General features: G+C 50.2%; 3 protein-coding genes and 1 long non-coding RNA gene across 27 annotated transcripts; 2 read left to right on the forward strand and 2 right to left on the reverse strand.

The window, feature by feature from the left end:
• Positions 1 to 28,464: 28,464 nt before the first annotated feature.
• On the reverse strand, positions 28,465 to 32,763 carry LOC135977277 (myb/SANT-like DNA-binding domain-containing protein 1). Its single transcript, XM_065577254.1, has 2 exons — positions 29,946 to 32,763; positions 28,465 to 28,951 (listed from the first exon to the last, which is right to left on the reverse strand). Exon 1 carries the CDS (start codon positions 30,520 to 30,522, stop codon positions 29,998 to 30,000), a length of 525 nt encoding a protein of 174 aa, XP_065433326.1. The 5' UTR covers positions 30,523 to 32,763; the 3' UTR covers positions 28,465 to 28,951; positions 29,946 to 29,997.
• Positions 32,764 to 33,965: 1,202 nt separating this feature from the next.
• On the forward strand, positions 33,966 to 52,467 carry DNAJC8 (DnaJ heat shock protein family (Hsp40) member C8). Of its 5 annotated transcripts, none has more exons than XM_005306855.5 (9): positions 33,966 to 34,129; positions 36,202 to 36,303; positions 37,775 to 37,831; positions 38,938 to 39,004; positions 42,881 to 42,975; positions 44,074 to 44,145; positions 46,314 to 46,405; positions 47,039 to 47,114; positions 51,677 to 52,467. In XM_005306855.5, the coding sequence occupies exons 1-9, from the start codon at positions 34,061 to 34,063 to the stop codon at positions 51,797 to 51,799; spliced, it is 753 nt and encodes a 250-aa protein (XP_005306912.3). In that variant the 5' UTR covers positions 33,966 to 34,060; the 3' UTR covers positions 51,800 to 52,467. The 5 variants fall into 5 exon arrangements, with proteins under 5 accessions (XP_005306912.3, XP_042717621.2, XP_065433324.1 ...); XM_042861687.2 differs by having other exon boundaries at positions 33,972 to 34,129; positions 52,082 to 52,467; XM_065577252.1 differs by lacking the exon at positions 51,677 to 52,467 and adding an exon at positions 48,979 to 51,670 and having other exon boundaries at positions 33,972 to 34,129.
• A 17,242-nt stretch (positions 52,468 to 69,709) lies between these two features.
• On the forward strand, positions 69,710 to 119,873 carry PTAFR (platelet activating factor receptor). 20 transcript variants are annotated; one of them, XM_065577247.1, is made up of 5 exons: positions 69,710 to 70,176; positions 106,790 to 106,965; positions 111,823 to 111,953; positions 112,854 to 112,980; positions 113,903 to 119,873. In XM_065577247.1, the coding sequence occupies exon 5, from the start codon at positions 113,965 to 113,967 to the stop codon at positions 115,048 to 115,050; it is 1,086 nt and encodes a 361-aa protein (XP_065433319.1). In that variant the 5' UTR covers positions 69,710 to 70,176; positions 106,790 to 106,965; positions 111,823 to 111,953; positions 112,854 to 112,980; positions 113,903 to 113,964; the 3' UTR covers positions 115,051 to 119,873. The 20 variants fall into 20 exon arrangements, with proteins under 20 accessions (XP_065433319.1, XP_065433314.1, XP_065433318.1 ...); XM_065577242.1 differs by having other exon boundaries at positions 69,711 to 70,176; positions 112,854 to 113,201; XM_065577237.1 differs by adding an exon at positions 70,694 to 70,962 and having other exon boundaries at positions 69,716 to 70,176; positions 112,854 to 119,873.
• Positions 82,382 to 91,667, reverse strand: LOC135977279 (uncharacterized). Its single transcript, XR_010594683.1, has 2 exons — positions 87,890 to 91,667; positions 82,382 to 84,420 (listed from the first exon to the last, which is right to left on the reverse strand). It is a non-coding gene; the product is annotated as an uncharacterized LOC135977279 (long non-coding RNA).
• Positions 119,874 to 121,896: the final 2,023 nt, after the last annotated feature.

A 121,896-nucleotide genomic window follows, 5' to 3' on the forward strand; every position in this document is an offset into this window, starting at 1 on the left:
AGAGGGTGCGGCCGGAGGAGCGAAGGGACCGGCTCCTCGGCCATCGCGCCCCACGCTCAGCGCGGCCCCAGCATCGCCGCGGACGCCTCCTGCGGCGGCTCAGGGCTCGGCGGCTGAGCACTCCACAGCTGGCAGGCAGATCCCCTCTCCCCGGCATCTTCCTGCTTCCCTCGGCCTGGGCAGCCCAGCATTAGCAAGGTGCGGGGACTCCGCCCCTTGCTAATGCTGGGCTGCCCGGGCCAAGGGAAGCAGGAAGCTGCCAGGGAGAGGGGATCTCGCCAGCTGCTGCCCGCCCAACTGCTCCACTCTCCCCAGCCCCTGGGAGAAGCGAGCAGCGTCCGCCCGCCACTCCTTCCCCGCGCCCCCCCCCACCGAGCCCCTCCGGGGGGGGGCGCAGTGCGGCGCGGCTGGAGGAGCCAGCCAAGGGGGGAGGGCGTGGAGCAGCCGGAGGAGGAGCCAAGTGGGGGGCATGGCCAGAGTTAGGAGCCCGGGGGGGGCACATTTTTTATGTTTGCTCCCCCTGCACTTAGAACCTGGCTACGCCACTGGTTGGAGTCATGTTGATGGAAATATGCAGGGCCATTAATCACATCCTGCTCTGAAAGACCATGACTCTGGGCAATGTGTGTGACATTGTGGATGGCTTTGCACAAATGGATTTCCCTAACTGCGGAGGAGCAATAGATGGCACGCACATTCCAATTCTGGCACTAGACCATCTAGCCACAGAGTACATTCATCGCAAGGGATATTTCTCAATGGTTCTCCAGGTGCTTGTGGATCACCATGGGCGTTTCACAGACATTAACGCAGGCTGGTCTGGAAAGGTGCATGATGCTCGCATCTTTCGGAACACTGGCCTGTTCGAGATGTTGCAAGCAGGGACTTTCTTCCTGGAACAGAAGATCACCGCCGGGGAAGTCAAAATGCCCATTGTGATCCTGGAAAACCGCACCTACCCCTTAATGCCGTGGCTTATGAAGCCATACATGGGGCAACTTGACAGCAGCAAGGAGCGGTTCAACAACAGGCTGAGCAAGTGCAGAATGATTGTTGAGTGTGTATTTGGCCATTTAAAAGCCCACTGGTGATGCCTGTATGGGAAGCTGGACATGGCCGATAACAGTATTCCTATGCTTATAGCCACATGCTGTACACTCCATAATATTTGTAAAGGGAACGGTAAAAGCCTCACTCAGGGCTGGACCGCAGAGGCTCAGCGTCTGGAGGTTGAGTTTGAACAGCCAGAGTCCAGGACTATTAGAGGAGCACAGCACGGGGCCATAAGAATCAGGGATGCCTTGCGGCAGCAATTTGAAGCTGAAAGCCACTAATATTTGTTGAAAGAAGAACAGGAGTACTTGTGGCACCTTAGAGACTAACAAATTTATTAGAGCATAAGCTTTCGTGGACTACAGCCCACTTCTTCGGATGCATATAAGAAGAAGTGGGCTGTAGTCCACGAAAGCTTATGCTCTAATAAATTTGTTAGTCTCTAAGGTGCCACAAGTACTCCTGTTCTTTTTGCGGATACAGACTAACACGGCTGCTACTCTGAAACCTAATATTTGTTGCTATGCTCAGGATTGCAGTGCTTGTAATGCTAGGAGGTGATTGGTGCACATGATGCAAGAAGGGGCCTCAATATAATTGTATGTTGCTCTGCAGTGCTCTTTTTGCTTTCACTTAATAGAATAAAGATTTCTTTCAAACAAACACAATTCTTTTATTAAAAAAGACAACAACTGGAGGAGAGAGTCAAACAAAAACATTCATCATCAGGGAGGGGGATGGGGAATGGGAAGGTCTCAAGAGGAGGAGGGGTCCCAGGATGGCTACAGATTTGTGTATGTCCAGGGATCATACCCAACTTTCTTCTTTGGAGTACAATGCACCGCGTGCTGTACTTCAGCACGGCCAAACTGTAGAGGGGGGATGTGTGTTGAGTGCAATGGGTAGTGGATATCCACAGTGCTGGACTGTGAGGAGGGAGGAGTGGAATGCTGCAGGTAGAGAGTGGAGCCAGGAGGTTGATAACAGTGTGTTGGTGGTGTGTGTGGGGCGCATGGGAAAGAGTTTTGCGACAGTGGCTGCAGGGGAGGGTGGGTGTGGAGATGCTTGGTTTGAAGAGCTAGTATCACCTGGAGTGTGTCCACTTAGTGCTCCATAACGTTTAAGAGCCGCTCTGTGGCTTCTCTCTGGTGTGCCGCGTTCTCCTTTCGGTCCCTCTTCTCGCAGTCCTGCCACTTCTTCAATTCCTGTTTCTCAGCGGCGGAGTGCATCATAACCTCACGGAGAAAGTCCTCCTTAGTTCTTCTTGGCCGCTTTCTAATTCTGCGCAGCCATTCTGCCGCTGATAAAGAGGTAGGCTGGGCTCCCAAGGTCATCTCTGTGAAGTTTAAATGCACCATTTTACAGAAGCAGTATTGTTTGCAACACAGACAACATTGTTTCAGTGCTTTAAAACACAGCCAGTACTCACATACCTGTCACTAACTGGCTGACCCCAGGAAAGCCACATGAGCCACAAGACCCCCAAAATTGTGAGTAGCTGCAGGGGCAGGGTAAATCACTCTTGTACACTGGGCACATAGCTCTTGGGGAGAGCCAGCACTGTGGGGGGGAGGGGAGGACCTGATAATCATTCCTGTCCCCACACTTTCCACAGGAGGTGATCATTATGGAAGATATCTCGCTGCTGAGGGTGAGCAGGGAATCAAGGGAGGGTCTTCTCCAAGCCTGCGGCTTTTGCCCTGGCCCCTATATGGCTCGCCTGTGTGCAGCAATGGTCCCCCACCCCTTAAAGGCAAAGTAGTGCAGGAGAGTTACCATTAATGGGGCAAGAAATAAAGCAGCTCTGGCGAGGAACCTGTGGTAGCGGATTGCCCAGTATCTCCACGAGAATTTCCTGGCCCTCCTGACTCCTGCCCCCACTGGGCTGAGAAAGTCACACAGAGATCTTTGGGTGCAGTGCCCACCTGATGCTTTTATGTACAGGCTGTGCTCCCACCACCTTTCCACCATACAAGTAATCCCCTTCTTGCAGTCCACCAGCAGGAGAGAGGGGGCAAGCTATCGCTCTCTGCTTCCCCTCACTGCCTTTCCTCTACTGCAGCTTTCCTCTTTCCAGCTCCTCCCCCTGGCTTCCTTCCCCTCGGGCTCTTATCCAGCCCCAGCCTGATGAGGTAGCAGCTGTTCAAGCTTCCTCAATCAGGGCCAGGTTGTCTACCCACCTCCAATTCACCTCCCTTAATTGGAGCTGGAGTGACAGAGGATTGGCTAAGCAGATCCTGCTTAGCACCCTGTCACAGGCACCAGCCCATCTTGCCATAGTGTAAGTCAACGGAAAAGCTACTTTTCTGTGACTATGCAAGCATTGGTGGATCACTGGGACAGGGGCATCATTTCAGATTTTGGTAGGGGGGGCAACTTTAACCGTGATTTCTGGGGCTACTTAGGCACTTGAAAACTCTAGTTTTTGGCAGATAATTTAGCAATTAGCTGACAGGAGCCCTGTACCTAATTCCTTTATAAAAGAAAGAAAATTAAATAAATATTAGACCCAAACAGCTCTAATAACAACATGTTCTGACATCTTGTGGCAAGTCACTTCAGGGATACTGGTTAGGTTTAAAATTTTAATGTATATTCTTACTTTATTACTAACTCTGTGCAGAGAGAGACCCCACCAGAACTCCTAGGTTCTATCCCAGCTCTTGGAGCAGAGCAGGGTCTAGTGGGTTATAATGGGGAGCAGATACATCTGGGTTCTATGTAAGAACATCAGAATGGCCATACTGCATAAGACCATTGGTCCATCTAGTCCAGTATCCTGTCTTCCAATGGTGGCCAATGCCAGGTGCTTCAGAGGGAATGAAGAGAACAGGCAATCATCAAGTTGCCCTGTTGCTCACTCCCAGCGTCTGGCAAACAGAGGTGAGGGACATGCAGAACATGGTGTTAGATCTGGCTAATAGCCATTGCTCGACCTATCCTCCATGAACTTATTTAGTTCTTATTGGAACCATGTTATAGTTTTGGCCTTCACAATATCCCCTGGCAAGGAGTTCCACATGTTGACTGTGAAGAAATATATACATTTTTAAATCTGCTGCCTATTAATTTCATTTGGTGACCCCTAGTTCTTGTGTTATGTGAAGGAGTAAATAACATTTCCTTATTAAATTTTTCCACACCAGTCATGATTTTATAGACCTCTATCATATCCCCCCTTAGTCATCTATTTTCCTAGCTGAAAAGTCCCAGTCTTTTTAATCTCTCCTCATACTGAAGGTTTTCTATACCCCTAATAATTTCTGTTGCCCTTCTCTGTATCTTTTCCAAATCCAATATATCTTTTTTGAGATGGGGTGACCAAATCTGCATGAACAATTCAATATATTGGCGTACCATGGATTTACATAGAGGCAATATGATAATTTTCTCTTATTCTCTATCCTTTTCCTAATGATTCCCAATATTCTGTTAGGTTTTTTAATTGCCACTGCACATTGAGCAGATGTTGTCAGAGAACTATTCACAATGACTCCAAGATCTCTTTCTTGACATCCGAAGAAGTGGGCTGTAGTCCACGAAAGCTTATGCTCTAATAAATTTGTTAGTCTCTAAGGTGCCACAAGTACACCTGTTCTTCTTTCTTGACAGGTTCAGCTAATTTAGACCCCATCATTTTGTATGTATAGTTGGGATTATATTTTGCAAAGTGCATTACTTTACATTTATCAGCATTGAATTTCTTCTGCCTTTGTGTTGCCCAATCACCCAGTTTTGTGAGATTCCTTTGTAACTCTTTGCAGTCTGCTTTGGACTTAACTATCTTGAGTTATTTTTCTATCATTTGCAAATTTTACCACCTCACTGTTATCCCTTTTTCCAGATCATTAAATGGTCCCAGTACAAGCCCTTGAGGGACACCACTATTTACCTCTCTCCATTCTCACCTTTTATTCCTACCCTTTGTTTGCTATCTTTTAACTGAAATGTGTGGCAGTACACCTCTACCCCGATATAACACGACCCAATATAAATACGAATTTGGATATAATGCGATAACGCAGTGCTCCCAGGGGGTGGGGATCAAAGCAAGTTCGATATAACACGGTTCCCCCCTATAACGCAGTAAGATTTTTTGGCTCCCAAGGACAGCGTTATATTGAGGTAGAGGTGTACTTTCAGGATCATCTAAGGATCCTTAATTTACTGTAATGATTAGCCTTTTGTTATCTTTATCACCCTGCCTCTGTTTATAAACAAACTCCCTGCCCCGAGGCTGTGCTGCTGCTCCCAGCTTCTGAACTCATCACATATCACACTCAAGCTGTTGCAGTTAAGAGCTCTGTCTGGGGCTTGAGTGAGTAGACCGTCCCCTGCCCCCTTCAAATGGCACCCCTGCACCAGGAATACTTCATCGACATCAATGTTGGCAGCTTAGGGAAAGTGCACAGTATAAGTGCATCTTTGAGAACACAGGATTGTTCAGAAAGCCACATGCAGTGTAGCTGTAGCCCTGTTGGTCCCAGATATTAGAGAGACAAGGTGGGTGAAGTAATATCTTTTATTGGACCAGTTTCTGTTGGTGAGAGAGACATGCTTTTGAGCCACACAGATAAAAGATATTACCTCTCCTACCTTGTCTCTCAGAAACTTGCAAGCAGGGACTTTCTTTTCTGACCGGCAAATTACCATTAGTGATGTTGAAATACCAGTAGTGATCCTGGGTGAGCCAGCCTAGCCCTTGTTTCCCTGGCTTATAAAACCATATGCCTGACATCTTGACAACACGAAGGAAAGAGTCAGTGATCAGCTCAGCAAGTGCAGAATGACAGCTGAATGTGGTTTTAGTAGATTAAAGATAGAGCCCTGCACAGATACAAAATTTGTATCGGCCTCCGATCCACAAAAATGATCCACGGCTATCTGTCTTTCTGTGAGAAAAATATCCTAGTGGTTTTAGCTGCCTGTTGTGTCCCGCATAATGTCTGTAAGAAAAAGGGGGAAAGACTGCCGCCAGCGTGAAAGTGGATCATTTATCTGCTGAGTTTGAACATCCAAACAGAAGGGCTATTGGAGCTATGCAGCTAAGGGAGGGCTTGAAAGAGCACTTCAACAGTCAGCCACAGTAATATAGTTGGTGGGTTGAGCTCTACTTGCCCCTGACATTCTGGGGGCTGTTAGGAATTGTGTTGCCTGGTGTACATTTATGAATATAACATTGTCTATTAAAGCACCTATTAATTTTGCAGTACTCATTGAACATTTATATTTATTACATTGTGTTTGTCATTGATCCTGTCAGGGTTCCCTCCCCACTCTGAACTCTGGGATACAGATGTGGGGACCCGCCTGAAAGACCCCCTAAGCTTATTTCTACCAGCTTAGGTTAAAACTTCCCCAAGGCACAAATCCTTTCCTTGTCCTTGGATGGTATTGCTAACACCACCAAGTGATTTAGACAAAAATTCTGGAAAAAGGGCAACTTGGAGTCCCTGTTTCCCCAAAATATTCCCCCAAGCCCCTTCACCCCCTTTCCTGGGGAGGCTTGAGACTAATATACTAACCAATTGGTTACAACGTGAGCACAAACCAAACCCCTTGGTTTTTAGGGCATTGAAAATCAATCATGTTCTTAAAAGAAAAAAATTATTTACAAAAAAAAGTAAAAGAATCACACCTGCAAAATCAGGATGGAAGGTAACTTTACAGGGTAAATAAAAAGATTTAAAACACAGAGTATTCGCCTCTGACTCTGCTTTTCCAGTTACAAAACAGAAATAAAATTACCTCTTAGCATAGGGAAAATTCACAAGCTAAAACAAAAGATAATCTAATGCATTTCCTTACCTTACTTACAATTTTTGTAATCTTAGACGCTCATTTCAGGTATGTTTCCAGGAGATGTTTTTCCTGCCTGGACCCTGTCTCCGTCCAGAGAGGGAACAAACAAAGAGAGCACAAACAAAACCTCTGCCCCCACCCAGATTTGAAAGTATCTTCTTTCCCCATTGGTCCTTCTGGTCAGGGGCTAACTAGGTTAATTGAACTGATTAACCCCTTACAGGTAAGGCAATTCAGTACATCTGCCCTGTGTATATTTATGACAGGTCCTATGAGTTTTGTCGCCATGAATAATAACATGTAGTGGGTATTTTCAGAAGTACTAGGTATTTGGCAGCATATGGTGTGAAGAAATAAAGAGGAATTATTTTCCAAGAAAATAAAAATTTTACTGTGTACCAAAATCAGTGCAAAAAATCCTGTGTGCAAATTCCCCAGCTTGTGGTGTACTTGCCCCTCCTCCTCTCACTTTCCCTGCTCCCGATCAGCTGTTTGGGGCAGAGGGGGAGAGGGAGGGAGCATCAGCGGCGCTGCCTGGACCCTGGGCAGGGTGAGTCTGCTTTTCTGGAAGGAAGTGATTTTTTTTTTTACAGACTGCCCCCTTTTCCCAGATCTTCCTCCCCATCCTCCTCTTGCTGCGTCCCCTGCCCTGCCCGGAGCCCCCTCTCTCCCTCAGCTCCCCCTCCCACTTCCCCACTCCTTGCCCCTGGCTCCAACTCATAATGGGGGCAAGGGACCTTGCACAGCAGCACCCATGTCCTTCCTCTTAGCTCCAGCCTGAGCTAGAGACTAGAGTAGCAGCCACGCTGTCCCTCCAAGTCCTGGGAGCATCGGGCGGCTTAACACTAGTGAGGGAAATGCCCCTTCCAACAGCTTGCATTTGGAGAGGAAGATGATGTCTGTCTGTATCTGTGCAAGTTTTTTGTTGAGGTTGATGGATTTCCACTCCATACGGCTAAATTTAGTACCTTGCATGGTGTCAAGTATCAGGGGGTAGCCGTGTTAGTCTGTATCTACAAAAACAACAAGGAGTCTGGTGGCGCCTTAAAGACTAACAGATTTATTTGGGCATAAGCTTTCGTGAGTAAAAACCTCACTTCTATCCGAAGAAGTGAGGTTTTTACTCACGAAAGCTTATGCCCAAATAAATCTGTTAGTCTTTAAGGCGCCACCAGACTCCTTGTTGTTTTTGTAGATACAGACTAACACGGCTACCCCCTGATACTTGACTTCCAACAGCAGCTGCTGTCCCCTTAAGTGTGCAGGCATTTGAGGCCTTGGGGAAGGGGCTGGAATTGGGGCATACCCCCTTCAGCCCCCTGTGTAAGCACCCCCATGACCCCAGCCCACATCCACAGCCCTCTGCCTACCCCGACTGCTGCACCCCCTCACATATCCCCAATGCCCTGCACCCCCTCACATACCCTGAACCCCCTGTCCTGCCTCCTGCACCCCCCTCACACACACCCAGCCCCCTGCCCTGACTCCTGCACCCCCCCCCACATACCCACCCCCATCCTGAGAACCAAACAGGAGCTGCCCCAGGTAAGCGCTCCACACCCCAACCTCCTGCGCCAACCCTGAGCCCCCTCCCTCGCCCTAACTCCTGACCAGACCCCGCACCCAAACATTTTTTTACAATATTTAGAAAGATCATTAAGTGGTCCGTCGAGACCCTCTGTGATTTTCAAGTGGTCTGTGGAAAAATAAGTTAGACTACAAGAACAATCAAGGTACCTCACTTTATTTTCATTTACTTGCTATTACTTATAGGAGGAGGATGAAGAAAAAAAGAATGAAAAACGGGGGCAGGGGGAGATAAGAGAGAATGTTCTTTTTCTTGGCTGGGTCCCAAGCAGGAGCCCCAAAAATGAAGCTGAGCACAGGGCTGGGGGGCCCCACTAACTCTAAATCCACCACTGGCTGTCACGTCACCTGGGCTGGGGATACTTCCAGGGCCGGTGTAACCACTAGGTGAAATAGGTGACCGCCTAGGGCGCCAAGATTTGGGGGTACCAAAAAGCAGTGCCCCCCCCAAATTTTTTATACTACAGTGGAGTCACATCTTACATGGAGGTTAGGTTCTAAAGTCACCGCATAAGAGGAAAATTGTGTATAGTGAAAATTACCATAAAGTACAGTATACTCTAGAACAACAGTCCTCAACCTACAGCACCCATGCCAAAGGTGGCACACAAGCCAATTTTTTTTAATGGCAGGCTGCGGGTCCTGGCTGACGCTGAGCCTGCTGCCGACCTGGGGTTCTGTTCACTCAGCTGGCTGAGCGGGGCCAGCAGTGGGCCGGCTCCTGACAGCTGGGGTCCCAGTTGCCAGCCCTGCTCAGCCCTCTCAGTCTGTTGGGGTCCCAGCCAGCTCCGCTCAGCCTCCTGCTGGCCTGGGTGAATGGTCTGGGGTTCCGTTCATCCAGGCCAGCATCAGGCTGAGGTCCCAGCCACTGGCCCCGTTCAGCCCACCGCCAGTCTGCGGTTCTGGCTGCCAGCCCCTTGCCAGTTGGGGTCCTGGCCACCGGCCCCGCTCAGCCTCCTGCTGGCCTGGGGTTCCGTTCACCCAGGCCGTCAGGAGGCTGAGTGGATCTGGTGGCCGGGACCCCAGCTGGCTGTGGGCTGAACAGGGCCGACGGCTGGGATCCCGGCTGGCAGGAGCCAGCAGACGGAACCGCAGACTGGCCGCTGGCCCTGCTCAGCCCACTGATGATCTGGGGTTCCGGCTGCCAGTCCCTTGCCAGCCAGGGTCTCGGTCACCAGCCCCGCTGAGCCTGCTGCCGGCCTGGGTGAATGGCAGGAGGCTGAACGGCGTCGCTGACTGGCAGCTGAGTGAACGGAACCCCAGGCCGGCAGCAGGCTCAGCGGTGGCCAGGACCCGCAGCCTGCCATTAAAAAACAAAACAAAACAGCTCTTGTGCCACTATTCTAGTGTATACAGTGTATACTGTAGTTCATAGTAATTTTCACTATATACGATTTTCGCCTTATGCGCTGACCTTAGAACTTAACCCCCGTGTAAGATGTGACTGTATTCATTTTTGAAAATTTATAATAAGCAATGCTCCCGGGGGGGGGGGGGGGGGTTGGGGGAGGGCACAAGGTGGAACTTTTGCCGAGGGTGCAAAATATCCCTGCACCGGCCCTGGATACTGTGTCAGCTGATCCCCACAGTCTCCAACCTATCTGGGCAGTACAGCAGACATGGCCCTGCCCACTAGCTCCTCTCCACTCCATAGACCACCCGCCACTTGCCTAGGGTTACCATATGTCCGGATTTTTCCAGACATGTCTGGCTTTTTGGGCTCCAAATCCCCGTCCGGGGGGAAATCCCAAAAAGCCGGACATGTCCGGGAAAATCGGGACCGGAGGCTGGGCCGGGGGCCGCGCCGGGGGCCAGCGGTGCCGAGCGGGGTCTGGGGGTCAGCGGGGCCGAGCTCCGGGGGCCGGCGGTGCCGAGCGCCGGGGGCCGGCGAGGTCTGGGGCTGGCGGTGCCTGGGGCCGGGGGCCGGCGGGGCCTGGGGCCGGGGGCCGCTGAGCGAGCCGGGGGTGCTCGGCCGGGGGGCCGGGCCGGAGGCCAGGGGGTGCTGAGCAGGCCGGGGGTGCTTGGCCAGGGGCCGGGCCGGGGGGTGCTGAGTGGGCCGGGGGGTGCTCGGCCAGGGGCCCGGGGGGTGCTGGGCGGGCCGGGGGTGCCCGGGGCCGGCACCCCAGGGCCCGAGCCGACCCAAGCTGGAGAGGCTGGGGGGGCCAGACTGGGCCGCGCCTCCTCCCCCCACACCCCCCTTACCTGCTTCAGGCTTCCCGCGAATCAAATGTTCGCGGGAAGCAGGGGAGGGGGCGGAGTTGGGGCGTGGGGGGCGTGGGCGGGGCCTGTGGACTGTCCTCCTTTTGGAGGCTGAAAATATGGTAACCCTACACTTGCCCCCCCCTTAAGGCTTAGTCCTCTTACTTTTAAAAATGATTGCTTGCCCCTCTCCCCGCCTCAGGCTTTTCTGGCAGCCCTGTTGCCAGGTATCCAGTTTTAGACTGGAAACTCCAGGAGAAAACGGGACCTGAGTGTCCGGTTAGCAGCGCTGACTGGAAACTAAATGTCCGGTTATAGGAGTAACCATATTAGCCTCCACTTCTCCCACTCCCAACACCCACCCCAGAGGGCTGGAAGAGAACCTGTCCTGCTGCTGTGGGAGGAGGGGCAGCTCAGTGCAGAGAGAGACAACGAGAATGGGCTATGTAGATAAATCTCTAATAATTTTTATATGACTTTACATTGTGCCTCTTCATATAACCTTGGGGTGGGTCTACCCACGTGTGACCTCTGTTTTCATGGGACTTTGTATCAAAGCCTCATTTAGAAACTTTGCATTGCCCTTGATATAATATTATAGCCCCTAAGGATAAAATAAGATAGAAGAAAAATTTCTTTTTGCTAGCAGTAGAACAAGAGCTCTCCCCCCCACTCTTAATCAATTGCCCTGTTGAATAAATGAGGTGTGGATGAGCAAGGCATGGAAGGCAGCACCTCCAGACAGCCTCAACTGTTGGAGAGGGGCTGGAAGCCAGACCCAAGGACAATAAAACGTGTCAAGTGGGCTCATTAAAGACAAGCAGACATACCGAGGGGGTTAGAAGCAAGCACCTTCTTTTAGAAACACCCTCTTTGCAGCATTGGGACAACACTCAAAAGAAAAAAGAAGAACAGGAATACTTGTGGCACCTTAGAGACTAACAAATTTATTAGAGCATAAGCTTTCGTTAGTCTCTAAGGTGCCACAAGTACTCCTGTTCTTCTTTTTGCGGATACAGACTAACACGGCTGCTACTCTGAAACTCAAAAGAAAGCAGCACAAAGGACCAATGGACACAGACACAGTTTGAATCTGGTATAGATTTGCATAAGAGGAAAGCTGCTATAAAAGTAAGGTGTCTTGCAGAGGACCCCGGGTCTCGTCTTGTCAACATGGGAGCATCGATCCGGATCGGCAGAAGCCCAGCTCCACCCCCTCCCCCATCTAACTCACCTGGCCAGTGAAGTTAAGGGAAGCAACTAATTGGTAACAACAAGACGGAGTGTGTTTGTGTGTGTGTGTGTGAGTGTAAGTGTAATATATTATATGCATATGATACAGTGTTAATGAATACATGTATTACTAATAAATGTGGCGTTTTGCCTTATTCCCCCTGAAAAGATCCTGTGCAGTACTTTAAGTACAACATTTTGGTGGAGAATGCGAAAGGGGGAGCAAGCATAGAATCCACAGTTATTATAAAACTGGTGTGCACACCGCCAGCTTTAGCAAGCCTGGCACTATAGGAAAAAGAGCGTAAACTTTCAGTTAATTAACCAAACTCTGAAGGATATAGGAGTTTAGGTTTAAATTGTGTTATAGAGGTACATACACCCTCAGCCGTAGCAAGACTAAGCTAAAGAGAAGAACTTAGTGTTTCTCACTCTGATCCGGGGAAGGATTTGTATAATTGGTGTATGAACCCTCGGTGGTAGCAGGCCGAGCAATACAGAGGGAAGCTTAGCGTCTCTCCCTCTGGCCCAGAGTGGGTTAAAAACATAAGATGCAGATCTTGTTCTGTTAAACCAAACTCTGAAGGATATAGGAGTTTGGGCAGTGTAGTGTGGTTTATGTTTGTTTGTTTTGTAAGTAATATTGTGATAATTTCACAATTTTAAAGAAAATGTTTAAGAAACGGAACCAGGAAGGGTGGGGGCTAGTTGAAAAGCCCACCCTCCTTGCTAAATTGGTAGTGGAACAAGGCTTGTGCCCATGGAAAGAAACTGTTTATTGGAAAAAGCAGGATCGGGCCCAGGCAAGCAACAGATAGAGAAACTGAAAACAGGTTGGGTACAGAGAGTTAAAACAGCACTCTCAAATCTTACAGCAGCAGTAACATCAGGAGAAGAAACATTTGAGACCCCAGAAGGGGGCAGACCTTTGGGACCCCTCTGGAGATTGGGAAGGGGGGATATTTGGGATATTTGGGTAAATTCCTCCTCCCAGGGCCAAAATGCCATTGAAACAGTTAATAACAGTGCCTGCTTCTGTCTCAGATCTCCAGGCCATGGCAAAATGGCTGGAGATTTTAAAACAAAATTTTTTTTTTTTCTAGATGAAGTTTTAACGCCCTTTTACTGAGAGAAAGGGAGGATTTACACTCACAAGAAATGCACCACTTAATTAGCATTTGTGCAGCCCCAAGTACCAAACACTCTGTGGCAGAGACCAAGCAGGTTCTGCCATGGTGAAAGCACTGTGCTAATTTGTTTCCAAGCTTCTATCTTTCAGGCTCTGAACCAGAACATCAGGAGAGCTGGTACCAGCTGAAGAGTTATAAAATACCATGGTTATAGTGTCATGACAAAGTCTGTGTTCAGTGTTCTGTGTTGCATGTTCTGTGTCTGTCTCTAATGGTGTCCTGTGCTAGCATTGGGTCCAGAAAAAGAGGGGATACTACACTAGACAGGGCAAATGTCTTTTCCTCTCTCTACTTCCCCCATGTCCATCCAATTTATCAATCACCCCTTGTGTCCAAAAAACTTTGGTCCCCAGTGCATCAGGTTTATTTTTTGTTAGGTTCTCTAATAGTAATTTTGTTGTTAATTTTTGTTATTAATACATTTGTATTGTTAGTTACATTTGCTTGTATTGTTAAATCCACACTTTCCTCTATGCACTCTGGTTCTACTTCCCCAAGCCCTAAAGGGTAGTTCTTGGGCCCCCATAACCTGTAAGACCTTGGCCCATAATTGTATGGCCCCATCTTTCAGGTCCCCAGAAACCTCTGAGAACAACTGTTAAAAATAGGAAATTCTACAAAATTTTAGCAACTGAATGTTAGTTTAAGTCCAAATCAGCTTAACCTTGCATAACAACTGTGGTACTCCTATAAAATCTTGTTTGTTGTGTGTGCTTAAAAAGGTCCTGACCTCAGTGACTTTTATTGTTTGATGGCTATTGCAGCATCAAACTTGGGCCTCATTTTGTTTGTCAATGTACCCAATTATTGTAATGGTTTTGTTGTATTTCCAATTATTATAATTATAATTGTTTGCATTTGTGTTTATGTTATATCTGGTGTTTAGTCAATTGTAATGGTTTTAGTTATATTCACCTGGTTATAATTGTTTGGTTTGTTTGCAACAAATACAAAAGATTTATATGGTGACCACTGAAGAATTGTTCTTGAGAGGTCAAAAGGGGGACAATGTAGATAAATCTCTAATAATTTTCATATGACTTTACATTGTGCCTCGTCATATAACCTTGTGGTGGGTCTACCCACGTGTGACCTCTGTTTTCATGGGACTTTGTATCAAAGCCTCATTTAGAAACTTTGCATTGCCCTTGGTATAATATTATAGCCCCTAAGGATAGAATAAGATAGAAGAAAAAATTCTTTTTGCTAGCAGTAGAACAAGAGCTCTCCCCCCCCACTCTTAATCAATTGCCCTGTTGAATAAATGAGGTGTGGATGAGCAAGGCATGGAAGGCAGCACCTCCAGACAGCCTCAACTGTTGGAGAGGGGCTGGAAGCCAGACCCAAGGACAATAAAACTTGTCAAGTGGGCTCATTAAAGACAAGCAGACATACCGAGGGCGAGGGGGTTAGAAGCAAGCACCTTCTTTTGGAAACACCCTCTTTGCAGCATTGGGACAACACTCAAAAGAAAGCAGCACAAAGGACCAATGGACACAGACACAGTTTGAATCTGGTATAGATTTGCATAAGAGGAAAGCTGCTATAAAAGTAAGGTGTCTTGCAGAGGACCCCGGGTCTCGTCTTGTCAACATGGGAGCATTGATCCAGGTCGGCAGAAGCCCGGCTCCACCTCCTCCCCCATCTAACTCACCTGGCCAGTGAAGTTAAGGGAAGCAACTAATTGGTAACAACAAGACGGAGTGTGTTTGTGTGTGTGTATGAGTGTAAGTGTAATATATTATATGCATATGATACAGTGTTAATGAATAATGTATTACTAATAAATGTGGCATTTTGCCTTATTCCCCCTGAAAAGATCCTGTGCAGTACTTTAAGTACAACATTTAGAACCAGGTAGGTACCCTCTCTATGTGGGCAGGGGCAGAGGGATCCTGTTTATCCCCTCCCTAGTCCTGTTGCACTTGCAGTTTACCCCTGAGCCCTCCCTTGCTCCAGAGACCAACCCTAGCTCCTGCCCCACTGTGCTTTTACCCCCGGCCCCTTTTACAATCATTCCCCAGGGGGCCCACAAATATGTTTGGCGCCGGGCCCACAAAAAGTTAATCCGGCCCTGGTGAAGGGGACTGGACCAAATGACCTATTGATGTCCCTTTCAGTCCTACACTTCTATGATTCTTTGCCCCCCCCTCCACCTAACCCTATAGGGGAAATGAAATGCAGATAACAACTCTACTGATGTCTGCTGAACCACTACCTCTACTTGTATGAGTAAATTAATGAAAATTTGATCCCTGTGTTCTATGTTGGGGTGTGACACCATCTGTACATTTAAACATTGTAATGGAAAATGAATTCACACACTTAACCTGAGGTTCCTTGACCTGCATCAGGCTTACCTATGCTAGGCTTCTGGGACTGATTAGATTATGGTAGAGTTTTGAACAGTCTTGGCTCACAGCATAGCTGGACCCCTCAGTCACAAGACCCCCATCCTCCTCCTCCTCACTGTTCATGGTATGGGTCTGTGTCTCAGGCTTCTCAGAAGTATCCATGGTGCTCTGTGGGGCCTCCACCAAGTATGGCATGCAACTCCTTGTAAGAGTGGCAGGTGGGTGGCTCAGCACAGGATCAACTGATAGCACCCCTGGCCTTCTGCTATGCCTGCCATGGTTCCTTCACTTTCACAGGGAATTGCTCTTGCCCCCTATTGTAGCCCTTCTCCTTAATCCCCTGTGTAATCTGCATGTAGCTGTTGATGTTACTACATCTGCTCATTATCTGTGACTCTTCGCCACATAGGCCAGGAAATCCAATACTTCCTGTCTACTCCAGGCAGGAGCACACCTAGAGCGTGTAGACAGCACAGTAGGTCCGACAGTTGAACACAACAGTGGACAGCTGCCAGGTGTGCTCCCTGGGCAATTAGGAAAAAACATTTAAAAACTGTGCAGGGTTTTTAAAGAGGTGGTGGTGGTGGTTTTGGTTTCTGTGACCCCTGGGCAGTGGCATTTACAATTGTAACCAGAGTAGCCACTGTCAGGCATTGTGGGAAAGTTGCTGGAGGACTGTTAGGTCACACTTCGAATCATAGAATATCAGGGTTGGAAGGGACCTCAGGAGGTCATCTAGTCCAACCCCTTGCTCAAAGCAGGAGCAATTCCCAACTAAATCATCCCAGCCAGGGCTTTGTCAAGCCTGACCTTAAAAACCTCTAAGGAAGGAGATTCCACCACCACCCTAGGTAACCCATTCCAGTGCTTCACCACCCTCCTAGTGAAAAAGCTTTTCCTAATATCCAACCTAAACCTCCCACACTGCAACTTGAGACCATTACTCCTTGTTCTGTCATCTGGTACCACTGAGAACAGTCTAGATCCATCCTCTTTGGAACCCCCTTTCAGGTAGTTGAAAGCAGCTATCAAATCCCCCCTCATTCTTCTCTTCTGCACACCTATCCCTACCCTCCAGCGTATCAACCACTCCTCCCAGTTTAGTGTCATCTGCAAACTTGCTGAGGGTGCAGTTAACACCATCCTCCAGATCATTAAATTAAGATATTGAACAAAACCAGCCCCAGGACCAACCCTTGGGGCACGCCGCTTGATACTGGCTCCCAATTAGACATGGAGCCATTGATCACTACCTGTTGAGCCCAACGATCTAGCCAGCTTTCAATCTACCTTATAGTCCATTCATCCAGCCCATACTTCTTTAACTTGCCGGCAAGAATATTGTGGGAGACCGTATCAAAAGCTTTGCTAAAGTCAAGGAATAAGACATCCACTGCTTTCCCCTCATCCATGGACCCAGTTATCTCATCTGTGACAGGGTCGGTAGCTCACCGCTGTGGCGCCTCCTCCTGGCCGCTTCGGGGAATTAGTTTTGCGCCAGTAGAGCGCCCTCTTTGGGTGGCGTTCCGCCTGTCGTCTCGCCTCTGTGGGGTGCACGGACTTGCGTTGCTCCCGACGTCGGCGTCCTCTTCCGGAGCACTGCCCTCCGACAGTGTCCCTTTGTCCAATCACACCCCCTTCCGGGGGGGAGGGGGGGTAAACAACAGCCCCACACCTTCAAGTCCGATCCTCACCGTCTAGGATCTGATGTGGTTCTGACCGGCCGCTCCCTGCGGCCCGTGGCTGTGCGTGGGGTAGCACAGCAAACAAAGGGGGAAAAAGGGGGGGGGGGAAAACTCAGGCCCGCCCACTACTCTGAGCCCCGGTCCAGAGGCCCTCGTGTGACAGTCTCACTGTCTTCCTTCTCCTTCCTCCTCTGACTATCCCTCTGGACCGCTTCCCCAACAGCCCTTCACTACGCTAGACCTCCTCCTCCCAGGCCTGCCGCCTAGCAGGCTATGGAGTAGGGCCTTCTCCCACTCTCTCAGGCTAGCCTGCACTGCGCTGTCCGTGGTGCTGGCCTCCCAGCTCTGGAGACAGACCTTCCCCTCTGAAGGCCTGGGACAGACTGACTGCTCCTGCTCTGGGCAGCCTTTTATATGGCTAAGCCGGGCCCTGATTGGTTGGCTCCAATCTGCCTTCTTATTGGCTCCCAGTAAGCCCTCTCCTGATTGGCCGCACGTCTACGCAGGCGCCTAGGCCTGCCGCAGCCCAGTCTCTCTAGGTGTGGGGTAATCGCCCCACCACACACCCTCCCCCTTAAGAACCCTCCCGGGGGGGTATCCTAACCGGCCTAATGGCCTAGAGCACGGAAAGCAACCTTTGTCCCGGAGTGGCTCGGCTTACCGGCTCAAAGTCTAGAAACTTAGCCCTTGTCACTGGGCCTTATGGCCTACTGGCCCCAAAGTCCCGGAAATTAGTCTTTGCCAACGGGCAACCCGGCTTCTCCACCGTCTCAGCGGGGGGGTCCCACCGAAACACGCTGAGGCTTACCGGGTCCGACGTACCAGTCCGTCTCTTCCCTTAAGCTGCCTCCTATCGGTTCCGCTGCCAGAGTGTCCCACGGATCTCCTGATTCTCCACGGGTCTCGTGGTCCACCGCCTCGGCTGGTCCCTCCCACAGTGAGGCTCCCTCTCGACCTGGAGAAATCGCAATCCTCGGCGGTCCCAGGAGTGTGGGCTGGTCCTCCGCCGGGGCTTCCCGCAAGGGTTCTCCTCCCACGGCCGTCTGTCTAGGCTGGGGTATGCTCCCTCCTCTCGCACTCTCTGTGCATTTGGGACACACCCCGTACAAGCGTGGCGAATCCTCTGCCGTCAGGGCTAACTGTTCAGGGCCTCGGCAGTTGGATGGGAGCTTGACTGCCCCCTTGCAGACCACCCCCTGCGCTAAGGATCCCCCTCCTTGACCCGATTCTTCGCCCTCCTCCCCTAGCCTGGAGAAGAAATCGGCGTTAGTATGGGCCTTACCCGGTCGGTGGAGCACCTGGAAGTCGTAAGGCTGGAGGGCAAGGTACCACCGCATAATTCTCGCGTTCGTGTCTTTCATGCTGTGGATCCATCGCAAAGGGGCGTAATCTGTGATTAATTTAAAACTATTCCCTAGCAGATAGTAACGGAGGGCGTCGATAGCCCACCGTACCGCCAGGGCCTCTTTCTCTATTGTTGAGAAGTGTCTTTCTCGGGGGAACAGCTTCCGACTTAAATACAGTACTGGGTGTTCCTCCCCGTCTACTTCCTGGGAAAGTACTGCGCCTAGGCCGACTTCCGAAGCGTCGGTTTGTAGTATAAACTCCTTCGTGAAGTCGGGATGTCGTAGTACTGGTTCTTGAGTGAGCCGTTCCTTGAGTGTGTTAAAGGCTCGCTCGCATTGCGTAGTCCACTGTACCTGTCGAGGTTGGGAGTTCTTCGTTAGGTCTGACAGGGGGGCAGCTATAGATGCGAAGTCCGGTACAAAACGACGATAGTACCCAGCTAATCCCAAAAACTGACGCACTTGCTTCTTCATCGTAGGGGTGGGTACATCTCTGAGGGCTTGTACCTTGCTAATCAGGGGTGTTAGTTTCCCCCCTCCTACCGTGTATCCCAGGTAGGTCACTTCTTCTTGGCCTAAATGACATTTCGTCGGGTTAGCTGTTAGGCCGGCCGCTCTGAGGGCTTGTAGTACTGCTGCCAGGTGGTGTAAATGGCTCTCCCAGTCAAGGCTATAAACCACGATATCATCTATGTACGCCGCCGCGTATTGGTCGTGGGGCTGGAGGACCTTGTTCATCAGGCGCTGAAATGTGGCTGCTGCTCCGTGCAAGCCGAATGGCATGGTTACGAACTGGAAGAGGCCGAAAGGTGTAGGGAAGGCCGTCTTCGCTCGGGAGTTTGGCGTCAGCGGGATCTGCCAATATCCTTTAGTCAAATCTAAAGTTGACAGGTACTTGGCTCCTCCGAGGTGCTCTAACAGTTCATCCACTCTCGGCATTGGATAAGCATCAAAACGAGAGATAGCGTTGACCTTTCTGAAGTCGATGCAAAACCGGGTCGCCCCATCTGGTTTCGGTACTAAGACGATAGGGCTTCGCCACTCGCTCGTCGATTCTTCTACCACTCCCATCTCCAACATCGTCTCCACCTCCCGCCGGACGGTGTCCCACATTTTCTTGGGTAACGGTCGATGGCTGTCCGTCACTCTCTTCCCGGGGTCTGTGGCAATATGATGACTCATTAGGGTGGTCCGGCCCGGGCGGGCCGATAAGACATCTGAAAACTTCTCCACCATCTGTTGCAGTTGTCCTCTCTGTCTGGGGTCGAGGCCTGACCCCACCACAGCCGGTCCGGGGTCGGGAAGATCTCCTGCTAGGGGTCCAAGTTCCGACTCTGGGGTGGACGGGCCGATGAACATGGCTTCCCGGGTCTTCCAGGCCTTTAGGAGATTAATATGGTAAATACGGGTCTCTTTGCGTCGACCAGGTAGTCTGACCTCGTAATCGACTGGTCCCACTCGTCGGATCACTTCGTAGGGACCCTGCCATTTGGCCAGGAGTTTCGACTCGGACGAGGGCAGCAGCAGCAACACCCTATCGCCTGGGGCGAACTTCCTCCCTCTGGCCCTTCGATTATAGAGGCGCTCCTGACCTGCCTGGGCCCGTTCCAGGTTTTCACGGGCGAAGGCCCCTAACGTTTGGAGTCGCTCCCGGAGCTGTAGCACGTATTGTGTGGTCCCAAGGACCCGTGTTTCCTGTGCTTCCCACTCCTCTTTCAGGAGGTCCAGTATTCCTCTGGGCTGCCTGCCGTATAGGAGCTCGAAGGGCGAGAACCCCGTCGAGGCCTGGGGTACCTCTCTTATTGCAAACAGCAGGGCCGGCAACAAGGTATCCCAATGTGAGGGGTCCTCCTCCACAAACTTCCGCAACATGGCTTTTAGTGTACCGTTGAACCGCTCTACCAAGCCATCGGTCTGCGGGTGGTACACCGATGTCCGGAGGGTCCGGATGTGGAGGAGGCGACATAGCTCAGCTATTAACTTGGAGGACACATTGGTGCCCTGGTCCGTCAATATTTCACCGGGTATCCCAACCCGGGCGAAAATCTTTACCAGTTCACCCGCAATGGTCGGTGCCGTCGCTGTCTTTAGAGGAACGGCTTCGGGATAGCGTGTGGCGTAGTCCACGACTACTAGTATAAAGCGGTTCCCTGTCTTGCTTCGCTCAAGGGGGCCGACGAGGTCCATCCCGATCCGTTCAAAGGGTACCCCCACGACTGGCATGGGTACCAGGGGTGCAGGAGCTACCCCTTTCGGTCCGGCTCGCTGGCATTCTGGGCACGAGACGCAAAAGTCTGCCACTTCCCGGTGGATGCCTGGCCAGAAAAACCGGCGGGCCACCCTCTGTAGGGTCTTCTCGCGTCCCAGGTGTCCGGCCCAAGGGTTTGAGTGGGCTAAGTGGAGGAGGCCGGCTCGCAGTCTCCGGGGGACCAACAGCTGGCGGAACGTCTCTCGGGTCTGGGGTTCCTGCGCTATTTGGTACAGGCGGTCCTGCCATACCTCAAAGCGGGGGCCCTGCGGAGTCCGTACCATCCCGTCCCCCTCAACAGCAGGGTTGGTGGCTTGTTCCCAGGCTCGGCTTAGGGTTGGGTCTTCCCGTTGCTCACGTAAGAAGTCCCCGTCGCGCTCTAACTCTACCCGGGCATCCTCCACTGAACGGGGTCTGTCTCCCGGACAACTCGCAGGGGTCTCCGCCCTCGAGGAGGTCCCCTCGCCGGGGTCATCCCTTAGCCTGCTCCCAAGCAGCCCCGTTCCCGGTGCTATAGTCCTGTCTGGTCGGGGCTTGGGTGGCTGATATCTTAGGAGGACCTCTCCGAAGCCGGGCCAATCTCGTCCCAACACCACCGGGTAGGCCAGCCTAGGGGCCACTCCTACTCGGAGACCCTCCTCTCGGCCGCCTACTCCCATCTTGACCCAGGCTGTGGGATACTGGCGGATGTCTCCATGCACACACTGCAGGTAGATCGGGGGCCCCGAAAGATTGAGGTTCGGGACCAGCCCCTCTCGTATGAGGGTCTGACTACACCCTGAATCTACGAGGGCATTGGTGGGATTCCCTTCAACCTGGACCGGGACAATCAACTTTCTTACCCCGTTCTTCCGTGCCCGTTGTCCGGCCATCCAGGCCTGCCCATAGCTGCAGTCCATAAAAGGGCAATCTCGCCGGAAATGGCCCTCTTGACCGCAGCCCCAGCACCTCTCTCGGGATTCGGTCGGGCTTGGGCCTCCTCCGGGGGGGCCTGTTCGCTCCGAGGGCTGTCGCTCCCTCCGAGTCGCCATCGGTAATAACTTAGGTCGGGGTTCCGGGTTGGGGGGTAGCTGGTGTCGATGGCTGTTGCCTGCCAGTGGTCCGAGGGCTCCCGCCCCACGGGAGTTCCCCTTCCCTGCGCCGCCCTTGCGACCAAGGCTCTCGGCTGCTCGGGGTGGCGCCTCTGCCCCCTCGGCCGACAAGTAGTCCTCCATTAAGGCCACTGCTGCGGAGAGGGTGGCCGGTCGGTGCCGTCGCACCCAGGCCCTCCCTCCCGGGGGTAGGATCTGGGTGAACTGCTCTAAGGCCACGAGCTCCGCCACCTGGGGTCCCGTCAGGCCCTCGGGGTTCAACCACCTCCAGCAGTGGTCCCGGATGCGTTGGGCTACGGCGCGGGGTCGGGCCCCCGGAGGATATTGTTCCTTACGGAGACGTTGTCGGTAGGTCTCTGGGCTAATGCCGGTGTGGTCTAGGATGGCCGCCTTGACTCGGGCGTACTCGAGCGCTTCCCGGGGGTCGAGGCTCCGATATGCGGCCTGAGCCTGCCCCGTCAAATAAGGGGCTAGTAACGTGGCCCAATGTTCTGCGGGCCACCGGGCAGCAGTCGCCACCCGTTCAAATGTCACCAGATAGGCCTCTGGGTCATCCTCGGGCCCCATCTTGGTGAGACGTATCGGTAGTGCTCCTGGGGTATCCCCCAGTCCGGTTCCCATGGGGGCGGCAGGGGTGCCTCCTGCCGGCCGTAATAGTGCGGCCATCTGTTGCACCAATTGTTCCTGTTGCACCCGCTGCTGGGTGGCCAACTCTCAGAGGAGCTGCTGCTGATTCTCTTGGTGCTGGGTCATCATCAGCTGCTGCTGAGTGGTCATTTGCTGCAGCATTTGTACCTGCTGCTGGTGCTGCTGGGCCGACTGCTCCTGCTGCTTCTCTAGCAGCCATTTTAATAGCTTCTCAGCCTCCATGATGGGGTTCAGCGGGTTATTCCCGCTTCAACCCCCACCCTCTGGACCCCTTTGGTGGGTCCTGGTCCGCACCCACAATCCGGGTCGACCGTCTGTCAGCGCACGGCACTGCTCTGGGCAATAGTCCGCAGTCTTGGCGCTGGCCCCTCGTATCAGGGGCGGACCGCTATTGCCCGCATTCTCCACCACGTGTGACAGGGTCGGTAGCTCACCGCTGTGGCGCCTCCTCCTGGCCGCTTCGGGGAATTAGTTTTGCGCCAGTAGAGCGCCCTCTTTGGGTGGCGTTCCGCCTGTCGTCTCGCCTCTGTGGGGTGCACGGACTTGCGTTGCTCCCGACGTCGGCGTCCTCTTCCGGAGCACTGCCCTCCGACAGTGTCCCTTTGTCCAATCACACCCCCTTCCGGGGGGGGCGTAAACAACAGCCCCACACCTTCAAGTCCGATCCTCACCGTCTAGGATCTGATGTGGTTCTGACCGGCCACTCCCTGCGGCCCGTGGCTGTGCGTGGGGTAGCACAGCAAACAAAGGGGGAAAAAGGGGGGGGGACTCAGGCCCGCCCACTACTCTGAGCCCCGGTCCAGAGGCCCTCGTGTGACAGTCTCACTGTCTTCCTTCTCCTTCCTCCTCTGACTATCCCTCTGGACCGCTTCCCCAACAGCCCTTCACTACGCTAGGCCTCCTCCTCCCAGGCCTGCCGCCTAGCAGGCTATGGAGTAGGGCCTTCTCCCACTCTCTCAGGCTGGCCTGCACTGCGCTGTCCGTGGTGCTGGCCTCCCAGCTCTGGAGACAGACCTTCCCCTCTGAAGGCCTGGGACAGACTGACTGCTCCTGCTCTGGGCAGCCTTTTATATGGCTAAGCCGGGCCCTGATTGGTTGGCTCCAATCTGCCTTCTTATTGGCTCCCAGTAAGCCCTCTCCTGATTGGCCGCGCGTCTACGCAGGCGCCTAGGCCTGCCGCAGCCCAGTCTCTCTAGGTGTGGGATAATCGCCCCACCACATCATCATAGAAGGCAATTAGGTTAGTCAGGCATAACTTGCCCTTGGTGAATCCATGCTGACTGTTCCTGATCACTTTCCTCTCCTCTAAGTGCTTCAGAATTGATTCCTTGAGGACCTGCTCCATAATTTTTCCAGGGACCGAGGTGATGCTGACTGGCCTGGATTTCACCGTTAAGCCTAACTGGTCGCCTGCCATATTTACTATTCTTTCTACACATCGGGATGGTTTGTTTCTGCAACCTCAATAAGGATTCTTTAAAATAAAGCCAGCTCTCCTGGACTCCTTTCCCCTACATGTTATTCTCCCAGGGGATCCTGCCCATCAGTTCCCTGAGGGAGTCAAAGTCTGCTTTTCTGAAGTCCAGGATCCATATTCTGCTGCTCTCCTTTCTTCCTTGTGTCAGGATCCTGTACTCGACCATCTCATGGTCACTGCCTCCCAGGTTCCCATCCACTTTTGCTTCCCTTACTAATTCTTCATGGTTTGTGAGCAGCAGGTCAAGAAGAGTTTTGCCCCTAGTTGGTTCCTCCAGCACTTGCACCAGGAAATTGTCCCCTACACTTTCCAAAAACTTCCTGGATTGTCTGGGCACCACTGTATTGCTCTCCCAGCAGATATCAGGGTGATTAAAGTCTCCCATGAGAATCAGGGCCTGCGATCTAGTAACATCTGCTAGTTGCCGGAAGAAAGCCTTGTCCACCTCATCCTCCTGGTCTGGTGGTCTATAGCAGACTCCCACCACAACATCATCCTTGTTGCTCACACTTCTAAACTTAATCCAGAGACTCTCAGTTTTTTCTGCAGTTTCATACCAGAGCTCTGAGCAGTCATACTCCTCTCTTACATACAATGCAACTCCCCCACCTTTCCTGCCCTGCCTGTCCTTCCTGAACAGTTTATATCCATCCATGACAGTACTCCCACCAAGTCTCTGTTATTCCAGTCACATCATAGTTTCTTGACTGTGCCAGGACTTCCAGTTCTCCCTGCTTGTTTCCCAGGCTTCTTGCATTTGTGTATAGGCACTTAAGATAACTTGCTGATTGTCCTGCTTTCTCAGTATGAGACAGGAGTCCTCTCGTCTTGCACTCCCTGCTCGTGCTTCCTCCACTTACCTCAGGGGTTTGGTCTCCTTCCCCTGGTGAACCTAGTGTAAAGCCCTCCTCACTAGGTTAGCCAGCCTGCTTGCAAAGATGCTCTTCCCTCTCTTTGTTAGGTGGAGCCCATCTCTGCCTAGCACTCCTCCTTCTTGGAACACCATCCCATGGTCGAAGAATCCAAAGCCTTCTCTCTGACACCACCTGCGTAGCCATTCGTTGACTTCTACGATTCGACGGTCTCTACCCAGGCCTTTTCCTTGCACAGGGAGGATGGACGAAAACACCACTTGTGCCTCAAACTCCTTTATCCTTCTCCCCAGAGCCACATAGTCTGCAGTGATCCGCTCAAGGTCATTCTTGGCAGTATCATTGGTGCCCACGTGGAGAAGCAGGAAGGAGTAGCGATCCAAGGGCTTGATGAATCTTGGCAGTCTCTCTGTCACATCGTGAATCCTAGCTCCTGGCAAGCAGCAGACCTCTCGTTTTTCTCAGTCGGGGGGGCAGATAGATGACTCAGTCCCCCTGAGGAGGGAGTCCCGACCACCACCACCTGCTTCCTTCTCTTGGGAGCGGTGGTCGTGGAACCCCTATCCCTATGACAGTACATCTCATGCCTTCCACTCAGTTGAGTCTCCTTCTGCTCCCTTCCCTCAGTTGTATCATCTAGTCCACTCTTCGCATTAGTACCTGTGGAGAGAACATGAAACGGTTGCTCACCTGTATCTCCATTGCTGGCACATGGCCGCTCTTCTTTCTTTTTCTGCTGCCAAAGTTCTTCACCGTCCCTCTGTCCCCGCTGCGCAGCCTGCTCTGATTCTTCAGAAAGTTGTGCCCATAGAAGCATATCCTGATGTCTCTCCAGGAAATCTTCATTTTCTCTTATGCAACACAGGGTCAACACTTGTTTCTCCAGACCTCGAACCTTCTCTTCCAATATGGAGACCAGCTTGCACTTTGTACAGACAAAGTTGCTTCTGTCCTGTGGAAGAAAGACAAACATGGCACAACCTGTGCAGGTTACAACAGCTGAACGATTGCCATCCATATTACCTTCCTTCTAACAGCTTCCTCAGCTGTTGCAGTAACTACTCAGAGAAGCCCACAAGATGGAAATCTCAGTGGGCTCTCCCCAGGCAAACTGCCTCTGTTAGCCTCCTCTGTTCGCTGCTCAGCTGGTTCGCTGCTGACTGCCTTTTTATAACAGTCAGGCCCACTCAAGGCCCACCTGGAACAAAGCACTCCCAATTCACACTTTTCAAACAAACAATCAAGCACATGGTCAAACTGACAAACTGTCCCGCAACAGACACTCAGGGTATATCTACACTACGAGAGTAGTTTGATTTTACTTAAATCGAATTCTTGGAATCGATATTGCAAAGTCGAATGTGTGTGTCCACACTAAGGACAGTAATTCGACTTTGTGAGTCCACACTAATGGGGAAAGCGTCGACATTGGAAGCGGTGCACTGTGGGCAGCTATCCCACAGTTCCCGCAGTCCCTGCTGCCCATTGGAATTTTAGGTGGAGCCGCCAATGCCTTCTGGGTAAAAAAAATGTGTCGAGGGTGCTTTTGGGTAACTGTCGTCATCCGTCCATCACTCCCGCCCTCCCTCCCTGAAAGCGCCGGCGGGAAATCAGTTCGCGCACTTTTCTAGTCAGTGACAGCGCGGACGCCACAGCACTGCGAGCATGGAGCCCGCTGCGACCATCGCTGCAGTTGTGGCCGTTCTCAACGCCTCGCAGCTTATCATCCACCTTTCCCTGAGGCAGATGCAGATAAGTCAGGCGAGGAGGCTACGGCACCGTGGTGAGGGACTGAAGTCTGAGAGTAGCACAGACCTCTCAGAAAGCACGGGACCCAGCGCCGAGGACATCACGGTGGCAATGGGTCATGTTGATGCCGTGGAACGGCGATTCTGGGCCTGGGAAACAAGCACTGAGTGGTGGGACCGCATAGTGCTGCAGGTCTGGGATGAATCCCAGTGGCTGTGAAACTTTCGCATGCGGAAGGGAACTTTCCTTGAACTTTGTGAGTTGTTGTCCCCTGCCCTGAAGCGCAATGACACCCGGATGCGAGCAGCCCTGACTGTCCAGAAGCGAGTGGCCATAGCCCTCTGGAAGCTTGCAACGCCAGACAGCTACCGGTCAGTCGCGAACCACTTTGGCGTGGGCAAATCTACCGTGGGGGTTGTTGTGATGCAAGTAGCCAAGGCAATCGTTGATGTACTGCTGTCAAAGGTAGTGACCCTGGGAAACGTGGAGGCGATCATAGATGGCTTCGCAGCGATGGGATTCCCAAACTGCGGTGGGGCCATAGATGGAACTCACATCCCTATCCTGGCACCGGACCATCAGGCCAGCCAGTACATTAACAGAAAGGGCTACTTTTCCATGGTGCTGCAAGCACTGGTGGACCACAGGGGACGTTTTACGAACATCTACGTCGGATGGCCGGGCAAGGTTCATGCCGCTCGTGTTTTCAGGAACTCTGGTCTGTTTAGACGGCTGCAGCAAGGTATTTACTTCCCGGACCACAAAATAACTGTTGGGGATGTGGAGATGCCTATAGTCATCCTCGGGGACCCAGCCTACCCGCTAATGCCCTGGCTCATGAAGCCCTATACTGGCGCCCTGGACAGTGAAAAAGAACTCTTCAACTACCGGCTGAGCAAGTGCAGAATGGTGGTGGAGTGTGCTTTTGGCCGTCTCAAGGGGAGATGGAGAAGCTTACTGACTCGCTGTGATCTCAGCGAAACCAATATCCCCATTGTTATAGCAGCTTGCTGTGTGCTCCACAATCTCTGTGAGAGCAAGGGGGAGACCTTTATGGCGGGGTGGGAGGTTGAGGCAAATAGCCTGGCTTCTGATTACGCCCAGCCAGACAGCTGGGCGATTAGAAGAGACCAGCGGGACGCACTGTGCATCCGGGAGGCTTTGAAAGCTAGGTTCCTGACTGAGCAGGGTAACCTGTGACTTTTAAGTTAGTGTACAGAGAAGCTGAACCTGCCCCCGTTTCTTTACCCAGTTAATGTTGACTATCCTCTCCAGTTACATACCCCCTTCACCCCCTTCCAACACACGTTTAGAAATAAAATCACTTCTACTTTGTTAATGAACACCGTTTTCTTTATTACTGTTTTCGCGGGAATGTTTTAAACCTGGGACGCAGACTGTGGTGGGGAGCGGGTGTAGTGTAGTCACGCAAATGACGCTTCTAAACTCCAGGATTGACAGGCTCCGCTGTGGTGGACTGGTTGTTTCAATGGAGCCTGTCACCCCTCCTGATCGGGACTGTGTGTATGGGGGGGCTATGTGACTTTGTGGCAGGGGGAGGACGGTTACAGATCCCCTGCTGCGTGGCTCTGTGATCCAGGATAAGGACCGCCGCATAAGATCTGTAACTGCCCTCCCCCGCCACAAAGTCACAGAGCAACCCACCCCCCACCACAGAACATGAAAACCACCTCCCAGACTGACCAGGGTAACTAGTGACTGCACTGTGTATGAGCCCTGCTGCTGGACCTGCCCTCCGCCTATGTACCCTGCCAAAGGTGACTGTCCTGTCCAATTACCAACCCCCTTCCCCCCCTCCTCCAAAAGAACATGATGGAAACAGTAATTAACAGAAACGTATTTTTTATTAGCAACTACACATGCAACTGGGAGGTGAAACTTGGACGGGGGCTTGTGTGAGGCGGGAAGGAAAGAACTTGTCAAATTTTGGGGAATGAGAGCCTTCTACTACTAGAGCTGTTTGCAGGGGTGGAGTGAGAGTTTGCACGGACTCTGCCGCCCCTCCTTCTTTGCACTTTGGGTGAGGGGGGGTATTGCACTTGGTGGCGGGGGAGGGCGGTTACAGATAGACTGCAGCGGGGCTCTGTCCTCCTGCCTCCGTTCCTGCAGAACATTGACAAGGCGCCGGAGCGTGTCCGTTTGCTCCCTCATTAGTCCAAGCAGCATTTGAGTCGCCTGCTGGTCTTCCTGCTGCCACCTCTCCTCCCGTTCCATGTGTGCTTGGTGCATTTGGGACAAGTTCTCCCGCCACTGGGTCTGCTGTGCTGCCTGGGCTCGGGAGCAGCCCATAAGCTCCGAGAACATGTCCTCCCGTGTCCTCTTCTTCCTACGCCTAATCTGCGCTAGCCTCTGGGAGTGTGATGCCAGGCTAGGTTGTGAGACAGTCGCAGATGTGGCTGTGGGAATGGGAAAAAGGGAGTGAATTCTTCAGAAAGATAAATGTAGTTGTGAACAAAGAACATAGTCTTTCTCTGTGAACAAGACCATGCACAGCACCTATCACATGCGCACTCAGGACAAGGTCGAATTCTCGGCCTTCGCATTCAGTGCCTGGGGTCTTGCACAGCAGATCTGAGAAGCGGGGCAGGACACCGGAATTTGTGTAGCAGGCAGACATGGTAAGCCGTAGACTTGTGGCAGCTTAAAACTTTAATATTAGCACTGGCCTCCTTTCACATTGAAAGCAATGTCAGTCCCTGCTGCCAGCAATCCGGCAAGCAGGAACTCTGCCCCTGTCCCACCTCCTCGCGGCTGTCCCCGGGAACGATCCCTGTAGGCTGCCCCTCTCCCGCCTCCACCCCGTGGCTGCAAACCAGCGGTTACAGTTCTGTAAAGGAACGGGCAAGCAGTCCCAACACTAATATTCCCCTACCTAATTCAAAGCAGGTCACCATGAGCGACATCACCCTGATGAGGATCTCAGACAGCGATAAAGAAAGAATGCTTCGAGAAAGCCTCCAAAGACCAGGGCCGTATGCCGCCCTGCTGTGCAGGGCAATGATCCCTGAGTACTTGATTGTCTTGTGGCGCGGCAACGTGTCATACTACGGAGGACCCAATAAGGCCGCTCTCCCCAGGAACCTGATGCAACGGCTTTCCAATTACCTCCAGGAGAGCTTCCTCGAGATGTCCCAGGAAGATTTCTGCTCTATCCCCGGACATATAGACCGCATTTTACTGTAGCTGCACTGGCAGGGACTAAACAGTAGAGCGGCTTGGGCAGAACAATCATGCTAAACCGGACATTGTTAGATTTTTTTTCAATAGTTGCACTGCCCAGGACTGAAACGTTAAGCGCCTAGGGCAAACTAATCATGAGAAACCCATTGTTGTTATTCTTAATATTCCTGTTCTGTTAAAAATAAATGTTTAGATGTTTAAAACACTTACTGGCTGATCCTTCCCCAGATTCTGTGTCCGTGTTAACGGCTGGGGACGGTTGCTAGGGGATCTCTGTAAGGGTGATGAAGAGATCCTGGCTGTCGGGGAAATCGGCGTTGTAAGCGCTGTCGACTGCCTCGTCCTCCTCATCTCCTTCCTCATCTTCCCCGTCCACTAACATGTCCGAGGAACCGGCCGTGGACAATATCCCATCCTCAGAGTCCACGGTCAGTGGTGGGGTAGTGGTGGTGGCCGCACCTAGGATGGAATGCAGTGCCTCGTAGAAACGGGATGTCTGGGGATGGGATCCGGAGCGTCCGTTTGCCTCTTTGGTCTTCTGGTAGCCTTGTCTCAGCTCCTTGATTTTCACGCGGCACTGCGTTGCATCCCGGCTGTATCCTCTCTCTGACATGTCTTTAGAGATCTTCTCGTAGATCTTTGCATTCCGTTTCTTGGAGCGCAGCTCGGAAAGCACGGACTCATCGCCCCACACAGCGATCAGATCCAAGACTTCCCGATCAGTCCATGCTGGGGCCCTCTTTCTATTCTGAGATTGCACGGCCATCACTGCTGGAGAGCTCTGCATCGTTGCCAGTGCTGCTGAGCTCGCCACGATGTCCAGACAGGAAATGAGATTCAAACTGCCCAGACAGGAAAAGGAATTCAAATTTTCCCGGGGCTTTTCCTGAGTGGCTGGTCAGAGCATCCGAGCTCGGACTGCTGTCCAGAGCGTCAACAGAGTGGTGCACTCTGGGATAGCTCCCGGAGCTATTAGCGTCGATTTCCATCCACACCTAGCCTAATTCGACATGGCCATGTCGAATTTAGTGCTACTCCCCTCGTCGGGGAGGAGTACAGAAGTCGAATTTAAGAGACCTCTATGTCGAACTAAATAGCTTTGCGGTGTGGATGGGTGCAGGGTTAATTCGATGTAACGGCGCTAACTTCGACAAACGCCTAGTGTAGACCAGGCCTCAGATACTCACCAACACAGCCCTCTGAAAACATCCACTCAATGTGCAGCGGCAGTCAAAAAAGCAAACAGAATGTTGGGAATCAATAAGAAAGGGATAGATAATAAGACAGAAAATATCATATTGCCTCTATATAAATCCATGGTACGTGCACACCTTGAATACTGTGTGCAGATCTGATCACCCCATCCCCCAAAAGATATATTGGAATTGGAAAAGGTACAGAGATGGGCAACTAAAATGATTAGGGGTATGGAACAGGAGGAGAAATTAAAATGACTAGGAATTTTCAGCTTAGAAAAGAGACGACTAAGGGGGGATATGATAGAGGTCTATAAAATCTTGACTGGTGTGAAGAAAGTGAATAAGGAAATGTTATTTAATCCTTCACATAACATAAGAACTTGTAGTCACCCAATGAAATTAATAGGCGGCAGGTTTTAAAAAACAAACAAAAGGAAGTACTTCTTCACACAACATAAATTCAACCTGTGGAACTCTTTGTCAGGGGATGCTGTGAAGACCAAAACTATAACAGGATTAAAAGAGAACTAGATAAATTCCTGGAGAATAGGTCCATCAGTGGCTATTAGCCAGGATAGGGAGGGATGCAACACCATGCTCTGAGGGTACGTCTTCACTTACCGGAGGGTCCGGCGGCAGGCAATCGATGTTCTGGGATCGATTTATCGCATCTGGTTAAGACGCGATAAATCAATCCCAGATCGATCCCGGAAGTGCTCGCCGTCGACGCCGGTACTCCAGCTCGCCGAGAGGAGTACGCGGCATCGACAGGGGAGCCTTCCTGCCATGTCTGGACCCGCGGTAAGTTCGGACTAAGGTACTTCAAATTCAGCTACGTTATTAATGTAGCTGAATTTGCGTACCTTAGTCCGAAGTGGGGGCTTAGTGGGGACCAGGCCTGAGTATCCCTAGCCTGTTTGCCAGAAGCTGGGAATGGGCAACAGGGGATAGATCACTTAAACTGTTCTGTTCATTCCCTCTGAAGCACCTGGCCTTGACCACTGTCAGAAGACAAGGTCCTGGGCTATATGGACCATTGGTCTGCCCCAGTATGACCATTCTTATGTAAAAATTAATTATAATAATAAAAATGTTTAGTACAGAAACTCCCCAACATAATGACCTCTCAAGATAGCAACGATGTGAGATAACAACCTTGGCAAATAATGCATTTTAAAAATCTTGGCCTACTAGGAAACATTTATATAAGTTTCCATTCCCAGTCACAAATCTAGCATTCTGGAGCAAAGTCACTAAAATATAGTCCAACAAACAAATGTTTATTTAACGTGCCCCTCACTTTTCCCTCCACCGCACCGCGCTCACCAGTGTTGTCCTTGGTCAGTGGAGACTCAGAGTTCGGAGGTGCTTTCACGTGAGTACACCTCACAGGTGGGGGGTAAGAAGGCACCTTGCTCGTTCCTCCAGCTGCTCATTGTTCGCTCTGGCCACTGCTGTTTGTTGTGCTACCGTTCACTCCACCACTCTGTTGCCAATGGCCCTGCGCCATCACCTGCTGCTGCCACCACTGTGACCTCTGCGAGTTGGTCTCTTGAGGTTCCACCCAGCACTCAGTGATTTCAGCTGAGCTCTCAGTGGGGGACCTCACTGCTAGTGCAGTCTGGGCCGTCCCTTCCACAGAAACACTGTCCCCACAGCAGGACTAAGCACTTAGACCTGATTATCAGTGATTTCAGCTGCAGTGGTCACTTAACAGAACAAAAGACTATCTGTGGAGCCTAATCAGCTCTGTCTTTAAACAGTGGAGAGGGACAGGTCCCCACCCTCTCTCTTGATGCCCTCAATCAGCACAGGCTAAGTACAGTTCTACTGCCTTTTACTCATACAATAAGAACAACAATATTTCATCCCCCCCCCCCCCTTTCAAATGATTTGTAACCCAACCCCAGCCAAAATCTATCACTTGGGCAACACAGCTCTGTTTGCTGGATACTTAGGTATTAGGTGCAGGGCCGGTGCAAGGAAGTTTCGTGCCCTAGGCAAAACTTCCACCTTGTGCCATCCCCCCACCTAGCTAACCCCGCCCCCCTGCAGCAGCTAACCACGCCCCCCTACCAGAGGAGCCCCCCCCCGTGGCAGCTAACCTCACCCGCCGTGGCAGCTAACCCAGCCCGCCACCTGGGTACCCCCCCTCTGCAGCGGCTAACCCCACCTGGGGAGCCCCCCCTGTGGAAGCTAACCCCGCCCAGGGAGCCCGTCCCAGCTCACCTCCGCTCTGCCTCCTCCGCTGAGTGCGCCGGCACCACTCTAATTCTCCTCCCCTCCCAGGCTTGCGGCGCCGATTGGAGGAGAATTAGAGCGGGGTCTGTGTGCTCAGCGGAGGAGGCAGAGTGGAGGTGATCTGGGGCGGGGAGCAGTTCCCCTGTGCGCCCCCCCGGTTATTGCAGGCGGCCCTCCCCGCGTCCCAGCTCACCTCTACTCTACCTCCTCCCCTGAGCAGGCTTTTAGGTGCCCTCAACCACTAAGTGCCCTAGGCGGCCGCCTAGTTCGCATAGAGTTGCACCAGCCCTGATTAGGTGTGAATGTAAATACAATCTGGCCCTGAAGCCTTTCCCCCCAGCCCCAGCTCATCACTAGCTGTCAGGGAGCGCTCATTTAAACTTTGTTACAAATCATCATTTGAAATTATTAGAGTGGCCAGCATCACCGGAATGAATGCACTGACATTGTCCCAGAAAACAACCGCCGTATAAGGAAGCTAGTCTATGTTCATACTTTTCAAATCAATTATACTTTTTCAGATACACGTATTTTATCATACACTGTATACGCTTTTAAAGTGTGTATTAATGTTTCAATTTCAATTCAAATTTCCAGTCACTAAATTGGCAGGTAACTAGTTCACAAAGCTGGGCGGGTTGGGGAAATTCAGGGAGGTCACTGGTCCCGACTGTCCCCCCCCCCCCCGCGGGATCATGGCGGAGCCAGCGCGGGCGGGCCTTAGGCTGGGGCGGGGCCTTTCACCCTCCCCCAGCAGCGAGCAGGAGGCGGGGCCTGGCTAGGGCGGGGCCTCTTTGCGTAGAACTGAGCTCCGATCACGTGACGGGTGCCGGCCCCTGTTGGGCACGGTGTCTGTGTCACGTGGGGGTCACCGTGTCACGGGCGATGGCGGCTCCGGGGGAGCGCGGGGCGGGGGGCACCGCCGAGGAGGCGTTTCTCACCTTCTACAGCGAGGTACCTGCGCGCGGGCCGTCGCGGGCTCTCCGGGCTGGGCGGCCGCGCTTGGGCCTGGGGTGGCCCCTCTCGTAGCGTCTGGGCTGCCGAGGCTCTGCCCGGCCCGTGCCTCTCCTCCCGGACGAGCCGCCGCTGGGGCAGTTGGGCAGCTGCCCCGAGCCCTGCAGAGCCGCTGCGAACCGCGAGCTGGGCTCGCCAGTGCCCCCTCCCCCGGGCTGTGCGCCCGGCAGCGGCGCAGGGGCAGGGCTCGTGGTTTCTGTCAGCCCCGCCCCCACTGCCGGCGGGGTGCTGCTGGCTGAGGGGCGCTTCTGACTATCAGCCGCGATATTCGGGTACCTGGACGCAGGCCTGGGCCTCCGACTTCAGGCTCCTGCATCCTAAAATTTCTTTTCAATGCAAACCTGGATTCTGCAGAGGATGAGGCTGGAGTCACTGTGGGAAGCTTCTCCTTACCTTCTCCCAGACTTTGTTCATAAAGACAGACCCCTAGAAAAGAAACAAAGTGGATAGAGGCAACATTAGTGTCAATGGCAGCAAATATCCGACTACACGTTTATCTACAGTGATTCAGCTAGTGAGACCAACCTGCAGCCCAAATGCACCACTTACTTTTTTCTGGCATAAGAAATGGTTCTTTTTAAAGTGGACTACATCCTTATGCTACTTCATCTCCCCCTCCCACCCCCCAAAAAAACCCCAAAGGAAGGTAATTAACAAGTTAGCTATGTCAGAGGAATATGATACTGTATAAGGCGTTTATTAGAGTCCAGTGCATACTGGCCACTGTAACAAAGCAGGAGATAAACCAGCAGAATGCAGGTTCCAGGGTAGCCGAGTGAAGAGTGTAAATGATGAGGACAGATGAAGGTGCTGAATCTCTGTTCCGAGCTCTCAAGGTGACCTAAAAGTTTCAGGCTTAACCAAAGCTACCGGTGAGGGGTCTTTCCCTTCCTTGTCAAGAGGGGGCTCATCTCACTACCCTTGTTGCAAATGAAGGGGATCCTAATGTGCAATATTTTAGTTGTACATACTGTACGCTGTATTTTGAGGATCACACTCAGTGGGAATTGTACACTTCAGACAGCTCCCCTTTTTCATTATACCTGCACTGAAAGCAGCTTTGTGTGTGTGCACGCCAAGCACTGCACCATTGCTGAACCTGATCCACCTCATCACTTGGCCTCTTAGACAATCTGCCATCCCACACAAGTGCAGAGGATTTTCTTTTCCTTTTCCTGACTGTTAAGCTTTAGCTTCACATAAACTTGCACCAGTTTAACATGACCGCTGTCTACATATGAGTGGTGTCCTTAGCCACTGTTTGCTAGAAGCTGAGAATGGGTGTTGGGATGGATCACTTGATTATCTGTTCTGTTCATTCCCTCTGAAGCACCTGGCATTGGCCATGGTGAGAAAACAGGATACTGGGCTAGATGGACCTTTGGTCTGACCCGGTATGGCCATTCTTATGTTGTGCTCGTTTAACTTAAATTGACTATGTGGACGCTCTTATTTCAGTTTAGCTTAATCCTATGGTGAAGAAAAAAATAGTAAGATGAACCAAAATTAGTCCACTCTTAAATAAATAAATCTGCACACACATTAGTGCCAGCTTAATTAAATCAGTTTAAAACCACACCTCTAGTTAAACCCGTGAAGGTTTGTGTGTAGATAAGACTTTAAGGGGCAGTTTATATAGCTTAGAGAATGGTGAAGGCTGAAGGTGAGCAGCATTGTTAGGATGTCAGGAATCAGATGGTACAGGGTTTAGGGCACAGCTGCTGAACAGGTTAGTGCAGGAAGAAGCAAAACCAGTATCTGGACTGTTGTGGCTGAGGGGATAGAGAAGGTGAAGAGAGAGCATTGTTCTATAGCATTATGCAGCAAAAGAATAAAGTGAGCTCAGCAAATACCTGAGCAAGGAAAGTCCCCGCTGAGCTGATGGCTGCAGACCTGAGTCTGGGTGGGATGTTGTGTAGGTTGCCTTTGAATGAAACCCTCTGTCATGGTGGTCATACAAGAATACAACTAATTATGTGGTGATCACTCAGTTAATGAAGTGTCCTCTCTAGGTGAAGCAGATCGAAAAGCGTGACTCTGTTTTAACGCCAAAAAACCAGATTGAGAGACTGACCCGACCTGGATCCTCCTATTTCAACCTGAATCCATTTGAAGTAAGTTTGAACCCTCTCCTTCTTATTGACTCCTACTTAGAGATCCTTGTCTACCTACTGGATATTTAATAACCATTGAAAAATACATCCAGGCATAGTCCCGGATAGCAAGAGTTGATCAGACAGACTGTGTTCTCACGCTCCCTGCTCAGCCAATAGGAGGCACAAGTTGAACATGCACCTCCTGTTGGCAGGTTTCACTGGTATGCTGTGTCACTGGGAGACTTGGCAGGTTTATGGCTGGCATCTTTTGGGTGAGGGTATAACACAACTGTCTCACCAGCTTCTGGTCTTATCAGACTCGACTGCATTGGTATTTACTGCTTGTGCATTTTATTTTGGATGTCTGAAGCAAAGCTTTAGCACAGATTGCTTCTTGGAATAAAGTTTTATGTAATTTGCAGGGCAGTAAGCAAATTCAGGTCAGTTACCTGTGGCACTTTAGAGGATCATCAAGGTATGTGAAATGAGGGTGTGCCCCCTTGCGCTCAGTGCATCATGCATTCATGCTGTAGCAAAGCCTTGAAGCTGTACTGTACGTATAACAAACAATAGCCTGTGCTGGCTCTTCTGAGGGTGCCTTTGTGCAGGATCTCCTGTTCCTGTCTCTAGCCTGAGAAACTCTCAGCCTTCTATGTTCCTGAGTTTGAGCTAAAGAGGAGCCCAATTGCTCTGTCTGCCAGGGTGAGTCTGCAGAATAGTTCTGCGCAGAATAGTTCTGCACAGAATCCTGACACTTGGTTAGAAAGTGGACACATTTTTTCAGAAAACCCTGTGAAATCCAACAGCTACATGGGTTTTTCTTCTTGGAATTAAAGTTAATTTCCAATTTCTTTAATTAACATCATCCGCTGCAGTGCCTATAGACTCAAGAGTTGAGCTAGCACAGAAGTTCCCCAGATCTTTCATTCAGCAGACCAGTTCAGAAGAGAAATTTCCTAAATTCAGATACACCCTAATGGGCACTTCCTCGGACAAACTTCCAGACTCTGGACCACAAGGCTGTCACTCAAGAACCAGGCAGTGAAACTCACCATCTGTTCTCATTTCAAGATGAGAAAAATGCGTAAATTAAACAAACAGTATTAATGGTAGAGACTGTCATAGGTATTCAATCAGATCAATAATCAAAAGTGATGTTAGTAATTTTGGGCAGGAAACAGGTTGTTAAAAATGACTTAACCTGTATAACACTAAATACTACCAGCTCCAATTTTCTATTCCAGACAAGTTGAGCTGTACTGCAGGGCTGAAATTGGAGTTAGCAGCTAAAGGTGGCTTCCTGGCACCTTTGCATCACTGAGATACTGGGGCCAGCTGGAGACTGGAACAGCAACATGCTCCAGCCATGCCCCCTCTGACTGACTTTTTGTCCCTGTATGCCAGTGAAACAGGTGTTACAGGGCTGGGCCACAGGGAACCTGACAATTGGTGCCTGTCATGAAACTCTCTCTGCTGTGGGTACTTCTAGGTACTACAGATGGATCCTGATGTCACAGATGAAGAAATAAAGAAGAGGTTCCGGCAGGTATGTGGCCATTGTGTTGGTCTAGCTGTGGTAGTACCGAATGTCTCTGAAGGGACCTTGAGAACTTGAGCAAAGTTGGGTCAGCTGTGTATGAGCATAAGGAGAATGCCCATTAGGGACTAGCCCTTGCACTTTTTTGGAGCAGCTCTTGCTATCTGTAATGGCTGAGGTATGAAGGCTGCATATTGGTGGGGAAATAGTCTTTGCTGCAGAGCAGTGCGTGGCCTGGTCTGAGGAGAAACTGGTCTTGGTTTGACCAAGAGAGTGTTGAAGTGCCCAGTGCATATTTATGTTAGCAAAGTCCATGACCCTGCCCCTAATGATAGATTGTATGTGTAGCTAAGGAGTCCAGTGAGCACTTGACTTTTGCAGAACAACTCTCTTATCCTGCCAGCGAACTTCCCAGTATTGTGGGAGAGCAGGATGTCGTGAAGGGGATTCTACTCCCAACTGTTGCATTGCATCTTCCCCAAATACTCCTATGGCCTGAGGAAATGAGCATGGGGTTGGGAGTCAGGAGGCCCTGAGTTATTTTTCAATGTCTGTGACTTGCTGATCTTAATTCTCTGCACTTTGCATCCCTTGCATAGTGAGGGAGTTCAGGCCTTTCAACTGAAATATCCTGTGCCCTAGAAATAACCTCACTGAGGAGCAGACCATATCTGTGTGCAGCCGAGTTTTGAGCTAGGCAGTGGACAGAGGCCTCTGGAGCAGCGGGACTTAAGGAAGGGTGTTTGTTCTACACTGTGATCAGACAAGCTAAGGACTGAGCGTTCTGTCAGAAGTGCTTTTATTGAGCCCTTGTGGATCTGTGGAATTATGATGCCCACCTAAAATTTAGCCCTAAAGCTGCCACTGGTTAGAATGTCCTCTTCAGACCTTTACTGATACTACACTAAGTGGGGAAGCTCCATTGAGTCAATTTTCTCTTCACTAGGAGAGAATCCTGTGCTATATAAGCAGTGTGGTGTCTTTTTAGCTGATGCTTTTCTCCTGTCGGATGTCGCTTACTTCAGAAAGAGTGCTTTTTTCCATGGAGGCATCTATGAAATATCCATTATCTGTAAAAACTATTCTAATCTTGCAATCTTTCTCGTTCTTTGTAGTTATCCATATTGGTACATCCTGACAAAAATCAAGATGATGCTGAAAGAGCCCAGAAGGCCTTTGAAGGTAATATCCCTGACAGTGTCACATATGGTGCTACTGTACTGGTGTTTCTCCTTAGCTGGTTTTGATGCTTTAATTTACTAGATCAGGGGAGAACTTGTTCTCTTCCCTGGATGGTGAGGGACTGCAAACTGGGCCTTGAGTGCAGGTGCGTTTGGAGAGAGAGAAATACAGCTATTCAGTATTAATACTTTCTCTTACAGCTGCAGAATTCCTCTAGGTGGCAGCAGTTGCTTTGTTACAGTCTGATAATAAACAAATTGAAACTCAAGTGGCATATAGATCTAGTGGGACTTTTCTAACTGGAGTAGAAAAACATGTGCACTGTGTGTAGGGCAATGTTTTGTGGGTTTTAGCCACACACTTTGCACTAAAGCCAGTAGGAGTCATGCAGTATAAAACTAACTGCCTGATGCTCTAAAACCCCACCACTTACTGGGACTGACCATTTCAAGCCTAATTAATCCTAAATGTGGCCCAAGGAAGGTCTTTGCCATTGGAGTCTGTATTGATATTTCTTCTAGCTAGTCAAGTTGTGACTGACCTAGGAGATCCCTGGAAACAGTCTACAAAAGTCACGTAGTAGCTTAGACTCATAGTGTTTTGTGAATGTGTTTTTTGTCAAATGAATTAAAGTTCCATTCCATTACATCATGTAATGGCAGACAGCTAAAAAGTGACACTTTTTAAAGTGCTTATATATAAATGCTAGAAGTCTAAATAATAAGATGGGTGAACTAGAGTGCCTCGTATTAAATGAGGGTATTGATATGATAGACATCACAGAAACTTGGTGGAATGAGGATAATCAATGGGACACAGTAATACCAGGGTACAAAATATATCGGAAGGACAGAACAGGTCATGCTGGTGGGGGAGTGGCACTATATGTGAAAGAAAGCGTAGAATCAAATGAAGTAAAAATCTTAAATGAACCAAACTGTACCATAGAATCTCTATGGATAGTAATTCCATGCTCTAATAATAAGAATATAGAAGTAGGTATATACTACCGAGCACCTGACTAGGATGGTGATAGTGACTTTGAAATGCTCAGGGACATTATAGAAGCTATTAAAATAAAAAACTCAATATTAATGGGGATTTCAACTATCCCCATATTGACTGGGTACCTATCACTTCAGGACAGGATGCAGAGATGAAGTTTTTTGACACCTTAAATGACTGCTTCTTGGAGCAGCTAGTCCTGGAATCCACAAGAGGAGAGGCACAGGATCTGGTCCAAGAGGTGAATATAGCTGGGCCGCTTGGTAATAGTGAAAAAATATAATTCAATTTAACATCTTTGTGGCAGGGAAAATACCACAGCAGCCCAACACTGTAGCATTTAATTTCAGAAAGGGAGACTGCACAAAAATGAGGAGGTTAGTGAAACAGAAATTAAAAGGTACAGCGCAAAAAGTGAAATCCCTGCAAGCTGCATGGAAACTTTTAAAAGACACCATAATAGAGGCTCAACTTAAATATATACCACAAATTAAAAAAACATAGAGAACCAAAAAAGTGCCACTGTGGCTAAACAATGAAGTAAAAGAAGCAGTGAGAGGCAAAAAGGCATCCTTTAAAAAGTGGAAGTTAAATCCTAGTGAGGAAGATAGAAAGGAGCATAAACTCTTGCAAATGAAGTATAAAAATATAATTAGGAAGGCCAAAAAAGAATTTGAAGAATGGCTAGCCAAAGACTCAAAGTAATAGCAATTTTTTTTTTAAGTACATCAGAAGCAGGAAGTCTGCTAAACAACCAGTGGGGCCACTGGACAGTCTTGAAGCTAAAGGAGCACTCAAGGACGCCAAGGCCATTGCGGAAAAACTAAATGAATTCTTTGCATCTGTCTTCATGGTTGAGGATGTGAGGGAGATTCCCAAACTTGAGCCACTCTTTTTAGGTGACAAATCTGAGAAACTTTCCCAGATTGAGGTGTCATTAGAGGAGGTTTTGGAACAAATTGATAAACTAAACAGTAATAAGTCACCAGGGCTAGATGGTATTCACCCAAGAGTTCTGAAGGAACTCAAATGTGATGTTGCAGAACTACTAACTGTAGTCTGTGACCTATCATTTAAATCAGCTCCAGTACCAAATGACTTGAGGATAGCTAATGTGATGCCAGTTTTTAAAAAGGTCTCCAGAGATGATCCCGGCAATTACAGGCCGGTAAGCCTGACTTCAGTACCAGGAAACTGGTTGAAACTATAGTAAAGAACAAAATTGTCAGCACATAGATGAACATAATTTGTTGGAAGAAGAACAGGAGTACTTGTGGCACCTTAGAGACTAACAAATTTATTAGAGCATTAGCTTTCGTGGACTACAGCCCACTTCTTCGGATGCATATGCATATGCATCCGAAGAAGTGGGCTGTAGTCCACAAAAGCTTATGCTCTAATAAATTTGTTAGTCTCTAAGGTGCCACAAGTACTCCTGTTCTTTTTTTTGCGGATACAGACTAACACGGCTGCTACTCTGAAACCTGTCATAATTTGTTGGGGAAGAGTCAACATGGTTTTTGTAAAGGGAAATCATGCCTCACCAATCTACTGGAATTCTTTGAGGGGTTCACTGAGCACGTGGACAAGGGGGATCCAGTGGATATAGTGTACTTAGATTTTCAGAAAGCCTTTGACAAGGTTCCTCACCAAAGGCTCTTAAGCAAAGGAAGCTGTCATGAGATAAGAGGAAAGGTCCTCTCATGGATTGGTAACTGGTTAAAAGATAGGAAACAAAGGGTAGGAATAAATGGTCAGTTTTCAGAATGGAGAGAGGTAAATAGTGGTGTCCCCCAGGGGTCTGTACTGTGCTCAGTTCTGTGCAATATACTCATAAATGATCTGGGAAAAGGGGTAAACAGTGAGGTGGCAAAATTTGCAGATGATACAAAACAACTCAAGATAGTTAAGTCCCAGGCAGACTGCGAAGCGCTACAAAAGGATCTCTCAAAACTGGGTGACTGGGCAACAAAATGGCAGGTGACATTCAGTGTTGATAAATGCAAAGTAATGCACATTGGAAAACATAATCTCAACTTTCAGATCTCAACTATACATCTAAAATGATGTTGCCACTCAAGAAAGAGATCTTGGAGTCATTGTTGATAGTTCTCTGAAAATATCCACTTAATGTGCAGCGGCAGTCAAAAAAGCGAACAGAAGTTGGGAATCATTAAGAAAGGGATAGATAATAAGACAGAAAATATATTGCCTCTATATAAATCCATGGTACGCCCACATCTTGAATACTGCATGCAGATGTGGTCGCTCCATCTCAAAAAAGATATATTGGAATTGGAAAAGATTCAGAGAAGGGCAGCAAAAATGATTAGGGATATGGAAGGGCTGCCATATGAGCTGGGACTTTTCAGCTTGGAAAAGAGACGACTAAGGGGGGATATGTTTGAGGTCTATAAAATCATGACTGGTATGGAGAAAGTAAATAAGGAAGTGTTATTTACTCCTCATAGGACAAGAACTAGGGGTCACTAAATGAAATTAATAGGCCACAGGTTTAAAACAAACACAAGAAAGTATTTTTTCATACAATGCACAGTCAACCTGTGAAACTTTGCCAGAGATATTATGAAGGCCAAGACTATAACAGAGTTAAAAAAAGAACTAGATAAGTTCATGGAGGATAGGTCCATGAGTGGCTATTAGCCAGGATGGGAAGGGATGGTATCCCTAGCCTCTGTTTGCCAGAAGATGGGCATGGGCGATGGGGATGGATCACTTGATGATTCCCTGTTCTGGTCATTCCCTCTGGGGCACCTGGCATTGGCCACTGTTGGAAGACAGGATAGTGGGCTAGATGGACCTTTGATCTGACCCAGTATGGCCAGTCTTATGTTCTTATGTTCTTGTTAGCTGTGGACAAAGCATACAAGTTGCTACTGGACCAGGAGCAAAAGAAGAGGGCCTTGGATGTGATACAGGCAGGGAAAGAATATGTGGAACATACTGTAAGTACTTCATGTGTAACAGCCCTTGGTGCTTAGAGAATTGTTGTCATTTAGTTGTACAGCACGGTATATGCTAAAGGCAGAATAGGTGAGCTGTCCAAAACCCAGAACAGATCTGTGCCCCAAGGAGCTACAGTCCAGTTGCATGAGCGAGAATGAACTTAAACTCAAGTAATTGGGCTCAATACAGGGGTAACTGGGTAAAATGTAATGGCCTGCGATATACTCAAGGTCAGACTAGATGGTCTAATGTTCCCATTTGGCCTTAAACTCTATGAATGAATGATACTGAACAAATACAGGGAGGCAGAGGGTGGTTAGAACTGGATGTGTAGTGGGGCAGGTGGGTTTTGGGAAGAAGCCCTGTAAAGTGAGGGAGGAAGCTGAAAGGTAGGCTTAGTCATACACACACTAAACTGGAGAAACAAGCTGATAAGGGGAAATGCAGGGGCTCTCTAAACCAAGAAACTCACCTGTTCTGCTAGCGATTGTGGCAAACTTCTCAGTAGACTGGTACAAAGTAAGTGTGTGTGTGTGTATCTATCTATCTATATCTATATCTAGAGCCACAACACTTGGATAGTGAGGAGTCCAGTGGCACCTTAAAGACTAACAGATTTATTTGGGCATAAGCTTTCTTGGGTAAAAAAATCCACTTCTTCAGATGCATGGAGTGAAAATTAGATACAGGCATAAATATATATTGGCACATGAAGAATTGGCCTTCAACACTGGTTCACCACTTGTAAGGTAACTCCCTTTTCTTGCTGTGCCAATATATATTTATGCCTGTATCTGTAATTTTCACTCCATGCATCTGCAGAAGTGGGTTTTTTTACCCAAGAAAGCTTATGCCCAAATAAATCTGTTAGTCTTTAAGATGCTACCGTACTCTTCGTTGTGTTTGTGGATACAAACTAACACGGCTATCCCTCTGATACTTAACATTTGGATGTAATGTAAAACACAAATCCAGGTTAAGGTCTCTTTGCAAAACACCTAGTTACGTGGGTGTGTCGGGGTTAAAGAATCAGCTGGACATCACTAACCTAACACCAATAAAATGCTCTTTTTGTTCTGATGTATGACGCTCTTTAGGTGAAAGAAAAAAAGAAGTTGTTAAAGAAGGAAGGAAAGCCAACCAACGTAGAGGAGGATGATCCGGAAGTAGTAAGTTGCATGAGAGCAGATATTTTTGGGACTGTTTAAAGGGGCTGAAAGTCAAAGAGGAATCTGTTCTTGGCCCTATGCAGTTTTGAGTGATCCCTTCCCAGTCGTCCCATCCCAGTTTCTGGCACTTGAAGTTTTAGGGACACCTGGAACAGGGGGCTGGTCCATACTAACCCCCCACTTTGAATTAATATACGCAACTTCAGCTACATGAATAACGTAGCTGAAGTCGAAGTATCTTAGTTCCACATGCGGCAGGCAGGCTCCCCCGTCGACGGCGAGCACTTCCGGGATCGATTTATCGCGTCTAGACAATACGCGATAAATCGATCCCAGAAGATCGATTGCTTACCGCCGGACCCGGAGGTAAATATAGACGTACCCAGGGATTGCATCTGTGACCATCTTGGTTAACAGCCATTGATGGACCTATCCTCCATGAACTTATCTAATTCTTTTTTTAACCCAGTTATACTTTGGCCTTCACAACATCCCATGGCAAATGTGCGTTGTGTGAAGAAGTACTTCATTTTGTTAGTTTTAAGCCTGCTGGTTGTTCATTTTATCCAGTGACCCTAGTTGTGTTATGTGAAGGGATAAATAACACATCCTCATTCACTTACCATTCATGATTTTGAAGACCTCTATCATATCAGCCCTTAGTCATCTCTTTTCTAAGCTGAACAGTCCCAGGCTTTTTAATCCCTCCTTGTATGGAAGCTGTTCTTCTAAACATTTTTGTGTCTATACTGTTTCCAATTCTAATATCTGTTCTTTGAGATGGGGCAACAAGAACTCCATTCAGTATTCAAGGTGGGGGCATACCATGGATTTATATAGTGTGTTATGATGTTTTTTGTCTTATTATCTATTTTTGTTCGAATGGTTCCTAACATAGTTAGCTTTTTTGACTGCTGCTGCACATTAAGTGGATGTTTTCAGAGAACTATCCACAATGACTCCAGACTAGAGGTCAACTAGGTGAGCATAGTGGTCCTTTCTGACCTTGGAATCTGTGACTATTAAGCAGTTTTTATTTCTACAATGATACAGAAACACTTGTCTGTGACTTGGAAGAGCGTATGTTTCAATAGGTATTTAGAAACTAAAGGATGTTCTTCTAGTTTGTCTTTTGTTCTTACAAAGGGACTTTCTGTTGACAGCTAATAAAGAGGCCTTAGTGAAGTACCATTGTTTACTTTCCATTTGTTTCTAGAAGTTCCTTGTTATGTATGTTGGTTATTAAAGGTTCTTCTATTTAAATCCAGGTTTCCCATTTTTCAGCATGTTTTTTAGTGTAGAATGATTTTGCAGTGAAGCCCATAATACCTGGGTAGTGATCTCATGTCCTTTCCATAGCAGCAGTCAAGGCTACATTGCAGGACTCAACAGAAGGGTAGCAGGGCTTGTCAGTGAGAGCTTTGATTCCGACTCTGCTTTAGTAATAGCAAGTGGGGAAAAAAGACTATGGCAGGCTAACACAGCTCTTTTCTGATGCAGGCCATAATGTGAGATGACTCCTTCCTCCCCCCCATTAGTTTGGGTTGCTAGTAAGGCTGGCTGCCTTGTAAATAAGAGAGCAATACAATTTTTTGAGCATTAAAATTCTTTCTTGTGGGCCTCCAAAAGGTACAGGATTTTGACCTTGGGTGATACTGCTGTGGAAGGAGGTGCTGGGTAGGGATTTTGGGCAGAGTGGCATTGTGGGGCAATACCCCCCCCCCCTGCATGCTTTCCCCACCAATGGCAGAACTGAAATGGGGTGCACTTCTTCACTCCAGCCAACCATACCCAATAGGCTGTGTGACCAGAGTGTTTCTGTGCAGCATTATCCCGTTCCTCTGGCTCTGCAGTTGCTGGTAACATGGATCCTGAGGTAAAGGGTAATTGTCCCCCTAGCAAGGGAAGGCTGGAGTGGCCTGCTGACCTGTCAGCTCCTGTGGAGGTCAATGGAAATGCATTAACTTGGATGCCAAGAGTTGAGCTTTTGTGTCACACCACATTATGATTAATGCCCTTTGACTATGGGTCTCATTTGGAGCTTCTTACTTGTCCCTAATAACCCCTGGATGCTAGACTGTAGACTAGACTAGGGCTAGTGTAAAACAGAGGCTTATGTAACCACATTACAATACATTGTTGTTGAAATAAAGTTCTGTTGCTTACAGTTCAAACAGGCTGTGTACAAACAGACAATGAAGCTCTTTGCTGAACTGGAAATTAAAAGGAAAGAGAGAGAAGCTAAAGAGATGCATGAAAGGTATGAGCAACACCGGAGTTCTGTGTGTGTGAATGAGGATCTTTTTTCAGGTTTACTGAGAAGAAATAATGTCATGACTGCAGAATTCTGTGTGTGTAAATTTACGGTGTGGAGACTTGGTTTGTAAAGACAATGTTATTTTAAACTGAGGATACTGGCATTTCCCAGAGAAACAATTAAATAAATTGGCACGTATGTTTGTATGCAAGTAGTGTGCAAAGGGCTAAATTCCTAATGTTAATTACGTGCCTGAAATCTTTTGGGTGTTGTGTTGTCATTTGGTGACATCCATATCCTGGTGGCTCACCAGTCAGTTTTTATATGGTCTAGTGTGTGTGTGTGTGTGTGTGTATGTATGTATGTATGTGTGTATATATGTGTGTATATATATATATAAAATATATTTTCATCTGTATGGTTTGCAAGTAGGGTCTTGTATCAATAATGCTACCTTCGGTTGCACTTTTCTTCTACTAGATGCTTAGAAATGAGTATTTCATCCATCTGTTCTGATAAGCAGTTAGTCTCCCCTTTGCAATCAGAGCAGATGTCTCTGTGGTGAGGGGTTTTGTGTGTCTTTTTAATGTAGATGTTGGTGGGTCCATAATTATTGCTTTATGGCCTCTTGTACAGGAAGCGACAGAGAGAGGAGGAAATCGAGGCTCAAGAGAAAGCCAAGCGAGAGCGAGAATGGCAGAAGAACTTTGAGGTAATCTGCAGCATAACCAGTTGCTACCTGCATTTAGGGAGTCATATCCGCTCTTGGGTAGGGTGCAGAGCATGTACACGAAGAACAAGGAAGATCATCCCATCCACTAAAGGCACGAGGCACTCCAAGTAGGCACATTTTAGTGAAGGATCCTATAGGAACCTGTTTGCTGCCTTATTGATGGGCAAGAACCAGACCCTTGCGTGTCTCATGAGTACTGAAGGGTGTCTCACTGCCAAGGGAAAGGATGTGATCCCTGCCCCTTCTGAGAGTAGGTGTCTGGTGAATTGCAGTCCAGTGTCTTTCACCTCCAGGTCACCGACTGATATCTACCCCAAGTCAGGAGATTGGGTTGCCTCTGAGCCCAGGTCATTGGTGACCAATAACAGTTAACCTCTGATGGCTGTTCAACAACCAGTGTGGAACTAGTCGGTGGGTCCCAGGCTAGTTTCAGGTGGTCAGGTGCTCACATCACAAAAATTGCCATCTCAATTTGCTGAGATTGCCAGAGGCACAGAGAATCAAAGACCAAATGGGGGCAGAGGTGGAGCGCCCCTCTAGGTGTGCTAATGTTGGGAACTGGAGTAATTGACACCCCCCCACATACCCCTCTCTAGCTGGGAGAGAAGGTTTAAAGACAGAAGAGCATGTGAATTCTTGGTGAGAGTCTCTGTGTGTTGTTGGAGGGGAGACCCTTGCTGAGGTTGTTTCAGGTTTCTTGTTTCTAGGAGAGATTCTCCTCTGAGTTCTCAGTGCTGCAAGACAAATGTTTTTGCTTCAGATGAGATTTGGACCTGGAAAGTGACCCTGAAAATGGCACCCAGAGAGTCCTCTGACTCCATTTCAAACCCGCTGAGTTCACAAATAAAAAGCTCTTTCTGGCAGCCAGTGGTATACGCTCCTTCTGGTCACTCGAGGCTCTTTCTGGCATGTGCATCAACACCAACAACAAAGGTTTGGCAATCAGAATGTAGTGAACCATTCTGGCCTGAGAGCCAAAGGGGAATCCAGCTTCCCTCCCAGAGCTGTGAGACTCTGCAGGGTAATTTAACCTCATTTTGTGTTACTGAAGCCAGTAGCTCTGACAGCTTCACATAGGGAGCAAGTCTCCGGAGTAGGAAGAACCATGTTTATTCAGTAGCATTCCAGACAATAACTGCATTTTATATGTAAACTGGACCCAGGTTTGTATTTTAGAATGGATTCATTTTTCTAGTAATGCTCCTGCTGCGTCTCCATCTGACTCGCTAGTGTTTGTTAATGTACGTCTTGCTTTCCTCTCTGCTGCCTCATGCTCCAGTCTGAGTCTGCTTCCTAGAATTCTAGGAGTCAGGAAAGGAAAGGATCAGTTAGTGCCTTGTCTGTCCCTGGACAGTGAGAGATGGTTTCCTATGTCGTCAGACACCACCGGTGTGGTGCTCTGCTCTGTTCAGTGATGATAACAGTCAGCGGTGTGTGTGTGTTCTCCCTGTGTGCTGCCCCAGCTCTGCAGATCGCTGGCACAGCAGACCCCGAGAGAACTCCCAATGACCACAGACTCCAATAAGGTCCGAAGGCATCCGGCCAGGTTTATTGTCAAACGAAACACAGTAATAGTTTCCCGCAGACATATACTACGAATATGTGCCACCTGACAGTGGACACAGCTCAGTCAGTGGTGGGACACTCCACTGCCCCCTAGGCCGGACAAAGACACCGCCCCAGGGATGCATTCTTCTACACAGATACAAACAAGTTACACATCACTCCTGAGGCATTGAGGTACAATCCCTCTGTGAGTTGGGATGCTGCCTCTCTCCTGGTACATGTTGGTTCGAACCAACAAGTCTATCCATCATATTATCCTTTTGATCCTGTTGTTTAGGATGGGTCAGGCTGTTCCGTCTTATCTCTGTGGAGTGTGTTCATACTGGACTGTTCTGGTGCCATCCTGGAACCTGTTTATACTATTAGTGCTTGATACCCTTTAGGTATGTGTATACATGCAATTAACAGCCTTCTTCTTGCCAACTTCTGGGAGCAGGGCCTGCCTCTGGCTCACCGCTTAACTTTGCTTTATGTTAGCGAAGTCTTGACCATTCCTTTGGTTCAGGCCTCAGGCCTTATGCCAGGCCTCTGATACCAAGGGTTTATGTTTCAGGGCCTCATCTTACTACATCCTACAGGGCATTTGGCAGGGTTTGGCCGAGACATTTTGAGATGACCTGCAAAGGAGGAGCCCTGGAGAGTTGTCTCTTTGACTGGCCTGAAAGTTCTCTTAACTTTTCCTGCTGTGTTTTTATGTCCAAAATTCAGATTGTCATGTGAATTTTGTTCTAGGGGCACCTGTAGAACTGAGAAGGCTCTGACATCACCAATATAACAGAAATGCAACTGAATAATTGAAAGAAGGGATTTTTATTCAGACAGTTGAAAACTCTGGTTTTGTTTAAACCATTTAATTCAGACATCTCTCAGACATTTGTGAGAAAAGCTCTTTGCTTAAGATTCAGCTCTCTTCACCTATTCAATTATGGGTCAGCAGAGTCCCCAGCCCAAATTGGGAAGAAAGTCTAGACATTTTGGATATTGGTAGGATTAAAAGCAGGAGGAAAAAATGCTTTTAAAAAGCTCTGAATCCTTTTTGGATATTAGCAACAACAGGTACAGTCGCCCCTTCTGTGCAGGTCACCATCCCTAACTGAGATTGGGGGGTGGGGCTGTGGAATTGACAGCTTGATACTTGTGGCCCTTTCCCTAATGTCTCTTTTTGGTACTTTGGTCCCTCTCTGTGGTCCTCCTTGTATTCTGAGTTGGTCTGGATCAGCTGTATTGTCTGTTTCCACCCCAAGGAGCTTTCTATTGTGTGCTCCCTCCTGCATTTCCAAATGCTCACAGCTTTATTTTACAACAATTATTGTTAAAGTTGGCATGTGTGGCTCAGTGGGGACTATTTAGGCCTGGCTTGAGAGTTCAGCCATTTACAATGATCGCTATGAAGAACAAGCAGGTCAGAACATCCCACCATGCTCATGCACACTCTGAAAATTCTCGTTCACACAGATTCCAAGCCTGGAAAGTTTGCCCCAGTTGAGAGTATGTGAATTAGGGGCCTAGAATGAAAGCTGTTTTCCCAAGCAGGGAGCTGGGTCCGCTGCAGTGCGAGGATGCACAGAGTTTTCAGCCTGAGGCCCAACGTGTTAGCGTTAGTCTGTGCACACTGTTTGGTACTAGTTTAAATATCTGTAGAAACTGGTCTAGTTAAATCAGGTCAACCCCCTAGGGTGGGTGCAGATATTCAGGTATGAAGATGTCCTACTGCGATATAGCTCATTCCCCTAAATGTGTGGAAATGAGTTATACTGGTTTAAGTCTCTTCGTACCAGGATAACTGGCCACCCTAGGAGGCTGCTCTGATTTAACTGTTGGGGTTAAAAAGTCGTCCCTGAATTGAAATATTTAGATTGGTACAAAATCTGTGTCTAGACCTGCCTTGGTTCAGGAGGGCCCAGAGGCTATAGTCAGCACATTGGGGCAGACTCTGTGCTTGTTCTGCATGCTGCTCAGATGATGTGAAGGAAACACCCACCCACCAGGACACTCCTTGTTCTGTCCCACTGTCTGGGGCCTTCAGCCTGTCGGCTGATAGGAGCAAGGTCTGTGGGGTGCCCCCTTGAGGCTGACCCCCCTTCCAGTTATGTCCTAGAGCTGGTGGAGGAGGAGAGTAAAACATACTGCTGAGAGCCCTTCTTCTGCCACACCTCTGTCATGGGGATGGCTCAGGAAGGGAGTGGTGTGAAAAAAGGAAGAAGTGGTGGCTGGGGTGGAGGTTAATGCTGCAGCATAGGCACACAGGCTTTACTGGGATGTGGGGTGGAAGGTGGGGAAAGGCTGAGAGCTGTGACCTAGGACTCAGCGGCTTGGTTCTTGGCTGATTAATCCGTGACTTAAGGCAGAGATGGGAAGTGAGGTTTCTTGTTTGCTTTGTGCTAATGAGGATTTGATGGCCCCAATTACTGCTGCAAACCCTGGCTAGTCTCTGCTAGAGCAAGACACCAACATACTTCTCTTGCACTGGGGGGATTGGAAACCATCCAGCAACTACTCTTGGTCATATTCTTGTTCGTCTGCTCTTCTCAGTCCCTGTCTGCTGTCCAGTGGCCTTCCAGGAGCTGGCAGTCATCTACGCTCTTGATAGGGCAGTGGTCCCCAAACTTTTTCAGTTGCACCCCTCCCCCGGTTACCTGGTCCACACCCCACTCGGAAGCTGTGGTCAGGAGCCGGGGCTGAGAGCGGGGCCAGAGCCATGGTCAGGAGTCGGGGCTAAGAGCAGGGCCAGGTGGTGCTCCCTCCCCACTCCCTGTGTGGGCTGGCCGAGGACCCCCCTGGTGCCTCTTGAAAGTTCCTCTGTGCCCCCTTTAGGGGGGTGCACCCTACAGTTTGGGGACCACTGTGCTAGGGGATCTCCGTGGGGAGTGCCCTCTGCTGGGCAAAAAGGAAAATGCCAGCAATCTGCTGGAGTTGGTAGGAGGTGACCTATTCTTGGCTCTTGTTAACCCTTCCTCCTCCTTTGTCCTGCTCAGGAGAGTCGGGATGGCCGTGTGGACAGCTGGAGAAACTTCCAGGCAAATACAAAAGGGAAGAAAGAAAAAAAAAACAGGACCTTTCTGAGACCTCCCAAAGTAAAAATGGAGCAGCGCGAATGAGTCTGGCGGCAGCTATGCACGAGCAAGTCTCCTCAGCCCCTCCCTGCTTTTAAGGACTTATTGGCCTCTAGAGTAATACTTGCTTTTTAGTAGATTGCTTGGTTCCGGTACAATTGAATATTGGTCAAAGTATTTTTTGTACTCTGTACATTTGAATTAGGATCGTGATATAAAATCAGTCATGAACCAGCTGCTCATAGAATAACTGGCTTAGGAGGGTCCTGCTGTTGTTGCTGTCCTGTTTGTTTGCAGCCCCGTAATTTAATGTTTTGTACTTCACAGAGATTGTGTTGTTCCACCATCTTCATGTATAGTTTTGTGAGAGTCGAATTAAACAAGATGCTTGAAATGGTGCCTGGCATCTTCCCAGGCCTCGTCCTTCTCAGCGAGTCAAACTTTGGAAAGATCTCTACCAGCCAAGGGTCATTTGCCAGCCTGACACGGGTGGGGGGTGTGGGGGGGCTTGAGCCTAACTTGGAGTTGTGCAGTTAAACCTTCTGCAGTTCCCCACCAAAGTGCGTGGTGCTGAAAGCCACCCCCGTGTCTGATTCTTAAACTGCAATCTCCTGGCTCTCCAGTTCAGAGCTCTGGGAATCTCAGACTTGCTAGTCACCTTCTGTAAAGAAAATACTCTGTTCTGTATGTAAAATAAATTTTTACCCAAGTTGTTTGATTCTTGCTCAGAATTATTCCAAAGATGCAAATTTGAACTGTTGAGGGAGAACATCAGCCTCTGGTACTTGGCACTTCTTTGCTTGGTGTGAATGCTTCCTCAGGCCAGCTTCTGCTCCAGCACCTGCTTGCAAACTCATTAGATAGTCACTATAGAAATTGCTATGACTGAAGATCCCTTCTCCAAGTCACTGCTTTGGCACTTCATTCCATAAGCAGACGCAATGGGCATTAATGTGCCGAGTGCGGAGTCAGACTGGTGAAGAGCTGAGCGAATGCAGTTGCTGCTGCTCCATGAATCACCTTCAGTCTGTCATCTCCAGTTGCGGGGGCTGCACTTCCTGTACATGCTGGAAAACAGTCTGCCATTCTCTGAGGGCATGGACCGGGTTTGAGCTCAGATGGAGTGTGTAGTGCTGCTTGTTCCTGCAGGGAGGTGACTGTGTCCATACTCTTGTTCCTGAGAGGAAGCAACAAGTATTGCTGGCTTCTCTCTGGAGGTGGGATCAGTTGGTTGTGGCAAACTGGCTGTCTGGAGCATGACTAGGATGTGTTTGCCAGAGGAGTTTCCATCCATCTTGCTCAGTCTGGTTCTGAAGATGCTGGTGGAGCTTTGACATGTGACGTGCCACGTGGGTTCATTCCCTCATGGCTGGTAAAAGCTGTTGAGTCCAGTGTTGGTAGAAATTGTCCCTGCTTCCTGGCTGGGGGATAATTTGGCAGCCTGCCTCATGGGCACTCTATTCAGTGTGTATTAGAGTCCCAGCAATGACTCCATTGTCAAGGTCGAATCTCCTTTCCATGAGGCCACGCTTCCCACAAAGCTCTTCTTGGTTGCAGGGTTGCTTCTGCAGGCTCATACCACAGCAGAACTGTTTTGCAAATTGGAGCTGGATTGGAGCAGCTGCCTGTTGATTGGCTGTGAGGAAAGGTCTGCTTGGCTTTGCCATGATAGCTCAAAAAAATCTAGCAATGGCTCTTGCTGTTCCTTCCTGTGCTGACTGTACAGGCTTCATAATTGTATGATTTCCTCCTCCAGACTCCTGCCTGTGTCCCATCTACTCTGGCCAGGAGGCTGGATGTCCTTGGGCACTGGAGCTGTCTGTCTTTGGCATGTAGAGGCCCAAGCACCCTGCCATTGCTAGATAAAGACTTCTCCAGCCCCTTGAAAGGATGCTGCTGGGCTGGTTTGGGTCCCATGTTCAGTTTGTAAAACAAAGTGGTTTTTATAGATTCCAAGGACAGAAATGACCACTGTGATTATGTAGTCTGACCTCCTGTGTAACGCAGGCCAGAGAACAGCCCCAAAACAACTCGTAGAGCAGAGCTTTTAAAAAAAATCCTATCTCGATTTAAAAATTGTCAGGGATGGAGAATCTACCATGATCCTTGATAAATTGTTCCAATGGTTAATTACTCACACTGGTAAAAACATGCTTTATTTCAGTTTTAATTTCCAGCCATTGGATCACGTTGTATCTTTCTGTTAGACTGAAGAGCCCATTATTAAATAGCTGTTGCCCATGTCAATACCTATTGACTATACTCATTACCCCTTAACCTTCTCTTTGTTAAGCTAAATCAGTGGTCTCTTCGAATGGTCTCTGCCCATTCCTGCTGCTGAGGATGCACCACGGGTGCAGCTTAGACTAGTGGAACTTGCTAGTAGCAGTCCGTCTTGGAGGGCTTGTGCACCCCTGAACCCTCCCCCCAGCTCTGACCAGTCAAAGGTGGGGCTATCAGGGGCATGGTGCACCAACAACCTCCGTTCCTTCCAGAGGCTGTAGTAGATACAGGGTCAGTCTGACCCAGACTCATTGGAATGGATCATTCCCACTTCCGCCACCTTAGCTGGCCAATTTTTATCATTTAAAAAATGTCTTATGTAGCCTTTCTTTTCTCCCAGGACCTCAGCACCGGGGTGCAAAGTCAAGCTCCCCTACCCCCCGGCACTGACACTCTAGTGCAGAGCACACACACCCCTTGGCACGCTGGTGCAGAGCCCCCCCTTCCCCAGTTGCCATATGTTAGAACCAAAGATTGAGAAACCAGGGTTCAAGAGTTGGGTCATTTGTCCTGCTGTTTTTCCTGTTTCAGGCACAAGTCCATCTGGCTTGCCCGGGGTGGGGGGGGAAAGGTAATTCCCCTCACTGATCCACAGGCTGCACCTCCACCCCCCAGGGCTAGAAAGCAGCATCTCTGAGCTGTGCCATTGCAGGAGGAATTAGCAGCTCCTCCTTCTGGCTGCAAGATGCAGCCAGTCCTCTGAGGTGTCTAAAAAGCCTGGCAAAGTCTTGTCAACCTCCTCGACTGGAGCCAGTGCTAAGAAATGCTTGGCCTTAGAGGTGTCAACCTCTGCTGACAGCCTGCCCTCAAGGGCTTTCCCCTCAGGATCTGGCTTTTCTGGCTCTGTGCACTGCTGTGTAAAAATCTCCCCTCAAGGCTCCAGCCACCAAAGCCAGAGTCGAAATAAAGTCTGGTACTGAGGGCCAAGGCTGTAATATGGACTCATTCTCTATGCTGGACCTAGGGCTACGGTGCCAGTCTTATGCTCATTATAAGCCTGATAAGGAGCTTGATGCTCTTTCAGAGCCTCAGTTCCTACTGGATCCACAGTAACATAGACGAGAGTCCTATGGCACCTTATTGACTAAAAGACGTATTGGAGCATAAGCTTTTGTGGGTGAATACCCACTTCGTGCCATAGGACTCTGTCGCTTTTTACAGATCCAGACTAACATGGCTACCCCTCTAATAGTGACATAGGTTCATCTCATCAAGCCCCTGGGAAACCCTTCGATCAGGGGCCCCTCAGTGGCACTAGATACTTTATCCTCAGTGCAAAAAGACAGCGGGGGGAAATGTAAGGGAGTAGGGATGGTTCCTCGTCTGGGAGAGAAAAAGAAAACTGTACAAGGCTAAGCTAGTTTCCCCAGTTATGCAAACCTCCCAGAAACACACTAACCGCCCCCTAGGACTCTTACCAGTTTTCCAGGGCAATATCTGACCCGTCTCAGCTTAGCATTTTTTAAAACCATTGTTGTCATCCTTGGAAACCTCAGTATCTGCACTCTACTCAGAAAGAGACTGACATGCGTCTGACGAAGTGGATATTCACCCACGAAAGCTTATGCTCCAATACGTCTGTTAGTCTATAAGGTGCCACAGGAGACTCTGTTGCTTTTTACAGATCCAGACTAACACGGCTACCCTTCTGATACCGACTGGCTTGACACCTTCCTTATCCTTCCCCTCCCAGGGAACCTAGAGAGCATTACCAAGGCTCTTGGCTCCAGCCCTTCAGACCATGAGATCACCTTTTTTCATCCAAGCATATGATAGGAATTAATTCCCTGCTGCATAGTGGCAGGGCTGGAAGGTACCACAATGGGCAATGTGTCCATAAAACCCTTCCCTCTGGTACTTCCCCAAAATCAAAAGGACTGAGCAAGGACAGTTGCAAAAGGAGCCTTCTCACATAAGAGCTCAAAGAGAGGGCCCTGCACTGGCTCTGTCCTGCCTGCGTTTGTTCCTCTTGCTGCTACCGAAGGAACAGTCTACTTCTCTAATCCTGCATGTGGTGGCTGGGGATGAGATGGAAAGTCCAATTGAACTCACAAGACAGATGTACAGATCCAGACATTCAGACTCTGCTGGATGACCATGAGTGCATCCTCTCCCCCAGAGGATATGCTATAACTTCATGAGCACAGAGAAGGAGACGATTACCTTACACATCCCTTCAGTGACCTTGGAGGAAATGACATATCTAGCTTTCAATATCCTGGGTTCACCATCCAGGAATCAGATTACCTTGCCAGGCCTAGATGACCTATTGTAGTCAACAAAGAACACCCGAATAAACCCAGCTTCTGGGCAGGTAATTTCTAAACTTGCAGACAAGTTGTACTATCTTCCTCGTGAGGGCTTCTTGCTCTCCCAGCCCCAGATTTGTTGGTAGTGGTGGTTGCCAGTCAAAGAGCTGTAGGTGGTCGAGTACACTCTAGCCCTTCAGATGGTGAAGGTAAGAAGCTAAATGCTCCTCTGCACACTAGGCATTAGAGTAGTGAACTGTTAGGCACTGATGTCCCAATACCAGTATCCCTTCTGGGAGAAAATAGCACTGTTTGCTCAGTCACTGCTGGAAAAACAGAGAAAACTGGCCAAAGCCCTAATCCCTGACACTCAGCTGGTAGTTAAGCATGGCCTGAGGGCATCTGCCATCGCTTCTGATACGGCATTTAGAGCTGGAGTATCTGCAGTTGCCCCAAGCCACCATTTGTGGCTGTTTACCTACACTGGGGAGGAGGTTTCCCATTGGATGGTGAAGGGCTGTTGCTGCAGAACAGAAAAGGTTCTAGAGAAACTGAAAAGAGACCAATCCTATCGCAAGGGCTCTGGGGACATCTCAACTCCCCTCTAAAGAGACTCAGGGTACTGTAGTTCTGTTATCAGAGACATCAAACCCAACCTCTGCTTCCCTTTCTTTTCAAAGGAAGCAATGCCGACACCAGTTCCCTGCTCAGTAGTGGCAGAAGTACAAGCCCTAAAACCCACAAGAGAGGAGATCTGCCACATCATCTTCCGCTGCAACAGCCTTTCAGCTTCGGCAGGAAGCACGAGACCCCTTCAACCTTCTCACTGTTTCCCCTTTTTTGGAACTTGTGTCAAACAGTGATGTCCTTCCTCACACTGAGGGGCCTTCAGGGGCATGTGCAGCTCTGTATGCTCATCCAAAGATGAAGCCTCTACATTGGCTAGCAAAATACTATATACCAAATTCAGACAGCTTGTTTATGAGATTGGCACTGCCCAGAGATGTGTTCCTGTCCTTCATGGTGGACTCAACTTCGCAATATCCTCAACAGAGTTGTCTTCAACCCTTCAGCTCTCTCAGCCACAATCACCTCCAGTATTTCCAGGCAGGGTTGCGAAGCTCATTACAAGACTTTGCCAAGGCACCATCACTGGAATTTCTGCAAGAAAAACCTAATAGCAACATTCTAGAATTAAGAGCAATTCATAGGGCTCTCACGTCCTTTCTTCCCCAGCCAATAGCACCATTCTATATGAAAAAGAGCGTGTGCAATTCCAGCCAGCTGTACAAAGAGGCCAGAGCTCTGTGGCAGCGGTGCATAAATGTAGATGTGTATATCTGAGGTAAATGTATACATCTAGGAGCAAATATTTTAGCCATAACTACAGGATGGGGAAATCTATCCTGGGAAGTAGTGACTCTGAAAAAGATTTATTTGGGGTGGGGAGGAAGAGTGTGGTGGATAGTCAGCTGAACATGGGCTCCCAGTGTGATGCTGTGGCCAAAAGAGCTAATATGATCCTGGAATGCATAAACGGGAAACTTGACTAGGAATACAGAGGTTATTTTACCTCTATATTTGGTGCTGGTGCGACCGCTGCTCCAATCCTGTGTCCAGTTCTGGTGCCCACACTTCCAGAAGGATGTTGAAAAATTGGAGCGGGTTCAGAGAAGAGCCATGAGAATGATTAAAGGAATAGAAAACCTGCCTTATAGTGACTGACTGAAGGAGCTCAATCTATTTAGTCTATCAAAGAGAAGGTTAAGGGTGACTTTAGTTATAGTCTGTATGTACCTACGTGGGTCTAACATGATCCAATGGCTGGAAATTGAAGCTAAACAAATTCAGACTGGAAATAAGGTGTACTTTTTGACAGTGAGGGTTATTAACCATTGGAACAACTTACCAAGAGTTGTGGTGGATTCTCCATCACTTAAATCAAGATGGGATATTTTTCTAAAAGATCTGCCATAGGAATTGTTTTGGGGAGGTTCTCTGGGCTGTGTTATATAGGAAGATGATTGCAATGGTCCTATGTGGCCTTGGAATCTATGATCATACACTGAATTTATTCTATAGTTCTCTGCCTTGCAGGCAAGGAGAGCATACAGGCCAAGCTGCTCATCAGAGACCTGTGATCAGCCTGAGCGGTCATTCAAGGACTCGGAAGCAAGCAATGTCTTCTCTGTCTGGGATTATCTAGAGAGAGACCTGTTCGCAATAAGGTACAACTCCAAATGTGCTCCAGAACAGGAGCAGACAACCTGTCCATCTGGATGATTTTTTTCTAGACTGGGGAGACGGTCTCCTCTTTGTGTTTTCCCAGTTCCTCCAATTCAGGGAGTTCTCGGGAAAATCAAACACAACGGAGCCATGGCTTATTGGCCTGGCCTGAGCAAGACAACAGTAGTGGCTCTTTGAGTGATTGCACATATCTATTCCACTGTAGATGTATGTGCACTTCAGGGCACAGTTGTCAGAGAGCTTTCTCCGTAGTGGTACCAATCGGGGCAGCATTCAGAGCCTGCCCACCCTGGCTTCACTCCCAAATCCAGCAGGTGCATACTGCCAGGACCCTTGGTCTGCACACAGGGAACAGGGCCATATCAATGGCCCTTTCAGAACTCATGGGGGTTCCCACCTTTGTCCAGAGCATCCGTACATCCTTCCCAACCTACTTAGAATCATAGAATATCAGGGTTGGGAGGGACCTCAGAAAGTCATCTAGTCCAACCCCCTGCTCAAAGCAGGACCAACACAACTAAATCATCCCAGCCAAGGCTTTGTCAAGCCTGACCTTAAAAACCTCTAAGGATGGAGATTCCACCACCTCCCTAGGGAACCCATTCCAGTGCTTCACCACCCTCCTAGTGGAATAGTGTTTTCCAATATCCAACCTAAACCTCCCCCACTGCAGCTTGAGACCATTACTCCTTGTTTTGTCATCTGCCACCACTGAGAACAGCCGAGCTCCATCCTCTTTGAAACCCCCCTTCAGGTAGTTGAAGGCTGCTATCAAATCCCCCCTCACTCTTCTCTTCTGCAGATTAAATATCCCCAGTTCCCTCAGCCTCTCCTCGTAAATCATGTGCCGCAGCCCCCTAATCATTTTCGTTGTCCTCCGTTGGACTCTCTCCAATTTGTCCACGTCCCTTCTGTAGTGGGGGGACCTAAACTGGATGCAATACTCCACGTGTGGCCTCACCAGTGTCGAATAGAGGGGAATAATCACTTCCCTCAATCTGCTGGCAATGTTCCTACTAATACAGCCCATTATGCCGTTGGCCTTCTTGGCAACAAGGGCACACTGCTGACTCTCATCCAGCTTCTCGTCCACTGTAATCGCCAGGTCCTTTTCTGCAGAACTGCTGCTTAGCCAGTCGGTACCCAGCCTGTAGCAGTCAGTGCATGGGATTCTTTCTTCCTAAGTGCAGGACTCTGCACTTGTCCTTGTTGAACCTCATCAGATTTCTTATAGCCCAATCCTCCAATTTGTCTAGGTCACTCTGGACCCTATCCCTACCCTCCAGCGTATCTACCTCTGCCCCCGGCTTAGTGTCATCTGCAAATTTGCTGAGGGTGCAATTAATCCCATCATCCGGATCATTAATAACGATGTTGAATAAAAACGACCCCTGGGGCACTCCACTTGATACCAGCTGCCAACGAGACATCGAGCCGTTGATCACTACCCGTTGAGCCCGACAATCTAGCCAGCTTTCTATCCACCTTATAGTCCATTCATCCAATCCATACTTTTTTAACTTGCTGACAAGAATTCTGTAGGAGACCGTATCAAAAGCTTTGCTAAAATCAAGCTATATCACATCCACCGCTTTCCCCATATCCACAGAGCCAGTTATCTCATCATAGAAGGCAATCAGGTTGGTCAGGCATGACTTGCTCTTGGTGAATCCATGTTGACTGTTCTGGATCACCTTCTCTCCTCCAAGTGCTTCAAAATGGATTCCTTGAGTACCTGCTCCATGATTTTGTCAGGGACTGAAGTGAGGCTGACCGGTTTGTAGTTCCCTGGGTTCTCTTTCTTCCCTTTTTTAAAGATGGGCACTATATTTGCCTTTTTCCAATTGTCCAGGACCTCCCTCGATCGCCACGAATTTTCAAAGATAAAGCCAAGATACTTTCTTGGCTGCTTATCAAGAACATTGCTATAAGCAGCTCACTCTCAGTGCTGGGTCTGGCACCATGCCAGGACAGGACCATTCTCACAAGCTACGCTGGGAAGAGTTGTGACAGGATCAGCCCCAAGAGTCATTGGCACCATTTTCCTCATCCCATGATGAGGCTGTTGTGGGGGAGCCTCTGTCCCAAGCATTGGATGACTGAAAAGCCCATCAGGAGTTGTTGAGAAGGATGGCTTTGGCTCTGGATGTCCACACACAGGAGCTCCAGGAATAGTCCCAAAGGCTTGTGGACATTTTCACATTGGCAGCTCCACTGAGGATAACTCTGCCAGTTGATGAGGCTATTCTAGAGTCTACTTTAGAATAACCTATTCTAGGCAGAGCCCAGCATCCATACCACCTACTGCGAAAAGAGCAGAGAAGAGATACTATGTCCCCTCTCAGCAGTTCGAACATTTTCTACAACCGTCCCCCTCCAGGCTTCCCGGAAGTATCTGCAGCTAATGAAAGGGAGAGACATGGTCACCAGGCACTGACTCCAAAAAACAAGGAGGCTAAGAAACTAGACTTGTTTGGATGGAAGCTTTATTCCACAGGAGAATTACAGCTTTGATTTGCAAACCAGCAAACCTGCTGGGGAGCAATGATTTTACCTGTGGGATACAATTTCAAAGTTTAAGGACAAGCTCCCAGACGACACAAAACAAGAATTGGAGGTGATGGTGGAAGTGGGCAAGTTGGTTCCTAGAACAGCTCTACAGGCTGGTCTAGGTGCAGCTAACTCTGTATCTCAGTGCGTGGCCTTCGCCATCATTATGTAACGATCTTTCTTCCTCTGGTCTCCCTGGAGGTTCAACAAGCAATCCTTGGCCTCCCGTCTGAGGAGCTGTCACTCTTCTCAGGAAAAACTGAGATTGTGCAGAGTCTGCATAGGGACTCCAGAGTGACTCTGAGGCTCCTAGGGATTTATAGACCAGTGGCAGAAAGGGGTCCTTGCACCCCTATCAGACCCAGTGATTCCTGGGGTTTGTACCTCTGAGTCTGTGATCTGCCAAGGAGGATGGGTAGGGGTTACAAGAGACATCAACCACAACCCTCTGCCCCTGCCATGTGGGCTGCATCCTCCAAGAGCACATTTTGGTGGGTTGGTCGAGGACAGAATACCAATTCCAAAAGTGCTCTTTCCCTTCCCCGCTTTTTGCAACTTGCCTGTCCCATTTCCATTGTGCTTGGGCCACATCACCATGGATCGGAGGGTTCTAAGCACAGTGGAAGTGGGATACACCCTTCAATTTCTATCCCCCCCCCCCCACTTCCTTCCTGTCCCTCCTTCAGGGACTTCTCTCTTGAAGCCATGGTGTTGTGAGAGACACAGTTGCTGCTGCTTGTTGCTTCTAGAAGAAGTCCCTCTGTTGCTCAGAGGAAGTTGTTTTTACTCCCAATACTTCCTGATCCCAAAAGCAAAGGAGGGAGCTATCTCAGGCCTATTGAGGTATGAGAGAGTTAAACAAGTTCCTTAAGAAATTAAAATTCTGGATGATCGTTCTAGCTTCCGTTATTCCTTGCCTGGAGCCAAGGCACTGGTGCACTGCTCTTGACTTAAAGGACTCTTACTGTCACATGGCAATCCATGGGGCCACAAAAAGTTTCTGAAATTCAGTCAGTAGTTCTCACTATCAGTTCACAGTGCTGCCCCTTTCTCTGTCAGCTGTCCCTTGTATATTTGCAAATTGTATGGCCGCGGTAGCGGCTTTCCTTTGGAGATCAGGAGTCCACATCTTCCGCTATCTGGACAACTGGTCAGTAAGAGGTTGAGCCAGGTAGCAAGCATTGTCCAGTATAGATGTTATCTGGTTCATGTTCAATGTGCTTAGCCTGCTGATCAACACAGATAAGTCTGTCCTGTTTCTAGTATAGAAAGTAGAATTTATTGGACCTGTCCTGGATTCCACAATAGGCAAAGCCTTCCTTCCACTGGCAAGGTTTTCAGATGATGCAAGCCATAATTCTAGGCTTAGCAACATATCCTCTCATCACAGTAAGAAGCTGTTTGAGGCATATGGCAGTGTGCACTTACGCAGTCTAATATGTCAGGCTATGTTTCAGAGAGCTACGGGGATGGCTGGCCAACGTATATTCACCAAGGATAGTTCATACACGAAATCATAGAATATTAGGGTTGGAAGAGACCTGGGATGATTTAGTTGGTGTTGGTCCTGCTTTGAGCAGGGGATTAGAATAGACGACCTCCTGAGGTCCCTTCCAACCCTGATATTCTATGAATCCAATCCCCTGCTCAAAGCAGGACCAACACCAACTAAATCATCCCAGCCAGGGCTTTGTCAAGCCGGGCCTTAAAAACCTCTAAGGATGGAGATTCCACCACCTCCCTAGGTAACCCATTCCAATGCTTCACCACCCTAGTGAAATAGTTTTTCCTAATATCCAATCTAGTCCTCCCCCACTCACCTTGAGACCATTGCTTCTTGTTCTGTCATCTGCCACCACTGAGAACAGCCTAGCTCCATCCTTTTTGGAACCCCCTTTCAGGTAGTTGAAGGCTGCTATCACATCCCCCCTTCACTCTTCTCTTCTGCAGACTAAGTAACCCCAGTTCCTCAGTCTCTCCAGATTCCTAGGAGTGGGAATAATGTGCAGCAGCCTCTCCAATTAAAAATGAAGGTTACTTGCCAGTAGCAGGAGCTCTTTGAGGTAGAGTCTGCACATGTGCGCTCACCACCCACCTGCCCCTCTTTCTTGTGCCCAGATATCAACGTAGGGCATCAGGAGGTGAGGGAAGGCACCACAGTTCCTTTCATAGCCCAGCTCGGACAGCATGAGGTCACAGGGTGTGCTAAACTGAAGGGAAAATGGCCTAGGACCAAAAGATCCTTGGAACATGTCCAAGGTGATTAGCAAATGGGAAAATCACAGGCTTTCAAGTACAGTAGCTGTGTGCCTAAGGGCTTGTCCACATGGGCAGCTATTCAGGATTAGCTATTGCTTGTTAAATTCACACTCTACCTTAATCTGAATTAATTTTCATGTGTTATTAAGCCATAAACTAAAGCCCTCTTAGCAACAGCCCTTGGTTTAAATTTACTCTCGCACTGAGTCCTTGGCTGCCCAGACAGCGTGAGAGTTACTTGTTCTGCATCCACAGCCTGTGGCGCTTAGCACGAAGCCTGACCTGAGGCCTGCCCCAAGGAGCTATCACCAATGGACAATACCAAACAGGTTGGGCTGCCAGATGGGCGGCTCCTGCCCAAGGCACTCTACCTTACCCCATACTGGTGCTAGGGCCTAGCTGTGTCCCTGGGCATGGGGGTGAGGGGCTCCTGGGGCAGGATGCAGCAGTGGAGACAGGCTGGAATCAGGCCCGTTGCGGTAGGAGTGGGGAGAAGAGCTGAGCTCCCAGCTTGCAGGCGCCAATGCTAATGGGCAGCCTGAGCCACATGGCTCTTGCCAGATCTAATTTTCTATAACAAAAGTGAAGTCGGCAGCCTCTGAGAGAGGCTGGAAAGGCCCAGCCTTGCACCCACACACACCCTGCCTCCCTCTCCCCCAAGCTGGGCCAGGCCAAGCTGGGCTGTATGATCATTGGCAGCGCTGCAGCTTGGCCCAAGGACAGGGATGGGGAGGAAGAATGAGCCTAGAGTGGCTCCACTGTTGGGCCCGGGGCAGGAGCCGAGTCACCAGGGCCGGGGCTTTGTGAGAGAGGAGCTCCAGGCCGAGGGCCAGGTGTGTGCTGCTGGGAGCCACGACAGCACAAGCACTAGTAGTGCTAGACTGACAGCCCTCCTGAGCAGGTCCAGCATAGGCCTGGGCAATGCCAGCTCCCCACAGCACCCCCTGCCTGGGCTTGGCCTGGAGGGAGCATTGTGGCACTGCCAGGGGCGCCCACAGGCTGGAGGCGATGGAATGAAAGAGTGTCAAACCTGTAGTGTGGGAGAGCTTGCCCTGCAGCCCCTGGCCCCCCACCAGCTGGCCACTTGTTCTGTGTTAGAGGGTTAGGGTTAGGCCAGCCGGGTTCCCACTGGATAAGGGTGACCCGTCCTTATTCTCCTCTCCTGGCAGAAGGAGCCCAAGGCCTTTTCAGCCACAATGGGGGTTTTCTGGGGAACTGCTCTGGACCCAGCACCTGTACAAGAGGGGCACTTTGCCTCAGCCTCCCCCCCCTCAGTTGAGACAGCCCCCAAACCTGTGGACTGGTGTAGTGATTGGGCTCAACAGGCTTACAGCACCGCGCAGGTTTGGCGTGGCCATCCCTCCATTGATGGGCTCCTCTACGCACACAAGTTCCACTGGGCTGTGTTTAAACCCAATGTTGCGCGCGCGCGCACACTGTCTCTCTCTGGTTTAACTAACACGGTTTAAAATTACACCTGTAGCAGCTTTTGGGGGGAGGGAGGCCAGAATAAATCTGTAGTGCTGTTCTCCGGGAGATTTAGGAGACTACACCTCTACCTCGATATAACGGTGTCCTTGGGAGCCAAAAAAATCTTATCGCATTATAGGTGAAACCATGTTATATCAAACTTGCTTTGATTCGCCGGCGTGTGCAACCCCGCCGCCCCGGAGCACTGCTTTACCACCTTATATTGGGGTAGAGGCTGTGGTGTAGCCAGGGTCTAAGTGTAAGGGGAGCAAACATAAAAAAGGCCCTCCCCCCTTGGCTCCTCCTCTGGCCATGCCCCCCCCGGGCTCCTTCCGTTTCCCCTCCCAGATTAACCCCAGGGCCCAGCTCAGGACTCCTGTGGGCTTCCCAGGGGTGTGGATATCCCCGTCCCCCCCGCAGTCCTGGGAGAGTCTCTCCTGCCCAGCCCGCTCTGCAGGTGTCCCCCGCCGGGCTGCACCGCCCGACCCCAACCACGGGGTCCCATCCCCCCCGCCCCGGGCTCCAGTGCCGCGCCAGGACCTCCCGTCCAGACAGCACAGCCTGCACCCCTGCCCTGCGGGCCCCGGGGAGCCCCTCGCCCAGAGGGGACCCCCCAGTGCAAGACACCAGACCACCGCCGCTCACCTTCTGTCCTGCGCTGCCGCCTGTCCCCGGCCGATCCCAGCCCCACACTGCGGGCGGATCCCGGCTACGGCTACGGCTCGGGGTGGGGAGCGCTTGGCCGCCGAGCCCTGAGCTGCCGCAGGAGGTGGCTGCACCTGCGGCGATGTTGGGGCCGTGTGGGGCGCAATGGCCGAGGAGCCGGACCCCTCGCTCCTCTGGCCGTGCCTGCCGCCCCCCCTCCTCCCATGGCTCCTCCGGCCGTGCTGCCCCCAGTGCCGGCCCGGCTGTCCTGCGCCACCGCCTGTCCCCGGCCGATCCCGGCCCTGTACCATGGGCGGATCCCGGCTTTGGCTCCGGTTCGGGGCGGGGAGCGCTTGGCCGCTGAGCCCTGAGCCGCCGCAGGAGGTGGCTGCGCCTGCGGTGATGTTGGGGCCCCGTGGGGCGCAATGGCCGAGGAGCCGGCCCCCTCGCTCCTCCGGCCATGCCTGCCGCCCCCCCTCCTCCCATGGCTCCTCCGGCTGTGCTGCCCCCAGTGCCAGCCCAGCAGGTGCCGCTTTTGGGAAATGTGCTGAGGGGAAGCAGCTGCTTCTCCTGCATCCCGCTAGCTATGCTACTGGGTAGTGGTGTATTTCCATAAATATTAGGACAGAAATTGTGTCTAAGCTGCATATTCAGTGACCTTGTGTGATGTTCCCCTCTGGTGTTATCCGGACCGATGATCTGCTAGGTCACTCCAATCTTTGACTCTGGGAGCCAGCCTTACCCTGAGAGAACCCCCACTCCTGGACTGTTTATGCACAGCCTCTGGTATGTAAGCTGCTCCTTGGATTGTGCATCCGAATGACACTAGCTAATATCTCCGGCCCCAGACACAACCCTACGAACCTCCGTCTTGCAGTGTCCAGTTATGCTCGCTGCAAGCCTATATGAGTTTGCCAATTTAACAAAGAACTTGATATGTATCAGGCTTGTTATCCCAAGGGCGTCTCTGACACTTCAAACCAAATGCACTGCTTCAGGTAGAACAACCAAACAAATTTATTAACTACAAAGATAGATTTCTAAGTGATTATAAGTCAAAGCACAAGAAGTCAGATTTGGTCAAATGAAATAAAAGCAAAATGCATTCTAAGCAGATTTTAACACTTTCAGTGCCCTTACAAACTTAGATGCTTCTCACCACAGGCTGGCTGGTTGCTCTTCAGTCAGGCTCTCCCCTGATCAGTGCTTCAGTCACTTGATGGTGATGTCTGTAGATGGAGGTGGAAGAGCATGGCAAATGTCTCTCCTTTTTATCATGTCTTTTCTTCCCTCTTGACTTTGCCCCCCTCTTCAGAATCAGGTGAGCATTACCTCATCGCAGTTCCAAACTGACCAAAGGAAGGGGGGTGACTCCTTCTAGAGTCTTACAGATTCTTTTGTTGTTGCCTAGGCCAGTGTCCTTTATTCCTGTGAGGCTGGGCTAGGTTTGTCCCATTCCTGCCCTGACGAGGTGTGAACTGCCCCTCTGCTCCTGGAGAGTTTTTGCCTGAGCTTACTTTAAGCCATGAGGATACATTTTCAGCCTCATAACTACATACGTGAAATAAATTATAACCTATAACATTACTGTAACAACAATGCTCAGTGCATCATGAACCTTCCAAAGACCAGGGCCAGCTCCAACTTTTTTGCTGCCCCAAGCGGCGAAGCAAAAAAATAAAAATAAAAATACAAATTAAAAAAAAAGATAAAACCGCGATCTCTACCGTGCCACTTCATTCTTCGGTGGCAATTCGGCGGCGGGTCCTTCCCTCCGAGCAGGACTGAGGGACCCACCGCCGAATTACCGCCGAAGACCCGGACGTGCCGCCCCTCTCCATTGGCCGCCCCAAGCACCTGCTTCCTTCGCTGGTGCCTAGAGCTGGCCCTGCCAAAGATACCGACATGACAAACTTTGCACTGGATACCACACAATCATTTTACAAGGATGAACATGGGAGTGTAGGGTGTTCCCCCGAGGCATCTTGCTAGTGCACTGTAATAGGATGGTGAGGTATGCAAATGGTCAGTTTCCTCCCTCAACTGCAGGTATTGCATGCACCAACATTTGTGAATCTAACACTTGTGAACGTGTGGCCCTTAGCTGGAATTTTTCTGTTCTTTTGAAACCAGTGTAATTGCAAAATAGTACACAAAAAATTCCCCTGCAATGCTCTCTTCCTATTTACATTGGGCAAGTCCCATGAGTGAGTGCACATGTGAGCTGTTGTTACATCAGAGACTCAGAGCGGGACAATCTTCCCATGATTCAGCAGTGCCACAATCCACAAACTTCACACACATTTGAGGAAACGGCCCGTCACATCCGAGTGCAGTGCTCCCAGAGCAGCGTATGCCAGTGCCTAAGAAAGGTAGGCCTGCCATGGTGGTGAGCGGATGCCTTGTTTAGTTGCTAAGGCATGAGTAGCACAGTGATGGTGGGCAGGGCTTATGCCGTCACTTGCATTGGGGACAACAACCCAAGAAAAGTAACGAGGATCAGGCAGGAGCGCCGCCAGCTTTTCTGCCGCCCTAGGCGGCGGAAGGTCCCACCCCAAAATGCCGCCCCCCACAGAGGCGGCGGAAGGTCCTGCCACCGAAATACCGCCGCGGTCGCCGCCCCCCAAATTGTAGCACCCTAGGCAACCGCCTAGGTCGCCTAATGGGTTGCGCCGGCCCTGGGATCAGGCCAGTCACCCAGGTCGCTCTTTTCTGAGGAGGCCAGCTCCAAAGCTCCATTAATGCCAGTGTGTTGCCTAAGGCCTCTGGACAGCAGGGACTCAAGTCTCACTACTGCCCTGGGTTAGAGTTGCTCACCCAAAACTGAACACCCCTGCCCAACCCCTTCCCTGAGGCCCCACCCTGTCCCACCCCTTCTCCAAGGCCCCGCCCCCACTCACTCCATCCCCCTCCCTCCGTTGCTTGCTCTTCCCCACCCTCACTCACTTTGGGGCAGGGGGTTGGAGTGCAGAGGAGGGGTGAGGACTCCACCTGAGGGTGCAGGCTCTGGAGTGGGCTGGGGATGAGGGGTTAGGGTGCAGGAGGGGTCTCAGGGCTGTGGCAGGAGGCTGGGGGGTGCAGGCTCCGGGAGGGAGTTTGGGTGTGGGAGGGGACTCCAGACTGGGGCAGGGGGTTGGGACGTGGGGTCTCAGCGGCGCTTATCACAGCTTATGGGAAGCAGCCGCCAGGTCCCTGCAGGCCTTAGATGCATGGGTGGCCAGGGAGGCTCCGTGCACCGCCCTCGTGCCCGCAGGTGCCACCCTCAGAGCTCCCATTGGTTGCAGTTCCCAGCTAATGGGATCTGTGGAGCTGGCCCTCAGGGCGGGGGCAGCGCATGGAGCCTCCCTGGCTGCCCATGCGCCATGGGGCTGCAAGGACCTGGCAGCCGCTTCCGAGAGCTGCACAGAACCCCCGCTGTGCCACTGACTGGACTTTTAACGGCCTGGTCAGTGATGCCAACTGGAGCCGCCAGGGTCCCTTTTCAACTGGGTGTTCCACTCGAAAACCAGATGCCTGGCAGCCCTACCCTGTGTGGGAGGGGAGTTCTGAGGGGGAAGCGGACCCAAAGGAATGGCTTGCCTATGGTCCCATGCAGGGTAGGGTTGCCAACTTTCTAATGGCACAAAAATGAACATCCTAGCCCTGTCCCTTCCCCGAGGTCCCGTCCCCACTCACTACATTCCCCTCCCTCGGTAGCTCACTCTCCCCCACCCATCCTCACTCACTTTCACTGGCCTGGGGCAGGGAGATAGGGTGTGGGAGGGGGCAAGGGCTCTGGCGGGGGTGCGGGCTCTGGGGTGGGGCCAGAAATTAGGGGTTCAGGGTGCGGGAGGGGGCTCTGGGTTTGGGAGAGCTCAGGGCTAGGGCAGGGGGTTGGGGCGTGGGCTTACTTTGGGCGGCTCCCGTTCAGTGGCGCAGCGGGGCTAAGGCAGGCTCCCTGCCTGTCCTGGCTCCGCGCTGTGCCCCGGAAGTGGCCAGCAGGTCCAGCTCCTAGGTCGGGGGACCAGGAGGCTCCGTGTGCTGCTCTTACCTGCACCATTCCGCCCCGCACCAGCTCCATTGGCCATGGTTCCCGGACAATGGGAGTACGGAGCCGGTGCTCAGGGCGGGGGGGCCAAAGTGAAGCTCAAGGGCTTCAGCCCCAGGTGGAGGCCTATAACCTGAGCCCCACCACCCAGGGCTGAAGCCCTTGAGCTTTGGCCCCAGTGACGGGGCTCGGGCTTTGGCTTCAGCTCTGGGCCCCAGCAAATCCAACACCAGCCCTGGTGACCCACTTTGGAGTCCCAGCCCACAGTTTGAGAACTGCTGATATAACACCACCAATAGTGCTGATTTACAAGGTGCTATGCACGGCCTCCTGCCTCCCACAGCCCCCTCCCTGGGAGGGGACCTGCCGTTCAGCTTCTCAGCAGCAGCCCAGTTGCAAGAACAGCTGCCAAACGTGTGTGAGTCAATGGGTGGAATCTGCAGTGCCTGGTCCAGGCCGCACCCTGAGAATAGCAGCAGGTCTGGGGAGTATTGCAGCTGCCAAGAGGAAGATGACTCACTCACCTGTGAACCCAGGCATCCCTCCTCTTCCACACCTCCCCTTCTTGCTCATTACTCTGGGGCAGAGTCTTCTGAGCAGACAGGAAACAGGCTCCATTCTCAGGGATCCCTCACAGCTTGCCTTTGCAAAGGCTCCTGGTGGCTCCAGCTCTCCGTGCTCCGCTGCCCAAGGTAAGAAGGTCCTTTCCTGGCCGTTCTCCTGGTGGGAATCTCTCTTCCCCATCACTGGGCTGATCCCTTGGCTGCCTCCAAAACCCCTCTGCTTCCTCCACCTGCCTGGGCCAGAAACCGCGCTGTGCATCCATCCCTATCTGAGCTGGGGCCTCTGCCCTGTCCCTGGGCTCTGCCCAGCACTTGTTTTCAGTGCAATCAGTGCTCCCTATGGCTCGCTATCTGAGCCCCCAGGAGAGCGTCCAAGGGCACGTGGGAATGAATGGCTGTCTGCAACCCCCCCCAGCTCACTCACGGGACTCAGCAGATTTCTGCCTGTGCCCCATTCTGGTTCGGAGGGTGTGTGTCTGGGGGGGGGGGGGGGGGCGGCAGTGGGAAGACGGGGGCTGCAGTACCTTCCTCATGCCGGTGATGAGCTATCTTTAGCTCGTCACACCCAGCCTCACCAGGGTGGAAGGAAGAGAGTTCCTGCTAAAGCTCAGGGCAAATAAGAGCAACATTTCCTCCTGCTGCTCAGGGTGTCTGGTGTCTCGGTGGGATCCAGCTGCCGTCGTGTCTGCACCTGCACTCTATAGGGTTGCCAGGTGTCTGGTTTTCAACTGGAAAGTCCGGTCAAAAAGGGAACCTGGCAGTATCTAGTCAGCACTACTGACCGGACACCAAAAGTCCAGTGACCTGAGTAACCGTCCACAATCGGCTTCCGTTCTGCCGCTAGGAAGGTGGGAAGAGCAGCTACTGCTGGAGTAGGAGGAGCACTCAGGAACTGCCTGGCTCTGGCAGAGAGAGGTACAAGCAGCTGGCGTCCGGGGGAGGGCTCCTGAAGCATGCGGCATTTGAGGAGCAGGGCCGGTGGCCAGATTCACCGCCTGGGACCCCTTCTCAGCCTCCTTTATGCCTCTCCCCTGTGGTGCTGCCCCTCCAGGCTGCCCCAGTCACCCCACCACCCCCGGCGTGCGTCTCTCCCTCCCACACTCTGCCCCAGTCACCCCCACCCCAGAGCGTGGTTCTTCATGCCCTAGTCACCCCTGCAGCCCCAGAGCGTGGCTCGACCTAGAACGTCCTGCACACGTCACCCAGCTGGCAGGGGGCGGGAGATGGAGAGAGCAGCAAGTGACAGGCGGGGGAAAGAGGAGCAGTGGCGGGGCCTTAGGGAAAAGAGACGGAATAGGGGTGGGGCCTTAGGGGGAAGAGGTGGAGCAGGGGAGGTTCTGTCTCTCAATGTCCAGTTTTCACAAATTAGAAAGTTGGCCACCCTAACTCTGTATTGTGTTTAGCCTCACACACCCCCTCCCTGCAGGGGGGCTAGTCTCCATTTGGCAGGGAAACTGAGGCAGAGAGTGGAGGTGACTTGTCCAAGGTGTCACAGGGAGTCCATGGCAGAGCACGGCATTGACCACAGGACCCAGGCTAACACCCTAACCACTGGACCATTCTTCCTTCAGCACCCCTTATCTGGGCCTTTGTCCCTTCCAGACTAGTGCAGTGTGTGCGCTTTGGAGGCAGCCCCTGAAGGCACCCTGCAGCCTGTGTCAGGAGCAGTGCACTGCACTGAGAGCCCCCTTGTGGCCTCTGGGGTTCTGGGTTGAATTGAAGGCGTCTGGCTTTGACCTGTAGAATCCTATCTGTGAGACGTCTCTCCCTGGGTCATGCTGCCATGGCTGCGGTGAGTAGAGGCGCTGGCACTGGAGCCACCTGGGCTAAAAGGGCTGTGGGATTTACTGCCCCTGGGTCCCAAGGAGTCCCAGTATGGTAACCCCCAGGGTGCCTGGCAGGGCCCATCTCCGTACCCAGGCCTTTGGGGAGCACCAGCCCGGGGCTGCAGTGTCACAGGATGGCTGGTCCTTTCTGGTCAGCTGTTTTCTGCTAGCTGCTGCTTTGTTTGAGGTGTGGGGTGAAGGTGCCCAGAGATGCTGGTGCTTTGGGGGCTGCTCTAGCCAGTCACAGGCCAGGAGAGGTTTGGCACCATTTCACACTGAGCAGATTTCACTCAGCCGGGGAATATCAAGCTGGAGTAAACAGAGAGCTAAACAGAGAGCAGGCAAGGTCACTGTAGTGTTCTCCAAACAGGATGTTCTGTGCTGCTCTCTTGCCCAGCAGGGAGTCAGTGTCCATAGTGCTACATTCTCACCAGAAGCCACTGTGCTCGCTCCATGCATTTCCCGCTGAGAGATTTGCACAAGGTACAGAGGGGAGGGGACACAGAGATCCAGGAAAATCCCATTCCTGGGTGGCCAAGGATTGAATTGCAGGGGACCAGAGTGTGGTACTCAGCTCACAACCCCTGAATTCCCCACGCCCACCACTACTCTCGCCACTCCTACTTCCTACCTGCTTGAGGTGTCTGCACCAGTTAGAGACAGGAGGAAGGACAAGAAGCAGAGATGCCCGTGAACCCATTGCCTGCTCTCTGGGACACAGCATCCAGTCTGAATCAGTTCCACGCCCCAGCTGAACATTTCACATGCAGGAAATGATTTCACAATTATTACACAATAATTGGTACAATTAGAAAGCTAGTGATTTCACAGCACCATCACTTTGTTAGTTTCGCCTTCATTAAAAGCTGCCAGAGTAGATCAGAGCGCGGCACCCAGGATCCTGTCTCTGACAGTGCCAGCACCAGCTGCTGCAGAGGAAAGTGGAAGGAGCCCTGCAGTAGCAGTTACAGGATAACCTGCCCTGGGGGAAGACACCTCCTGACCCCTTTGATCCCTTTAGGTAAGGGTTGGCTCCTTTTCTGAAACAGGAAGATTTGTGTCCCTTCAAAAACTCTTGCTTAGATTTAATAACATTCTCTACTATCATATCTCTGCACATTCTTGTTCTCCATACAAACGGCCAATCTGTTTTTGAATTCAGTTAAGCTCTTGGCCTCTGTGATACTTTGTGGCAGTGAGTTCCATAGGTTACTGTGCATTGTCCAAAAAGTATTTTGTTTGCTCAGTTTTAAATGTGCAGCCTCTCATTTTCATTTGATGTGCCCTTCCCTGCCCAGCCATCATGTGGGGCTTTCTTATCCTCATGGTAGGACTGGAACCCATGACCTAGGCTTGAGAGGTATCACTGGCCCATCCCCAGTCCTTTGCAGTCAGTAGTTCTGATTTTGGTTAGAAGCTCCCTAGAAATGAGCCCGTTCTTGCCGCATCCTGAGACTGTTCACAGAGACAGGAGGAACTGGCTACGCTCACAGCCTGAGCATGCCAAGGCTCTTGGTTGAATCACGTGCTGGAGCTGCCCAGCAGAGAGCCTACCCAAGGCTGCGGTGCCTGCACTCTGAGCACGGCAGAGCAAGGGTGCTAAGTGTGCGGCTGGGAATAGGCTGGAGCGTATCAATGGCAGGGAAGCAGGCCACTTCCTGGGTTATTTATTTTTGTTGCGGCAGTCATGCCAAAGGACCCCAGATAGGGAACAGCACCCCATTGTACAGGGCACTCTGCAAACACTGCAAAGAATATGTGTCCCTGCTGCAGAGCACCCATAGTCTAGGACTGACACACCAGGGGCAGGTGAGCACCCACCACCACAAGGGTGCTAGCATCAGGAGTCAGTGGTCACCAGCCAAGGTAATGCCAGCTGGGCTGTAAGACGAAAGTCTCTGCCTGATGGAGATGTACTACTGAAGGGTCAGGGAGGAGGGGACGGTGTGGCTCCTGGGAAGGGAAGAGGAGCAGCTGCTTTCTCCAGCCTCAGCTCTGGGGGACAGGGAACTCCCCTTGCACTGATAATCACCCCAAGCCAGCAAGAGGGTGCAGGGACCCAGTGCTTCCAGGTGTTAGCTCCAAGGACATCATTTTGGGGGTGTTGCTGACAGGCAGGCAGGCTTGGGTTTGGCAGCGGGAGGGAAGGCTACAGCATGGAGCTGGGAGGAGCTAGCCCCAAACTCCTGGGCATGCAGCAGCATGGGTTGGAAGGGGACTCCCAGGGGATTTGCCTTGTGCACAAATGGCTCCTTCCTGTTTTTTGGGTTCAGTTGAATAATGCTGCAGTGACATTGAGCCCAGAGGTCTATTCGATGCCTTCATGCCCATTGCAATATGTAGCCCTTCCACAGTGCCCTTCTAACCCTAGGAGGCACAGAGCCCAGACTAGTGTTCTGCCCACTCTCCAGGCTGGACCAGTGACCAGCCAGCCAGCACTCAAACACAGCATCCTGCTGCATCCCAGGGATGGTCCTGCTTTGGCACCAGTCCAGAGACACCCGCTGTGGGAGCTTTTCATTACAAAAGCCACATGCACAGTTTGGGACGTCCTCCTCCTTCCAGGTAACATGGCTTCCCCTGTGCAGCCAGCGCACCGAGGTGCCACACCACAGGACAAGGGACTAGGCACTCACAGTGACCCCAGCCAGGTTGAAGGCTGTGAAGTGTGAACATACTCCAGGTATGGCAAGCCAGCCTGGGGAGACGTTGCTCAGCTCCTTCCAGCTGGGCTAGAGTCTCTGGAGTGAAAAGTTACTGTGAATCCTGATGACTAAGGCGTGGACCCGGCACCTAATAGCACGTCTGCTCATTCCACCTGTGCAAACTGAATGCTCCCCACTTTGCAAGCAGCTTCTGCCCTGTCCCTACCAGGCTCCAGCACTTGGGCTCTGAGTGACAGGCTCCTGCCCACAGACCAGGGGTGCAGCCACTCTGCTCCTGCTGCAGGTCTCTGCAGCATTTGCCACCATGATGTGCTACTGCCTCCAAAGCAGCAGGACGACAAGCAAGGCCCTGAAATGGCTCTGGCCTTTCATCTCTGACTGAAGCCTAGGGTCATTCAAGGCAACTAGTCCTCAACCTCCAGGACTCCCATCTCCTGGGGCTCATCTACTCCCCTCCCCATTCAGCATCTGCAGGAAACCAGCAGGTGAGCTGCCAAGATGCCCAGGCTGAGGGGCCAGCAGGGCACAGACCACACCTAGCTTTGCTCTGGCTTCATGGCCACCGTTACCTGCCCTGTCTCCTAGGCCTCTCGCTGCCTGGCCAACATCAGCACTGGGGTGAGAGGAGCGGCAGCAGCCACCCTACATGAGGTGGAGCTGATTCTGGCAGTGAAAGGCGAATACTTTGGAGAACTCTGCCAGAGCAACCCCATCCCTTGGCCCTAGACAGTTAGATGGGCCCATGGCCTTGGGCACCTCCTGTGTTGGTTTAACTGGAGTGGGTATTCCTGTGCCAGGCTGCGTGGACACTCCTATCTTGGAAACTATATGGCTAGAACGGAGTTAGTTAAATTGGGTTTGTTACGAGCCATAGCTGAATCCACCCTAAGCCCAGGTTTATTCCAGGGTCAGACCATCCACACAGACCTGCACCAAAATACCCACATAACCATTAGGAATCCCGTTTAGCTGAACCATCCACATCTCTGCAGGCCAGCCTGATTCTGCCCTGCTCCTGCACACTCCCACAGCAGAACACCCTCCCATCTACATCCGGCCAGCAGGTCACACTTGATCTTATCAGCTGCTGAGCTAGCCACAGAGTTGCATGGGAAATGCCCTGATAAGACTGCTGCAGTTCTCTGTCTTCAGGAAATGGAGGCCAAGCTCTGAGAATGCGCCACTTGGTTCACAGTGCAGCAGCATCTGCCCAGCCGCACCGGCTCCCAGGAACACATTGCCTGGTTCTTTGCTCTGGCCAGGGCCGGATTAACTTTTTGTGGGCCCGGCGCCAAACATATTTGTGGGTCCCCATTGGGAAAATAGGGCATGTGATGGGGGGCGGTCGGCAGAGCGAGGGGCCGGTTGGGGGGTAATGAGGCGCATCAGGATTGGCTCCACTCAGCCCAGCACAAGGGCACTATTTACAAACCCAAAACTGCTAGACGCATACTGGCCTGCCCAGCCCTGCGCTGCCAGCGTGCCCCTTCCACACTGCCCCAGGCCCGGTGCCCTGCTCTTATGCCAGTGCCCCATCACCCAGAAACTTCCCCCACAGATCCCTATGCCCAACACCCCCTGCCCAGAGACCCCTCCCGCTGACATCCCACCACAACTACACAGCGCCCTGCACACCATACCCCCTGCCCAGCTCCCCCACTCACAGATCTCCTAGTGTCCAGCACCCCCTTCACAGTCCCACCATCACAGCTGTACAGCGCCCCATATTCCTGAGGGAATTCTGCATCAAATTCTGTGCATCATATTTTAAAATTCTGATTTTTTAAAATAATAAATAAATGTGGAAGCTCCACCATGGCAGTGGGGAGCACAGGCCACTGGCTGCATGGAGGTGGGAGATCCCTGCAGCCTTCCCCCTCCCCTGGGACAGGGACTTGGCAGTGAGACTGAACCTGACCCTGACACAGCACAAGGGCCAGGCCTGCCACAGAACCACCCTGGGGCCCTGCCCCTTTTGTGCCAGGCTCACAGATGTGGGCAGGGAGGCTCAGCCCAGCAGCAGGATCCCAGTGCAGAGGGACTTAGTGTGGGGGTTCCAGATGGGGGTAAGAGGGTTCCATGGGGGGGTAAGAGGGTTCCGTGGGGGGGGGGAAGTCTGGGTGCAGGCAGCTCAGTGGGGGATCTGGATGCACAAGGAGGTGCCAGGTGCAGGGGCAATGGGAGTCTGCAGGGGGGACCAAGTGAAAGTGGTTGGAGCTCAGTGGGGGCGGGGGGGAGTCTGGGTGCAGGGGAGGTGGGGTTGTTGTACTTAAAGTACTGCACAGGATCTTTTCAGGGGGAATAAGGCAAACGCCACATTCATTGGTAATACATGCATCAATCAACACTGTATCATATGCATATGATCTATATTACACTCATGCAGTCACATACACACACACAAACACACTTCCTCTTGTTGTTGTTACCAACTAGTTGCTCCCCTTATCTTCACTGGCTAGGTGAGTTTGATGGGGGAGGGGTGGAGCCGGGCTTCTGCTGATCTGGATCAATGCTCCAATGTTGACAAGACCCAGGGTCCTCTGCAAGACACCTCACATTCATGCAAATCTATACCAGATTCAAAATCTGTGTCCGTTGGTCCTTTGTGCTGCTTCCTTCTGGATGTTGTCCCAATACTGTTCAAAGAGGTTGTTTCCAAAAGAAGGTGCTTGATTCTAACACCCCACCCCGCCCCCGAGGCCATCAATATGTCTGCTATTCTTTAGTGAGCCCACTTGACAAGTTTGATTGTCCTTGGGTCTGGCTTCCATCCCCTCTCCAACTAGCTGTCTGGAGGTGCTGCCTTTCACGCCTTGCTCATTCACACCTCATTCATTCAACACGGCAATTGATTAAGGGAGTGTGTGTGTAGGGAATCTTATTCTAGTAGCAAAAAGACATTTTTTTTCTACTTTAACTATCCTGAGGGGCTATAACATTATACCAAGGCTTAACACAAAGTTTTCTATAAGTTTTTTCTACATAGGGATCTGATACAAAGTTCCTATATCAAAGGACTTGATACAAAGTTGTATGACAATAGCTTAATACAGGGTTATATGAAGACGCATAATACAAAGTCATATGAAAGTTATGTGAAGATGCTTAATACAGAGATTTATCTACAGGGTTCATTTGGATGGGGGTCTGGGTGCAGACCCGGGCTCAGTGGGGTGGTACAGATGCAGGGGAGGTGGGGCTTGTCAGGGTGAGGGTTTGTTGGGCCTGCTTAACAGGGGAGCCCCAGCTGCTGCTGGGCCCCCATTTCCCCTATCCCTGGAATCGGTAACCTTCAGCACGCGGCCCACCCAGAGCGCATGGACTAAAAACATTTAAAATTTGATTAGAAAATATTTAAAAATAAACGATACAGAAAATTTGAAGCATCAGTTATTGGTCATTGGGGGTAACATACAGAGTATAGGGGGATGTTAGCATTTTGGGTTTGGGCAGCACACATAATACAACAGCAGGTAGTTCCAGCCTTCTCTTGGGAGACAGTTCCATCCACAACCCAAGGCAGAGATTGCACTGCTAGGACACTTTCCCCTGATAGCCTCAGTTTTCCTTTCCTACCTACCCCCCATCCCTTTTCCCCACTGCCTCTTTCCTTCCAGCCCCCTAAGAGGCAGTCACCCAGATGCCAGGGAGGGGGACCAAGCGCACTACACATGTGGCCACTGTCTCTGCGTGGGGAGGGAGGGCAAGCAGGAGAGACCAGGAGATGCCCCCCCACCAGGCTTGTCCTGGTCCAGCTGCCCAGCAGGGCCAGTACTCTCAGTCTCTGTGCTGCGGGGGTGCAGGGGATGTTTTTGGAGATGCCTCTGGCTGAGTCCCCTGCCAAATGCAGAGAGGTGGGTGGCAGCTGGTGCCCCCCAGTTCCCCACCATGCAGACGGCCACCCTGCCAGCAGCCAGCTCTCAGCACAGCCACCTGGGAAGGGGTTTCAGTCTCCCTCAGCCCCCTTCGCCCCAAGACCCCCTTTGAAATACATTTACCAGCTCAGCTACTGCTCCTGGCTGCCTTTAGCTGGGTGAGAGGTTGGAGCGAGGCTGGGAGCTGCACTAGAGCCACAGAAAGCAGCAGGTAGGAAAAGGAGGTGGGGCTGCACCTGTGGGGTTGCTCAGTTCCTGCGCCTCGAGCAGAGTTCCCCTCGCTGATTGGCTGGTGGCCAAAAAACACCTAAACAGCACTGCCCACTACACCGGTGACCAGCCATGCTGATTAGCAACTCAGAGCCAGACAAACTTCCTTCATGGGTGGCTCTGCAATGATTCCTCCGGCCCCCCCGCCGAACAGCTGATGGCTTGTGGGCCCCCAAGGCCCGGCCCCGCCTCTCCTCCTCCCAGGAGCTGCTAGCTCTGGACCTCAGCCCTTCCCACTCCCCTCCTGCTGCTGCTGGGAGACAGACAGCTAATCCGAACCGCAGCAGGGCGGGCAGGGACGCAGTGCTGGGGGAGGCGCTTCGCTGCTGCTCCAGAGCCTGCCTTGCTACACAGCAGGAGCCCAGCGCCGGCAGCCCTGAAGAGCGGCTTCCCTGGGCCCCTTCGGCCCGTGGGCCCGGCGCCACGGCAAAGCCGCTACTGGCTCCAGCTCCCCACTGAACACAGAGTTTAGCTCCTTGACCTCAGTTTCAAAGCCCTGCATGACACTGGCCCCACCCACCTGAGATATCAGCTTTCTTCCTCCTCAGCCGTGACTTCCCACAACGGCTGCTAACTGAAGGGGGAAAAGGGAGGATGGGTAGCTCAGTGGTTTGAGCATTGGCCTGCTAAACCCAGGGTTGTGAGTTCAATCCTTGAGGGGGCCACTTAGGGATCTGGGGGAAAAAATCAGTACTTGGTCCTGCTAGTGAAGGCAGGGGGCTGGACTCATTGACCTTTCAGGGTCCCTTCCAGTTCTATGAGATAGGTATATCTCCATATATTATTATTATTATTATTATTAACAATTGGTTTCAGAGTAGCAGCCGTGTTAGTCTGTATCCTCAAAAAGAACAGGAGTACTTGTGGCACCTTAGAGACTAACAAATTTATTAGAGCATAAGCTTTCGTGGGCTACAGCCCACTTCTTCGGATGCATATAGAGTGAAACATATTGAGGAGATATATATACACACATACAGAGAGCATGAACAGGTGTATGTGTGTGTATATATCTCCTCAATATATGTTCCATTCTATATGCATCCAAAGAAGTGGGCTGTAGTCCACGAAAGCTTATGCTCTAATAAATTTGTTAGTCTCTAAGGTGCCACAAGTACTCCTGTTCTTTTTGATTAACAATTGGGTTTGACAGAGTCCTCACGGGAACCAGACCCAGACTACACAGCTCACTGGCAGAGAAAACCAGGATGGCCAGCCTGGCTGCATTTAAAGCTAATGCAAAACGCATCACTGTGGCCAGCACCACTCTTCTGCATTCAGGAGCAGCCAGAGCCTGCTTATGGTCAGGGCCAGCACTAAGTTTTTTGCCGCCCCAAGCAAAAAAAATTTCCCATGCCCCCCCCCCCCCCCGGCCCCACCCCCAACTCCGCCCCTTCCCCACCCCATTCCAACCCCTTTCCCAAATCCCAGGCCCTGCCTCCTTCCCCGGGCGCACCGCATTTCCCCTCCTACCCCTCCCTCCCGGGCTTGCCGCAAAACAGCTGATTCACGTGGGAGGGAGGGGGGAGAAGTGAAGTGGAGTGGAGTGGCTGCACACTCGGGGGAGCAGGCGGCAGTGGAGCAGAGATGAACTGGGGGGGAGCGGTTCCTCTGCCCCCAGGGTTACTTCCTGCCCCCTCCCTGTGCCCCCCACCGCCACAGTTCACTCAGGGCTGCCTCCCAGCTTTTTGCGCCCCAAGCAAAAAAAAAAAAAAAAGGAGCCGGAGTGCTGCCCCTTGGAAAGTGCTGCCCCAAGCACATGCTTGGAGCGCTGATGCCTAGAGCCGGCCCTGCCTGTGGTGAACAGGGAAGAAAGACAGAGAGGCCCTGGATGCCATTATTTTCTGCTGGGAGACACTCAGATACTGCAGTGATGAGAGAACAAGAATGTGAAATGCTGCAACATCAGCATGGGAGCACATTACACTTGCTCTGAGCTCATGCACCTTTCTATTTTCCTCAGCAGGATTTGACTTCCAATTTTTAAAGGCTGCCTTTTTGCCTCTGACTGCTTTTACTCTGTTTAACCAGAGGGGCACTTTTTTGGCCCTCTCACTATGTAGTTAAATTTGGGGTCATGGGGAACATTTCATTTGCGCTTCTATTACTCTGCTTCACTGAGCTTTACACGTTACACATTTCATTTTGTGTTGCATAATTTCCTGTTGTGTATTTGTGTTTTGGAAATGGCCAGCAAGGCAGGTCTGTTTCCTGCTAGTCTATGGAGTGCTAACAAGGTGGAAAGCTCTGGGGGCTGATTTAATATTTCTTTATTGGCATGAGTAAAAGAAAATACTGCTTAGGGCCATGGAAGCTTGAGCCACTTTGCTGACTCCTGCTCCCTGGGATGTGGCTGAGATGGGAGTTGACATACTCAAGCCACTGGCGAAATTAACCAGGCAAATGAGTTCACATCAAGGCCCATCTCAGTACTGTCCCCATTGCGGTATGCTTTGAAAATCTAACTCAGCACTGGTGCTTCCGGCAAAGGCAGAAATACTGAGCTGTGTTGCCTCCCACTTCAGCCACAAGAAATCAGAACCAGATTATGCAGCTACACGCTGTCCCTCATGCTCTGCTGAGAAAGTCACCACGCCGCATTGCTGAAGCAATCAGGTTGGAAAGTGCCAGTATCTGCGTGACCATGAATTAAAATAACAAAATAGATAAAATGTGGCAGTGCTGACCATGAAATGTTGTGTATGGGCCACAGATTACATGTCTGGAATTGTAAGGCCAAGATTTCAGAGAATCACGCCGTGCAGTAGATTTAGAACTAGCATCTTTTGTCGCTGAGTCACGTGTCCCATGGCTCAGTCGCTACTGAATGATGGAAGCACAGTTCTGTCCTGGCTCCAAATCCTCCTGTTATTGGAATTGCAGTGAGGCCTCTGAGAGACTTTCCAGTACTGCTGTGGCCAGAGCAGAACTATAGCACAGTCAGTGGCTGTCTTCATGTACATTTTCCAACACAAAAAGCAGCAAGATACTTTTAGTGACAATGACTTTCAAGATGACAGTGTGTGACTCCTCTGTAACATGATGCAGCCACTCTGCTGCACAAAATGGCAGCTGTCTCTGCAGCCTAAAGGCTCCTAAAAATGTAAAGGTACGGTACACAGAACACAAAACCATAACAGTTACATAGCTACATGTCCCGGGGTTATCTGTGGTGCAGAATGAGCTTCTGATTCCTAATGTCTTGTATCCGACATGGCTATTTGCACCCGTGCGAAGGGGGTGTCATATGCTACCAAATGGCCGGATAGTGTATTACAACCATTCTGCACTGCCATGAGTGATGGCACAAGGCAGAGACAGGCACTGAATTTCTACCTTTCCTGTGAGAATGCTGAACACAGGGTTTCAGCAATGAGTCCAGTTAATATTCAGCAGCTGCTTAATGGAAATACACAGACAACAGCATTTCGCATTGACTTATTAGCTGCTATTCAGTAAAATAGTCATTTAGGGTGACCAGATGCCAAAGATGAAATATCGGGTGGCCGGGGAGCGGAGCAAAAAAAGAGCCGCCAGAGCGCGCCCCCCGCCCTGCCGCAACCCTCTGCAGCCGCGGGCTGGGCCCCCCGGCTCTGCAATCAGAGATGCAGCGTGTTGCCAGCACAGAGTGCCCGAGGACAGCAACAGCGGGTTCGTTGCCCGGTGTGCTTCGCGCCAATAAACACACCAGGGGGAGAAGCAAACAAAGTTTATTTGGGATCCCAAAGCGGTGCAAGGAGACAGGCACGTCTCAGATCAAGCACACTAACAGGAACAGTTTTTCTTCTTTTATACATTTTGCAGTTAAGCCTCACCCCCCCTTCTCCTCTAGCCCTCCCTTTCTCCCCCCCATTCCTCCCTCTACCCCTCCCGTCCCTGGTAATAGTTACTAAGCAAATAACGATTACATTTAAGCAGTTAAGTCATTCTTGGCAGCTATAAGCCTAGCTTGTTAGTAACTTCTTTAAACCGTTATCTTGTCCTTTTTCCCTTCAGCCAGAAACATGAAGGCCTCGTTGTTACCGCTTGAGCAGGGGGTTGCACACAGATAACTGGTTGCTTACATATTCCAATTGCACCTGGCTTTTGAGGTTGATTAGAGTTTAAACATGGAAGGATAGAGTTTGGTTCACTTAGGCCTAGTGCAGGAAGGCTTCATTGACACTTAGTGGCCTTCCACCCTCCCGAGTTACCTAGGGTGATGCCTAGTGACGTCAACAACTCCCTCCTTTGAGAATACTCAACAAGCTTTTGGCTGAGTTTTCTCATAGTCTGTGGACAAGATATGATTAAGTGCTATGAAGCTGGGGTTTTCAATGAGAGGGTATGCCGGGATTTTTGAGAAATGGGGGGCACAAAGCTTACGGAGGAGCAATTTAAAACAAGCAATTAGGAGGAGGGTGACCAGGCACAGTACCACACCAGTGAGGAGGAGACGCACAAGGCCACCCCCCAGTCCTCCTAGGTTGGGCAACCAACTTCAAAGGGAATTGAAAACCGTGGGTTCCCTTTCCTGGGCCTCCCACTGCTCAAAAGCCCGTTTGGCTGAGTGGACGTGCTTGTTAATGTCCTGTGAGTTTTCCGGGACGTAAGTACAACATTCATTCCCAATAAGGGCACACACCCCGCCCTGGGAGGCTAAAACATAATCTAAGGCCTGTCTGTTTTGCAGGGACAGCAACTGGAGCTGGTATAGCTTTGAGTTAAGGCTCTTTTTTATGGCTAAGGTCTTATTGGCATACTTGGTGAGAAACACAGAGAGCCTACGATAAAATTGGGTTAGTCATCCCACCCCATAGGATGGGAGGAGGATCATACCCAACCTGTCTTCTTCCTTAATGGGCTCTGAGCTGGCATACAAAGATTTACGCTGCCTGGGGTGGCCAGGGGTTGTCCCTTAATGCATACTGGGATTCAATGGTACAGTTTTGTGACAAGGGGGTACCCGAGGTATTTCTTCCCCTACTGAACCATCCCCAGCAGATATTTGACCAATTTTGGGGGACCACCCTCCAGGGTAACCCTGCTGCGTGGTGCAGGATTTGGGAGCATACTCAGCAGTTAGAGAGGTAAAACTCTTGGGCAAAGCAAACCTTCAAGGACTCATATGTGTTTGTTTCCAAGTTAGTAGGGATCCCTTTCCATCCCACATGTGCCTGGGGGGAAACGGGAGGTAACAAGAGGAGTGTCCCTATGGCAAAGAGTACCACTGTGGCAGATCCTGGACCTGAACTCATGCTGGGCAGGTGACCGTAGGGCCTAACAATTACAATTCCCCAAATACCCACAAAATTACCAATAGTAGGCAGATTAAAAACAAAAGGACCAGGCCACCAGGTTAGGCTGGCCTTGTGAGAGTAAACACAACTAACGCTTAGAGTTTTCACGGGGAGTGTGCTGCGACTGTCCAAAGAGACCACAGGGCATTCTCAGCAGATCTTATTGTTTTTTTGAATAACAGTTTAAGTCCCAAGTCATCGCTGGTAGTCCTTTTCCGTAGGCTGGATGGTCTACCATTCAGGAGCGGGCACTGCCTTCAGACGGGAGTGATGAATCCAGTTCTTGTGTCCCTTGACCTTTGCTGCTGTGTGGGAGACCAGCAGGACAGTGTGGGGTCCCTTCCACTTCTCTTGGAGAGGCTTGTCCTTCCAGGTCCGAACGAGAACGGAATCGCCTGGCTGCAAGGAGTGGACAGGGGCATCCAGCGGGAGAGGCTGCAAATCTCTGGTATACCTGTGGAGAGAACAGACAACAGCAGATGGAGAGCACATATACTGAGATAAAAAGCCACACCCTATTTCCCACTTCTCTGCCAGAACCGGTGTACTGTTCATAGGCCATGCCCTTCCAAACATAATCTCGAAGGGACTGAGCCCTAACCTGCCCTTTGGGAGAGCACGAATGCGGAGCAAAACAAGGGGTAAGGCATCAGGCCACTTAAGGGAAGCCTCTTGGCAGACCTTTGAGAGGTGCCGCTTAAGTGTCTGATTTGTGCGTTCCACTACTCCACTGGCCTGCAGTCGCCATGGAGTGTGGAGCTTCCAGGGGATTTGCAGGGCATCCGATATCTTTTGAATGACTTGGGATGTGAAGTGTGTTCCGTTGTCAGATTACATTCACTGGGGGAGTCCGAAGCGGGGAATGATCTCCTTGACAAATTTCAGAGCCACCGTTTTGGCAGTGTTGTTATGGCATGGGAAGGCTTCAGGCCATCCGCTGAATCGATCCACCAAGACGAAAAGGTATTTGAATCCTTGGGTCCAGGGGAACTCAGTAAAGTCTATTTGCCAAACCAGCCCTGGGCCTGGGGTCAGGGCCAGCTCCAGGCACCAGCTTCTCAAGCAGGTGCTTGGGGCGGCCGTTCCAGACAGGGGCGGCAGTTCCAGGTATTCGGCGGCAATTCGGCGGAGGGTCCGTCACTCCGCCTGGGAGTGAAGGACCTCCCGCCGAATTGCCGCCGCAGATCGCGATCGGGGCTTTTTTTAGATCGCGATCGCGGCTTTTTTTTTTTTGGTTTTGGCTGCTTGGGGTGGCCAAAACCCTGGAGCCGGCCCTGCCTGGGGTAGGTTCCAGAGTGGCTGGTGGCACTGACACTTCTGGTCGAGGGTTGTTCTTTTGGCAGACTAGACATTCAGCCTGTACCTGGGAGGCCAGGGGTCTAAGACCAGAAGTTAGAAAATATTTACTCATAAGCTGGGTAAGAGCCTCCTTGCCAGCGTATAATTCTTTGTTTCTTCACCAGGGTCAGTTCTTAATGTCTTTTGTAGTCAGGAATTCCTGGACTTTGTGGTTTCAATGAAGCAAGTGTTCCTTCTTCTCTTTTCCTGCAACAGTGTGGTTCAGCATCATACAGGGGAGAGGTTACTAGCACATTACCCTGTCTTTAAATAGGATTATCAGTTGGAGAGTCCTTCCGAGGTGGAGGGGTCTTTTTACAGTGAGAAGCCTGGGTCCAGGTGGGCAGTCCTTGGTACTTCACAGTGGTGTTGGTGGTTAACAGAACTTGGAAAGGGCCTTTCCAGTGTGGAGCCAAAGCAGTTTTTCGTTGATGGACTTTATGTAGACTCAGTCTCCTTGTTTCAATGAATGGCAGGGCTGCTAGGGTCTTTGGTTAGCAGTTCTTTTATCTGTGAGAAAAGAAACCTAACACATTTCATTAATGCCTGGCAGTGTTTTGCAGATCTCATAGTTGCTTGGGCACATTTAGGCCCCCCTTTTCTTGGTTGTCAGCCAAGTCTTAGCTGTGAACAATGTCCTTGGATAGTGCCAGCATCTTATCTTTGGACTGAGCTTGCTAGCTATATTTTTTTTCCTCAGTTAACTTGTTCTGTTCTTTTTCCTTCTCTCCTTCTTGGCTTCTTTTAACTTACAAAGGAAACTTCCATTCTTCACTCATACATCTTTTCCCAACAATGAACACATACACGTTGCCATTATACACCCTTCCAGTAAAATAACTTCTATACAGAGCTTTGGAGCAACAAACCAGGACGAGCACACACACTTTTGAGGAGTCCAACAAAGTTCAGGAGGCTCACAGTGGCTTTAAGGCAAGGGGTGAGACCCACAGCGGCAATTAACAAGTCATCCACATATTGCAGGAGGAGGACCCTGTCCTCATTGTCCCACTCCTCCAAGTCTCTGGCCAGGTCCTGGCCGAAAAGGGTGGGGGAATTTTTAAATCCCTGGGCCAGCACTGTCCAGCAAAGCTGCTTTTTAACCCTCCTTTTGTCCTCCCACTGGCTCCACTCTGGGGCTTGCATGGCTGAGGGCTCAATTGCAAGGGTCATTATCCAGACATTCTCTGGGGGTAAGGTGAGGGTTATTTCATCTTGGGTGAAATGCAGGGTGGCACCTAAGCGACAAAGCAGGTCCCGTCCCAGTAGAGGCGTTGGACAATCAGGGAGGTAAACCAGTCTGTGAGATAGAGTTCTGTTTCCCAAAGCACATTCCGCTGGGGCATATACTGGGCACTTAGTTCCTTTCCCTGTGGCACCCACCACAGTGAGGGACTCTGACACAGGCAGCTGCAGGGGTTGGTTTACGGTGGTTTGTGCAGCTCCAGAGTCTATTAAAAAGTCTATGTCCAAGTCTCCCACCCGCATTTTTACTTGGGGTTCCGGGGGCAGGATAGTCCGTCTCCCCTGACATCCCTATTCCTGATCCTCCGCTGCCATCATAGGGGTACCTTCCCTTTCGGGGCACTCATTTTTTCAATGTTCCTCCTTCTGGCATATGGCACACTGGTTGTGACACAGACACCTTTCCTGTGAGCCAGGGCACCCACGTCCTCTCATTCCCCAGCCCCTTCCACCTTCCTGGAATTTTCCCCTGCCACCGGCCTGTACTGCTGCGACCATCATTTTCGCTTGCCTCTTTTCCTTTTCTTTAGACACAACCTGATTACGCTCCACCTCAGACAGCAGGGTCCGCATAAGGACATTACAATCATCCCAGTCAGGCTTACAGCTAGCCAGGCACCCTTCAAAGACCGAGATAAACTTGCTTGGGTTCGTAGAGAATTCCCCTGCCTGTGCCTTAAAGGCTGCTAGGTCCACCGGGTTAAAAGGCACATGGGTATAAACCTGCATAGTAGTGGCCTGATTCCTATCTGAGCCATGTCTGGACACCACGGTCTCAGTGATCAACAGATAAAATTCCACCGAGGGGGCAATCTCTGGGACCTGAGACACCTTGTCTTTATATGGTGGAGGTGTGATAGCCGAAGGGGACACCGGACCTGCCATTACAGCTGTGGGGGGGTTCTGGGGACTAACAATAGCTACTACCGAACCTATTGGAATCAAATTACACTTTTGCAAAATATCTAACCTATCTCTTAGCAACAAACAACTGTACATACATATGTTCATTCCATTTACCCGTTTGCTGACAAAACAGAAGTAATTGAAGGATCGTGTTATAATTAAGTGATCCTTCCGGTGGCTACCTTTCCTGGTCCTCTAGCTGATATTGAGGCCGGTCTACTGTACAGAACCTTTTCAGTTTACTTTTAGTTATTGGATTTGCGCCAAACACTTTCCAATTCACCAGAATGCATTCCAAGGGTGTACACCTTGCCCTGCCTGCCATACTCTGTCCCTGCCCCATAGGGAGACACTGGGCATCCCCAGGTCATAACAGGTAGACACTGGGCGTCCCCAGGTCAAGACAGATAAAGTCCCCACTGGACTGTTCCTACCTTATCCAAGGGTCCGGTTCTGCACCATCGCCCTATCCACGGGACCGGTTCCCCACCGTCGCCCACAGCTGCTTCTCCACTACTCGAGCGCGTTGCACCGTTGTGCCCTCCGGGGTCGACCAAACCATGTCTCCGCCGAGGCCCCCGGTAAAGTCACCGGTGCGCGCTGGGCGTCGGTCGTCGCCGCAATCTGTCGACCTCCGAGAGGGGTCCGGGCAAGGCTAAATTTCAGCCTCGAGCCCCACGTTGGGCGCCAAGACTGTTGCCAGCACAGAGTGCCCGAGGCAAAGCAACAGCGGGTTCGTTGCCCGGTGTGCTTCGCGCCAATAAACACACCAGGGGGAGAAGCAAACAAAGTTTATTTGGGATCCCAAAGCGGTGCAAGGAGACAGGCACGTCTCAGATCAAGCACACTAACAGGAACAGTTTTTCTTCTTTTATACATTTTGCAGTTAAGCCTCACGCCCCCTTCTCCTCTAGCCCTCCCTTTCTCCCCCCCATTCCTCCCTCTACCCCTCCCGTCCCTGGTAATAGTTACTAAGCAAATAACGATTACATTTAAGCAGTTAAGTCATTCTTGGCAGCTATAAGCCTAGCTTGTTAGTAACTTCTTTAAACCGTTATCTTGTCCTTTTTCCCTTCAGCCAGAAACATGCAGGCCTCGTTATTACCGCTTGAGCAGGGGGTTGCACACAGATAACTGGTTGCTTACATATTCCAATTGCACCTGGCTTTTGAGGTTGATTAGAGTTTAAACATGGAAGGATAGAGTTTGGTTCACTTAGACCTAGTGCAGGAAGGCTTCATTGACACTTAGTGGCCTTCCACCCTCCCGAGTTACCTAGGGTGATGCCTAGTGACGTCAACAAGCGCTCAGCTGCTCCTCTGCCCTAAGAGCCAGCCTCCCTCCCGGCACAGGCTTGTCCCTCCTCCGCACTCAAAGGCTGGTGCAGGAGGCAAAGTCCCGGGCGGTGGGGCCGGGAAGGCTGCAGGAGCAGGGGGCAGCGAGAACCCACCTGGGGACGGGAGAGCCCCGCAAAGGAGGCACAGACCCGCCCTTCCCCACCCTGTAGCTGCCATAAGCTCCAGTGAACAAACCGGAGCGCTCCCCCCTTGGTGTGTGTGGGACTGCCGAGCCGAGCCGCTTCCTTCTTCCCCCGCCGCCTCCGCTCCACTCACGGGCGGGAGGTTTCGGATTACAGCGCCCGCACCACGGACCCCCCACAGCTGCCGTGTCAAGAGAGAGGCGCAGACTCGGAGCAACTGCCCGACCCTCCTCCCTCCATCCCCCCTCCGCACATCCCTCGTCCGCTGGTCTCCAGGAGCAGCTGCTGCACTGCACCACCTTCTTAATCTTCATGGCGACCGCACCACACACGCTGGTGTCAGGCCTCCCTCCAGCGTTTGCGCCGCCACCATAGAGCTGATCAGCACGCAAGCGGCGTGCGTGGGGAAGAGGCGGGGCTAGGACAGGGATTTGGGGAGCTATCCATTGGCGGAAGGAGGGGGCGGAGTCGGGGCGGGGTGGGGGGGGGCGAGCCGGAGCGGAGGGCAAAAATTGCTTCTTTGTCCAGTGTCCTGACCAAACATCGGTCGGGACGCGGGACAAACAAGTGAATATCGGGACAGTCCCGATAAAATCGGGACGTCTGGTCACCCTATTGTCATTAGAGGTCGTTGGGACAGTGACCAGCCCTACCTGTGTGTTTGTGCAGTACCCAGCACAGCAACGTCCTGGTTCTGACTGGTCCCTTTGGGCATGATGGCAATGCATGTCAGAATACTCCTAATTAATAATGGCATGTCTGACTTCAGGCAGGAGGGCAGAATCTGGCTGCCTCATTCTTTATTGCATTCCATTGAGAATTTTTCTCAAATAAATGCATTAAAATTATTTATGCTCATTGACAAAGGTCTCTGGACTTTCTTTTATAACATTGTTTTTTGTTGCCCGATTCATATGAGAGAATTGCATCTGCAAAGCTAGCATCTGGCCATCACCATTTATCATCATCATCATGTTCCTATTACGCCTCTGGTGTTTAGGGCAGTGACGAAGCTCCTCCACTCCTGTCTATTTCTGGCAAGTCTTTCAATGGTTCCCCAGCTGTGCCCCAGGTTTTTCAGCTCAACTTCCACAGCTCTTTGCCATGTTGTTTTTGGGGGCCTCATTTTTGCTTGCCTTCAGGTGTCCATCTTATTGCTACTCTGGTGATGGAATCAAATGACCGATCCATCTCCAATGTCTCCTGCAATGATAGTGCTCAGATCCTCTTGGCTGCACTGTGTCAATAGATCTTAGTTTGAGATTGTTCTGGGCCAAAAGATACGGAGGATTTTTCTGAGGCAGGTTGTATGGAATGAAGATTGTTTGGACATGTCATACTTTCTCATTCCCCAGCATTCTGCACTATAAAGTAGTGTTGAAAGTACACAGCTCTGATAAATCTTGAGTTTGGTTTTGATGTTGTATTTTGATGATTTCCAGACTGTATTTAAGATCCTGAAGGTGTTCCTGGCTTTATTGATTTTGTTGCGGATGTCCCGGCTTGTTCCATCATCCTGGGTGATGGTGCTGCCCAAGTATGTGAATGTTTCTACATTGATGAGAACATATTCCTCTATCCATACTGGTGATGGTGAGGCAATATTAAAGGTCATAATATCTGTCTTATTGCTGGCTGAATGCATTGAGTCGAACTGATTTTTCTTGTATATGGTGTCGGGTATGTGACAGGAGAGCGACATCATCTGTGAAGTCCAGGTCTTCAAAGGATGAGAAGAGACATGACAGGTAGACAAACTAACACTGGAGGTAAATCAGGCACTCCTGTTCACATCCTCTCATAACACAGGAACAAGGGCATGTTCAATGACCTAGAAAGATGGCAGATTCAAAACTGATAAAGGGAATACTTTTTTGCACATTGCTCAATTAGCAGGTGGAACTCACAGCCACAGGAAGAGTGCTAATGTTATCCCAATAGTCATAAAGACCAAGCAAAATGTCTCAGGTAATTATAGACCAGTTAGCTTGACATCAATCCTGGGCAAAATAATGGGAAAGCTGATACAGGATTCAACTGATAAAGAATTAAAGACTCAGTAGTGGCCTAACTGGGTGAAATGTAGTAGCCGGTGATATGCAGGAGGTCATACTAGATAATCCATTATTCCTTTAAATTATGCATCATTGAGGCACAGGATTAGCACGGTTCAGAAAAGGTCTGGATGTTTATATGGAGGACCTGACTATCCAGAGATATAAAAGGAAAGATTGAAACAAAGAAAACAAAACCACCCCAGAATTTTGGAAGAGAAAGAAACTTCCTGATTCAGGCCATGAACCAACCTCTAGTTAAAGGGATCAGCACGAGTCTTTTCCTAGTGCATGCTGTCCCGTAACTGCTCCTGTGGGCCCCTTGCTCCTTCCTCCGGAGCAGCTGGTGATGGCCATTGTCAGAGACAGGATTCTGAGCTAGAGGGACCCTGGTCTGATCCACTCTGGCAGCTCCTCCGCTTCTCTGTTAATTAATGAAAGTAAAACTAACGAAACAGTGGTTTTGTGAAATCACTAGCTTTCTGATTATAGTAAGAACTATGACATCATTTCTTGTGCATGGAATGTCTGTCTGGGCTCTGGAAATGATTTGGTTCTTTTAAAGAAATAAGCATGATGGACTGTTTCTATGTCTTGAATTGTCTCAGTATAAATCACTATTCAGCAAAAATAACAAATTGTCCCTTCATTGCCAGCAAATAATCCTCCCCCCCAACACAATGACATGAACATTGGTGCTCTTTGTGCGCCAGTCTCTTTAACAGAAACTGACCACTGAGGCAGTGACACAAGGGAGTCAGGGATACACAGGCATTCCCAACCCTGGGGCTCCAAGGGGGTGGCTTTGGAATCCTATGTACTCTGTTGGTCAGTGAATGTGATGGGCGGTCACATCCAGAGATATAAGAGACAACACAACACAACTAATCTGGGGCCCTTGGATCATATGCTAAGGCAGCATGGCCTAGAGCAGTGATTCTCAAACTTCATTGCACCATGACTCTCTTCAGGCAACAAAAATTAGTATGTGACTCCAAGAGGGGTTACCGAAGCCTGAGTCCACCGAAGCAGGGGGGCCAAAGCCCAAGCCCAACTGCCTGTAACCTGAGCCCAGCCACCGAGGACTGAAGATCTCTGGCTTTAGCTTCGGCCCAGGGCGGTGGGGCTTCGACCTCAGGCCCCAGCATGTCTTATGCCAGCCCTGGCAACCCCATTAAAATGGGGACATAGAATCATAGAATCGTAGAATATCAGGGTTGGAAGGGACCTCAGGAGGTCATCTAGTCCAACCCCCTGCTCAGAGCAGGACCAACCCCAACTAAATCATCCCAGCCAGGGCTTTGTCAAGCCTAATCTTAAAAACCTCTAAGGAAGGAGATTCCACCACCTCCCTAGGTAACCCATTCCAGTGCTTCACCACCCTCCTAGTGAAAACGTTTTTCCTAATATCCAACCTAAACCTCCCCCACTGCAACTTGAGACCATTGCTCCTTGTTCTGTCATCTGGTACCATTGAGAACAGTCTAGCTCCATCCTCTTTGGAACCCCCTTTCAGGTAGTTGAAAGCAGCTATCAAATCCCCGCTCATTCTTCTCTTCTGCGGACTAAACTATCCCAGTTCCCTCAGCCTCTCCTCATAAGTCATGTGCTCCAGCCCCCTGATCATTTTTGTTGCCCTCCACTGGACTCTTTCCAATTTTTCCACATCCTTCTTGTAGTGTGGGGCCCAAAACTGGACACAGTACTCCAGATGAGGCCTCACCAATGTCAAATAGAGGGGAATGATCACGTCCCTCGATCTGCTGGTAATGCCCCTACTTATACAGCCCAAAATGCCATTAGCCTTCTTGGTAACAAGGGCACACTGTTGACTCATATTCAGCATGACCCACTTTGGGGTCCCGACCCACAGTTTGAGAACCACTGGCCTAGAGGAACAACAGTTTACTCACTCTTACAAATTTATCGTAACCTGATTTTAGCCCTTGCTGCAGGCAGACTCACAATACTGCACACAAGATTGGGAAGCCAAATGAGAAACAGTGCCCTGGCACCAAGGGGAAAGGACAATGAACTACAAGCCCAAAGACCAGTCCTATCCCAGCTCTTCCACTAATGGCTGGAGATACTTGCACTAGCAGTGGCAGACGGGCCACATGCCATTGTCTCAGCGTAGCATCCCTTTCATAAACTTATCAAGCTCAGTCTTGAAGCTAGTTAGTTTTTTCGCCCACACTGCTCCCCATGGAAGGCTGTTCCAGAACTTCACTCCTCTGATGGTTAGAAACCTCCGTCTAATTTCAAGCCACAATTTATTGATGGCCAGTTTATATCCATTTGTTCTTGTGCACCATTGGCGCGGAACTTAAACTTCCCCTCCCTGGTATTTATCCGCCTGGTGTATTTATAGAGCACAATCATATCTCCTCATAGCCTTTGTTTGGTTAGGCTAAAAAAGGCAAGCTCCTTAAGTCTCCACTAATAAGATAGGTTTTCCATTCTTCTGATCATCCTAGTAGCCCTTCTCTGCACCTGTTCCTGTTTGATTTCATCTTTCTTGAACATGGGAGACTAGAACTGCACACAGTATTCCAGATGAGGTCTCACCAGTGCCTTGTATAATGGTATCTTTGCTATCTCTACTTGCCTGATGCTTTCTAAGATTGCATTAGCCTTTTTCATGGCTGCATCACATTGGTGGCTCATAGTCATCTTGTGATCGCCCATCACACCCAGATCTTTCTCCTCCTCTGTTGCTTCCAACTGATATGTCCCCAGTTTATAGCAAAAATTCTGGTTAATCCCTAAGTGAATGACCTTGTACTTTGCACTATTAAATTCCATCCCATTTCTATTACTCCAGTTTTCAAAGTTATCCAGATCTTGTATGATATTCTGGTCAACCTCCATATTGGCATAGACCTTCCAACTTTGTGTCATCTGCAAATTTTATTAGCACACTCCCACTTTTTGTGTCAGTAATAAAAATGTTAAATAAGATTGATCCCAAGACTGATCCCTGAGGATCTCCACTAGTAACCTCTCTCCAGCCTGACAGTTTACCTTTCAGTACAACCCATCGTAGTCTGTCCTTTAACCAGTTCCATACCCATCTTTCAATTCTCAGATTAATCCCCATCTTCTCCAATTTAACTAATAATTTTCCATGTGGCACTGTATGTTTTACTGAAATCTAGGTAGATTAAATCTACTGCATTTCCTTTGTCTAAAAAATCAGTTATCTTCTCATAGAAAGAGATCAGATCAGTCTGGCACGATCTACCTTTTGTAAAACCATGTTGTACTTTATCTCATCCAGTTTGGGCTGCAGCTCTTCCCTATGAATTTTTTCCCCTTGCTTAGGATGCAGGTTTCACATAACTTCTGCAACTTTGACCTGAAGTAATTCCAAGCCTACTTCACATTCAGATCCTTCTGTTCTTCAGTCCAGTCACTTCCCTAACTACTTCCCTTAATTTTTAATTTGCTCTTTTGAAATCAAGCACCATAATTGCAGATCTATTTTTGTTTATCCTTCCGTTTAGTTTAAACTAAATTAGCTCATGATCACTTGAACCAAGGTTGTACCCTACAACCAGTTCTTTTATGACAGGGATGGCCAACTTGTGGCTCCGGCGCCACATGTGGCTCTTCAGAAGTTAATATGTGGCTTCTTGTATAGGCACCGACTCCGGGGCTGGGGCTGCAGCTACAGGCACCAACTTTCCAATGTGCTGGGGGGTGCTCACTGCTCAACCCCTGGCTCTGCCACAGGCCCTGCCCATACTCCACCCCTTCCTATCCCTTCCTCGCTCTTCCCCCCCAGAGCCTCCTGCCAGCCACGAAACAGCTGATTGGGAGGTGCGGGGAGGGAGACAGTGGGGCTGCCGGTGGGTGGGAGGCGCTTGGAGTGGGGGAACTGATCGGGGACTGCTGACATATTACTGTGGCTTTTGGGCAATGTACATTGGTAAATTCTGGCTCCTTCTCAGGCTGAGTTCTATGAGCCAGGTCATGAGCTTCTCACTACTCACCAGTACCAAATCTAAAATGGCATCATCTCTTGTTGGTTCAGCGACCCTTTGGTGAAGAAATCTGTCTGCTATCACGTCCAGGAAAATTTGGGCCCTACTATTAGTAGTAGCATTTGTCCTCCAGTCTATATCTGGGAAATTAAAGTCTCCCATAATCACACAATTCCCAGTAGGATCTGACTCATAATTTGTGAAATTTTGGCTTTGGTAATACTGCAAATACTGCACACTGCTTTGAACATGTACAATGCTACATATGGCAATGCTAAGGCTGATCTCTTCTGAGGTCAGGAAGAATTGGGGCCTGAACTAACACTATCTACTTGAAATTCCTGTGTAGTTAGCAAACCCCCCTGGAGGAGCTATTAATAGCAGCAGGGCTTGTTTAAAGTGGAAAGCAGGAGTTTTCTTGTCCTTCCCTGCACTGTTATAGAGCACTGCCCCTGGGGGCTTTCTGCCTGGAGTCTCTCTATCTTCACTGCCCCAGCTCTCCAGCCAGATTTCTCAAGTTCAGCCCCATTCCAGGGTTGCAGAGTTCAACAAAACTGTCTTCACTTGGGCTTCCAAACAGACCCTTGTCCCCCTTGGGGGCTTAGGTCACTTCGCTAGTAGGCTGCGGGGTGAGGGACCATGGCCCACCCACTACTCCGGGTGCCAGCCCAGGGACCCTACATACAGCAGCCACATACTGCTTCCTTCAGTTTCCTGCTGCTATTCCATGGGCCTTTTCCCATGTGGCCCTTTTCTCTTCACCCCGACTCAGGGCTGAGGTTCTCAAATCTTCCTCCTCCTTGCTGAATAGAGAGATCACCAGAAGCTGTCTTCTGGTTCTCTTCTTGAGCTCCTGTCAGCAGCAACAAGCACCCTTCCTTGCTGTTCTGGTCTCAGCCAGGAACTGACCTATTCAGGCCCTATAGCTCCTTTTAATTGAGCCTGCTAGGCTCTGATTGGCTCCTTCCATGAGGCCTATTTAGGCAGGCCTGGAGGACCCACCTCTGCTGCTTCTTCCTGGGTCTAAGGTTGCCACCTGTCTAGGTTTTACCGGACAGTCCATTTTTTGGCTTCTGTGTCCAGGTGCTAATTAGGGTTGCCAGGTGCCTGGTTTTCAACCAGAAAGTCCGGTCAAAAAGGGGACCTGGCAACCCTAAATGGCACCCGAACCAAAAGTCCGGTTACTGTGGGGTGGCAGGAGGCACCAGGTCATTAGTCAATGACAGCCCCTGCTCATTGGGGCTACCTCCTTCCTGCAAGCAGGATGGAGAAAGGAGTGAATGATGGGGGCAGGGCATTGGGAGGAAGAGGCAGAGGAGAGGCGGGGCCTTGAGGGAAGAGGCAGAGCAGGGGTGTGGTCTTGGGGGAAGAGGCGGAGAAGAGTCAGCAATAAGAAAGGTGGCAACCCTACCTGGGGCGGGGTGTGGTAGGATCACAGGGCCTCCAGCAGGAAGCCTTGAAGGGGCTGGTACACCCCATCACACCATTGTTAGGATTCTTTTTGATCTTACTACTTTTTAAAATGCATTCTTATTGTTCTTAATCTACTGGCCATAGATTTTTCCTTGTGTTATTTTGCTTCCCTTATCAATTTTCTACAATTTCTAGCTTCTGATTTATATTCATTACTATCACCTTCTCCATTCGTCCATTTGTTATATATGTTTGAACATATATAACAAACAACAGCCTTCACTTCCCCGCTAAACTTGGTCTGTTTTTTAATTAGCACGGCCTTCTTCCTGAGTTGTGGGATTGTGGCTTTTTGGGCATATAGTAAAGTATTCTTAAGCAATTGCCAGTTATCATTCACATTTTTCTGATAAAATTCTTACTTCCAGCTGAATTGGCTCATAACTGTTTTCCACTTTTTGAAATTGATCCTTTTAAAGCAACAGGTACATAAATCACTGGTCTGGACTTTTTTCTGTTTGCACATTATAAATGTGACCAAATCATGATCATGTGTATCTAAATTACCATTAATTTTTAGTTCTATGATCAGTTCTTTAGCTGTGAAGATGAAGTCTAATATAGACTCCCCCATGTTGGATGCAACACTTTTTGAGTTGGGAAATTGTCATAATAGATGTGCCAACTCTATGAGCTTGGCTATATTCTCTCTAACCAGCCACTGCTCTAACCATGAGACCATGCTCCTTCCTTAGTAAACATGTGTGCTTAGGATCTGAATGTCTTGGATTCAAATCCTGATGATGACCTGGCGGTGGGGGCGGAAGAGAGTTATGGATGCATATAATGGTATCAATTTTTCTAATTTTCTCATTTTAAAATTGTATCAATTTAATTTGTACAGTCAGAAAACACCCTGAAGAAGTTCTGTAGTTAAAAAACCTGTAAATTATGGGGCAATGTATAACAAAAGCCAGGCGTTCCACATTTCAGTCATGTTCTCAGTTTGATGGCTTGTGTCACACATTGGCAGGTTTGACAGCCCTCAAGCCACATTTACTATCCCTCACTTTCACAGGCCTTGGGTGGCAGGCCAGTCCTCGCCCACAGACAACCCGCCAACCTGAAGCATATTCTCACCATTAACTACACACTGCACCATAGTAACTCTAACTCAGGAACCAATCCATGCAACAAACCTCGATGCCAACTCTGCCCACATATCTACACCAGCGACACCATCACAGGACCTAACCAGATCAGCCATACCATCACCAGTTCATTCACCTGCACGTCCACCAATGTAATATATGCCATCATATGCCAGCAATGCCCCTCCGCTATGTATATCGGCCAAACTGGACAGTCCCTACATAAAAGGATAAATGGACACAAATCAGATATTAGGAATGCCAATATACAAAAACCTGTAGGAGAACACTTCAACCTCCCTGGACACACAATAGCAAATTTAAAGGTAGCCATCCTGCTGCAAAAAAACTTTGGGACCAGACTTCAAAGAGAAACTGCTGAGCTTCAGTTCATCTGCAAATTTGACACCATCAGCTCAGGATTAAACAAAGACTGTGAATGGCTAGCCAACTACAAAAGCAGTTTCTCCCCCCATGGTGTTCACACCTCAACTACTAGAAGAGGGCCTCATCCTCCCTGATTGAACTAACCTTGTTATCTCTAGCCTGACTCACTCTTGCTTGCATATTTATACCTGCCTCTGGAAATTTCCACTACATGCATCCGACGAGGTGGGTATTCACCCACAAAAGCTCATGCTCCAATACGTCTGTTAGTCTATAAGGTGCCACAGGACTCTTTGCTGCATTTACTATCCTGTGAGCCCTTCTCTTGCTTGAAAGGGTCTGTAGTGAGTTATGGGGAAGGGGAGCTGATCGGGACTGCTTGCAGAAACTCCCAAAGGTGCAGCTCAGAATATGCACCTGGAGGTGTGTGATCTGAATGACACCTCTGACTCTTTCAGTCAAGCCCAAGAAGGCAAGCAGTGCCACAATGAGGCTGCTGCCACCATCTCTGTTCCTCTGAGGCCAGCTAGAGACAGTCAGACACCTCTGTATGTCAGGGGGTTGGGGAAGGGGCTGGGAAAGGCTCTCACAGCTTGGGCCATTCCCAGTCTCCTGATGCCAGTGACAGGCAGTGGTGCACAGCTCCCCCCCTTAGCATTAAATATTGACATGTACTGGCTCATTAACAATCTGTGTGCAGATTTTCAGATACACTAAACAGATCCCTAGTGCTGGAAAGCGCCTGAGCTGCTCCCACAACCTACCCCATGGACAGCTCTGCTGGGCTCCTCACACTACTCCTGGGATACTGGCAGTATGGCAGCTGGATGACACTGCCTGGGCCACACGCAGCAAGGGGGAGGCAGCTGGGCTCCAGGTGTCTGTGCTGTGGGCGCAGTGCATACATGCAGGTGAATGGCTCACACTGGAAGGGCTTGTCCAAGACACTGAGTCTCTTACTGGGAAGAATATGGCCAGCATTCCTCAGCTACCCTTGGAGTTTGGGCACTCCAGAAATGAGACATTGATGTGAAATCCCCAGGGCGGGGCCTGGTTTCCAGCAGCACTCACAGCTGCAGCTGACGTTAGGGTTGCCAACTTTTTGACTGCAGAAAACCGAACACCCTTACCTTGCCCCTGCCCCTTCTCCGAGGCCCCTCACTCCATCCCACCTCCCTCCCTCCCTCGCTCACTCTCCCCCACCCTCATTCATTTTCACTTGGCTGGAGCAGAGGGTTGAGGTGCGGGAGAGGGTAAGGACACTGGCTGGAGTTGCGGGCTCTGGGGTGGGGCCAGGGATGCAGAAGGGGGCTTGTGGCAGGGGGTTGGATTGCAGGGGGGTGAGGGCTCTGGCTGGGGTGTGAGCTCTGGGGTAGGGCTGGGTATGAGGGGTTTGGGGTGCAGGAAGGGTCTCCAGGCTGGGGACAAGGGGTTTGGAATATGGGAGGGGGCTACTGGCTGGGGAAGGGGGTTGGGTTGCGGAGTGGTGCAGGCTCTGGCTGGGGGTGCAAGCTCTGGGGTGGGGCCAGGGATGAGGGGTTTGGTTTGCAGGACGGGGCTCCAGGCTGGGACAGGAGGTTGGGGTGCAGGAGTGGGGGAGAGCTCCAGCGGGGGGTGCAGGCTCTTGGTTGGGGCCAAGGAGTTTGGAGTGCAGCAGGAGGTGTGGGCAGGGCCGTCCCTAGGCATACGCAGTATACGCGGTTGCGTAGGGCACCCAAAAATTTGGGGCACCACCCTCACTGGCCTCAGCTGGAATCCTCTCTTCTACGGCCCCTCCCCCGCACTGGGCTGGCAGGCTTCTCCCCAACCCCGCCCCCTCCCTCACTGGCTCCTCAGCCAGCCGGCTGAGGGCTCCGGGCTCCAGAGCGGCGCAGTCCGGCCCACTGCCGCCTGGAGCTGAGTCGCTCCCTGGACCCTGCCTGCCTGCGGCACTCGGTCTCCGGCGGGGGACGGGGCCAGGACCGAGGAGCGAAACTTCTATGTGAGTGGGGGGTGGAGAGGAAGAGGGGGACTTAAAGTGACAGTGCGCTCACTGTCTCTCACAGTTCACTAACACACACACAGTCTCTTGCGCACATCGACTGGCTCTCACACCCACATACACTCTGCCTCTCATGAATCACAGTCCCCCAACACACAGTCACACACACACAATCTCTCTCTCTGTTTCTCTCACACGTACTGGCTGTCTCTCTCACACACATACATACACACACACTCCGCACGCACACACACACTGTCACGCACACACTCTTGTATTATTGTTGTTGTTATTACTGCTTGGTACTTCCTGTCAAAATGCTTGTGGTGAGCCAGGTGTGGCAACGGGCTGCAGGATGCAGCGTCCATGTGACAGCACAAAGCCTGCCTTGAGCCACTGCCGCAGAGTCTGCTGCGTACGAAGCATAGGGGCACCAGTTTAATAATACTGCGTAGGGCCCCATAAATCCTAAGGACGGCCCTGGGTGCGGGCTCTGGGAGGGAGTTTGGGTGTGGGAGGGGATGCAGGCTCTGGGTGGTGCTTACCTCAGGCGGCTCCCAGAAGCAGTGGCATATCCCTCCAGGCGGCTCCTAAGTAAAGGGGCCAGGTGGCTCTGCGCAGTGCACGCTACCCTCACCCGCAGGCGCCGCCCCCGCAGCTCCTATTCGCCACGGCTCCTGACCAATGGGAGCTGCGGAGTGGGAGCTCGGGGTGGGGGCAGTGCATGGAGTCCCCTGGTCCCTCCACCTTAGGGCCACCCCAGTGGCGTAGCCAGGTGGAGAGAATGGGGGAGCAATAAAAAAAAAAAGGCACCACCCGCTGCAGCGCTTTTACTCACCCGGCGGCGCTCCGGGTCTTTGGCGGTGGGCCCTTCATTCTCTCCGGGTGTCTTCGGCGGCGGGCCCTTCATTCTCTCCGGGTGTCTTCGGCAGCACTGAAGGTCCCGCCGCTGAAGTGCCGCCGAAGACCTGGAGCGAGTGAAGGTTCTGCCGCCAAAGTGCCACGGAAGACCCGAAGCGAGTGAAGGTCCCACCGCCGAAATGCCGCAGAAGACCTGGAGCAAGTGACGTCCCGCCGCCAAAGTGCCGCCGAAGACCTGGAGCGAGTGAAGGTCCCGCCGCCGAAGACCCGGAGCACCACCGGGTGAGTAAAATAAAAGCGCCGCAGTGGGTGGCACCTTTTTTTTTTTTATCGCTCCCTGGGTGAGTACAAAGGCGCCAAGAAATTGACAAGGTGCCACTTGTGCTCAGTGGGGGAGCGGCCACTCCCCCCGCTCCACCCCTAGCTATGCTACTGGGCCACCCAGAGGGATATGCCGTCACTTCTGGGAGCTGTGCGGAGCCAGGGCAGGCAAGGAGCCTGCCTTAGCTCCACTGCACCGCTGACCAGAGCCACCAGGGTCACTTTTCGACTGGGCGTTCCGGTCGAAAACCAGACACCTGGCAACTCTAGCTGATGTCAATGGGAGCTGCGGCTGCTCAGAGCCTCTGGCCAGTCTGGCCCTTGGGGGCTAATGCAGGGCACCAGGTCCCTGAGCTCCCCAAATGAGAGGCCCCTTTGATTGTGCTGTGCTAAATGTGACAACAAAACTAGCAGGGAGTCTGCCGGGGTCTCACCCAATGTTCCTGCTGCTACCTCGGCTCCAGTCCCTCAGGGCTTGTCTACACTACACAGCTAAAACTCAGCATGTGTAAACGCTCTCTGTAGGTATTTTGTTGGCACTTTTGCTGACAAAATACTTCCAGCCCTGTAAGTGGCAGGGGGGACTTTTTTAAGTACCTGTGAAAGACAAAAGTTTTGTCAACAACCTCGCAGTGTAGACAAGCCCTCGGTCTCTCCTAGAGGGGACTCCTCCCTAGTGGCTTGCTGAAGGGAGGATAGGAGTAGGAGGCATGCCCTGTGCAGGGGCAGCCTGGGGGAAGAACAGGGGCATTCCGGCTGGTGTCATTGAAGGCGTGGGAAGAGGAGGTCAGCATTAGTCACACAGGCAAGCACTGGCAGGGCAGACAGCTCTCCTGGCTCCTAGGCTTGTTCTTTGTCCAGAGCTCTCTCCCCTGAGGCACCGCATCCCCTGAGCTGCTGGCCGGGCCCTGACATCAGCTCTGCTGCCCCTGTCGCACACCGCTTGGGATCCCAGTGCTGGCCCAGAACACATGCACTGTTCCCAAGTGCTGCTGGGGGGCAGCATGGCACTGCGTCCCTTTCTGAGTGAGTGGCAGGGCTGAGTAAAGCATGGGGAGGGGAAGAGTCGGCCCCTGTCGCAGAGGCTTGGCAGATGCTAGTTCTATCTGCCCCCCGCCCCCACAGTAGCCAGTGTAAATGGGGTCACAATGTTGCTTCACCCATATTTCTTCTCCTGAGTTTTCTACACCTGTCCGTGGAAACCAGCTCCTTCCCTGCCTTGAGGCCCAGCAGTTCAGCATCGAGCCAATGGCACAGGCCAGTTACTGTCTACACTCCAGGGATTCCTGCCCCCTGCCTTTGCACGAGTGTGAGGGCAGCTTGTGCTGACAGTCTCTGAGGGGTTCCTTCTTCCTTCAGTGTCCTTCAGCCTCATGTCTCTTCCTGACACATATCAGACTAGGTGGTTGGCAGCCCATGTCCCTGTGTGGTTGTGGGGCAGAGGGTCTCAGCGTTTTCTGGCCTGGTCTTGATCCCATCTGGAGTGGGGCCAGGGAAGAGGGGTTTGGGGTGCAGGAGAGGGCTTTGGGCGGGGAGGTGGGGCGAAGGGGATCAGAATGTGGGAGGTGGCTCTGGGCTAAGGCAGGGGATTGAGGTATGGGCTCTGGGCTGGGGGTGCAGGCTCCAGGGTGGGGCCAGAAATGGGTTCAGGGTGCGGGAGGGGCTCAGGCTGGGACAGGAGTGTGGGAGGGGGTTCGGGAAGCAGCTGGCATGTCCCTCTGTGCGGCTCCTAGGCCTAGGAATGGTCAAGGAGGCTCCGCACACTGCCCCCGCCTGCAGGCGCCACCCCCGCAGCTCCCACTGCTTGTGGCAGCGGCAGCACGTGGAGCCTCCCTGGTCGTCCCTCCACCGAGGAGCCACGGGGACATGTCGCTGGTTCTGGGAGCTGTGTGGAGCCTGGCCGGGAGCCTGCCAGCCCCTCTGTGCCGCAACTGAACGTTTAGGGCCTGGTCAGCAGTGTTGACTGGAGCTTCCAGGGTCCCTTTTCAACTAGGCATTCCAGTCGAAAACCAGACACCTGGCAACCCTAGGGCAACCCTAGGTGGGAGGGCACGCAAGATCATATGTCCTCCCCCCGATTTGCTGCTTGTCTTGTACTGAGCATGCTCAGTAACATCTGCTGAAGCTGGCTGCTCTCACTCTGCCCCCCACTATTGGCAGGCTTGGGTTGTCTCTGATTCTCAATGGGGAAGAGCCATAGGGTACATGCAGATTTGGGCTAGCAGGGCTCGTGGTAACACTCTGGCAAGAAAATGCCTGTCTAGACAGCACTTTGAAGTTGTGCCTTGGGCTGGCACTCAGATTCTAAAGCCTACGGATCATGTGTGTGTGGGGAGGGGTGCTGTCTATACACTATTTTTAGAGTACTAGCATGAGCCTTGCAAGCTCAAGTCTGTTGACCCAAGCTGGGAGGCTTGCTCCAAAATGCTGTGTAGACATACCCATAGTGACCTTTAGTCCCAGTGAGCTCTTGGGCAATGTGGTGGCCCACTGTTCTCCAGTCACCTCTAGAGGAGACTTTAACACCGCGGTGTGTGTATGTATTACAACAGTGAACAGAGGAGAAGCAAACACAGAGAGTTTGCTGAGAACTTGCAAGTACCAGGAGGATGAAGGGGTGATCACTAGCAGCCAGCATGGATTTACCAAGAACAATCATGCCAAAACAGCTTGGTTTCCTTCTTTCACAGGGTAATTGGTTTGGAGGATAGGGGGAACACAGTGGACATAATATACCTGGATTTCAGGAAAGCTTTTGACACAGTTTCACTTGACATTCTGATAAGTAAGCTGGAGAAATGTGGGCTTACGCAGTGTCATCAGATGTTGGCTAAGTGTATGTGTTCTATCTGCATGCTGCACTGGCTCTGGCCAGATAGCCCGTACAGCAGGTTCCGATCGAACTGCCCAATAACCACAGACCTGTTTAGTAGCGAAGGCACCCGGCCAGGTTTATTGTTAATGAAGATTCTACAGGATCACTAACACATGTATGCCCATCACAATGGACCAGCTCAGTCAGTGGCAGGACTTTTCACTGCCCCCCGGCCAGCCAAAGACACTCCCAGTCTGAGACTCCATTTTATACACTGATACAAACAAGTTATGTATTGCCCTCTGACATGGTCAGTTACCACCCTCTGACGTAGTTAGTTACCACCCATTACCTTTTACATGTTGGTTTGATCAAAACATATCTATCCATCACACTGTCATCCTGACCTTATCTCTAAGAGGGGGTCAGTGTATTTTTGTATCATCCTTGGGGCATGTGTTTGTACCATACTTGGTATTGGGGTGTTCTGGTACCATCCTTCTGGAATGTGTTTGCATGAGTGTCCTGTGCCCAGCATTTCTCAGGAATGTGTGTGTTTTTGTAATACCAGCCCTGTTCTTGACAGATTCTGTGAGCATGCACGCAGGCAGAGCCTGACTCTGCTCACAGCCTGTCTCTTGCTAACTTTGCTTTATATTAGCAAGGCTTGACCACTACTTTAGTTCAGGCCACAGGCCGGATCTCTGATACAAGGGCTTATATCTCAGGCTCTCTTTCTATTACAGGCAGAACTACCATTAAGTGGACACATAATTGGTTAAACAACCGCAAACAAAGAGTAACTATTAATGGTATGATGTCAGATTGGAGGGAGGTCTCTGGTGGGTTCCACAGGGATCTGTTCTGCGTCCAGTATTGTTAAAAATCTCTGTTAATGACCTGGATTTGGGAATAGAGAGCATACTGATCAAATTTGAAGATGACACAAAGCTGGGGCGGGAGGTTGCTGACACTTGGGAGGATAGAGCTAAAATTCAGAGGGCTCTTTATAAATTGGAGAACTGGGCTATAGACGAGAAAATGAAATTCAACAAAGACAAATGTAAAGTGCTACACTTAGGGAAGAAAAACCAAATGCGCAAATACAGAATGGGGGATAACTGGCTTGGCAGCAGCACTGCTGAGAAGGATCTGGGAGTGGAGGTGGATCACAACCTCAACATGAGTCAGCCATATGATGCTGTTGTAAAAAAAGCAAATGCAATTTTGGGTTGCATTAACAGGCACAGCATGCAAGTCACGGGGGGTGATAGTACCACTCTACTCAGCGCTAAGTAGGCCTCAGCTGGAGTACTGTGTCCAGTTTTGGTCACCAATGTATAGAAAGGACTTAGAGAAACTGGAAAGGATCCAGAAATGAGCAACAAAGATGATCAAAGGGATGGAATGCAAGTCATATGAGCAAAGGCTGAAGGAACTGGGCATGTTTAGTTTGGAAAAGAGGAGATTGAAGGCAGGGCCGGCTCCAGGCACCAGCTTCTCAAGCAGGTGCTTGCGGCGGCCGCTCCGGAGAGGGGCAGCACGTCCAGGTATTCAGCGGCAATTCGGCGGACTGTCCCTCACTCCCCCTGGGAGCGAAGGACCGCCCGCTGAATTGCCGCCGCAGATCGCGATCGCGGCTTTTTGTTTGTTTGTTTGTTTTGTTTTGTTTTGGCTGCTTAGGGCGGTCAAAACCCTAGAGCCGGCCCTGATTGAAGGGGAACATGACAGCAGTCTTTAAATACTTGAAAGACCGCTGTGAAAAAGATGGAGAAGAGTTGTTCTCTCTTGACACAGAGGGAAGGACAAGAGGCAATGGGTTCAAACTACAGCATAGCAGATTAAATCTCAGGTTAAACTTCCTAACTGTAAGAACAGTAGGACAATGGAACAGATGCCTCGGGAGGTTGTGAAAGCTCCTTCACTGGAGATTTTCAAAGGGAGGCTGGATAGCCAACTGTCTTGGATGGCTTAAACACAACAAATCCTGTATCTTGTCAGGGGGGTTAGACTCACTAGATGACCTTTGTGGTCCCTTCTAACCCTATGATTCTATGATTGCTGTCCAGTTACAATGGCTATGGGAAGCAGAATTTTGCATTCGCTGGCCCAGATCCTGGGCTGTTATGTAAATCATCTTTGGTGCCCTGATCTTGGGGCTGTCAAGCACTAAGCCAGTTCCCAAGAGCAACACAGAATGGTCCAATGCTGCTTTAAGTTGTACCAGCTGACAATGGCCCCAGGGCTGTTCTGGGAGCTAGGGATTGTCAGGCACAAAGATACCCCAGGCCATGTCTTCTTTCCTCCAGTCTTAACCCCTACACCAGTGCCTGGTAGAGAGTAGGGTAGGAACGGCTAGGATGGCTCATCAACCCCTGAGGATCCCCTTGCAGAACAGGAGTCCTAGAGTGGCTGGATTCCCCAGGTTTAAGTCTGTTTAGTACTGGCGTAAAGATGCAGAGCTGACTATTTACTGGAGAATCGGCCCCTGTGGCCGTTGTGCATCAAAAATTCCAGCCTTTATGTGGAGTGACCAGTTCTCTAGCAATTAATTTTCTTGGATTTGTAAAGAAAAAGCACTCTATGCACAGGCCAGCCCCGCTGCTGGGAAAGATGCCATTCAAGTGCTGTTTGCTTCCTGACTTAACCACAGACAAGGGACTGCATTCCTACTTGGCCTCCAGAGGCGAATTTTGATGTCCCTATCTCTTTCAGGAACACAGCCATTAGAAGTAGAGTTCCTTTGATGAAATGCTACTGCTAATGTCTTTTCAGGGACACCCAGTCTTTGCTGTCAATTTGCTTTCCCCCCATGTCTTAGTTTATTTCTCTTTTCCTTCGCCCTGCTATCACATGACATTTCCTCTTCTCTAATGACTTGGCAGGAAGCTTTTGCAATCCTTTCAGTTCTGCAATTCTGATCAATAGAACTGTGTGTGCGGGGAGGCTGCAGCCACAGGCTGGGACGGACAGGACCTGGAAGCAGACCCAGCAAGCAGAATACACCACTGCTCTTTAAAGTTTGGCATTGGAGAGATCACGCTGCATCCATTCGACTCTGGTAAGCAGGGACTAGCTTTCACTAGTGCTATTCATATGGAATTCGCATTCTAGCCTGAATTTCTTAGAATGGTTTACCTGGGTGAGATTGCTGTACCAAGCTACCATGCTATTGTCTATCCTGTATTGGGGCAACATGGCCAGTGGACTGGGAATCAAGGGACCAGGGCTCTGTTCCTAGCTTTGCCACTGACTCGCTGGCTGATGTTGGGCAAGTGACTTCCCCGCTGTGTCTCAGTTCCCCTAGTATAAAATGGAACTAATGATGCTCACCCTTGTTTGTCAAGTGATTGGAGCTCACTGAATGAACAGGAAGTATCATGATCCTGGAGACAGAGGTATAGCCTTCGTTCCTGGCTTTGGCCATGCTCTTTCTGATTTTAGAGTATAACATAACAATGACTAAATGATGACCCTTCCCATATTGTTAGCCAATGGGTGGGGGAAGCCTGCCAGAGCACCTTTCATCTCAGTGGATCCCAGAGCATTTTATAGGCCACATCCACAGGAATCACTTCATCTATTGCTGAAATGCAGTCACCTCTGGCCTGAGCTCTTAGCAGCAGCATTACTTAAGAGTTTACAAGAAGAAGCAGAGAGAACGATGTACCCCCACTAAAGCTGCTGGGGGAATTCTTGGTAAACAGAACTAATTACCCAGGTTGGAATCTAGCCAAGACATCTGTAACAGGTGGCTTTGAGGGCTGGCCAGGGCTCTCAGCCTTCTACTTGGTTGAGGAGCCTCAGTCTTTAAAGCCAGTGGGGGCAGAGGGACCCAGGCCCTCCCTCTCCACCAGGTCCCAGCCCAGAGCCCTGTGCATGTCAACCTCTGAACTGGAGAATGGGGGGGATGGACGGAGGGAGGGGTAGCCCCAAGCAGGGAGTCAAAACGCACTGCCCTGGGCTATGTCCTACCAGTCAATTCAGTTTGGGGTGTGGCCCCTCTAGTCCAGTTTGCTTGGTGGCTTGCCGACCTCTCTTGGGTTTTGCGCAGCTCCTTTGGGCAGGGCAGCTGCAAGTTGGTTAGGGCAAGCCCCACAATGTCTCTGGGGTCGCTCACTCAGTTACCTGGGGTGCTGGGTACATAGGTCCCCTTCGCAGGCTCCCTTGTCTGGGAAGACAGTGCTCTCTCCCAGGTGGCTGCCTTGGCTGGTAGGCTAGAGCTCCTTCCCCTCAGGTAGGGACACAGGCAGCGGCTTTTTCCTTTGCCCAACCTCCACTCAGCCCCAGGCCCTGCCCCCACTGCACCCCTTACCCCAAGCCCCGACCCCACCTCTTCCCCACCTAGTTCTGCCCCCTCCCCCAAGCGTACCTCATCCCCACTTGTCCCCCTACCCCCAGTGCCTCCTGCACACCACCGAACAACTGATTGCGGCGGACAGGAGGCGCTGGGAGGGGAAGGAAGGCGTAAGCTGTCAGTGGGTGATAAGCAGCCGCATTTTTTTTTCCAGGGCTGGAGCACCCACGGAGTCGGTGCCTATGGGTAGGAAGGCAGGTAGCTCCTGCCTCTTCAGTCAGCCCTGAACCGATCCAGTCTCTGACCTTTTCTCCCCTCTCCAGGCCTGGCACTGTTTGCAGGGATAGCAGGGCGGGGTTAGCTGGGCCCAAAGGCTCTCCTTAACCCCTGCTGTTCTGACTGGCATCACAACACTGGAATTCATACCCAGATTGAAAAGTGCCATGGGATCTTTAATGATCACAAGCAATTAGTGCTTCATTTTATATCTCATTCTAGTATCAGGGCCCTCAGCAGAATAGTGCCCCAACATCATCCTCAGCCATTAGTGTAGTCAGAGAAGAGTCTGACCTCTGGAGTGAAATCACCCCTTCCCAGTTCTGCTCAGCAGGCCAGAGGGACTTAGTGGATCATGTGTACATCAGCTGGGTCACTTTCAGCACATTGTACCAGGACCTGCAGAACATGTTGTGCTGAGAGATGAGTATGCACTGGACACATTGTGCTAGGACACCTCTTCACTGGGCCAGGACACAAACCCAGGCTGAGATCCACTGGCCCTGCCATTGTTGGGATGGGAGTGTTGGACATGTTCCATCAGGACAGGTACTCCTGGGGCTGGAATATGTGAGGCATATTTCCGCAGGACACATAAGTATGTGTAGCACTTAACATGCTTTACGGATGGGGAAACTAACGAAGACACAGAGAGATGTAGTGATTTTTTTCCTAAGTCACACAGTGAGACAAGGGCAGAGCTGGGAATGGAATCCCAGTTTCCACTCCAAACCTGGTGCCCAATCCAAGTCACTGAGTGGAGATAGGCACGTGATGAGCTAGATATACCTGTTCAGTCTGGGACACAGCCTGAGGTGGTCAGACCCTCCAGTGCGCTGTGTCATGCTGGTGCAAAGGTTACTATGGCACAAACCCCTCCTGGCAAAGAGTGTATCCCCAGAGTTCCCTCTTGCCCAGTGGATCTCTGACTGCTGGGCAATATTGTAAGTTAGAGCAGCCTTCAGGCTGGAGTTGGGACTGGGACCAGGATGGCCCCTGGATATGGGGAACACAATGGTAATTTAAAGCTACTTTCTTAACCTGGTGTCAAGTATCAGAGGGGTAGCCGTGTTTAGTCTGAATCTTGCTCCAATACTTCTGTTAGTATTAAAGGTGCCACGGGACCCTCTGTTGCTTTTTTCTTAACCTGACTTCCTAAGCTGCACTAAATGCCTTGGTTGCAGCAGCCGAGGATCTGTCCATTTATGCTGGGATGCACACTTGGTGAGCCAGGATGGCCTGAATGTGCGGCACTCACTGGGCTGCAATGCTCATTCCCTGGACTAGGCCTACAGGATGTGTGGGGAGACAGGAACATGGTTATTGCATTAAATAGGCAGAGAAATCCTGTCTGTTAGGGCAAGTGTGATGCACTAGGAGCGGGAAGCCTCTAGGAACTTGGTAACTAAATTCCTTTGCAGGCTGTACTCTCCCATATATTCTGTACTTCAGTGCATAATGCTGGCCTCCTTGGCACTGAGTAGAATTAATACAAAAGGTTTGTTGTACACTCAGCATCAACCTCCATTCACTGTTAATTAGGGTTACCATATTTAAAAAATAAAAAAAGAGGACACTCCACGGGGCCCTGGCCATGCCCCTTTCCAACCCCGGCCCCGCCCCAACTCCGCCCCTTCCCCACCCAACTCCGCCCATTCCCCAAAGTCCCTGCCCTAACTTCCCCTCCTCCCTCCCAGCCACGCGAAAAGGGCTGCCCAAGCGCTACCGGCTTCACCGTTTGCTGGGCAGCCTCCAGACCCTGCGCCCCCGGCCGGCGCTTCCCCAGCACAGCTGGAGCCCGGGTGGGGAAGTGCTCAGCCGGGGGCACAGGGTCTGGAGGCTGCCTGGCAAACCATGAAGCCTGTAGCGCTTGGGCTTCAGGCAGCCCCCTTGCCTCCGGACCCTGCGCCCCCGGCCGGGCACTTCCTCTCCCGGGCTCCGGCTGCTCTGCTCCTCCCCTGACTCTTCGGCTCTGTTTAAGAGCCAAGCTGCCCGAGCCAGCGCTACTGGCTTCGGGCAGCCCCCTTGCCTCCGGACCCCGAGCCGCCGGAGCAGAGCAGCTGGAGCCCAGGAGGGGAAGTGCCCGGCCGGTGGCTCAGGGTCCGGAGGCAAGAGGGCTGCCCGAAGCCAGTAGCGCTGGCTCGGGCAGCTTGGCTCTTAAACAGAGCCGAAGTCTGAGTCAGGGGAAGAGCAGAGCAGCTGGAGCCTGGGAGGGGAAGTGCCCGGCCGGCGGCTGGGGTCCGGAGGCAAGGGGGCTGCCGAAGCCGGAGCGCTCGGGCAGCTTGGCTCTTAAACAGAGCCGAAGAGTCAGGGGAGGATCAGAGCAGCTGGAGCCCGGGAGGGGAAGTGCCCGGCCGGGGGCGCAGGGTCTGGAAGCTGCCCGGCAAACCATGAAGCCGGTAGCGCTCGGGCTTCTGGCAGCCCCTATGCCTCCGGACCCTGCGCCCCCGGCCGGGCACTTCCCCTCCCGGGCTCCAGCTGCTGTGCTCCTCCCCTGACTCTTCGGCTCTGTTTAAGAGCCAAGCTGCCCAAGCCAGCGCTACGGGCTTCGGGCAGCCCCCTTGCCTCCGGACCCTGCGCTGCCGGAGCAGAGCAGCTGGAGCCGGGGAGGAGAAGTGCCGGGCCGGCGGCTGGGATCCGGAGGCAAGGGGCTGCCCGAAGCCGGTAGCACTGGCTTGGGCAGCTTGGCTCTTAAACAGAGCCGAAGTTTGAGTCGGGGAGGAGCAGAGCAGCCGCGGGAGAGGAAGTGCCCGGCTGTATTTTTCCTGGACATGTTCAGCTTTTTGGCAATTCCCCCCGAACGGGGTTTGATTGCCGAAAAGCCGGACATGTCTGGGAAAAACCGGACGTATGGTAACCCTATGTTAATTGGAAAACATTGCTGGTTTGACAGCCAGGAGCCCAAAGTCCCCTTTCTCAGTCACAGCATGGGCAGCTTCATGCACACGCTGACCTAGAGGGGTCACTTCCAGGAGAGAGTATAGTTCAGTCTCCACAAGCCAATCCTAGTTTAGATGGATGGATGGACAGAGAGAAGCAACTTCAAAGCCCCTGGTTGGTGCAAACAGAGATTTGATTGTATTTCCCCACAGTGTGTATTCCAGATGATTCCTCTTGCCCCTTGCTTGAATAGTGACCCCTACCCCCACCGCACTGGGGAACGAAGGCCAGGAGGTGGCCTTGCTTGGAAGGATTCCAGGATCTGATTTAAATTAGCATATGGTGACTCTGCCTGGACATCTCCAGGCTACTAAATATAGTGCAGCAGCCGCATGAGTGAATCTCTGGGTGCAGCAGACACGATGGATTGGAACAAAGCCACAAAAAGGCTCCTTTACTGAACAGGGTGGGGAGGACCAGGCTCAGAGGTTAACCAGCACTGAACAGCATCACCTCAATCCAGAGCCCTCTGCATATGCCAGGGCAGGAACACTGTGCTAGCTGTCAAGGCTGATGGACTCCTCCAGTAGCAACAGGTGAGTTTGGAGCAAACCTCTAGCTCTCTTTTAGCAACACCCCTCTCTGTGCTGCCAGGTGCTGCTGGGGGTGTTGCAGCCATGGCAGTATCTTCCCACTGCTCTCTTATGGCAGTCAATATAAGCGCTGTTTCAGTGCTGCTGCTGAGTGAGCAGCCTGACTGAGCAACAGCTGGCACCATGCAGCTTCTCTCTGCAGTTTCCCTCAGCGGATCCCAGTCTCCCAGCCTACAAACTCTTCCTCAACTTGGATGTCTAGGAATTACCCCTTTCCCATTTGGGGCCCTCCCCCTCCCTGGCCAGGGGTCTTCTAGCAGAGACAGGCAAGTCGCTCTTGAGAGGTGCTCTATGGGCAAGGTGACATTGTGAGGAAAACAGGGGCATTTGTTTGTGTTTTCCACTCGGCTCCTGGCGAGGCGTTAGGGACAGATTAGTTTCCTGTATGTTCTCTTCCATTGATAAGTCAGCAGAGACTCCACAGGGCCTTTCCAGAGTGCGACTGTGCCCAAACTCCAAGCACTGCTGTTGAAAGGCTCTGAACACACCCACTGCCATGGGCTGCTTGTCAGTAAACCTGCAATGGAATGGATCTATTTCATGGGACATGCACACCACACTGCACCCTGGAGTGGGTGGGGGGAGAGGGCTGGGCGGCACCACCACCAGGGGCTTTGATTATGCATTGGTTGGTTCAGCAGGCATCATAGCTCACAGCATATTTATACAGTAAAGTCATGTTACAAGAAACTCAGCATCTGTCCCTATACAAACACATCCCTCCCTCAAAGAAATGGGTGAGCTCTTAGAGGTGGAGCTAACAGAGCTCACTGGGCCTACTGTCCCATATACTATATGTGATTAACTAATGATTCTGGTTTCTCTGTGTTTATGTGGCAATAGGTTGTTGCTTGGTCAACAATAAAGGAGAAAAGAGAGGAAGTAACCTATGTGAGAAGGGACAGTGACGCACAATCAACCTGTGGAACGCCTTGCCAGAGGATGTTGTGAAGGCCAAGACCATAACAGGGTTCAAAAAAGAACTAGATAAATTCATGGAGGATAGGTCCATCAATGGCTATTAGCCAGGATGGGCAGGGATGGTGTCCCTAGCCTCTGTTTGCCAGAATCTGGGAATGAGCGACAGGGGATGGATCACTTGATGATTACCTGTTCTGTTCATTCCCTCCCTGGCACTGGCCACTGTCAGAAGACAGGATACTCGGCTAGATGGACCTTTGGTCTGACTCGGTAGGGCCATTCTTAGTTCTTATGTTCAGTGCAAGTCAGATAGGCCAGCAACAATTAAAGAGCAACTTCCTCACCACACAGCTCTGGGAAAGAGACTGAGATTGGAGGGGCAGGTGGGGTAGGCAGATATGAACTTGTAGGGTGACCAGCCATTCTGTATTTTAAAGAACATGGCTTATGTGGTGCCTAATGCCCTGTGATATGATCAGTGTCCAAGAAGGAGACTTTAGGAAACACATCTGATTTCCAGTAATAACCATGGAAATGCTCAGGTACTGTGATACCGACATAGGGTTTGTATCATGAGTAAAACACTTTCAGGATAGGCTCTGTCCCATACTTTACAGTTGGCTTCTTCAAATCCCTGGAAAGTCAGGATAAGGAAAGTGATAGAATGAGTAGTTGGCTGTGGAACTAGAGAAGTAAGGGAGATTGGACCACAGAGCAAGTGGGCATAGGATGTAAGTAGGTATGAAACTGGAGGAATACTGAGAAGAGGAAGGAGCGGAGTGGGTGGGGGGCAGACAGCAGGGTGGGTGTCTGAGGTCGAAGAGTGAGAGGAGAGATCAGAGGGGTGAGTGGGCACAGAGGAATGCAGGAGAACTCCTGCAGTCAGAGGGGATATGAACTGAGAACAGACAGGTGGCTTTGGGGCTTGGCAGTGGCCCTACATGCTGTAATCATATGTTTTGTGTTCTTAGAATAAGAAGAAAAGAAGAGGACAGAAAATTTTCTGCCTTGGAAGAGTTGGGTCAGTGACACAATGTCCTCAAAGGGGGGAACTCTTTCACCCCTGAATGACACCTCATGTGGGGCGGACTCTGAGTTCAGATACCTCCTTTTCACCATATTCTACAGCTTCATCTTCATTCTGGGCTTCATTGCCAATTGCTATGTGCTGTGGATTTTCTGCCACGTTTATGCTTGGAGGAAACTAAACGAAATCAAGATCTTCATAGTGAACCTGATAGTGGCTGACCTGCTGTTCCTAATCACACTGCCCCTGTGGATAGTTTACTATCACAACAATGGAAACTGGATTATGCCTCCATTCCTGTGTAACGTGGCCGGCTACTTGTTCTTTGTTAACACCTACTGCTCCATCGCCTTTTTGACAGTCATCACATACAACCGATTCCAGGCAGTGACCAAGCCCATCACAGCCGCTCAGTTCCCCACCCGGAGAAGGGGTATCTTCCTCTCCGCAGCTATCTGGGTGGTGATAATGAGCAGTGCTTTGTACTACCTCGCTAAGGATGGAATTAATGAAATTAACCATGGCACCATCAAGCGGTGTTTTGAGAGCTATAACACCTCTACCTCTGACAACAATGTGCCCGTCCTCGCCAGCCACGTTGTCATATTCATTATTTTTGTCTTCATTTTCCTGTTTATACTGGTGTGTAACTTGTTCATTATCAAGACACTGCTGACCAAGTCAGTGCAGCTGCAGAAGAGCACCCATGTCAAGCAGAGGGCATTCAGGATGGTGTGCACTGTCCTGGCTGTATTCATCATATGCTTTGTACCTCACCATCTCGTTGATCTCCCCTGGACCCTGACGGTCCTAGAGCTGTGGCAGAAGGAAAATTGTCCGTTGCGCCAGCAGCTCAATGATGCCCATCAGGTGATGCTATGCCTCCTGAGCACCAACTGCATGCTGGACCCTGTCATCTACTGCTTCCTCACCAAGAAGTTCAGGAAGCATCTTTCAGAGAATCTTAAAAGCATGAAAGGGAGTCGCAAGTGTTCCAGGCAAACCACTGAAACAGTGATCGAGGGCACAGTGCCCATCAATGACCTCCCCACCACCCCCATGAGAAATGAATATAGCCCTATCTCCTACTGAGCAGGGCTGGGCCACTTGTGTCATCAGCTTCCTCCCACTAAGCCAGGCCGGAGAGGGACACATCAGTGGGCCAGATCTCTGCATTTCCATCAGGAAGAGGAATTATGACCATTCAATCCCTGTATTCACAAATGCAACCAGAGGAATAGGGACCCAGCAGGGTCTGCAAAGGGGCACCTTCTGACACATACCGATGCTTCATGGGGCACTAATCACAGCTCAGTTTGTTTTCTTTTCTGTAAAGAAAAATGCCATTGACCTTGTACAAGTCTTTCTCCCTCCTCCTATCTCCTTGTGGGATCTGTCAGCACTTTAACATGGGAAGGCAAGGGAATTGCCATGAGGCGAGCTCACCCTTATGAATGACAGAGATTCTATGGAATCTGATCCAAGTAACCAGCCTGGAGAGAAGGGGTGTCTGTGAAAGTCGATGAGTATTGGTGATGTGCTGGAAACCTCAGCCATAGCTCCCCCAATCCCTGGGATCCCTATGTATAGATTTTAAGGCCACCAGGGACCATTATCTAGTCTGACCTCCTGCATATCACTGGCTAGAGAATGTCACCTATTCCTAGACCCAGCCCAATAACTTCTGGTTGAGCTAGCACATATCTTTCAGAGAGACCGAATATCAACTGAAAACCTCCAAGTGACAGAGGATGATTGCCAGCATAGGAGTTAAGATAGCAAATTAATTTAATGCTGCTTCATCATCGCTTTTATTTATTATAGATGGGATTATAAAGAGGGAGTGGCCATTGTCCCTAAGCTTGTGCTGCTGGAAACAAAGAAATGTAGCTGGTTGCTTGTTTGAAGACTGTTTTCTGGTATTTTATCATTAATAAACCAACAGCTTGTGGCCACACCCCAGGGCACCCTCCAAACCACTCAACTGCTGCCGTGGTGTTAAGTCCAGTGCAAAAATGTCAAGGGTTTTAAGCTCAGGCATTCAGTCCAGGGTGAAATGGACCCTGCTCCAAACAGTGCTGGCGGCAGACAATTTGGGCCCACAGAAAGCTGGCTAGCCTGAGGGTGCCAGGCTTGGTTACAGAGCAGAAGACACTCAAGGCTCCTTGTCTAACCCTGAGTTGCTCAATACTGAACTTCCTTCAAGCACAGGAAGTAGAACAGGGTGGGGAACTCGGTTTGGTTCTTACATGAGGTTTTGGTTCCTCAATTCTTCTAGAAAAATTTCCCAGCTGGTGATGGGAAAAACTCATCTGCCACATTGACACTGGAAAAGGTTATTTATACCAGTTAGCAGCAGCCTGGTGATACCAGCCAGAGAACTGCTAGGAGTGTTTGTGTGGCAAACTCCAAACCTCTCCAATCATCCGACCAACAATGGTATTATATTATGCCCATATTTCACTGAGAGGATTCCCAGCTCTTCGATCCCCAGTCATCACTGGTGGACCACTGAAACTTTGATATCTGTGAATGGGCAAAAAGTTTAGACTTTTCCTTTCTACTAAGTACCTCACAGTGGTCACCCATGCATTCAGATGCTACAGTGCAGGACATGGATAAGAACCCGATCAGAACTGCATGTGCCTTTGCCTCCTCTAGGCAAGACTACTGCAATGATCTCTGCTTAGGGCTGCCCATGAAGACTACACAGGGGCTTCTTCTAGTGCAGATATGGCCTCCACTTGATTATTAGAGCAAACCATTCTGAGTGCCTAACACTCATGCTCAAACCTTTGCCTGGGATCCCTGTTCATTTGGAATGCAATCCAAAGTAATGGCAATGATCTTCAAAACTCTTAGTGGACTTACTTGCTGGAGGCACCGCCTCTCACATTTATGCCCCACTGTGACAGTTATTGGAGGATGTGGTGGCACTCCCCAGGCATGGTAGCAGAATTTTCTGGTTTTGGAGAACTCTCCCATTGGCGGGCCTCCATTACTTGAGTTTTGCAAATTTCAGAGAACAATGGAAGGGGGTGGTGTTTGCTGCAGAGTTTAAGTGTGTTCATTTTGTACTGTGTGTTCCTGGAAATCTTGCAATAGAGACTAGTTTATGCTACACATTGTGGATAACTTTGTACAAATATGTTTTGCTCCACTGTGCTTAGCTGCTATGGCAATAAGTGCTTTACTACTAGATGTTTGCATTTATTATCAAAGGGCAAAGACAAAGATATTTGCACAGGACAGACAATGCACTCCAGTTGGAATTTTTTTTAAACTTACCCAAATCATTTAAAATATATGTTTAAAAATTTTGCTGAGTTTTTCACTTCTGCTTCTGAGATGATCATTTCAATTTTAGAGGAGGAACAGGATTATACTAATGGGAAATTGTAAACTGCATGCAGGACAAGGATGTCCTGGCCTGACTTAGCAAAATGGATCCTCCAGGAGAGTCTTAAATAAATATAAGACTCTGCCCACTTGTGCGCAATCCTCTAATATTTTTTCTACATTCACCAATAAATGGGGAGGAGCGGTGTGAAGGGGACATGAAGAGAAATGGGGTAGAAAAAAGTGATGTTCTCACCCAGACCAAAATGTAGAAATTCATAAATCTAGCCAAGCTGGATGCTTGTGATGAAATACGCACACATTTTTAAGATAGTGCAAACAGGACTATAAGAATGACATATGTAATGATGAACAGAATCAGGGGATGAGGACTCAGACATAAAGGCCAGAATGGACAATCACAATCATCTAGTCTGACCTCCTGCACAATTGCAGGCTACAGAACCTCGCCCAACACTCCTGCAATAGATCCATAACCTCTGGCTGAGTTACTGAAGTCCTCAAACAATGATTTAAAGACAGAAAATCCACCATTTATTCTAATTTAAACCAGCAAGTGACCCATGCCCATGCTGCAACAGAAGGTGAAAAAACTCCAGAGGAATATTTCTATAACAATGAATAGATGTTGGGGTAGAATTCAAAGGCAACTGATACTGTATTTAACCTTCATTTATTTCCTTTGGTGCAGTAGAAAGTACAACTAAGGTCTACAACCCCGCAAAACCAGGTTGCCATGATATCGCACCGTGTTCACTGGCAGCAATCTTTTTTTTCAAACTACCAAAGAGTAGACTGTCTGGAATGACGAAATAGAAGATTAAAACACAATCTAACCTGTTAAGGGAAAAGGGAAAGAAATGAGGTTTCAGTAGGAAGCCAACTTCTGAAACACTAGCTTGAGCCAGTAGCCAGTAACAGGTCAATAACAAGGAGCACTTTCCAAAAGACTGGGAAAGGGAAGAGCTTTGCACTTTGCTTAAAAAGGTGGGCATCAAATATGCTGGGTTTGAATAGTCCGACTGAAATGATTTAATGGCTGAAAACCAATTATTTTCAGAAACTTTCTGTAACAGAGCAAAATGGAGAGAAGAAAGGTGGTTCCATCCATTACAATGATGAAGTGAGGGTAATGGACAGTACAGAGGACAAACAATTGTGGAGACCCATAAAGTGACTGTTTAGGTCTCCATAAAGTGACTGTTTAACAGTCATATGAAGAATCAGTATTGTGAAGAGGGTTTCAATTTTTTTTTTTCAGATTAAGTTTTACATTGTGATTTCTGGTAGGTGAAGTTGAGACCGAATCACCACCTTGCCTGCTGAGAGGATTGATGGTAGCTGTATTCCATGAGCATAAATATTCTCTCTCAGGGCCAACTGCAATACCCCTATTCACATTGAGTAGTCCTACTGAAACCAATGGGATTATATGAGAGGTAATGTACGATTCAGTGTTAAGAGTACCAGCTTGAGGGCCAGGTTATAAAATACTAGGGACCAGGACTCTCTTTTTAGTTGTGTCTTGTATTGCACTGAACATGTTATAATTATATTTAACAAGTAACTAATTCTCAATAAACCACTTTCACACTCATTCAACCTGGTTTTCATTTCTCAGCTGAGTGAAAGGCTTTTACTAGAGAAATTTTGGTTTGGATGTGCTTGTCCTTTCTCCAGTTGGATTTAGCTAGGGAGGTGCTGATTTCCCAATGCCAAGGAATTCTACATGTAGCCAAAAAGCTGTGCCAGATTGGCAAAGTTTATCTTGCATTTACCCTTTGGGCTGCTTGCGAGGATATGGAGGATGGAGTTAAAGAGTATATTCATCCACACATCTTTGTTCACATGATCCACTACATTGTGCCCAAACTACTGTATTACTGGCCATTGCCAGGGAACAGGTTGAGACTTAACATCAGGGACAAGTCAAGTTCCCCTCCTCATTATTGGCAAAGAGTTTTAAAGATTAACCTGAACCAAAACTCTGGTTTTCAAGTTTGGGCCCATTTCTGTTAAAAGAAGAACAGGAGTACTTGTGGCACCTTAGAGACTAACAAATTTATTAGAGCATAAGCTTTCGTGGACTACAGCCCACTTCTTCGGATGCATATATCTGTTAAAGGAGACCGTATGATCTCAAGGTCAGTAACTGTGATACTCAAACTACCAATCATTCCATGTGGGAATCCCAAAGCACTTTCCAAACATGAATGTGTTAGGAAGTATTATTATCCTTGTTTTACAGAGGGATTTACACACAGGAAGTTAATGATAGTGTTAGGATACTGCAAGCTGCTTAGGGGAAAAACCCCAAATCAGCAACCAGTAACTAGTTGCTTGTTTCCCCCCTGATATCAGTGATCGAGAACAAGGGCACATTTAAAACTGATCAAAGGAAATATTTGTTTGCACAGTGCACAATTAGCTTGTAGAACTCACTACCACTAGATATCATCTATAAAAGAGCCCATTCTGTATTCAGTGCAAGGTTTGAGTGGAGTGCAGTAAACAAGGCCAGAGACCACACACTGAACAATGAAGTTAAGGAAAAAGACTGAATAAGAAACCATTCCCTGAGCATCATCCAGTCTCGGCACAGAATGATGCAGGGGTCATGGAGAAAAATAAAATGTGATTATGTAATTAAAGATTGTATCACATGGATATGCATTGGGCAGGTGAATTAGGGTTGCAAGGGCAACAGTAATTCTGGCATTTCCTAATTTCTGAGTGCTTGATTTTGCTTCACATTCTTTCAACACAGTTTTTGGGTAAGCAATCCATAATTACACTGATGGCTATAAGTGTTAGTAAAAAATACTAGTAAAGCAAACGCTGGTTTACTAAGTATACCTCTCAACCTTCAAACCTGCCAGTGTGTGACACAATCATTCAAAAGGTGTGACTAATGACCAAAATGTGGAACACCTGTGTTGTGTTACGTGTAGTACCAGGACTCACCACTTGGACAAAATCCAGCCAGACTGCTGTGATGATGTGGTGAGAAAAACCTTTTTGCTTTAAGTTCACTTAGCTTGTTAAGTTAGATATTTTTTACCTTTTATTTCTTTGTAACCAATTCTGACTTTTATGCCTCATTACTTGTAATCACTTAAAATCTACCTTTCTGTAATTAATAAACTTATTTTATTTTTTATCTAAACCAGTGTGTGTTTGGATTGAAGTGTCTGGAACCTCCATTTAAGATAACAGGGTTTGTGCATATCATTTTCTATAATGAAATGACGGACTATGAGCTTGTACTAAACAGAAGGCAAGAACTGGGCAGGACAAGTCTGGGACTGGGAATTTGCTGGTGTCACTGCAATATAATTCAGGAGTGGCTGGCTGCAAGCACTCATAATTCAGCTGGGAGTGATTTTGCATGCTGGAGGCTGTGTGTATACAGACTAGGAGTGGTTGTTCTCATAGTGAAGCACTGTAAAAGGCAACCCAATTGGAGAGTTGAGGGGACAGAGCTGTTTAACAGTCCAGCTTGTACCCTGGGAAATGTCATAACTACCGCTAATTGGAGCTGAATTATTTGTACTCCCCAAAGGATTGAACTTCTGCTGCACCACAAAACCTGATATGTGTGCCTGGGGCAGCCCTCACTGGAAATGCCAAAGTCAGGGCAGGCTGCAAAAGGGAGAGCAGATACCCACCAGTCTTGTGAGTAACACTGAAGTTAAACTCCCCAACCAGTCACACTGGTTATCAAGAAGCAAAAAAAAAAAAAAAGGGAATCACATAGTCCCCTTATTGCATTCCAGTTCTCTGGCTCCCAGTCAGCATCTAGATCCACTACAGTGAGAAGTTATTTTAAAACTCTGTTCACTATACAAAATGTTCTTCTGACCCCAAAGGGCCCACATTGCCAGGTCAGTATTAAGTTGGATCTTACTGAAAATATCACACTGCCAGCCAATCCTTTAGCATCTAAAATGAAAGGTTTATTATAAAGAAAAAAGAAAGAACAAGAAGAGTTGTTAAATGGTAAAGCAGTCACATACAAAGATTCAAAGTCCATGTATCAGGTTCTTAGCAGTATTGGTGTCTGCTGGCTTGAAAGTCCCTCTGAAGTACATCCACAGCTTGTTCAGAGCTTCAGTTTGTAGCAAAGTTCCTCCAGAGGTAAGAAGCAGGAATGAAGACAAAATGGAGATGATGCAGCTGCCCTTCAGTCCTTTTGCCATGTGGCTGGTACTTCCTTTGTTCCAAACACAAACTCATAGCACATGGCATTGAAAGGCCTTAGGGTTCTCTCCATAGGCATGCTCTTGCATGCCTTGCTAAGGCTACGTCTTCACTACGGGAGGTGGGGGGGTCGATTTAAGAAACGCAAATTCAACTACGCGGATAGCGTAGCTGAATTCAACGTATCCGAGCTGACTTACCCTGCTGTGAGGACAGCGGCAAATCGACCTCCGCGGCTCTCCCGTCGATGGCGCTTACTCCTACCTGCGCTGGTGGAGTACAAGCGTCTATTCGGGGATCGATTGTCGCGTCCCAACGAGACGCGATAATTCGATCCCCGAGAGATCGATTTCTACCGCCGATTCAGGCGGGTAGTGA

The sequence above is a fragment of the Chrysemys picta genome, chromosome 23 (assembly GCF_011386835.1).
Source record: "Chrysemys picta bellii isolate R12L10 chromosome 23, ASM1138683v2, whole genome shotgun sequence".
In the NCBI taxonomy this organism is placed as follows: Eukaryota; Metazoa; Chordata; order Testudines; family Emydidae; genus Chrysemys; species Chrysemys picta.

Coding starts and splice junctions, on each gene's coding strand:
- LOC135977277 (XM_065577254.1), bottom strand. CDS start 30,522: ATGCAGAGCTCTCCAGCAGTGATGGCCGTGCAATCTCAGAATAGAAAG.
- DNAJC8 (XM_042861687.2), top strand. CDS start 34,061: ATGGCGGCTCCGGGGGAGCGCGGGGCGGGGGGCACCGCCGAGGAGGCG. Junction 36,304..37,774: donor TCAACCTGAATCCATTTGAA/GTAAGTTTGAAC, acceptor GGGTACTTCTAG/GTACTACAGATGGATCCTGA. Junction 46,406..47,038: donor GCTAAAGAGATGCATGAAAG/GTATGAGCAACA, acceptor CCTCTTGTACAG/GAAGCGACAGAGAGAGGAGG.
- PTAFR (XM_065577247.1), top strand. CDS start 113,965: ATGTCCTCAAAGGGGGGAACTCTTTCACCCCTGAATGACACCTCATGT.